This window comes from Solanum lycopersicum, chromosome 9, assembly GCF_036512215.1.
Source record: "Solanum lycopersicum chromosome 9, SLM_r2.1".
Lineage (NCBI taxonomy): Eukaryota > Viridiplantae > Streptophyta > Magnoliopsida > Solanales > Solanaceae > Solanum > Solanum lycopersicum.
In genome coordinates this window covers 66657230-66800450 of record NC_090808.1, presented here as the reverse complement: position 1 = coordinate 66800450, position 143221 = coordinate 66657230, and the positions used below count along the sequence as shown (strand labels likewise).

Genomic DNA, 143221 nt, shown 5'->3' with positions numbered 1-143221 from the left:
CTTTTCCTCTCTTGCTCATTACTTTCTTTTCTTGCTTATCTCTATTCCTATGTATTTTAAAATGTATCTAACATAAAAAGAAAATACATATATCTGACTTGAAATGTGAGGAAGTAATGAATCTGACATGAAAGTATTAATTAGTAAGATCATTACGAATAATATTTATGATAGAAACACTTAGGTAAGTAGATAAGTTTTCCAAAAAAAAAAAAATTAGTATCATTCCATAAGGCTTTAAAATATTCTCTCTTTTAGGTATTTGGTTGCTGATGAAACATCACTCTCTGTTAGGAGGAATGGATTGAATAGAATTTAAGGAAACATTGGAAGACATGGGAACTATCAAAAAGCCCACTCATTCCCTTCATTTTCTCCTTTGTATTTTGTAAGTATTTATTTGTTTGTTTCCTAGTAATGATGACACTTCTGTTTTTAGTACAACTCACCACATGTTTTTTTTTTTAAAAAAAATAAATGTTACGAGCATAATTTTGTTTACGTCGTCGCGGATCCAGGAATTTAAGAATGTGGGTGCTCCAAGAAGACTTAATCAGTAAAAGGGAATCGAACTTAGCCACAACAGATGCAATGTATAACTTTGAGCACCAACAATCGACCACTATACAAAGCAACTGCTTCTTATATAAATATATATACTTAGATGCGAGATTAATGAATACTCAAACAGTCAAAACTTTCAATGTGGATCCGCTCCTGCTTACATAGTTACGAGTAGTATTTTTTTTTAGGATGAGAAAGCTCCTTTATAAACAAATAAAATATTAATAAAAGGGCTTGAACGAAAGATATCTGATTAAAAATGAAACAATATTTACAGTTCCATCTCAATCTTTACTATTATTTGTGTGTAGTTCTGTGGATTGATCCCTTTAGGCAGCTACATATGATTTGATTTGAAATGGGCTTGGTAAATGGAGCCATGAGTTTTGTTTGGGCCAAGTAAGCCCAAACAATATTGTTAATGTTAAAGCCCAGGGGAAATTGGCCTTAAAATAGGAAAAACTACTACTTACACAAATATTTCCATTATATTTATTAGTTCTATCTATAATTTGAATATTTATATTTTATCTAATTATTAATTAATTAATAATTTTATCGTTGGTTTTCAAGTCAGATACACCTAGTAATTTTGCTACTAGATACACTGGAATAGGGAGAAAGGCGAGTAAAAACAGGAGGGAGGCGAGCAAAAACAAGAGGGAGGCGAGCAAGATTTGTCCATAATCTCAGGTGCACGGAAGCACACTAGGTTCACACAATATATTTTTTGTGATTCACATGTATCTGGGATGCCAGATATGCAAGCGAGATATGAGAGTGACAAGTGAGATGATAGGGAGACGAGTGAAATTGTCTATGCATACATGTAAATATACAGTGTAACTAGAACAATTATACCTAACTTTGATTTCTTGTATCTTGTGATACGTGTATCTAGATGTATCTAAACGCACCAAAATCTTATAAGAATTGTAATAATGCAAACTAACATATATCTAAATAATATTCAAAAATTAGTTAGAGTTTTGTAAGTTAATTATTAAAATGTAGGGAATTTTTTTTAATGGAATTCTAATGTCAATATTACAAATATTATATAAACAAATTATAAATGTAGAAAATTCATTGGTGTGTCCACCAACTTATGTTTCTTCAAAGAGGTTAGACATCATGTACCACGTTTTAGAAAATATAATAATAATAAAAATACTATCATCTATAATTTATATAATTTTCATGTACGAGGTTAATTATTCCTAATATAAATTTATCATTTTAAACGCCAAAAGTAAAAGTCATCTCTATTATTGAACCTACTATTTGACTATATGAAAAAGCAATCACTTTTTTTAATATACAGCTAGATACTATATTTAATACTAAGTGACCATAAATATTTTCTCATAACGACAAATCTAAAATTTTTTATGTAGTATGTCTGGTGATAAAATTAAAAATTTCGTTAATAATATTTACGATTTATAAAATATATACGAGAAGTAATTTTAAATTTTATATTTTATATAACTTTTACATATACAATATAAATTTACGAGGAAGATGATTTATCTGACCATTCACAAAATATTGCACTTTTTTTTCTTACTGTAGCTGTTGTGTTTTTAGTCTCTGATTTGCTATCCGATGATGATATCTTCATTTAATTAGTGAAATCACATCGATATAATTAGATTATATTTTTTTGAATATTTATTTCTATAATTGTGCCATGTTTTTAAAATTTTATTTTAGTACACATTAAATCTGTCAAAATCCAAAAGATCCACCATATCTAATAATATTGATTTATTTTGCCTGTTGGTTACCATACATAATTACTTTAATCATTTTTTATTCTACGTTAATTAAACGGAAAAAAGATGCTCTTAGTGAACATTCAAAATTTCCTGTTTTTGTTTTAATTACAACTTTTATTACGCTAACCATATAAAAATATGAAGATGAGTGAAACGATAACTATAGTTTCATTGTAACAAAAATAATATCGATCTATCAACAATAAATATGTACATTATTAAAAAATGTTAAAATTATTACTGACTTTAGTTTAATGCAATTAGATCCGATAATGTTGCTATACACTTCTAGACATTAATAAAAGAGTATCAAAATATAATTATCGTTGATAATTTTGATAATTAAACTATCATAATTAATTAATTATTACTAAAGTATTATAAATAGATAACCGTCCATTAAAAGATGAGATTAATTCGTGTACGTAAATGACAGTCGACTAGTAAAGATCATCAAAAACTAAATGAAAAGTCCATATTGCTAACTTTTTCTATCCTATAAAACTATAATATATACTTTATAAAATTTTGCATAATTATTCCACTCATGGAGAGAATTAAGGAAAATAGTCCTAGTATTCTATTATTTCCATGGTTAGGTTTTGGCCATGTAAATCCTTTTTTGGCACTAGCCAAGAAATTATCAAAAATGAATTTTCACATATATTTTCTCTCAACACCAATTATTCTCAAATCTATCAAGGAAACCCTAGATAAAAACTCAACTAATTATAATCAATCCATACAACTTGTTGAATTTCACTTGCCTTATTTGCATGAGTTACCACCTCATTACCATACAACTAAAGACCTCCCTCCCCATCTCAACTCCACTCTTATTCAAGCCTTTCAAATGGCTTCTTCCAAATTTCCAAGCATAATTGAAACCCTAAAACCTAACTTGATTATATATGATGGGTTCCAACCATGGGTAGCAACTATGGCTTCATCATACAGTATTCATGCTATTATGTTTTATGTTTCTTCAACTTCTGGTCTTGCCTACATTTACCACCAATTTCTTCATGGGAGTTCAAGCCTTACATCTTTTCCATTTTCTTCCATATACCTTCATGACCATGAGATCAAGAAATTAGGCATACAACCAATAAAACCACGCGATGAGAAAGCTTTTGCATACATAATCCTTGAGTCTTTTGAACAATCTCACAACATTGTTTTGTTGAACACTTGTAGGGAGACTGAGGGGAAGTATATAGATTATGTTTCTACAATAGGAAAGAAAGAGTTGATACCAATTGGACCATTAATTCGCGAGGCGATGATAGATGAGGAGGAGGATTGGGGGACAATTCAATCTTGGCTAGACAAGAAGGATCAATTATCATGTGTTTATGTATCATTTGGAAGTGAAAGCTTCTTGTCAAAGCAAGAAATTGAAGAGATAGCAAAAGGGCTTGAGCTAAGCAAAGTTAATTTTATTTGGACAATCAAATTTCCTAAAGGGGTGAACAAAACAATTGAAGAAATGGTTCCACAAGGTTTTCTTGAAAGTACAAAGTCTAATTTTGAACCATTCAAGTATTGGAGGTTTTGTAACTCATTGTGGATGGAATTCGATGTTAGAAAGCATGAGTTTTGGCATACCATTAATAGCCATGCCTATGAATCATGATCAACCATTGAATTCAAGATTAGTGGAGGAACTTGGCATAGGGGTGGAGATTTTGAGAGGTGAAAATGGAGAAATAATGAAAGAAGAGGTGGCAAAAGGAATAAAGAAAGTGGTAGAGGATAACACTAGGAAACAAGTTAATTTGAAGGCAATGGAATTGAGTGAAAAGATAAAATTCAAAGGGGAGAAAGCTATTGATGAAGGAGTTAAAAAAGGGTTGAAGCTTTTGTGTTGATAAGTTGAAGCTTATGTATGGTTTCGTTGTATTGAATTATCTCGTACTGTATTATTTTGATGAATACAATATTTGAATAAATTTACATAATTATCACATCTCCATAATAAACGTGTCACATGATTATTGCAATATGATTTATCTATTATCTCCCAAAGAGAAAGATACTAGTGGGCTAAGACAAGACATATCGATCAATAGATCCCATTAACTTTAACTTACATATATAAGTAGTGTAAAATAAAATAAAATTACACAACCAGATCACCACAGGTAATCTTTTCAATAGTAGATTTTGTAATTTTTAAAAATTAAACCATCCATCCAAGTAGACTATTTTCTCTCTTAATTTTTGGAGATTAAAAAAAAAGAGATATCTTTTTACATAACGAAAGATTGATATCTTTCAAAATTCTTTAAAAAAAAAAAAAAATATGTGCTTTAGTTCCCGTTTTTCTTGATTATGAATCAAGATGAAAGGTGAATTAATAATGCAACAAACTGAAAGCAAAAACATTTATATTGATGTCACAACATTATTTATACATGATATACACAAATTTCAAGAAAACATTTTTTTACTTTTGTTTCTTTGATACTACTAAACCCTCTAATATAGGATAACTAAGAACTAAAACATAAAAAGAAAGGAAACCTTGTCCAAACATCTCCTCAAAGTTCCTCTCTAAGACCAATCTTTTCATTCCAAATATGAAACATATCACATTAAACACCACTAAAAATGTCAAAGGAACCATAAATAACTTAGCACCTTGGAAATCAAATTTACCCTTTTCATGTTTCCTTAATTTCTCTTCATCTATAGCTTTGTTTGTTAACCTGAAATTTGCCTTTGCAACACCTAACCACTTCATTAAAACATCTAAGCATCCAAATAAGCAAGCTGTGACTGTTTTTATTATCCAAATTCTTTGTTCATTCCACCATGTTCTTAAGTTGCCACCACTAGACATGACTTCATATAAATGTTGAGATAGAGATGATAAGAATATGGTTGTGAATAAAGCAAACCATGGGCTTGTCACCTGTAAATAATAAATAAAGACAATTGAATAAGTTATGTACATGAATTTTTCAAAAAAAAAATCATTATTTTGTGTCTCACACACGACTGACACTAACTCTTATTTAATTTACAATTAGTATACCAACAAGGATGTAGTGGTATAGATAAAATTCATTTTAATTAAAGGTCTTGAATTCGAGTCTTAAGAAATTTATAGTAGGGGATGCTTCCTCTTTAGTGGGCCGTATGTAACATAAACTAACTTAAGCCGCACCGTTAAGTTTCGGATACCAGATGGTTAAACAAAAAAATAAACTAGTAATTTCATTAATCACCACTATAGTTTGAGGAAATTCGTCCCATCAAGCCTTTTGAAGATTGACCTTTCTTTCTTTAGTAATCAATCACTCATATGTCCATTTCGACTTGCAAAATCGGAATTTTTAATAATATTATACTTTGAAAGATACTTATGTGTGAGTGATAAAATTAAGTTTTTACCTTGGGAAACAGTGGAGTGCCACTCAAGAAGCACAAAGGTGGAACAATGCCATAGAGGAAGCAAGGAATGGAGAGGAAATGTGAGAACATGAAGTATCCATAACACATGTTTTGGACTAAAGGCATTTTTGACATGAGCCCATAAGTAAATGGGCTGTATTTTGAAAGTCCAACTTGTACTAGCCCAGAAGCCCACTTCATGAGTTGGACCAAAGCATCTTTCATATCAATGGTGCTACAACCAAGAAAACATGGCCTCTTTGGGTAAAGATATACTGATTTCCACCCCTTAGAATGCAAGAGATAGCCTGTGTATGAGCTCTCTAGTAAACTATTGTATGAGTACCCTATCTGAAAACAACAGTTTAAGCTTTTAGACGAAATAATCACATAATTTAACACAAGTGTCAAAATAAGGTCATAAATATATCACACATCTAATTTATCTCTTTTGACCCACTCAATTTAGTCATACCAAAAATTGGGCTAAGCAATTATTATTATTATTTGATACCTGTTATAAACGATCATAAAAAAGGAATTTTGTTAGTTTTATTTGATATAATTAAACATAAAAAGAGTCATCAGGTTCGATTATGATTTATTATGTATTCCATCTTGACTCAGCTCATTTTAATCTTGAATGAGTTAATTCGGCTTATTTTAATCTTGAATGAGTTAATGACTTAACTCATTTTAGCCGTTTTAATTCAGTTCAACCCGCTTATTTAACGTGCCTAAAAATATATATGGACTAGTATAGTAATAGGATGATACTTACTTCTTTACCCCATCTTGTATTTTCTTCAAAAGTGCAAGAAGCAAGAGCTTTAGCTTCATCAATCATCTCATCACATAGAACATTTTCCCTTCCATTTCTTTGATGATTCAAAGAGTTAATGAACTTTCTAGAAGCACCAAACTTTTCTTCTGCCTCTTGAAGTGACTCCTCTATAAACCAAATATACATATTTTTAATTAATAAATATATAAAATGTTCATAGAATTATATGCTTAAACAAAATAAACTACACAATTATGTGTAAATTAATAAGATAAACCTGATTGATACAATTGAGATTCCCACTTGTATTCTAATTGAGCTTTTTGAAAAAGTGTAGTCATATTATCTTGGTTAATTGGAGTACTATATAATGCTTCTTTCTTCAAATAATAGCCTGTGCCTGCACAAACAGTCCCTCCTACTCCATCCATCCCTTGATACTTATTCTATAATTAAAAGAAAAAAAAAAAGAGAGAGAGAAATGAGATTTTAAGGAGTATGTACTGATGATTTCAAAAATATTTATACAATCAGATCATCTATTACACGGATAAGCAAACATATACTACTTAATGAGTTAACATAGCTATAGTTTGACTTAATTACGTCTCACAACTTAAATTTAGTTGTAATTACGTCGCCTCTCTTCTCTCTTCCTCTCTCGTCTCTCTCCTCTTTTATATACATATACATAAACAGTTAGTCTCTCTCGCTCGCCTCTCTCCTCCCTCTTCAATATCACTTGCCAGATTTACAAATACGTATGTATACCATTTACATATATACAATTATATGATAGATATACATATACAATTCAACTCTCTCCACTCTCTCCCTCTCTCCTTCCTCTCCCAATCTCGCTCACCCCCATCTCCAATCTCGCTCTCCAGATATACAAATACATATGTATATCAGGTTTGGCCCGACCCGACCGTGTAGACGCCCGAAAATTGTACATATGTAATGAAGTGGAAAAAATAGAAATATATAGAATACAATTATTGCAACATATATTAAGACACCGCAACAAAAGCAATTTTTAACGGCATTAAATATTGACACTAATAAAGAGTGCTAAAGTCTTTATCGGCATTAGTTAAGTGTCATTAGAACCAATGTTGCTAAAGGCTAGGGACATATACAAAGAATGACAATTGGCGCTAAAAATACATATTAAATGCCGCTAATGATCATTTTTGTTTGTTGTAGTGAGAGGACGTGTAGGTACCTGATATGCTGATCTTGATTGAGCATCATAGATGTCATTTTTACTAACATTATAAAATGTTTGAGGGAATTGTACATAGGAAAGAGTAGTAGAAATATTATGATCAAGATGAAAACACATTGCTTGCTTGGCTGAAGAAGGGTCATTGCAATACATGTCACAATCCAAAACAAGCATATATGGTGCATTGCTCATTACCCCTGAAACCCTAAGCTGCATGTCATGACCACAAAATAATAATAACCATAAGTGATTGTTCAAAAAATTGATCGATTTCTAGTAGTGATTGTTCGTGATTTTTAAATATAGGAAAGTAGCTAGGTTAGTAACTACTTTATGTGTTATCCCGAACGTATATACTGACTAAAATAATTTAAATTCATGTTATGTATGTCTCGTTTTAACAGGAAAGGTGCCCCGACCAAGGCTGATTCAAAATCAAAACCTTTGATTAAAAGATCTCTGTCATTACATTGTTAGTATGTTTTGCAGCTTATCAAACTTTATATATCTGATTGACTTTCTTAGATGATCTGATAATATAAAAAATATATTTCATTTTAATTTCCTAGACTTTTTTTTTTATATAACTATTTGTGATTAATCTTGATACTAGAAAACTAGTGTTAAAGTTGATGAAATGTAAACTCAACCAATTATGCTATTAAAAGTTTTCTTCCAAATTTCAATTTTAATAATCGAATATTATGTGAACGTGAGATACTTCGTGCAGAATAATATTACTTACGAGAGCATTTAAGGCTCCAGCCTTGAAACGATGAGGGCTCGATGGTCTCCTCTCACGTGACATATAAACTAATTGTGGCAATTTGCTTTCCTTATTATCATGTATCACCTGCACCTCATAAATATTTGATTATTATTCTTAATCTCACCTTAATTACATTTTGTAACCCTAAAATTTTCTCATTTGTGCTAACAAATCAAAAAATTTAAATGGAAAAAAAAAATTCTATAAGTTTCAATCTTCGTCTTATTAATATGATGAAAATGAATATCTTAAAATATTGGTTAAAGTCTATACAGTTTGACTCTCGTATTACGTCTAAAAAATTACTCTATGTGTCCACTATTAATTGTCATATTTTTCATTTTTAGAGTCAAATTATACAAACTTTAACTAACATTTAAGATATATTTTTTCATCATATTGATATGTAAAAAAATTGCAACTATAGTACTTTTCGTATAGTTTTTGAATTCTAAATTTTTTGTTTAAAATTGAATAAATATAATCTAATTTAACTTTGAAAATAAGTCAAATTGACCTACGAAAAGCACAACATGACAAATAAAACTGAACAGAGGAAGTACTATTTGTTATTTAAATTTTATACTAAAAATATGTAGTGACTATTTCCGCATATATTTTAATTGAATCAATAAAAAAAAATATTATATCTAGCGGCTATTTATAGTCTTTTAAGAATTTATTTATCCCCATGCATTTTTTTCTAGTGAATTGAGATTTTAAAAAATCGTATTTTTTAAAATTTCTATTTTTAATAGTATCGATAAACGAGATAAATAAAAGTGAACGGAGAAACCTCAATATATGGAGGTCGATCCATTCTGACGGACCCTTCAACGCTACTGGCTTTCTCTATATTTTTCTTGAATACTTCGTATGCCGCCTGCACAATTAAATTAGTAATATTTCACTTTCTTATATATGAATAATAATAATAAAGTCCATATTACCCTTTATAAAATAATAATAATAAAAATGTTCAACCTTGGACAAAGTTATTGTTGAAATCACAATTATAAATATAAATTATTTAACTATATTGATTTTTGGGTCGATAATGTTAAAGAATAATAAAAGTTTTGATGGTTAGTGAGAGCTCGACTTCTTACGAGGCTTGCGTAATTCTTCTCTCTACAACCGATTTTTAAGAGCGTGAGTTAGATTCAAAATATTGATTTAACATGATATTAGATCTTTTTAATGATAGTTTAACTATTTAATAGTATGAAAATAGGGAAAAGGGTTCGAAATATTACCTAACTTTGACCGAAATTGCTGTAACAATCTCAAATTCTGATCATGACTTATTATCCGTCTGCACTATTTAATAGTGTATTTTAAAGGAATATATATGCTCACATGGACACTTTACTATTTATAATGATGTAATATCTATGATGTCCACGTGTTCACATATATACCTTTAAAATACACTATTAAATAATACATGAAGTAACAAATTCTTTCCAAAGTTCAGATTTGTTATAACAATTTCAATTAAATTAAAGTTTTGAATATATTTCAAAAAAAAGTTGCAAAAAATATAATAGGGATCTATGTCAAACCCTATGTCACCACAAGGTGGATCAAAAAAAATAGTAAGAATAAAGTAATTATTGATAATGTCATTAAATTTGAAAGAGAAAGAAAAAGGTTTATAATTTTGGAGGTAGTTGTTAAAGATGGTACCTAAACCTTATTCAAGCCTTTCAAATGGCTTCTTCCAAATTTCCAAGCATAATTGAAACCCTAAAACCTAACTTGATTATATATGATGGGTTCCAACCATGGGTAGCAACTATGGCTTCATCATACAGTATTCATGCTATTATGTTTTATGTTTCTTCAACTTCTGGTCTTGCCTACATTTACCACCAATTTCTTCATGGGAGTTCAAGCCTTACATCTTTTCCATTTTCTTCCATATACCTTCATGACCATGAGATCAAGAAATTAGGCATACAACCAATAAAACCACGCGATGAGAAAGCTTTTGCATACATAATCCTTGAGTCTTTTGAACAATCTCACAACATTGTTTTGTTGAACACTTGTAGGGAGACTGAGGGGAAGTATATAGATTATGTTTCTACAATAGGAAAGAAAGAGTTGATACCAATTGGACCATTAATTCGCGAGGCGATGATAGATGAGGAGGAGGATTGGGGGACAATTCAATCTTGGCTAGACAAGAAGGATCAATTATCATGTGTTTATGTATCATTTGGAAGTGAAAGCTTCTTGTCAAAGCAAGAAATTGAAGAGATAGCAAAAGGGCTTGAGCTAAGCAAAGTTAATTTTATTTGGACAATCAAATTTCCTAAAGGGGTGAACAAAACAATTGAAGAAATGGTTCCACAAGGTTTTCTTGAAAGTACAAAGGGAAAAGGGATGGTTATTGAAGGATGGGCACCACAAAGTCTAATTTTGAACCATTCAAGCATTGGAGGTTTTATAACTCATTGTGGATGGAACTCGATTTTAGAAAGCATGAGTTTTGGCATACCAATAATAGCCATGCCTATGAATCATGATCATCCATTGAATTCAAGATTAGTGGAGGAACTTGGCATAGGGGTGGAGATTTTGAGAGGTGAAAATGGGAAAATAATGAAAGAAGAGGTGGCAAAAGGAATAAGGAAAGTGATAGAGGAGAAGCCTAGGAAACAAATTCATTTGAAGGCAATGCAATTGAGTGAGAAGATAAAATTGAAAGCTATTGATGAAGGGGTTAAAAAGTTGTTGAAGCTATTATATTGATTTATAAGAGAATGATGATGATGAATTGGATTGAATTTGGATACCATAAGTAATTAGATACCAATAAAGATTGAAATAAGAGAATTTAGCATACAAATTGTATTGAATGTTGTAATCTAGAGATAGGTTTCTTAAGATCATATTGTGTTAGGTTTCTTAAGATCATATTGTGTTATTGCATTGTGTAAATGAGAGGATTATACCTCTCAATCGAAATACTGAAAAATATATACATAGCTTAAATTATTTTGGATGTAAACTAGACATTTCAAAGCTAAAATTTACCAACGCATGAGTGTAATGAGATGAATGAAATTATATTCCTCACACCTTTTTCAAAGATCTCGAGTCTGACTCCTGAAAATAGAGAAACATTGACATTTTCCCTTTTACGATCCCTACTTAACACAAATATATATTAGTTGGAATAATGAACATTGGCCACATGATGATTAATTATACATATATATTGTTCGAATTTATGTAATTTTGATAATTAACAAAGAAAAATGAAACATGTCAGTCAAAACGGTCAAAGATACGTTGTCTCAATTAGTAGAAGTAGAATTATAGTCTTTAAGTTGTGGGCAACTCAAAGACTTGGAAACACATACCTCGAAAGGTTTGTGTGCTGCTGAAAAATTAGAATTTATAATTTCTTAAATTATAAAGGTTTATAATCTTTTGTCGCAAAGTTCATTGAATTTAGTAAATTTGAGAATAAATCTTGTAGAGGTACATTTCATGATTTTTATTACATCTTTTTGAGTTGACTATTTTCACATAAAAATAATATGTTCTTAATTAACTGTTTTATTAAAACATGTCAGATAATCCGTTTCATTTATACAAAAAGTTAAATCAAATAACGAAATTATAGATCCCATAAAATATTGTGTATATACTTGCCGCATGATGATTGTGGCATGCTTAATTATTATTAATCCATCGAACCCATTATTTCTTCATTTCGTTACTTGATTTAACTTTTGCGTTATTAGTTCATCGGTTATTCGTTTAAGTTTATTTTACAACTAAGTGAAATGAATTCAACTACAATTTTTACCATTAATATTTATTGGATAAAAAAAATTGCTCTTACTTTTTTAAAAAAAGATTTAGACTTTTAAAATATTACGTTTTCTGACTTTTCTTATCAAAATGGGACTCTCTTACTTCCACAAAGCTTAATTACGTGAACAATATCACCACGAGTCATATTATCACCCTGTGACATTTACTACTTCTATCAAATTATATAGGAATATGTCACATCATCACTTCAATAATTTTCAAGTAATTTGAACTAAAAAAAAAATAAGTGCAATTATGCGGATAAGTAAACTTATGCTATTTAATTGGATAACATGGCTATTGTTTGAATTAATTATCACTATCAACCTCATTTTAACTATAATTACATGGGCATTTCTCCTCTCTTCTTCTCTATCACCTCTCTCCTTTCATATACATATACAAATACAAATTATACATATACAATTATTTGACAAATATAGAAATACAATCCGCCTCTCTCTGAATCTTGCTCGCTTCTCTCCTCCCTCTTCAAATCTAGCTCGCTAGATCAGCAAATGCATATCTATTCCAGTTACATATATACCATTATCTAAAAGATATACATATAGAATTTGACATATATACAAATACAATTCGCCCCTTTCCATTTTATGCCCGCTCTCGCTAGCCTCTCCCCTCCCTCTAACATGTAGCTACGAATCCTAATTAATATACTATAAATATGGAGCCTAATTAAGTTGTTTTTAGTGTATGTTTGGGAAATTTCCCCTTCTAAAGTTTTGTTTCATGAACATAATAATTTCACAATTTATGAAAAACTATTAAAACTTGTTCAATTCTTATACAATCTTATCAAATGAGTAAATTATTATTAAATTTTGAACGATCAAGGTATTAGAATATCCTAAACGTCATATTAATAATCATATATTTTTTAAGTTTATTATGTCGAGGATCTATTAAAAATAATCTTTCTACTTTAAGAAGGTAAGATAAAATTGATACACATCATCTTTTCCAGACTTCACTTATCAATTTTATGAGGTATATATATTATTATACTGTGTGTTCTTTGCATGTTCCTTTTATAAATAAACGACATGTTATGACAAAAGAGTTATAGTAGTTACTAAGACTCTAGTGTATCATCACCTACCCAAAAAATAATGTTTATCTTGAAACTCTGAAAAATGGGCATAACACATAAATATGTCCTTTAACTTAGATTTGATTGACATCGATTAGTGTCCAATATTGAGTGTGAACAAGTAATCACACATATCCTACTTGATTGTCACGCTCCGAGCCTACACCCTGCGCATTGCTGATTCTCGAAGGTCATTGTTGGCCTCGAGCGGACCGTTAGTCTGACTTACTTACACAATGAAAGACATAAACACAAGAGAAGATAATAACTTAGCCAAACAGTAACTCAAGTCTTAAACGTATACAACTGAAATGAATAAGACAAAAGAACTAATGGTATCTGTCTATGAAGCCTCTAAAACAAAGAGAGATGTTGGGACAGGACCCACAATAATCCTAACAACTGAAAACTATAAAATAAGAGATAAAATATGTCCTCCGGAATGTAAGGAGGCTCACCAACTGACTCTGAGTTACTCAATGGATCAACGGTGTGCCGGATGCCGATCCTAGTTACATGCGTCTGGATCATAAGATGAGGTAGACCAACTGGAATTAGCACATTGAATGTACGAGTATGCGAGTTGGATTGTTAAACACAACTTGAGCTTGAAAAGGATATGAAGGAAACACTTACCTCGGCTCTTATCAACTCAGGAATAACTTAACTCAATATGAAGAAATAAGACATATGCAATATACATATAGCTTATAAACAGTTGAATCAACTTAGTTCATTAAAGAAAATGCGATAACAAACTCAACTTTACTTATATAACGAAGTAACATAGTTTCTGTGGGAGATTCTCTAACTGACAACCATCATTATAAGTCTAGTGGTAATACGTCGTCTTGCCCACGCTGCCAGAACTGTCCTATATTTTACTGTTGAGTAGAATTACTTAATTTAGTGGATCCACTAGCTTAACTTAAGTGATAATAAAAAAAGTATGATTCTTTAATATTCATGATGGCTACATGGTTTATGGAGACTTGAGTTATTATGAACTCGCATTCTAATATCGGTGCTCAATACTACTCCAAAAAATATACTTAGCTCATGTATTATTAAAACAACTTCTTTATTAATGTTGAGATAATTACTCAACACTTAGCTTAAAACTCTCTTTGAATCAATGTCCTTTTCTTGCTCAAAAATCTTTTGGAAATAGTTTCCTCTTATTTTAAATGTGAAAACATTAATAAATTCTTTGGGAATACTTAGTTCTCTATAGCTTTTTGAGAATGAACTCAACTTTTTACTTTTTACTTAACTTGAAACTTTAGTCTTAAAAACAAGGTTAAAACATTGCTAAAGACTCTTGAAAACTTTTAAGAACTTTTCTTTGACTTGCTTCTTAACTTTTAGACTTGACTCTTAACTTCTTTGACTTTTATCTTAACTTTTCTTGAATTGGATTATAGATTCAAGGTTCGTGATCTCATGTTTGTGGATAATTTCATGATGTATAGATGTACCTTAGAGTGTTGGAATCAACTAAGAAACATAGGTACATCACTAAGGAACTAGTACGGAAAGAAGGGGAAAAAATCAGGAGAACTGACGTCGTTGGAGCGCTGAGAGGTGTGGAGCACCATCCTGAAACATCATAGAGTTGGGTGGGGAGCTCTAGCTGGCGCCACATCCCAGAGGTCAAACTTCATTGAGCCTCTTTTGGGGCTCTGAGAGGCGCGATGTGCTAGGGCCCTCCCCAGGCGTCTCCGACTTTTGTCCTTTGTTTTTCATCTCCAAACCCTCTAAACTTCTATGGTTCTTTCCCCAAACACTTAGATCATTATTACTATCAATTTACAATATATTCAACCCGAAATTACACCAGAAAACATGATTCAAACCATCAAGAAACTTCAACAACACAACCATCAAGAACTCAATGAAACTTTCAACAATGTTCTTTAAGAACTCAATATCTTAACATTCAAAACTCAAATTCGCCTAATTGAAACATGGTTGGTGCGTGGTTGAACTAACCCAATGCCATGTGATCTCACATACCTTTTTAGGAATCACTCCCGACAAATTTCACAGGAAAAGATTAAATGTTCTCTGAATTTTCTTGATTTCTCCTCTTTTCTTTTCTTTCCTCTCTTCACCAAGCCCTAGCATGAATTCTAAATCTTTCTAAACTGAAAGAAGTCTTCTTTAGCCCCAATTATTCCCTAAATTAGATAAGGAAAAAACAAATTTTCCCTTCCCAAATTTTGATTGGACTTCCTTGATAAAACACCCAAACTTCCAAAAGACATAACTCGTTAATACGAATTCGGAATTATGCAAACTTGACAGTGTTCGAAAGATCATTTCAAGAGATTTTCAATCATATATGGAACTACACCTACTCATCATGAGCTAGGAGTTATGGTCGTTTTAAGTTGACCAAAAACTCACTTTTAACATAAAATTTTCCAAATTTCCTTATACTTCCCAAAAGTAATTATTTTTGGATTTTAAACTTTTTTCTATTTCTTTCTAGTTGCGAGTGTTACAACATAATATGCATCCCGCATAACATAACACAAATCATTTCGAGAATCGAGTTTATTTCACGAGAACTGTAATATAGGACGAGTATGTCTACTCATTCAATTTTATACAATAGTTTAAGCGTCTACTTAAAATAAAAGAAGATAAATATCAGCGGAAATTGAGTTGAAGGCACATTTATGTGACATAGAGAAATACTAATATGACTTATTAATCCTTCATTTTCCCACAATGCTAAACATCCTTATATTATGGTGTTTATATTTATGTAATATTATTTAATGTTTTAAACAACAATATATAGCAAGCACATACTTTATAAATTATATTACATTGCTTAGAAACGTGAAAGTATTTAACTCAAACATTTGCTTCAAATTCAAAGGTACAATCTGCAGAAGTATAAATAGTAATAATAGATAACATTATTATTCTTATTCTTAGATCTTGTAACGGGACAATGCAGAAGTTCCATCTAGGCCTCTGTTATGGAGGTAACTAGTGTGGTCTTTCACTGTGGTTGCGCGATATTTTGGAGGATTATCTTCTGATAACAATTCAGTTATCGGTCCATAAAGCTTGGAAGATTGATATGGACTTTCACCGAAGAAGCACGTGATTGACATTCTTGATCCAACATTGTTTGAGATTGCTCTGTGCTCGACACTTAAGTACTTGTCATTTGACAAGAGCTGCAAAAAATAATTAAAAAAAAGATTTTCTAAATGTGTTGCGCGATAAACTTTGTATATAATATCGACTACTAACCTGCAGAAAATCTCCAATATTCACCACTAGAGAACCGGGTGTAGGAGGAACATCAACCCAATGATTCTGGTGAAGAACTTGGAGCCCTCCCATATCATCTTGTAGAAGGATCGTTACAAAACCAATATCGGTATGTTGAATGGTGCCCATGGTGAGTTCTGGCTGAGGACATGGTGGGTAGTAGTTGCAAGAACAGAAAAGATGAAAACAATCCATATAATCTTTGAGATAACTACGATCGAGACCGAGACCTTCAGACAATAATTCAAGTAAAGTGAATCCCAGTTTCTTCACATCCTTGGAGAAGTCTATTAATGACTCCCTGCATTGAAACATGACATATTTTTATATAAAATCAGACGTCTTTAGATAGTCAATCAACTAAGCAATGGCGGATCTAAGAATTTGCTGTATTTAGATACTCAATCAACTGAGCAGCGACAGATCTAGGAATTTTTGCTGTCTTTAGATAGTCAATCAACTGAGCAGTGGCGGATCTAGAAATTTAAACTGAAAATATAAAAAATATGTGTTAACAGAGTATTCATCCAGGAGCCATTGGGCCAACTAAATCGTTTATTCATTGGGTGCTCTATGTTAATTTTATACAAATACATATTAATTTCTACGTAGATATATATATATTCCGTAACGAAATTAATGGGTGCTCGAGCACCCGGCGGAGGGTCCGCCTCTGCCACTGAGCTACTAAAGAATCTCCAGACTAAGAAATGAAAATACTTACCCGCATGGAGTTGGAAATTCTTGTAGACTGGGAGGATTCGGAGCCATGTAACAGAAAATCGTGTCTCTCCAACTTGCAGCTGGAACAGAAGATTTATACAAATCAAGATTGCTAGTATAAACCACTTTTTTCGCAGTATCTCGAGTGTAATACTGTTTCTTAACCTCGTTATCTTGCTCAAAGAACTGTCGTGTTCCTTGCAACGTTCTGTCCAAGACGGATGTTGGAATCCCATGATTAACCACTTGGAAAAAACCCCATTTCTCCGATGCATCTCGAACTTTGTCCACTATCTCCTTATGCTTAATCGGATCCTCATCGATACCTTGAAGGTCTATCACTGGAAAAACGAAATGTGTTTCACATTTTTTAGCCCTGTCTTTTGGCGGTAGAACGAATATTTGAGGTACTTTAGTAATTCCAGAATCAACAAGTCCTTTAACACCGGCCTTAGTATCATCAAACGCTTTTAATTCACTCATTTTGTCATAACTCTCCTCAACTCTAGGGCTTTCCATCTTCTTTTGCACTGTGAATGATTAGAATAATTTCTAAAAATCTCAATATGAGGATGCCATATTTATAATAGAATAAAATAAAATGTGAACAAAGAAAGAGATAAAGTAGTTCACTTTTTGAAATCTAAGAGAGAAATGGGAACAAGAAAGAGACAAAAGTAGTTTCAAACAAACTTCTCTTCTAAGTTTAGTCCCTTTTTAAAATATGAAACCCAATACGTCTGATTAAGAATAGAAAAATATCAAATTTTCAATATAATTTATACTAATCGTTTTGAATTTTTCATACTGATATAGTGTACGTTTCATCATAACAACCAAAACGTTGTTGTTTCACAACAATAATATAGTAGTAGTTAATTTATTATTTAGTAATAAGTGGTCCTAAAAATTAGATAAATATTACTATGATAATATAAAAATATTTGAGTCAGTCCTAAAAAATTATTTAGTATTCATACATGAATCAAACTAATTAGTTAAGTGTCAACAATTGGACAAGTGGCATGGAGGTTGTAAAAGAATGACATAAGCCAACTGCTATTTTTATCCAAAAAAAAGAAGACAACTTGACAACTACATTTCTTTTATTTTTATAAATTTACTAATATCTTCTATGCAAAATTATTCGGTGCCTTTCTAAACTTTAAGGTTTTTATTTGATGTACACCTAAATTATATTTTATTTTAATCACTTCACTGAACTTGTTTATTCCTTCATCATATACACCTACTCCTATTATGACTACAAGTTGGCAAAAGTAATGATATGAATTTCTACTTAAATAAATAATAGTCACCTAGATAAATTAATTTAACAAAAGATAAATATCAAACCTTCTCACCTAAAATTTTGAGCAAAACTTCTCACTAAAACTTGTGGACTAAACCCGAAAATCTTCAGAAAATTAATATTTAGTACTGGAAAAGTCAGATTAAATGTCTGCACAAGACTTTCTATTGTTGGGAATAAAACAAATTAATATTGGATTAAAATAGTTGAAATATTTAGGTAAAATGCTACATGTCATTTATTCATTGGATATTATTTCTTAAAATTTAAAATTCATTATTTAAAAGTTATTTTTGAATAAGGGCCGATTTCGTGAAATTCCTTCTAGATATGGGTCTTTCTAGACGTAAAGTTGATCTATTAAATTTTAAATTTATCTTAAATTCTTACAAAGTAAGTATTAATCTTTGTTTCCTTTACTATTCATTTACATTTTGTCCTATATTTCGTTTAAAATATGTCATATATTAAAAAAAATTAAAAATTTTACTTTCTTTTTTTACATTATAGCTATATGACGTGACAAAAAATCAACTTTCACATGCGCCTAGTAGACTTCAAGTTAAAAGGGGATAATGGATACTTTGCCTATCTTTTACCATATATTTTAAAATCCTTAATTATTAAGTTTTCCAATATCTCTCACCATTCATTTTCTCCTATCATATATTTTAGGAGTCCTTAATAATTAAGTTTACTAATAAACTTTATTATATATTATAGGACTCCTCAATTATTAGTTCTCTTTATGTCTCTCATCGTACATTTTCCTCTTGTCTTATTTGTTAGGACACTTGAAATTTTCAAAATATATTTTGCTTTTAATATATGAAGTTGTGTTTGATTGTAGTTTTTGTAAATATATTTAATTTTTTGAATTTTTATTTTCTAAAAGAAACATAAAATTTAAAAGATTTAAAAGTATCATTAAACTATTAGAAATAATATATCTATGTTGTTAAAAATGATGGTTCTTAATTAACTGTTTTATTATAAAATATCAGATAATTCGTTTTATTTACGCAAAAGTTAAGTGAAGTAACGAAATTATAAATCCCATAGAATATTGTGTATATACTTGGCACATGATGATTGTAACATCCTTAATTATTATTAATTCATCGAACCTATTATTTCTTCATTGTCTATGTACATTTATCCTTAATAATTCCACTTCAGGATTTATTAGTTCTTTGGTTATTGGTTTAAGTTTATTTTACAACCAAGTGAATTGAATTTGTCCTCCATTAATATTTATTGGATTAAAAAATAAATAAATTTGCTCTTATTTGTAGAAAGATTTAGACTTTTAAAATATTACGTTTTCTGACTCTTTTCTTATCAAAATTGGACTCTCTCACTTCCACAAAACTTAATTACGTGAACAATATCATTAGGGATGTCAAAAATGAATTCAAACAAAGATAACCCGCCTAGAATTTTAAGGGTTTGGGCTCAGAATAATTTGAATTACGTTCAATCTCAACCAATTAAAGCTTAGCCCATTTGAAAAGAATTCTAAATTGAGCCTAATACAATCTCCAATTTCAACCCGTTTTAAAACTTTTTATTAAGATATTTTCTTGTATTGAATGCATGAATTATTATCTATTTAATATCTTTTATGATTTATCTATCCATTTGTTACTTTTTTAACAAAAAAATTTTGAGCGAAAAATTCAAATTGTGATTATAAAAGTTAAATATCAATAGTTAAATTATTGAAATTAATCGGGTCAAATTGGGCGTATCAAGACCCAACCCCTTTTTTTAGCCCATTTGAGCCCAATCCATTTGAGCCCGAAGTAAACTTGGGCGGGTCAAGACCCAACCCGATTTCTATTCAACCCATTTTAATATTTCCAATTTTAAACTCAACCTGCCCATTTGACACCCTTAAATAACAATAGTATAGTGATACATGTTTGACCTGGTGATACACACCTGCTGTCTCTCCGTCCGGGATCCATGGGGGACATATATGTCCATGCATCCATCGTTGTGTTTGATACAATCCTCGATAATAGTAATCATCGTGCATAATACGTCCCTCCATATATAGTATCCATAGCAGCGTGCGATACATTCCTCAAAATATAGTATCCATTGCGGCACTCGATACGTCCCTCGAAATGGTACATCCTCTTTAATTTTTTATTCTTTCTCAATGCACATAACACTTGTCACAGAATAATGCAAATGCCATGTTTATGCAAATAATAAGGAGATGACCATTTTCATAACAAGGCACAATACACAACAATAAAACCATGATACAACATCAACAAATAAGTAATAAACTTTCAAATCATTCTCAAACACCACACACCAACAATTTATCACATTAATTTCTTTGTATTATCCCTTTGTATCATTAGAATTAATCAATATGGACAAATCAATCATTCACCAATTTCCATAACTCTCAAACATATACCACAAGGAAATACACAAATTTCATACACTTAATAAGAATTTAGAAATTCACTTGCCTCAAATTGTCGAACAATCACTCCGGGACATGAATCTTGCCCTTTTGTTGGGCTCCCAGATAAATGCAATCAAAATTGGACTCTCTCACTTCCACAAAACTTAATTACGTGAACAATATCACTAGGGATGTCAAAAATGAATCCAAACAAAGGTAACCCGCCTAGAATTTTAAGGGTTTGGGCTCAAAATAATTTGAATTGGGTTCAATCTCAACCAATTAAAGCTTAGCCCATTTGAAAAGAATTCTAAATTGAGTCTAATACAATCTCCAATTTCAACTCGTTTTAAAACTTTTTATTAAGATATTTTCTTGTATTGAATACATGAATTATTATCTATTTAACATCTTTTATGATTTATCTATCCATTTGTTACTTTTTTAACAAAAAAATTTTGAGCGGAAAATTCAAATTGTGATTATAAAAGTTAAATATCAATAGTTAAATTATTGAAATTAATCGGGTCAAATTGGGCGTGTCAAGACCCAACCCTTTTTTTTAGCCCATTTGAGCCCAATCCATTTGAGCCCGAAGTAAACTTGGGCGGGTCAAGACCCAACCCGATTTCTATTCAACCCATTTTAATATTTCCAATTTTAAATTCAACCCGCCCATTTTGACACCCTTAAATATCACCACGTGACATTTACTACTTCTATTAGACTATAGGAATATGTCATATCATCACTTCACTATTTTTCAAGTAATTTGAACTTAAAATAAATTAGGTCGAAATTATGCGGACAAGTGTTAAATATTATGTTATTTAATTAGCTAACATGGCCATTGTTTGAATTAATTATCACTATCAACCTCTTTTTAGCTATAATTAAATGGCATTACTCTCTCTTTCTTTCTCTCGCTTCTCTCCTTTGTTATACATATACAAATATAAATTTATACATATACAAATATATGACAAATATAGAAATACTATTCCCCTCTCTCCCACACTCTTCGAATCTTGCTCGCTTCTCTCCTCCCTCTTCAAAACTGGCTCTGTCACGACCCAAAAATGGACGTGATGACATTCATCTTATCCCACCTAGACAACTCAACCTAAAACTCAACCATTACAATAAATGAGGAAATTTTATAATAAAATTTAAAAATACCCCCAAAATCTGGTTGTCACATGTAAAATCTAAAGAAAATATAAGTCTCATATGACATTGTTTCTAGAGTAGAACAAGATCATAAACAAGAGTAAGAAGGTCTGCTGAAATGACAAACAACTACCTTACAAATCTCCAAGAAGGCTCGGAAATGAAGAGAATATAAGGTATCACGAAGATTCGGGCTCATTATCAACAAAATATTGTAAAAGCATGGGGTGAGCACCAAGTCACACTATACTCAACAAGCAAACCTCTAAATACAAGTTAAGGGAACAGAATTTGGGTACTCCTACCACTCCAATCAAACCTCCACAACTACAACTTGCATACAACCAACCCAACCTAAGAGTTCACGGTTTACACAACACACAACTCAACAAATACACTCTAAAAATTGTATATCCTCAACAACAAGCTTCTTGTTCATCAATCACAACTTCCATAAAAAGGCACTCACAAAATCAACGACACAAGATCAAGTTCATTAATGATAAAAGTGTGCAATGCGATGAAATACAATGTCAAATATAATGATGCATGTTTGACCTGGGGATACACACCCGTTGTCTCTCCGTCCGGGATCCATGGGGGACATATATGTCCATGCATCCATCGTTGTGTGTGATACTATCCTCGATAATAGTAATCATCGCGCACAATACGTCCCTCCATATATAGTATCCATAGCGTGCGATACATCCCTCAAAATATAGTATCCATTGCAGCACCCGATACGTCCCTCGAAATGGTACATCCTCTTTAATTTTTTATTCTTTCTCAATGCACATAACACTTGTCACAGAATAATGCAAATGTCATGTTTATGCAAATAATAAGGAGATGACCATTTTCATAACAAGGCACAATACACAACAATAAAACCATGATACAACATCAACAAATAAGTAATAAACTTTCAAATCATTCTCAAACACCACACACCAACAAATTATCACATTACTTTCTTTGTATTATCCCTTTGTATCATTAGAATTAATCAATATGGACAAATCAATCATTCACCAATTTCCATAACTCTCAAACATATACCACAAGGAAATACAAGAATTTCATACACTTAATAAGAATTTAGAAATTCACTTGCCTCAAATTGTCGAACAATCACTCCGGGACATGAATCTTGCCCTTTTGTTGGGCTCCCAGATAAATGCAATCTATTCAAGTACATAATCACAATAAGATTTCAGAACTAGTAGCACTCATATGTCTAGCTTAGATACAAAATTCACACATACCTATAATCAAGTTCCTAAATCTTGATATCAATAATACGTCAACTCTTTCAATTTTCTTCAAAATGCAAGTCTAAAATTAAGTTTAAATTTCCCAATATATCATCAATACTTTAATTATTTATCTTAATATTTCTAACATAAATCATAATTATAAGAAGAATAAGCCAACTTACGAACCATTCATATACTACCAAAATTTCATAAATAAATCCCTTCTATCAAATCCTAATTCTGAAACCTCACACACTCATTCATTACCTACTAACTACCTACTAACTGACCATTACAACAATCATATATTACATAATATTATTTTTTTAAAAATTAATCTTAATTCAATCTAAATTTATAATTTTAATACGATAATTTTCATCCTATCAGAACCTTACTTGCTAATACATCTCTGCTAATAATGTACATTACTAATTGGTTGCCATCATTACTAATAGGGGCGGACCCAGTAAGCAAGACGCGGGTGCTTGAGCATCTATTGATTTTTGAAATTTTTTGTATATATATATATATATATATAGAAAATATGATATATATGTTATTATAATTTAAATGAGCACTCATAGAACAAAAGTAGTTTTGGGTGAGCTGGTTTAAACCTTTGCAATAAGAGGCATGTGAAGCCACTGGCAAGGGTTTAAATCCTGCAAGCACCCACAACCGTAACATAAATAAAAAGAAATTCCAATAAAAAAAATTACCTGAACGAATTACGCTGGCCGTCGTAACTCTACCTGTAGGTAAGTTCTTATTTTTCCTTTCCTTTTTTTTCTAAATTAAATTTATGTACTAAAAGTGATAAATCCTCAATTTATTTTAATAAATAATGGGTCACAAGATATGGGGTTTTATGTACTTATTCCATTAGTCACAAACTAAATTAATTATTTAAAATAAATATATCTGTCAATTAAATAATTGAGGCCAACGAATAGCTCTAAACCTCTCGAACCAACTTTACCGACTGGTCAAAATTAATTCAGGTAAGGATAAAAATGGTAATTTAATAAAATTTTCAAAAATGACCTTCCGGGTCATTACAGGCTCGCCAGATCTACAAATGCATTCCAGTTACATATATATAATTATCTAAAAGATATACATATAGAATTCGACATATATACAAATATAATTCGCCCCTCTCCATTTTATGCCCGCTCTCGCTAGCCTCTCTCCTCCCTCTCCCATCTCGTCCACCTCTCTCCTCCCTCTAACATGTGGCTACAAATTGTAATTAACAAACTATAACAATGGAGCCTAATTAAGTCATTTTTCGTGCATGTTTGCAAAAGTTTCCCTTTTAAAATTGTTTTTTTTTTCATGAATATAATAATTTTGTAATTTATGAAAAACTATTTAAACTTGTTCAATTCTTATACAATCTTATCAAATGAGTAAATTATTATTAAATTTTGAACGAGCAAGGTATTAGAATATCCGAAACATCGGATTAATAATTATATATTTTTCAAGTTTATTATGTCGGGGATCTATTAAAAAAATTCTACTTTAAAAAGGTAAGATAAAATTGGTACACATCATGTTTTTCAGACTTCACTTATCAATTTTATGAAGTATGATAATTACTACAATTCAAACAAACCATCTTGCTCATATTTGACTCCATCATTCAAATAGATAGTCATTCAAACAGATATCAACAACAACTCAATGCTCTGATACCATTTGTTGGCAAAGGCAAGCACAAAATAAATATGTGCACGACAAAGGCGACAGCGGAAGAAACGCAAGTCAAAACTTTTCCTTCTATTTGAACCAAGAGAAAATAATGCAAGAATAAAACAGTTTGGGCAGCAAACTAATCAAACAAGCAAGAAAAATAAATCAACACAAGAGACGCCAAATTTAACGTGGAAAACCTCTTCGGTGTGAAGAGTAAAAACCACAAGACCAAAGCTCCACTACAATAAACAAGAGTTACAAAAGTTTCCTCCAAAATGATCACCAACAAAGTGCCAAACAGTGAGCAATACAACTACAAGATAGCACCAAAAAACTAGAGAAATAAGATGAGCTAAAATACCCAAACCGCAAGCTACTGTTCACGAGCTAAAATCTGGATCTACAGGACCCCAAGTCACTCTCTCTTAGTTCCCAATCAAAGATTAAACTAAAAAAAAACACGCTATCCAAAATCAGCTCAATCTGACAAGAAACGAAGCGAGAATCACGATTTAAAAATGATTGATATGACTTGTGCAAAAATCTGCACTTTCTCACTTTTCTCTCTATATGACTTCTCTTAGACTCTTGTGATTCTCTTCAAAATAAGACCTAGGCAAAAATGAACTTGTCAAATTTGGGCTAATTTTATCTACAAAGAAAAGGACGAAAGACCCAAAACTTTGGACATTTATTCATCCACATAGAAAGGGAAAAAGGCCCAAACCCAACACTTTCCTACATTTGAAACAGGACATACTTTTTAAACAACAAAGTAATAACAGAGCAAAATAGAGTAATAACAAGGCATGAATTGTCTGAGCTACTAAGATTCGCCGGATACTCTAAAATTTACATTAAGCGTAAATAAATCATATGTCACTATACGTTTAATTTGATTCGAAAAATTGTTGTATTCATTGCAAAATTTTGTCCAAGACAGATTTAACTTTTCTGTTTTGTGGTTAAAATTACAAGTATCCAAGAGTCTTAAGTTAGTAGCTCCTTGACCTTAATTGGCTCCGTCTTTGTAATACAAGTATAATGATTTGGTTCGAAATAGGCAGGTAAATGTAGCCATAAGTTTAAATGACAGTCGACTAGTAAAGATCATCAAAAACTAAATGAAAAGTCCATATTGCTAACTTTTTCTATCCTATAAAACTATAATATATACTTTATAAAATTTTGCATAATTATTCCACTCATGGAGAGAATTAAGGAAAATAGTCCTAGTATTCTATTATTTCCATGGTTAGGTTTTGGCCATGTAAATCCTTTTTTGGCACTAGCCAAGAAATTATCAAAAATGAATTTTCACATATATTTTCTCTCAACACCAATTATTCTCAAATCTATCAAGGAAACCCTAGATAAAAACTCAACTAATTATAATCAATCCATACAACTTGTTGAATTTCACTTGCCTTATTTGCATGAGTTACCACCTCATTACCATACAACTAAAGACCTCCCTCCCCATCTCAACTCCACTCTTATTCAAGCCTTTCAAATGGCTTCTTCCAAATTTCCAAGCATAATTGAAACCCTAAAACCTAACTTGATTATATATGATGGGTTCCAACCATGGGTAGCAACTATGGCTTCATCATACAGTATTCATGCTATTATGTTTTATGTTTCTTCAACTTCTGGTCTTGCCTACATTTACCACCAATTTCTTCATGGGAGTTCAAGCCTTACATCTTTTCCATTTTCTTCCATATACCTTCATGACCATGAGATCAAGAAATTAGGCATACAACCAATAAAACCACGCGATGAGAAAGCTTTTGCATACATAATCCTTGAGTCTTTTGAACAATCTCACAACATTGTTTTGTTGAACACTTGTAGGGAGACTGAGGGGAAGTATATAGATTATGTTTCTACAATAGGAAAGAAAGAGTTGATACCAATTGGACCATTAATTCGCGAGGCGATGATAGATGAGGAGGAGGATTGGGGGACAATTCAATCTTGGCTAGACAAGAAGGATCAATTATCATGTGTTTATGTATCATTTGGAAGTGAAAGCTTCTTGTCAAAGCAAGAAATTGAAGAGATAGCAAAAGGGCTTGAGCTAAGCAAAGTTAATTTTATTTGGACAATCAAATTTCCTAAAGGGGTGAACAAAACAATTGAAGAAATGGTTCCACAAGGTTTTCTTGAAAGTACAAAGTCTAATTTTGAACCATTCAAGTATTGGAGGTTTTGTAACTCATTGTGGATGGAATTCGATGTTAGAAAGCATGAGTTTTGGCATACCATTAATAGCCATGCCTATGAATCATGATCAACCATTGAATTCAAGATTAGTGGAGGAACTTGGCATAGGGGTGGAGATTTTGAGAGGTGAAAATGGAGAAATAATGAAAGAAGAGGTGGCAAAAGGAATAAAGAAAGTGGTAGAGGATAACACTAGGAAACAAGTTAATTTGAAGGCAATGGAATTGAGTGAAAAGATAAAATTCAAAGGGGAGAAAGCTATTGATGAAGGAGTTAAAAAAGGGTTGAAGCTTTTGTGTTGATAAGTTGAAGCTTATGTATGGTTTCGTTGTATTGAATTATCTCGTACTGTATTATTTTGATGAATACAATATTTGAATAAATTTACATAATTATCACATCTCCATAATAAACGTGTCACATGATTATTGCAATATGATTTATCTATTATCTCCCAAAGAGAAAGATACTAGTGGGCTAAGACAAGACATATCGATCAATAGATCCCATTAACTTTAACTTACATATATAAGTAGTGTAAAATAAAATAAAATTACACAACCAGATCACCACAGGTAATCTTTTCAATAGTAGATTTTGTAATTTTTAAAAATTAAACCATCCATCCAAGTAGACTATTTTCTCTCTTAATTTTTGGAGATTAAAAAAAAAGAGATATCTTTTTACATAACGAAAGATTGATATCTTTCAAAATTCTTTAAAAAAAAAAAAAAATATGTGCTTTAGTTCCCGTTTTTCTTGATTATGAATCAAGATGAAAGGTGAATTAATAATGCAACAAACTGAAAGCAAAAACATTTATATTGATGTCACAACATTATTTATACATGATATACACAAATTTCAAGAAAACATTTTTTTACTTTTGTTTCTTTGATACTACTAAACCCTCTAATATAGGATAACTAAGAACTAAAACATAAAAAGAAAGGAAACCTTGTCCAAACATCTCCTCAAAGTTCCTCTCTAAGACCAATCTTTTCATTCCAAATATGAAACATATCACATTAAACACCACTAAAAATGTCAAAGGAACCATAAATAACTTAGCACCTTGGAAATCAAATTTACCCTTTTCATGTTTCCTTAATTTCTCTTCATCTATAGCTTTGTTTGTTAACCTGAAATTTGCCTTTGCAACACCTAACCACTTCATTAAAACATCTAAGCATCCAAATAAGCAAGCTGTGACTGTTTTTATTATCCAAATTCTTTGTTCATTCCACCATGTTCTTAAGTTGCCACCACTAGACATGACTTCATATAAATGTTGAGATAGAGATGATAAGAATATGGTTGTGAATAAAGCAAACCATGGGCTTGTCACCTGTAAATAATAAATAAAGACAATTGAATAAGTTATGTACATGAATTTTTCAAAAAAAAAATCATTATTTTGTGTCTCACACACGACTGACACTAACTCTTATTTAATTTACAATTAGTATACCAACAAGGATGTAGTGGTATAGATAAAATTCATTTTAATTAAAGGTCTTGAATTCGAGTCTTAAGAAATTTATAGTAGGGGATGCTTCCTCTTTAGTGGGCCGTATGTAACATAAACTAACTTAAGCCGCACCGTTAAGTTTCGGATACCAGATGGTTAAACAAAAAAATAAACTAGTAATTTCATTAATCACCACTATAGTTTGAGGAAATTCGTCCCATCAAGCCTTTTGAAGATTGACCTTTCTTTCTTTAGTAATCAATCACTCATATGTCCATTTCGACTTGCAAAATCGGAATTTTTAATAATATTATACTTTGAAAGATACTTATGTGTGAGTGATAAAATTAAGTTTTTACCTTGGGAAACAGTGGAGTGCCACTCAAGAAGCACAAAGGTGGAACAATGCCATAGAGGAAGCAAGGAATGGAGAGGAAATGTGAGAACATGAAGTATCCATAACACATGTTTTGGACTAAAGGCATTTTTGACATGAGCCCATAAGTAAATGGGCTGTATTTTGAAAGTCCAACTTGTACTAGCCCAGAAGCCCACTTCATGAGTTGGACCAAAGCATCTTTCATATCAATGGTGCTACAACCAAGAAAACATGGCCTCTTTGGGTAAAGATATACTGATTTCCACCCCTTAGAATGCAAGAGATAGCCTGTGTATGAGCTCTCTAGTAAACTATTGTATGAGTACCCTATCTGAAAACAACAGTTTAAGCTTTTAGACGAAATAATCACATAATTTAACACAAGTGTCAAAATAAGGTCATAAATATATCACACATCTAATTTATCTCTTTTGACCCACTCAATTTAGTCATACCAAAAATTGGGCTAAGCAATTATTATTATTATTTGATACCTGTTATAAACGATCATAAAAAAGGAATTTTGTTAGTTTTATTTGATATAATTAAACATAAAAAGAGTCATCAGGTTCGATTATGATTTATTATGTATTCCATCTTGACTCAGCTCATTTTAATCTTGAATGAGTTAATTCGGCTTATTTTAATCTTGAATGAGTTAATGACTTAACTCATTTTAGCCGTTTTAATTCAGTTCAACCCGCTTATTTAACGTGCCTAAAAATATATATGGACTAGTATAGTAATAGGATGATACTTACTTCTTTACCCCATCTTGTATTTTCTTCAAAAGTGCAAGAAGCAAGAGCTTTAGCTTCATCAATCATCTCATCACATAGAACATTTTCCCTTCCATTTCTTTGATGATTCAAAGAGTTAATGAACTTTCTAGAAGCACCAAACTTTTCTTCTGCCTCTTGAAGTGACTCCTCTATAAACCAAATATACATATTTTTAATTAATAAATATATAAAATGTTCATAGAATTATATGCTTAAACAAAATAAACTACACAATTATGTGTAAATTAATAAGATAAACCTGATTGATACAATTGAGATTCCCACTTGTATTCTAATTGAGCTTTTTGAAAAAGTGTAGTCATATTATCTTGGTTAATTGGAGTACTATATAATGCTTCTTTCTTCAAATAATAGCCTGTGCCTGCACAAACAGTCCCTCCTACTCCATCCATCCCTTGATACTTATTCTATAATTAAAAGAAAAAAAAAAAGAGAGAGAGAAATGAGATTTTAAGGAGTATGTACTGATGATTTCAAAAATATTTATACAATCAGATCATCTATTACACGGATAAGCAAACATATACTACTTAATGAGTTAACATAGCTATAGTTTGACTTAATTACGTCTCACAACTTAAATTTAGTTGTAATTACGTCGCCTCTCTTCTCTCTTCCTCTCTCGTCTCTCTCCTCTTTTATATACATATACATAAACAGTTAGTCTCTCTCGCTCGCCTCTCTCCTCCCTCTTCAATATCACTTGCCAGATTTACAAATACGTATGTATACCATTTACATATATACAATTATATGATAGATATACATATACAATTCAACTCTCTCCACTCTCTCCCTCTCTCCTTCCTCTCCCAATCTCGCTCACCCCCATCTCCAATCTCGCTCTCCAGATATACAAATACATATGTATATCAGGTTTGGCCCGACCCGACCGTGTAGACGCCCGAAAATTGTACATATGTAATGAAGTGGAAAAAATAGAAATATATAGAATACAATTATTGCAACATATATTAAGACACCGCAACAAAAGCAATTTTTAACGGCATTAAATATTGACACTAATAAAGAGTGCTAAAGTCTTTATCGGCATTAGTTAAGTGTCATTAGAACCAATGTTGCTAAAGGCTAGGGACATATACAAAGAATGACAATTGGCGCTAAAAATACATATTAAATGCCGCTAATGATCATTTTTGTTTGTTGTAGTGAGAGGACGTGTAGGTACCTGATATGCTGATCTTGATTGAGCATCATAGATGTCATTTTTACTAACATTATAAAATGTTTGAGGGAATTGTACATAGGAAAGAGTAGTAGAAATATTATGATCAAGATGAAAACACATTGCTTGCTTGGCTGAAGAAGGGTCATTGCAATACATGTCACAATCCAAAACAAGCATATATGGTGCATTGCTCATTACCCCTGAAACCCTAAGCTGCATGTCATGACCACAAAATAATAATAACCATAAGTGATTGTTCAAAAAATTGATCGATTTCTAGTAGTGATTGTTCGTGATTTTTAAATATAGGAAAGTAGCTAGGTTAGTAACTACTTTATGTGTTATCCCGAACGTATATACTGACTAAAATAATTTAAATTCATGTTATGTATGTCTCGTTTTAACAGGAAAGGTGCCCCGACCAAGGCTGATTCAAAATCAAAACCTTTGATTAAAAGATCTCTGTCATTACATTGTTAGTATGTTTTGCAGCTTATCAAACTTTATATATCTGATTGACTTTCTTAGATGATCTGATAATATAAAAAATATATTTCATTTTAATTTCCTAGACTTTTTTTTTTATATAACTATTTGTGATTAATCTTGATACTAGAAAACTAGTGTTAAAGTTGATGAAATGTAAACTCAACCAATTATGCTATTAAAAGTTTTCTTCCAAATTTCAATTTTAATAATCGAATATTATGTGAACGTGAGATACTTCGTGCAGAATAATATTACTTACGAGAGCATTTAAGGCTCCAGCCTTGAAACGATGAGGGCTCGATGGTCTCCTCTCACGTGACATATAAACTAATTGTGGCAATTTGCTTTCCTTATTATCATGTATCACCTGCACCTCATAAATATTTGATTATTATTCTTAATCTCACCTTAATTACATTTTGTAACCCTAAAATTTTCTCATTTGTGCTAACAAATCAAAAAATTTAAATGGAAAAAAAAAATTCTATAAGTTTCAATCTTCGTCTTATTAATATGATGAAAATGAATATCTTAAAATATTGGTTAAAGTCTATACAGTTTGACTCTCGTATTACGTCTAAAAAATTACTCTATGTGTCCACTATTAATTGTCATATTTTTCATTTTTAGAGTCAAATTATACAAACTTTAACTAACATTTAAGATATATTTTTTCATCATATTGATATGTAAAAAAATTGCAACTATAGTACTTTTCGTATAGTTTTTGAATTCTAAATTTTTTGTTTAAAATTGAATAAATATAATCTAATTTAACTTTGAAAATAAGTCAAATTGACCTACGAAAAGCACAACATGACAAATAAAACTGAACAGAGGAAGTACTATTTGTTATTTAAATTTTATACTAAAAATATGTAGTGACTATTTCCGCATATATTTTAATTGAATCAATAAAAAAAAATATTATATCTAGCGGCTATTTATAGTCTTTTAAGAATTTATTTATCCCCATGCATTTTTTTCTAGTGAATTGAGATTTTAAAAAATCGTATTTTTTAAAATTTCTATTTTTAATAGTATCGATAAACGAGATAAATAAAAGTGAACGGAGAAACCTCAATATATGGAGGTCGATCCATTCTGACGGACCCTTCAACGCTACTGGCTTTCTCTATATTTTTCTTGAATACTTCGTATGCCGCCTGCACAATTAAATTAGTAATATTTCACTTTCTTATATATGAATAATAATAATAAAGTCCATATTACCCTTTATAAAATAATAATAATAAAAATGTTCAACCTTGGACAAAGTTATTGTTGAAATCACAATTATAAATATAAATTATTTAACTATATTGATTTTTGGGTCGATAATGTTAAAGAATAATAAAAGTTTTGATGGTTAGTGAGAGCTCGACTTCTTACGAGGCTTGCGTAATTCTTCTCTCTACAACCGATTTTTAAGAGCGTGAGTTAGATTCAAAATATTGATTTAACATGATATTAGATCTTTTTAATGATAGTTTAACTATTTAATAGTATGAAAATAGGGAAAAGGGTTCGAAATATTACCTAACTTTGACCGAAATTGCTGTAACAATCTCAAATTCTGATCATGACTTATTATCCGTCTGCACTATTTAATAGTGTATTTTAAAGGAATATATATGCTCACATGGACACTTTACTATTTATAATGATGTAATATCTATGATGTCCACGTGTTCACATATATACCTTTAAAATACACTATTAAATAATACATGAAGTAACAAATTCTTTCCAAAGTTCAGATTTGTTATAACAATTTCAATTAAATTAAAGTTTTGAATATATTTCAAAAAAAAGTTGCAAAAAATATAATAGGGATCTATGTCAAACCCTATGTCACCACAAGGTGGATCAAAAAAAATAGTAAGAATAAAGTAATTATTGATAATGTCATTAAATTTGAAAGAGAAAGAAAAAGGTTTATAATTTTGGAGGTAGTTGTTAAAGATGGTACCTAAACCTTATTCAAGCCTTTCAAATGGCTTCTTCCAAATTTCCAAGCATAATTGAAACCCTAAAACCTAACTTGATTATATATGATGGGTTCCAACCATGGGTAGCAACTATGGCTTCATCATACAGTATTCATGCTATTATGTTTTATGTTTCTTCAACTTCTGGTCTTGCCTACATTTACCACCAATTTCTTCATGGGAGTTCAAGCCTTACATCTTTTCCATTTTCTTCCATATACCTTCATGACCATGAGATCAAGAAATTAGGCATACAACCAATAAAACCACGCGATGAGAAAGCTTTTGCATACATAATCCTTGAGTCTTTTGAACAATCTCACAACATTGTTTTGTTGAACACTTGTAGGGAGACTGAGGGGAAGTATATAGATTATGTTTCTACAATAGGAAAGAAAGAGTTGATACCAATTGGACCATTAATTCGCGAGGCGATGATAGATGAGGAGGAGGATTGGGGGACAATTCAATCTTGGCTAGACAAGAAGGATCAATTATCATGTGTTTATGTATCATTTGGAAGTGAAAGCTTCTTGTCAAAGCAAGAAATTGAAGAGATAGCAAAAGGGCTTGAGCTAAGCAAAGTTAATTTTATTTGGACAATCAAATTTCCTAAAGGGGTGAACAAAACAATTGAAGAAATGGTTCCACAAGGTTTTCTTGAAAGTACAAAGGGAAAAGGGATGGTTATTGAAGGATGGGCACCACAAAGTCTAATTTTGAACCATTCAAGCATTGGAGGTTTTATAACTCATTGTGGATGGAACTCGATTTTAGAAAGCATGAGTTTTGGCATACCAATAATAGCCATGCCTATGAATCATGATCATCCATTGAATTCAAGATTAGTGGAGGAACTTGGCATAGGGGTGGAGATTTTGAGAGGTGAAAATGGGAAAATAATGAAAGAAGAGGTGGCAAAAGGAATAAGGAAAGTGATAGAGGAGAAGCCTAGGAAACAAATTCATTTGAAGGCAATGCAATTGAGTGAGAAGATAAAATTGAAAGCTATTGATGAAGGGGTTAAAAAGTTGTTGAAGCTATTATATTGATTTATAAGAGAATGATGATGATGAATTGGATTGAATTTGGATACCATAAGTAATTAGATACCAATAAAGATTGAAATAAGAGAATTTAGCATACAAATTGTATTGAATGTTGTAATCTAGAGATAGGTTTCTTAAGATCATATTGTGTTAGGTTTCTTAAGATCATATTGTGTTATTGCATTGTGTAAATGAGAGGATTATACCTCTCAATCGAAATACTGAAAAATATATACATAGCTTAAATTATTTTGGATGTAAACTAGACATTTCAAAGCTAAAATTTACCAACGCATGAGTGTAATGAGATGAATGAAATTATATTCCTCACACCTTTTTCAAAGATCTCGAGTCTGACTCCTGAAAATAGAGAAACATTGACATTTTCCCTTTTACGATCCCTACTTAACACAAATATATATTAGTTGGAATAATGAACATTGGCCACATGATGATTAATTATACATATATATTGTTCGAATTTATGTAATTTTGATAATTAACAAAGAAAAATGAAACATGTCAGTCAAAACGGTCAAAGATACGTTGTCTCAATTAGTAGAAGTAGAATTATAGTCTTTAAGTTGTGGGCAACTCAAAGACTTGGAAACACATACCTCGAAAGGTTTGTGTGCTGCTGAAAAATTAGAATTTATAATTTCTTAAATTATAAAGGTTTATAATCTTTTGTCGCAAAGTTCATTGAATTTAGTAAATTTGAGAATAAATCTTGTAGAGGTACATTTCATGATTTTTATTACATCTTTTTGAGTTGACTATTTTCACATAAAAATAATATGTTCTTAATTAACTGTTTTATTAAAACATGTCAGATAATCCGTTTCATTTATACAAAAAGTTAAATCAAATAACGAAATTATAGATCCCATAAAATATTGTGTATATACTTGCCGCATGATGATTGTGGCATGCTTAATTATTATTAATCCATCGAACCCATTATTTCTTCATTTCGTTACTTGATTTAACTTTTGCGTTATTAGTTCATCGGTTATTCGTTTAAGTTTATTTTACAACTAAGTGAAATGAATTCAACTACAATTTTTACCATTAATATTTATTGGATAAAAAAAATTGCTCTTACTTTTTTAAAAAAAGATTTAGACTTTTAAAATATTACGTTTTCTGACTTTTCTTATCAAAATGGGACTCTCTTACTTCCACAAAGCTTAATTACGTGAACAATATCACCACGAGTCATATTATCACCCTGTGACATTTACTACTTCTATCAAATTATATAGGAATATGTCACATCATCACTTCAATAATTTTCAAGTAATTTGAACTAAAAAAAAAATAAGTGCAATTATGCGGATAAGTAAACTTATGCTATTTAATTGGATAACATGGCTATTGTTTGAATTAATTATCACTATCAACCTCATTTTAACTATAATTACATGGGCATTTCTCCTCTCTTCTTCTCTATCACCTCTCTCCTTTCATATACATATACAAATACAAATTATACATATACAATTATTTGACAAATATAGAAATACAATCCGCCTCTCTCTGAATCTTGCTCGCTTCTCTCCTCCCTCTTCAAATCTAGCTCGCTAGATCAGCAAATGCATATCTATTCCAGTTACATATATACCATTATCTAAAAGATATACATATAGAATTTGACATATATACAAATACAATTCGCCCCTTTCCATTTTATGCCCGCTCTCGCTAGCCTCTCCCCTCCCTCTAACATGTAGCTACGAATCCTAATTAATATACTATAAATATGGAGCCTAATTAAGTTGTTTTTAGTGTATGTTTGGGAAATTTCCCCTTCTAAAGTTTTGTTTCATGAACATAATAATTTCACAATTTATGAAAAACTATTAAAACTTGTTCAATTCTTATACAATCTTATCAAATGAGTAAATTATTATTAAATTTTGAACGATCAAGGTATTAGAATATCCTAAACGTCATATTAATAATCATATATTTTTTAAGTTTATTATGTCGAGGATCTATTAAAAATAATCTTTCTACTTTAAGAAGGTAAGATAAAATTGATACACATCATCTTTTCCAGACTTCACTTATCAATTTTATGAGGTATATATATTATTATACTGTGTGTTCTTTGCATGTTCCTTTTATAAATAAACGACATGTTATGACAAAAGAGTTATAGTAGTTACTAAGACTCTAGTGTATCATCACCTACCCAAAAAATAATGTTTATCTTGAAACTCTGAAAAATGGGCATAACACATAAATATGTCCTTTAACTTAGATTTGATTGACATCGATTAGTGTCCAATATTGAGTGTGAACAAGTAATCACACATATCCTACTTGATTGTCACGCTCCGAGCCTACACCCTGCGCATTGCTGATTCTCGAAGGTCATTGTTGGCCTCGAGCGGACCGTTAGTCTGACTTACTTACACAATGAAAGACATAAACACAAGAGAAGATAATAACTTAGCCAAACAGTAACTCAAGTCTTAAACGTATACAACTGAAATGAATAAGACAAAAGAACTAATGGTATCTGTCTATGAAGCCTCTAAAACAAAGAGAGATGTTGGGACAGGACCCACAATAATCCTAACAACTGAAAACTATAAAATAAGAGATAAAATATGTCCTCCGGAATGTAAGGAGGCTCACCAACTGACTCTGAGTTACTCAATGGATCAACGGTGTGCCGGATGCCGATCCTAGTTACATGCGTCTGGATCATAAGATGAGGTAGACCAACTGGAATTAGCACATTGAATGTACGAGTATGCGAGTTGGATTGTTAAACACAACTTGAGCTTGAAAAGGATATGAAGGAAACACTTACCTCGGCTCTTATCAACTCAGGAATAACTTAACTCAATATGAAGAAATAAGACATATGCAATATACATATAGCTTATAAACAGTTGAATCAACTTAGTTCATTAAAGAAAATGCGATAACAAACTCAACTTTACTTATATAACGAAGTAACATAGTTTCTGTGGGAGATTCTCTAACTGACAACCATCATTATAAGTCTAGTGGTAATACGTCGTCTTGCCCACGCTGCCAGAACTGTCCTATATTTTACTGTTGAGTAGAATTACTTAATTTAGTGGATCCACTAGCTTAACTTAAGTGATAATAAAAAAAGTATGATTCTTTAATATTCATGATGGCTACATGGTTTATGGAGACTTGAGTTATTATGAACTCGCATTCTAATATCGGTGCTCAATACTACTCCAAAAAATATACTTAGCTCATGTATTATTAAAACAACTTCTTTATTAATGTTGAGATAATTACTCAACACTTAGCTTAAAACTCTCTTTGAATCAATGTCCTTTTCTTGCTCAAAAATCTTTTGGAAATAGTTTCCTCTTATTTTAAATGTGAAAACATTAATAAATTCTTTGGGAATACTTAGTTCTCTATAGCTTTTTGAGAATGAACTCAACTTTTTACTTTTTACTTAACTTGAAACTTTAGTCTTAAAAACAAGGTTAAAACATTGCTAAAGACTCTTGAAAACTTTTAAGAACTTTTCTTTGACTTGCTTCTTAACTTTTAGACTTGACTCTTAACTTCTTTGACTTTTATCTTAACTTTTCTTGAATTGGATTATAGATTCAAGGTTCGTGATCTCATGTTTGTGGATAATTTCATGATGTATAGATGTACCTTAGAGTGTTGGAATCAACTAAGAAACATAGGTACATCACTAAGGAACTAGTACGGAAAGAAGGGGAAAAAATCAGGAGAACTGACGTCGTTGGAGCGCTGAGAGGTGTGGAGCACCATCCTGAAACATCATAGAGTTGGGTGGGGAGCTCTAGCTGGCGCCACATCCCAGAGGTCAAACTTCATTGAGCCTCTTTTGGGGCTCTGAGAGGCGCGATGTGCTAGGGCCCTCCCCAGGCGTCTCCGACTTTTGTCCTTTGTTTTTCATCTCCAAACCCTCTAAACTTCTATGGTTCTTTCCCCAAACACTTAGATCATTATTACTATCAATTTACAATATATTCAACCCGAAATTACACCAGAAAACATGATTCAAACCATCAAGAAACTTCAACAACACAACCATCAAGAACTCAATGAAACTTTCAACAATGTTCTTTAAGAACTCAATATCTTAACATTCAAAACTCAAATTCGCCTAATTGAAACATGGTTGGTGCGTGGTTGAACTAACCCAATGCCATGTGATCTCACATACCTTTTTAGGAATCACTCCCGACAAATTTCACAGGAAAAGATTAAATGTTCTCTGAATTTTCTTGATTTCTCCTCTTTTCTTTTCTTTCCTCTCTTCACCAAGCCCTAGCATGAATTCTAAATCTTTCTAAACTGAAAGAAGTCTTCTTTAGCCCCAATTATTCCCTAAATTAGATAAGGAAAAAACAAATTTTCCCTTCCCAAATTTTGATTGGACTTCCTTGATAAAACACCCAAACTTCCAAAAGACATAACTCGTTAATACGAATTCGGAATTATGCAAACTTGACAGTGTTCGAAAGATCATTTCAAGAGATTTTCAATCATATATGGAACTACACCTACTCATCATGAGCTAGGAGTTATGGTCGTTTTAAGTTGACCAAAAACTCACTTTTAACATAAAATTTTCCAAATTTCCTTATACTTCCCAAAAGTAATTATTTTTGGATTTTAAACTTTTTTCTATTTCTTTCTAGTTGCGAGTGTTACAACATAATATGCATCCCGCATAACATAACACAAATCATTTCGAGAATCGAGTTTATTTCACGAGAACTGTAATATAGGACGAGTATGTCTACTCATTCAATTTTATACAATAGTTTAAGCGTCTACTTAAAATAAAAGAAGATAAATATCAGCGGAAATTGAGTTGAAGGCACATTTATGTGACATAGAGAAATACTAATATGACTTATTAATCCTTCATTTTCCCACAATGCTAAACATCCTTATATTATGGTGTTTATATTTATGTAATATTATTTAATGTTTTAAACAACAATATATAGCAAGCACATACTTTATAAATTATATTACATTGCTTAGAAACGTGAAAGTATTTAACTCAAACATTTGCTTCAAATTCAAAGGTACAATCTGCAGAAGTATAAATAGTAATAATAGATAACATTATTATTCTTATTCTTAGATCTTGTAACGGGACAATGCAGAAGTTCCATCTAGGCCTCTGTTATGGAGGTAACTAGTGTGGTCTTTCACTGTGGTTGCGCGATATTTTGGAGGATTATCTTCTGATAACAATTCAGTTATCGGTCCATAAAGCTTGGAAGATTGATATGGACTTTCACCGAAGAAGCACGTGATTGACATTCTTGATCCAACATTGTTTGAGATTGCTCTGTGCTCGACACTTAAGTACTTGTCATTTGACAAGAGCTGCAAAAAATAATTAAAAAAAAGATTTTCTAAATGTGTTGCGCGATAAACTTTGTATATAATATCGACTACTAACCTGCAGAAAATCTCCAATATTCACCACTAGAGAACCGGGTGTAGGAGGAACATCAACCCAATGATTCTGGTGAAGAACTTGGAGCCCTCCCATATCATCTTGTAGAAGGATCGTTACAAAACCAATATCGGTATGTTGAATGGTGCCCATGGTGAGTTCTGGCTGAGGACATGGTGGGTAGTAGTTGCAAGAACAGAAAAGATGAAAACAATCCATATAATCTTTGAGATAACTACGATCGAGACCGAGACCTTCAGACAATAATTCAAGTAAAGTGAATCCCAGTTTCTTCACATCCTTGGAGAAGTCTATTAATGACTCCCTGCATTGAAACATGACATATTTTTATATAAAATCAGACGTCTTTAGATAGTCAATCAACTAAGCAATGGCGGATCTAAGAATTTGCTGTATTTAGATACTCAATCAACTGAGCAGCGACAGATCTAGGAATTTTTGCTGTCTTTAGATAGTCAATCAACTGAGCAGTGGCGGATCTAGAAATTTAAACTGAAAATATAAAAAATATGTGTTAACAGAGTATTCATCCAGGAGCCATTGGGCCAACTAAATCGTTTATTCATTGGGTGCTCTATGTTAATTTTATACAAATACATATTAATTTCTACGTAGATATATATATATTCCGTAACGAAATTAATGGGTGCTCGAGCACCCGGCGGAGGGTCCGCCTCTGCCACTGAGCTACTAAAGAATCTCCAGACTAAGAAATGAAAATACTTACCCGCATGGAGTTGGAAATTCTTGTAGACTGGGAGGATTCGGAGCCATGTAACAGAAAATCGTGTCTCTCCAACTTGCAGCTGGAACAGAAGATTTATACAAATCAAGATTGCTAGTATAAACCACTTTTTTCGCAGTATCTCGAGTGTAATACTGTTTCTTAACCTCGTTATCTTGCTCAAAGAACTGTCGTGTTCCTTGCAACGTTCTGTCCAAGACGGATGTTGGAATCCCATGATTAACCACTTGGAAAAAACCCCATTTCTCCGATGCATCTCGAACTTTGTCCACTATCTCCTTATGCTTAATCGGATCCTCATCGATACCTTGAAGGTCTATCACTGGAAAAACGAAATGTGTTTCACATTTTTTAGCCCTGTCTTTTGGCGGTAGAACGAATATTTGAGGTACTTTAGTAATTCCAGAATCAACAAGTCCTTTAACACCGGCCTTAGTATCATCAAACGCTTTTAATTCACTCATTTTGTCATAACTCTCCTCAACTCTAGGGCTTTCCATCTTCTTTTGCACTGTGAATGATTAGAATAATTTCTAAAAATCTCAATATGAGGATGCCATATTTATAATAGAATAAAATAAAATGTGAACAAAGAAAGAGATAAAGTAGTTCACTTTTTGAAATCTAAGAGAGAAATGGGAACAAGAAAGAGACAAAAGTAGTTTCAAACAAACTTCTCTTCTAAGTTTAGTCCCTTTTTAAAATATGAAACCCAATACGTCTGATTAAGAATAGAAAAATATCAAATTTTCAATATAATTTATACTAATCGTTTTGAATTTTTCATACTGATATAGTGTACGTTTCATCATAACAACCAAAACGTTGTTGTTTCACAACAATAATATAGTAGTAGTTAATTTATTATTTAGTAATAAGTGGTCCTAAAAATTAGATAAATATTACTATGATAATATAAAAATATTTGAGTCAGTCCTAAAAAATTATTTAGTATTCATACATGAATCAAACTAATTAGTTAAGTGTCAACAATTGGACAAGTGGCATGGAGGTTGTAAAAGAATGACATAAGCCAACTGCTATTTTTATCCAAAAAAAAGAAGACAACTTGACAACTACATTTCTTTTATTTTTATAAATTTACTAATATCTTCTATGCAAAATTATTCGGTGCCTTTCTAAACTTTAAGGTTTTTATTTGATGTACACCTAAATTATATTTTATTTTAATCACTTCACTGAACTTGTTTATTCCTTCATCATATACACCTACTCCTATTATGACTACAAGTTGGCAAAAGTAATGATATGAATTTCTACTTAAATAAATAATAGTCACCTAGATAAATTAATTTAACAAAAGATAAATATCAAACCTTCTCACCTAAAATTTTGAGCAAAACTTCTCACTAAAACTTGTGGACTAAACCCGAAAATCTTCAGAAAATTAATATTTAGTACTGGAAAAGTCAGATTAAATGTCTGCACAAGACTTTCTATTGTTGGGAATAAAACAAATTAATATTGGATTAAAATAGTTGAAATATTTAGGTAAAATGCTACATGTCATTTATTCATTGGATATTATTTCTTAAAATTTAAAATTCATTATTTAAAAGTTATTTTTGAATAAGGGCCGATTTCGTGAAATTCCTTCTAGATATGGGTCTTTCTAGACGTAAAGTTGATCTATTAAATTTTAAATTTATCTTAAATTCTTACAAAGTAAGTATTAATCTTTGTTTCCTTTACTATTCATTTACATTTTGTCCTATATTTCGTTTAAAATATGTCATATATTAAAAAAAATTAAAAATTTTACTTTCTTTTTTTACATTATAGCTATATGACGTGACAAAAAATCAACTTTCACATGCGCCTAGTAGACTTCAAGTTAAAAGGGGATAATGGATACTTTGCCTATCTTTTACCATATATTTTAAAATCCTTAATTATTAAGTTTTCCAATATCTCTCACCATTCATTTTCTCCTATCATATATTTTAGGAGTCCTTAATAATTAAGTTTACTAATAAACTTTATTATATATTATAGGACTCCTCAATTATTAGTTCTCTTTATGTCTCTCATCGTACATTTTCCTCTTGTCTTATTTGTTAGGACACTTGAAATTTTCAAAATATATTTTGCTTTTAATATATGAAGTTGTGTTTGATTGTAGTTTTTGTAAATATATTTAATTTTTTGAATTTTTATTTTCTAAAAGAAACATAAAATTTAAAAGATTTAAAAGTATCATTAAACTATTAGAAATAATATATCTATGTTGTTAAAAATGATGGTTCTTAATTAACTGTTTTATTATAAAATATCAGATAATTCGTTTTATTTACGCAAAAGTTAAGTGAAGTAACGAAATTATAAATCCCATAGAATATTGTGTATATACTTGGCACATGATGATTGTAACATCCTTAATTATTATTAATTCATCGAACCTATTATTTCTTCATTGTCTATGTACATTTATCCTTAATAATTCCACTTCAGGATTTATTAGTTCTTTGGTTATTGGTTTAAGTTTATTTTACAACCAAGTGAATTGAATTTGTCCTCCATTAATATTTATTGGATTAAAAAATAAATAAATTTGCTCTTATTTGTAGAAAGATTTAGACTTTTAAAATATTACGTTTTCTGACTCTTTTCTTATCAAAATTGGACTCTCTCACTTCCACAAAACTTAATTACGTGAACAATATCATTAGGGATGTCAAAAATGAATTCAAACAAAGATAACCCGCCTAGAATTTTAAGGGTTTGGGCTCAGAATAATTTGAATTACGTTCAATCTCAACCAATTAAAGCTTAGCCCATTTGAAAAGAATTCTAAATTGAGCCTAATACAATCTCCAATTTCAACCCGTTTTAAAACTTTTTATTAAGATATTTTCTTGTATTGAATGCATGAATTATTATCTATTTAATATCTTTTATGATTTATCTATCCATTTGTTACTTTTTTAACAAAAAAATTTTGAGCGAAAAATTCAAATTGTGATTATAAAAGTTAAATATCAATAGTTAAATTATTGAAATTAATCGGGTCAAATTGGGCGTATCAAGACCCAACCCCTTTTTTTAGCCCATTTGAGCCCAATCCATTTGAGCCCGAAGTAAACTTGGGCGGGTCAAGACCCAACCCGATTTCTATTCAACCCATTTTAATATTTCCAATTTTAAACTCAACCTGCCCATTTGACACCCTTAAATAACAATAGTATAGTGATACATGTTTGACCTGGTGATACACACCTGCTGTCTCTCCGTCCGGGATCCATGGGGGACATATATGTCCATGCATCCATCGTTGTGTTTGATACAATCCTCGATAATAGTAATCATCGTGCATAATACGTCCCTCCATATATAGTATCCATAGCAGCGTGCGATACATTCCTCAAAATATAGTATCCATTGCGGCACTCGATACGTCCCTCGAAATGGTACATCCTCTTTAATTTTTTATTCTTTCTCAATGCACATAACACTTGTCACAGAATAATGCAAATGCCATGTTTATGCAAATAATAAGGAGATGACCATTTTCATAACAAGGCACAATACACAACAATAAAACCATGATACAACATCAACAAATAAGTAATAAACTTTCAAATCATTCTCAAACACCACACACCAACAATTTATCACATTAATTTCTTTGTATTATCCCTTTGTATCATTAGAATTAATCAATATGGACAAATCAATCATTCACCAATTTCCATAACTCTCAAACATATACCACAAGGAAATACACAAATTTCATACACTTAATAAGAATTTAGAAATTCACTTGCCTCAAATTGTCGAACAATCACTCCGGGACATGAATCTTGCCCTTTTGTTGGGCTCCCAGATAAATGCAATCAAAATTGGACTCTCTCACTTCCACAAAACTTAATTACGTGAACAATATCACTAGGGATGTCAAAAATGAATCCAAACAAAGGTAACCCGCCTAGAATTTTAAGGGTTTGGGCTCAAAATAATTTGAATTGGGTTCAATCTCAACCAATTAAAGCTTAGCCCATTTGAAAAGAATTCTAAATTGAGTCTAATACAATCTCCAATTTCAACTCGTTTTAAAACTTTTTATTAAGATATTTTCTTGTATTGAATACATGAATTATTATCTATTTAACATCTTTTATGATTTATCTATCCATTTGTTACTTTTTTAACAAAAAAATTTTGAGCGGAAAATTCAAATTGTGATTATAAAAGTTAAATATCAATAGTTAAATTATTGAAATTAATCGGGTCAAATTGGGCGTGTCAAGACCCAACCCTTTTTTTTAGCCCATTTGAGCCCAATCCATTTGAGCCCGAAGTAAACTTGGGCGGGTCAAGACCCAACCCGATTTCTATTCAACCCATTTTAATATTTCCAATTTTAAATTCAACCCGCCCATTTTGACACCCTTAAATATCACCACGTGACATTTACTACTTCTATTAGACTATAGGAATATGTCATATCATCACTTCACTATTTTTCAAGTAATTTGAACTTAAAATAAATTAGGTCGAAATTATGCGGACAAGTGTTAAATATTATGTTATTTAATTAGCTAACATGGCCATTGTTTGAATTAATTATCACTATCAACCTCTTTTTAGCTATAATTAAATGGCATTACTCTCTCTTTCTTTCTCTCGCTTCTCTCCTTTGTTATACATATACAAATATAAATTTATACATATACAAATATATGACAAATATAGAAATACTATTCCCCTCTCTCCCACACTCTTCGAATCTTGCTCGCTTCTCTCCTCCCTCTTCAAAACTGGCTCTGTCACGACCCAAAAATGGACGTGATGACATTCATCTTATCCCACCTAGACAACTCAACCTAAAACTCAACCATTACAATAAATGAGGAAATTTTATAATAAAATTTAAAAATACCCCCAAAATCTGGTTGTCACATGTAAAATCTAAAGAAAATATAAGTCTCATATGACATTGTTTCTAGAGTAGAACAAGATCATAAACAAGAGTAAGAAGGTCTGCTGAAATGACAAACAACTACCTTACAAATCTCCAAGAAGGCTCGGAAATGAAGAGAATATAAGGTATCACGAAGATTCGGGCTCATTATCAACAAAATATTGTAAAAGCATGGGGTGAGCACCAAGTCACACTATACTCAACAAGCAAACCTCTAAATACAAGTTAAGGGAACAGAATTTGGGTACTCCTACCACTCCAATCAAACCTCCACAACTACAACTTGCATACAACCAACCCAACCTAAGAGTTCACGGTTTACACAACACACAACTCAACAAATACACTCTAAAAATTGTATATCCTCAACAACAAGCTTCTTGTTCATCAATCACAACTTCCATAAAAAGGCACTCACAAAATCAACGACACAAGATCAAGTTCATTAATGATAAAAGTGTGCAATGCGATGAAATACAATGTCAAATATAATGATGCATGTTTGACCTGGGGATACACACCCGTTGTCTCTCCGTCCGGGATCCATGGGGGACATATATGTCCATGCATCCATCGTTGTGTGTGATACTATCCTCGATAATAGTAATCATCGCGCACAATACGTCCCTCCATATATAGTATCCATAGCGTGCGATACATCCCTCAAAATATAGTATCCATTGCAGCACCCGATACGTCCCTCGAAATGGTACATCCTCTTTAATTTTTTATTCTTTCTCAATGCACATAACACTTGTCACAGAATAATGCAAATGTCATGTTTATGCAAATAATAAGGAGATGACCATTTTCATAACAAGGCACAATACACAACAATAAAACCATGATACAACATCAACAAATAAGTAATAAACTTTCAAATCATTCTCAAACACCACACACCAACAAATTATCACATTACTTTCTTTGTATTATCCCTTTGTATCATTAGAATTAATCAATATGGACAAATCAATCATTCACCAATTTCCATAACTCTCAAACATATACCACAAGGAAATACAAGAATTTCATACACTTAATAAGAATTTAGAAATTCACTTGCCTCAAATTGTCGAACAATCACTCCGGGACATGAATCTTGCCCTTTTGTTGGGCTCCCAGATAAATGCAATCTATTCAAGTACATAATCACAATAAGATTTCAGAACTAGTAGCACTCATATGTCTAGCTTAGATACAAAATTCACACATACCTATAATCAAGTTCCTAAATCTTGATATCAATAATACGTCAACTCTTTCAATTTTCTTCAAAATGCAAGTCTAAAATTAAGTTTAAATTTCCCAATATATCATCAATACTTTAATTATTTATCTTAATATTTCTAACATAAATCATAATTATAAGAAGAATAAGCCAACTTACGAACCATTCATATACTACCAAAATTTCATAAATAAATCCCTTCTATCAAATCCTAATTCTGAAACCTCACACACTCATTCATTACCTACTAACTACCTACTAACTGACCATTACAACAATCATATATTACATAATATTATTTTTTTAAAAATTAATCTTAATTCAATCTAAATTTATAATTTTAATACGATAATTTTCATCCTATCAGAACCTTACTTGCTAATACATCTCTGCTAATAATGTACATTACTAATTGGTTGCCATCATTACTAATAGGGGCGGACCCAGTAAGCAAGACGCGGGTGCTTGAGCATCTATTGATTTTTGAAATTTTTTGTATATATATATATATATATATAGAAAATATGATATATATGTTATTATAATTTAAATGAGCACTCATAGAACAAAAGTAGTTTTGGGTGAGCTGGTTTAAACCTTTGCAATAAGAGGCATGTGAAGCCACTGGCAAGGGTTTAAATCCTGCAAGCACCCACAACCGTAACATAAATAAAAAGAAATTCCAATAAAAAAAATTACCTGAACGAATTACGCTGGCCGTCGTAACTCTACCTGTAGGTAAGTTCTTATTTTTCCTTTCCTTTTTTTTCTAAATTAAATTTATGTACTAAAAGTGATAAATCCTCAATTTATTTTAATAAATAATGGGTCACAAGATATGGGGTTTTATGTACTTATTCCATTAGTCACAAACTAAATTAATTATTTAAAATAAATATATCTGTCAATTAAATAATTGAGGCCAACGAATAGCTCTAAACCTCTCGAACCAACTTTACCGACTGGTCAAAATTAATTCAGGTAAGGATAAAAATGGTAATTTAATAAAATTTTCAAAAATGACCTTCCGGGTCATTACAGGCTCGCCAGATCTACAAATGCATTCCAGTTACATATATATAATTATCTAAAAGATATACATATAGAATTCGACATATATACAAATATAATTCGCCCCTCTCCATTTTATGCCCGCTCTCGCTAGCCTCTCTCCTCCCTCTCCCATCTCGTCCACCTCTCTCCTCCCTCTAACATGTGGCTACAAATTGTAATTAACAAACTATAACAATGGAGCCTAATTAAGTCATTTTTCGTGCATGTTTGCAAAAGTTTCCCTTTTAAAATTGTTTTTTTTTTCATGAATATAATAATTTTGTAATTTATGAAAAACTATTTAAACTTGTTCAATTCTTATACAATCTTATCAAATGAGTAAATTATTATTAAATTTTGAACGAGCAAGGTATTAGAATATCCGAAACATCGGATTAATAATTATATATTTTTCAAGTTTATTATGTCGGGGATCTATTAAAAAAATTCTACTTTAAAAAGGTAAGATAAAATTGGTACACATCATGTTTTTCAGACTTCACTTATCAATTTTATGAAGTATGATAATTACTACAATTCAAACAAACCATCTTGCTCATATTTGACTCCATCATTCAAATAGATAGTCATTCAAACAGATATCAACAACAACTCAATGCTCTGATACCATTTGTTGGCAAAGGCAAGCACAAAATAAATATGTGCACGACAAAGGCGACAGCGGAAGAAACGCAAGTCAAAACTTTTCCTTCTATTTGAACCAAGAGAAAATAATGCAAGAATAAAACAGTTTGGGCAGCAAACTAATCAAACAAGCAAGAAAAATAAATCAACACAAGAGACGCCAAATTTAACGTGGAAAACCTCTTCGGTGTGAAGAGTAAAAACCACAAGACCAAAGCTCCACTACAATAAACAAGAGTTACAAAAGTTTCCTCCAAAATGATCACCAACAAAGTGCCAAACAGTGAGCAATACAACTACAAGATAGCACCAAAAAACTAGAGAAATAAGATGAGCTAAAATACCCAAACCGCAAGCTACTGTTCACGAGCTAAAATCTGGATCTACAGGACCCCAAGTCACTCTCTCTTAGTTCCCAATCAAAGATTAAACTAAAAAAAAACACGCTATCCAAAATCAGCTCAATCTGACAAGAAACGAAGCGAGAATCACGATTTAAAAATGATTGATATGACTTGTGCAAAAATCTGCACTTTCTCACTTTTCTCTCTATATGACTTCTCTTAGACTCTTGTGATTCTCTTCAAAATAAGACCTAGGCAAAAATGAACTTGTCAAATTTGGGCTAATTTTATCTACAAAGAAAAGGACGAAAGACCCAAAACTTTGGACATTTATTCATCCACATAGAAAGGGAAAAAGGCCCAAACCCAACACTTTCCTACATTTGAAACAGGACATACTTTTTAAACAACAAAGTAATAACAGAGCAAAATAGAGTAATAACAAGGCATGAATTGTCTGAGCTACTAAGATTCGCCGGATACTCTAAAATTTACATTAAGCGTAAATAAATCATATGTCACTATACGTTTAATTTGATTCGAAAAATTGTTGTATTCATTGCAAAATTTTGTCCAAGACAGATTTAACTTTTCTGTTTTGTGGTTAAAATTACAAGTATCCAAGAGTCTTAAGTTAGTAGCTCCTTGACCTTAATTGGCTCCGTCTTTGTAATACAAGTATAATGATTTGGTTCGAAATAGGCAGGTAAATGTAGCCATAAGTTTAAATGACAGTCGACTAGTAAAGATCATCAAAAACTAAATGAAAAGTCCATATTGCTAACTTTTTCTATCCTATAAAACTATAATATATACTTTATAAAATTTTGCATAATTATTCCACTCATGGAGAGAATTAAGGAAAATAGTCCTAGTATTCTATTATTTCCATGGTTAGGTTTTGGCCATGTAAATCCTTTTTTGGCACTAGCCAAGAAATTATCAAAAATGAATTTTCACATATATTTTCTCTCAACACCAATTATTCTCAAATCTATCAAGGAAACCCTAGATAAAAACTCAACTAATTATAATCAATCCATACAACTTGTTGAATTTCACTTGCCTTATTTGCATGAGTTACCACCTCATTACCATACAACTAAAGACCTCCCTCCCCATCTCAACTCCACTCTTATTCAAGCCTTTCAAATGGCTTCTTCCAAATTTCCAAGCATAATTGAAACCCTAAAACCTAACTTGATTATATATGATGGGTTCCAACCATGGGTAGCAACTATGGCTTCATCATACAGTATTCATGCTATTATGTTTTATGTTTCTTCAACTTCTGGTCTTGCCTACATTTACCACCAATTTCTTCATGGGAGTTCAAGCCTTACATCTTTTCCATTTTCTTCCATATACCTTCATGACCATGAGATCAAGAAATTAGGCATACAACCAATAAAACCACGCGATGAGAAAGCTTTTGCATACATAATCCTTGAGTCTTTTGAACAATCTCACAACATTGTTTTGTTGAACACTTGTAGGGAGACTGAGGGGAAGTATATAGATTATGTTTCTACAATAGGAAAGAAAGAGTTGATACCAATTGGACCATTAATTCGCGAGGCGATGATAGATGAGGAGGAGGATTGGGGGACAATTCAATCTTGGCTAGACAAGAAGGATCAATTATCATGTGTTTATGTATCATTTGGAAGTGAAAGCTTCTTGTCAAAGCAAGAAATTGAAGAGATAGCAAAAGGGCTTGAGCTAAGCAAAGTTAATTTTATTTGGACAATCAAATTTCCTAAAGGGGTGAACAAAACAATTGAAGAAATGGTTCCACAAGGTTTTCTTGAAAGTACAAAGTCTAATTTTGAACCATTCAAGTATTGGAGGTTTTGTAACTCATTGTGGATGGAATTCGATGTTAGAAAGCATGAGTTTTGGCATACCATTAATAGCCATGCCTATGAATCATGATCAACCATTGAATTCAAGATTAGTGGAGGAACTTGGCATAGGGGTGGAGATTTTGAGAGGTGAAAATGGAGAAATAATGAAAGAAGAGGTGGCAAAAGGAATAAAGAAAGTGGTAGAGGATAACACTAGGAAACAAGTTAATTTGAAGGCAATGGAATTGAGTGAAAAGATAAAATTCAAAGGGGAGAAAGCTATTGATGAAGGAGTTAAAAAAGGGTTGAAGCTTTTGTGTTGATAAGTTGAAGCTTATGTATGGTTTCGTTGTATTGAATTATCTCGTACTGTATTATTTTGATGAATACAATATTTGAATAAATTTACATAATTATCACATCTCCATAATAAACGTGTCACATGATTATTGCAATATGATTTATCTATTATCTCCCAAAGAGAAAGATACTAGTGGGCTAAGACAAGACATATCGATCAATAGATCCCATTAACTTTAACTTACATATATAAGTAGTGTAAAATAAAATAAAATTACACAACCAGATCACCACAGGTAATCTTTTCAATAGTAGATTTTGTAATTTTTAAAAATTAAACCATCCATCCAAGTAGACTATTTTCTCTCTTAATTTTTGGAGATTAAAAAAAAAGAGATATCTTTTTACATAACGAAAGATTGATATCTTTCAAAATTCTTTAAAAAAAAAAAAAAATATGTGCTTTAGTTCCCGTTTTTCTTGATTATGAATCAAGATGAAAGGTGAATTAATAATGCAACAAACTGAAAGCAAAAACATTTATATTGATGTCACAACATTATTTATACATGATATACACAAATTTCAAGAAAACATTTTTTTACTTTTGTTTCTTTGATACTACTAAACCCTCTAATATAGGATAACTAAGAACTAAAACATAAAAAGAAAGGAAACCTTGTCCAAACATCTCCTCAAAGTTCCTCTCTAAGACCAATCTTTTCATTCCAAATATGAAACATATCACATTAAACACCACTAAAAATGTCAAAGGAACCATAAATAACTTAGCACCTTGGAAATCAAATTTACCCTTTTCATGTTTCCTTAATTTCTCTTCATCTATAGCTTTGTTTGTTAACCTGAAATTTGCCTTTGCAACACCTAACCACTTCATTAAAACATCTAAGCATCCAAATAAGCAAGCTGTGACTGTTTTTATTATCCAAATTCTTTGTTCATTCCACCATGTTCTTAAGTTGCCACCACTAGACATGACTTCATATAAATGTTGAGATAGAGATGATAAGAATATGGTTGTGAATAAAGCAAACCATGGGCTTGTCACCTGTAAATAATAAATAAAGACAATTGAATAAGTTATGTACATGAATTTTTCAAAAAAAAAATCATTATTTTGTGTCTCACACACGACTGACACTAACTCTTATTTAATTTACAATTAGTATACCAACAAGGATGTAGTGGTATAGATAAAATTCATTTTAATTAAAGGTCTTGAATTCGAGTCTTAAGAAATTTATAGTAGGGGATGCTTCCTCTTTAGTGGGCCGTATGTAACATAAACTAACTTAAGCCGCACCGTTAAGTTTCGGATACCAGATGGTTAAACAAAAAAATAAACTAGTAATTTCATTAATCACCACTATAGTTTGAGGAAATTCGTCCCATCAAGCCTTTTGAAGATTGACCTTTCTTTCTTTAGTAATCAATCACTCATATGTCCATTTCGACTTGCAAAATCGGAATTTTTAATAATATTATACTTTGAAAGATACTTATGTGTGAGTGATAAAATTAAGTTTTTACCTTGGGAAACAGTGGAGTGCCACTCAAGAAGCACAAAGGTGGAACAATGCCATAGAGGAAGCAAGGAATGGAGAGGAAATGTGAGAACATGAAGTATCCATAACACATGTTTTGGACTAAAGGCATTTTTGACATGAGCCCATAAGTAAATGGGCTGTATTTTGAAAGTCCAACTTGTACTAGCCCAGAAGCCCACTTCATGAGTTGGACCAAAGCATCTTTCATATCAATGGTGCTACAACCAAGAAAACATGGCCTCTTTGGGTAAAGATATACTGATTTCCACCCCTTAGAATGCAAGAGATAGCCTGTGTATGAGCTCTCTAGTAAACTATTGTATGAGTACCATATCTGAAAACAACAGTTTAAGCTTTTAGACGAAATAATCACATAATTTAACACAAGTGTCAAAATAAGGTCATAAATATATCACACATCTAATTTATCTCTTTTGACCCACTCAATTTAGTCATACCAAAAATTGGGCTAAGCAATTATTATTATTATTTGATACCTGTTATAAACGATCATAAAAAAGGAATTTTGTTAGTTTTATTTGATATAATTAAACATAAAAAGAGTCATCAGGTTCGATTATGATTTATTATGTATTCCATCTTGACTCAGCTCATTTTAATCTTGAATGAGTTAATTCGGCTTATTTTAATCTTGAATGAGTTAATGACTTAACTCATTTTAGCCGTTTTAATTCAGTTCAACCCGCTTATTTAACGTGCCTAAAAATATATATGGACTAGTATAGTAATAGGATGATACTTACTTCTTTACCCCATCTTGTATTTTCTTCAAAAGTGCAAGAAGCAAGAGCTTTAGCTTCATCAATCATCTCATCACATAGAACATTTTCCCTTCCATTTCTTTGATGATTCAAAGAGTTAATGAACTTTCTAGAAGCACCAAACTTTTCTTCTGCCTCTTGAAGTGACTCCTCTATAAACCAAATATACATATTTTTAATTAATAAATATATAAAATGTTCATAGAATTATATGCTTAAACAAAATAAACTACACAATTATGTGTAAATTAATAAGATAAACCTGATTGATACAATTGAGATTCCCACTTGTATTCTAATTGAGCTTTTTGAAAAAGTGTAGTCATATTATCTTGGTTAATTGGAGTACTATATAATGCTTCTTTCTTCAAATAATAGCCTGTGCCTGCACAAACAGTCCCTCCTACTCCATCCATCCCTTGATACTTATTCTATAATTAAAAGAAAAAAAAAAAGAGAGAGAGAAATGAGATTTTAAGGAGTATGTACTGATGATTTCAAAAATATTTATACAATCAGATCATCTATTACACGGATAAGCAAACATATACTACTTAATGAGTTAACATAGCTATAGTTTGACTTAATTACGTCTCACAACTTAAATTTAGTTGTAATTACGTCGCCTCTCTTCTCTCTTCCTCTCTCGTCTCTCTCCTCTTTTATATACATATACATAAACAGTTAGTCTCTCTCGCTCGCCTCTCTCCTCCCTCTTCAATATCACTTGCCAGATTTACAAATACGTATGTATACCATTTACATATATACAATTATATGATAGATATACATATACAATTCAACTCTCTCCACTCTCTCCCTCTCTCCTTCCTCTCCCAATCTCGCTCACCCCCATCTCCAATCTCGCTCTCCAGATATACAAATACATATGTATATCAGGTTTGGCCCGACCCGACCGTGTAGACGCCCGAAAATTGTACATATGTAATGAAGTGGAAAAAATAGAAATATATAGAATACAATTATTGCAACATATATTAAGACACCGCAACAAAAGCAATTTTTAACGGCATTAAATATTGACACTAATAAAGAGTGCTAAAGTCTTTATCGGCATTAGTTAAGTGTCATTAGAACCAATGTTGCTAAAGGCTAGGGACATATACAAAGAATGACAATTGGCGCTAAAAATACATATTAAATGCCGCTAATGATCATTTTTGTTTGTTGTAGTGAGAGGACGTGTAGGTACCTGATATGCTGATCTTGATTGAGCATCATAGATGTCATTTTTACTAACATTATAAAATGTTTGAGGGAATTGTACATAGGAAAGAGTAGTAGAAATATTATGATCAAGATGAAAACACATTGCTTGCTTGGCTGAAGAAGGGTCATTGCAATACATGTCACAATCCAAAACAAGCATATATGGTGCATTGCTCATTACCCCTGAAACCCTAAGCTGCATGTCATGACCACAAAATAATAATAACCATAAGTGATTGTTCAAAAAATTGATCGATTTCTAGTAGTGATTGTTCGTGATTTTTAAATATAGGAAAGTAGCTAGGTTAGTAACTACTTTATGTGTTATCCCGAACGTATATACTGACTAAAATAATTTAAATTCATGTTATGTATGTCTCGTTTTAACAGGAAAGGTGCCCCGACCAAGGCTGATTCAAAATCAAAACCTTTGATTAAAAGATCTCTGTCATTACATTGTTAGTATGTTTTGCAGCTTATCAAACTTTATATATCTGATTGACTTTCTTAGATGATCTGATAATATAAAAAATATATTTCATTTTAATTTCCTAGACTTTTTTTTTTATATAACTATTTGTGATTAATCTTGATACTAGAAAACTAGTGTTAAAGTTGATGAAATGTAAACTCAACCAATTATGCTATTAAAAGTTTTCTTCCAAATTTCAATTTTAATAATCGAATATTATGTGAACGTGAGATACTTCGTGCAGAATAATATTACTTACGAGAGCATTTAAGGCTCCAGCCTTGAAACGATGAGGGCTCGATGGTCTCCTCTCACGTGACATATAAACTAATTGTGGCAATTTGCTTTCCTTATTATCATGTATCACCTGCACCTCATAAATATTTGATTATTATTCTTAATCTCACCTTAATTACATTTTGTAACCCTAAAATTTTCTCATTTGTGCTAACAAATCAAAAAATTTAAATGGAAAAAAAAAATTCTATAAGTTTCAATCTTCGTCTTATTAATATGATGAAAATGAATATCTTAAAATATTGGTTAAAGTCTATACAGTTTGACTCTCGTATTACGTCTAAAAAATTACTCTATGTGTCCACTATTAATTGTCATATTTTTCATTTTTAGAGTCAAATTATACAAACTTTAACTAACATTTAAGATATATTTTTTCATCATATTGATATGTAAAAAAATTGCAACTATAGTACTTTTCGTATAGTTTTTGAATTCTAAATTTTTTGTTTAAAATTGAATAAATATAATCTAATTTAACTTTGAAAATAAGTCAAATTGACCTACGAAAAGCACAACATGACAAATAAAACTGAACAGAGGAAGTACTATTTGTTATTTAAATTTTATACTAAAAATATGTAGTGACTATTTCCGCATATATTTTAATTGAATCAATAAAAAAAAATATTATATCTAGCGGCTATTTATAGTCTTTTAAGAATTTATTTATCCCCATGCATTTTTTTCTAGTGAATTGAGATTTTAAAAAATCGTATTTTTTAAAATTTCTATTTTTAATAGTATCGATAAACGAGATAAATAAAAGTGAACGGAGAAACCTCAATATATGGAGGTCGATCCATTCTGACGGACCCTTCAACGCTACTGGCTTTCTCTATATTTTTCTTGAATACTTCGTATGCCGCCTGCACAATTAAATTAGTAATATTTCACTTTCTTATATATGAATAATAATAATAAAGTCCATATTACCCTTTATAAAATAATAATAATAAAAATGTTCAACCTTGGACAAAGTTATTGTTGAAATCACAATTATAAATATAAATTATTTAACTATATTGATTTTTGGGTCGATAATGTTAAAGAATAATAAAAGTTTTGATGGTTAGTGAGAGCTCGACTTCTTACGAGGCTTGCGTAATTCTTCTCTCTACAACCGATTTTTAAGAGCGTGAGTTAGATTCAAAATATTGATTTAACATGATATTAGATCTTTTTAATGATAGTTTAACTATTTAATAGTATGAAAATAGGGAAAAGGGTTCGAAATATTACCTAACTTTGACCGAAATTGCTGTAACAATCTCAAATTCTGATCATGACTTATTATCCGTCTGCACTATTTAATAGTGTATTTTAAAGGAATATATATGCTCACATGGACACTTTACTATTTATAATGATGTAATATCTATGATGTCCACGTGTTCACATATATACCTTTAAAATACACTATTAAATAATACATGAAGTAACAAATTCTTTCCAAAGTTCAGATTTGTTATAACAATTTCAATTAAATTAAAGTTTTGAATATATTTCAAAAAAAAGTTGCAAAAAATATAATAGGGATCTATGTCAAACCCTATGTCACCACAAGGTGGATCAAAAAAAATAGTAAGAATAAAGTAATTATTGATAATGTCATTAAATTTGAAAGAGAAAGAAAAAGGTTTATAATTTTGGAGGTAGTTGTTAAAGATGGTACCATATTATTGTTCTTAAATTAGTCCGTTAAGATTTTGTAGAACAAGAAGAATTCAAGGTGACTATTGTAAGAATATGTTTATTTTTTATCCTAGTGTGTTAATTAATGTTGCTCAATTTAAATAATTAATTAATATGCTCAAATTAAAATGTGTTTTATGTCTAAATCACTTCAAGAGTAGAGAGAAAGATTGTGATGGAGTGTTAGATATGGATTAGTCGGAAGTTTCATTTTTTTTAATGGTATCAGAGTCAAGTCTATCCTAATTTTTGATTTACTTGATGTTATACTTTCATGTTATGTTATTCACGATCTAGATATTTAGTTCTAAAAACTTAAAGGGTGTTAAAATCCCCCAATCAATTATGGAAATTGGTTTATTTACCGTCATCCTCTATAATAACATATTAATTCACTATAACAACAATATATTTTCTGTGCAATTGAGTTTTCATGTTTTGATAAATATTATATGTTCTCTAGATCAATAACATTCCATCATAGCAACCAAAAGATAATCATGACAAACGATATTATAATAAAGAAGTTTTGACTATATGTGATTTTGATCAATCTTACCTCGTGTGTTAACTTTTCGGATTGATTCAGACTCAGCGTCCATTTCTGTACGGTAATATCGAAACATTTTATCATCCAAATTAAAACGGTTAAAAAAAATTACCTTAATATTTTCCTCTTCACTCTCGAATTCATTTCCTCTGAGGATCAAACGTTCATCATCACCGAAAGAAGAGAAAAATGCATCGGGACAAATAGTCTTCACTCCATACTTTCTACAAAAAGGCACCCAAACCCTAGCAAATCCACATGCCTCCTTCATAGCATACAACGTCACGGTGGCGCCACCGTCATCGGAGAGATAAACGGAGAGTTTTTCCGATGGATAATCGAGTGACATAGCCGATAAAACCGTGTTCATAACCTCAAGAACTGGTTCCTTAGTAGGATCAGCCGTGCATATAAACACGTCGATCCCCGGTAACTCAGTATCAGCCGGAAGATTTCCCGGCATGACGGACCGAGCTACCGGGCGCCAACGGAAGGATTGTGTAACTAACCATATTAGAGTGAAAATAACCTCAGAAATTGTAATAAGACCCCATGAAATAATTGATACATTATTATCTCCTTGGAATAAATTTTTTATTCTATAGTATAGTAACCCTAATATGGCTGAAAAATGTAACAAAATATGGATTCTACTAAAAATTGCACGAGGTTGTTGTAATGTGCATGTATTTAGATAAGGTGCACCCATGACCAATTTTTTTTTTTCACTTTGATTTTGAGTTGGTTTTAATTTATGGTGATGGTATATATTGCTCCTCCTATATATAGGACTTTAAGAAAGAGGGTCTAGGCTAAAAACAAGAACTATATACTATAAAAATATATTTAAAAAATGGGTCAAAATCGACGGATAGAGTTGGTAGTGAAGGAAAATTGATGTTAAATCAACGGATTTATATTGTACTATCATCGATTTTGCCTAAGTATGTTTTGTGAAATCAATAAATAGGATTGATTAAAATTGAGGGACAGTTAATTTCAAAATCGATGGATAAGGTCTATTCTTAAAGAAGATATAAACAAAAAATATAGGTACTTGAAATCAAACCTAGATATTTTTCATGACTTTATTTGAACAATCCTATTATTCGATCACACGTGCTCTTTGATAAAATATTTCCATAATTTTTATTTATACTCTTTAAATTTGCAATTTTTTCACTTCAAAAATTGATCATGTCTATTGATTATTGTAATATTAATAATTAACGAAAAATAATATTGATGGATAGGGTCGATTTTTTTGGCCCGACCCTGTCCGTCAATTTTTTTCATTATTATTAGTATTTATAACTGGATTTGGAATTACAATTTAAGTATAATACATAAATATAATTCTTAACTTGTCGTCAGTTGGTAATTATGACCTTTAACTATAGATGTGCACATGTAGACACTTAAACTTGTTTAAAATTGAACAAATTGACACATTCGTCCTACGTGGCACCCTAATGGAATTTTTGTGTCTTGTGTGGCGTCCTACGTGTATCATGACATATAGAACACATGTATCTACTTATTCAATTTTATACGACTTCAACTGTTTACTTGTGCACATCTAAATTTAAGGATTATAGTTGTCAACTGACACTAAGTTAAGGGTCATATTTTGTATACATCAATTAAATTTCTTAATATATATATATATATATAACATGGATTAAAATTTACTCAAATCTGTCGAATTCATATTTGACCACCTAAAAACAAATGACAAGTATTTTGTTTTATTGGTAGTGATAATAAATAATGTTAAATGTTGGTGAAACGGCATCCTGGTGAAAAATATCAAAGTAAGATTACTCATAAAATGTATAAACGAGTTGTTTTGTGATACTTCTTTTTGTTTTTCATTACACCAATAATATTCAATATTTATTATGATTAGATTTATTGAGCACTCAATTTCATAAAAAAGTAAATGTTTAAAATAGAATATATATTTAATTATATTATGTCGTAATACGCTCCTTATGATACGTAGCTAATATTTTTTTAAAGATGAAATAAGTAATTTTTGGATGACGATAAATTATGTGTTGACGTTGTTAACATGTCATCTTTCTATTTTTAAAAGACAACAACAAAAGAACGGCAAAAAAACATATGAACGTGTCAATTTTCAATTTAATTGGAAGTCTATAAAAAAACATTCTTTATTAAGATTGAATTATTAATTAGTTTACGTACACATCATCATCCTCAGACTTCACTGTAAAATTATATGGGATACATTATTATAATTCTAAAATTGAATTATATATGTAGTAGGGTGTTTTTATTATTATTATTATTATTATTATTATTATATATATATATATATATATATATATATATGAAAATGATATTTTGACCTTGTATTAACGAAAACGACTAAAATATTATTTATTATTTTCCATCCCAAATTGAAAGCCATGTAATCCTAAGATTCTTAATCATGTCGTCTATGAGTATTTAATTATTAATACCATTAAAGATAATGACTACAATGCTAATTAATCCCATTATTTGTCTAAACGTAAGCATAGGATAAGTTTTACTACTATTATTAATTAAAGATCGTTTATTTTTAATTTAAAAGTTAAAAAATCCCAGCTAGTATATTCCATTAGTCCCTTGAACCATCACATTTTAAATAATGAAATGAAATAATAATAATAATAATAATAATAATAATAATAATAATAGATAAAAGTTATCTGTATGTTTACACCAAGTCAATACATGCATGTCACGTGTTTAAATTTATAATTGATCTTACTTCATTAGATTACATAATAATACATTTCGCATCAGCTTGATATAAACATGCACTATATAAACATTCAGTGCAGATAAATTTTTTCCTATATATATATACATTTCTTCCATAAAAATTACAAGTTCAGTTGTGTTGATTGATTAATTCTCCCTTGTATCATCTTACTCAAGTTAGATAGTCTATAGATATATTTTGTTCTACCAAATACAATTAAAATGAGAGGCAAGCAACCATAAAAGGGAGATTTATCCATGTATTTCATATGCATTCAAATCACACTCTTTACACGCTAGAATCTAGATACATGTACTTGTATATATCTAATGTAATTACATATATGAGATATAAGACACATAGGAGAGTAGCAGCTACAGACGCACCAATTACACCTAATTTTGACACATACATCGCAAAAGACGCACTAAAATCTAATAAGATTTATAATATCGCAGAAACTAGGAAATTTTTGAAGTTTCATCTTTACTGGAACAATGCAATTGGGGCAAACATCCAACATAGCAAGTACTAAAAAATACATCTAGTACATAACATCAATTTTATCAGTCAACAACAGACATTAAGTTGGAAATTTCATCCAGAATTAACACAGCTTTGATAATGACCGAAAAGATTCAGGAAAGAAGTCTGCATGAATATCGAACGAGAAGGACAGTATATCACCTCTATGATTCAATGAGTAATCGCAAAAGTTTGATGTAATGGAGATGCAAAAAGTAACGGAGTACAGCAAGTGGCTCCTCAAAAGGCATTCTCCAGCTGAACGTCGAACAAAGAATTGTTGTGCAGAAAAGAAATACGAACTTGTAGTGATGGTTTCACTACAAGCGAGTATTTCTAAGCAAGTTCTTCAGGAAGATCCAGTTCTTGCCGGTCTGCCCCTTTTCCCTTTAACTATAGCTTGCCCTACAATTACAAGCCATTTTGGTTTAGAGACGAGTTGTGCAGAGATGAGTAATGTAGGGATTATTTCTTTTTGGATGTTTAGACTGATTTATAGCAATTAGTGCACAAAATAAAGTTTGTCTACTAATATGAGGCTAAGTTTTGGATTTTAATGTTATTAATCCATGTATTACAAGAGCTACATTCTTTTTACCCCTGTGGGTACAGCAATAAGTTCTTTGACAATCAATTAAGAAGTTTGCATCACATTATTGTTACCATGACTAACAAGTTTAAGTAGATTAGGATACTGACGAGAACTTTCACCAACCTGCAGTGGTAAAAAGACAAGACAAGTATACGAAAGAAAAATAAGCACCAGAGGAAGAAGTATACAGCAGAATATATGTCAAGTAACGGAATGGTATAAAGAGTAAATGGTTAAAATGATTGAATGCTTTTCTTGAAAATATTCCCTGACCAAAAAGAAGCAACCGTGCACAGAAAAACGCCCATTCTTCAATAAACAATCATCACTCAACTATGCCTCAACGTCATATCAATTTGAATAAAAGTTTAAGGACACAGAACCTGTGATGCAGGCATAACCCAACCACGCTCTGGAGACCAATCCAAGGATGGACGCAAATCCTTGACAAAGGCGTCATAAGTTTTACCTTCACCCAATGGAGGTGGCAACAACTCAATCTAAAAAGAAAAAAACATGAAGTATTATCAAACAAATCATTAGCAAAGATACAAAAGCTGTCAGGTATGGTGAGTAGAGGATGGATCCTCAAGGAAAAAAATTTAAGTGCACAACTAAAGTTGCTTTTAATTATCACATCGATTTGAAGAAATAAATCTAAAGTAAAAGGGCATCATGACAGTCCCCAGAAAGTAATTATTTTGCCTGAGGATCTCAAATAATCAATCAATCGACCAACTTTCAAATTTCAATCCCAAATAAAGCTATCCAAGTTCAATTCATTCCAATACAATGTTAACGATACTGTAAATACACCATAACAGTAAATACCTTGTATACCTACAATATCCTTAACAACTTTTTACAGTAATTTATTTCTAAAGGACAACTAGCAGATTCCTAATGCAGATAACTGGATATCAGCAGTAAAAACACAACAAATTAATCAGCATGTATGAAACATAAACAATATTATTACCTTAGCTTTACCATTGTCTAGTAACTTCGTCACTTGACCGGACCAATAACAGTCATCGCACAACCAGTCAACCAAATCGCCCTCCCTCCAAGTACCATCAGAAACAAGAGTTGCATCCGAATTTGAGCTGACATCAGACACTTTGTTTTTCAAGTGGACTGGAGGATACTCAGGCCGCAGCATCAGTTGCCCCATCTGATATAGCTCTGTCCATGCCCATTCTATAATGACAATCACAACGACGAGTAACAATTACTAGGATATAGTCTGAAAGCAACAGTATATCCAAATACACAAGTTTCTCAATTCACAAATCAAGAAAACTCTGAAGAGTAACTTGTCATGACATATGAGGTTAACCCATACTAAATGCTCAGCATTTACCACTGAACTCAATAAAGCAGAAATGACCAGTTACAGCTAACTTTCTCCATTTGTTATATCATGATGGTAGTTATTCAAAACTAGCTGAATTTTCGAGTTGCAAGTTACTGTAACCACAACTAGGGAATAGGTAAATAAAATGCTGGAACTGGAGATAATTATGAGAATATAATATCATATAACAAAATTTGTGAAAGCTTGAAGTAGGAGGCAATGAAGATGAGAATTAGGATTTGTAATTCAGAATTTCCGGGTGAGTGAAACACACCAGTGTACATGCTCATTGACATAAAAATCAGCATCTATTGACCAAGAATGGAAGCATTAAAGAACAAGTTGTAAAGAGCAAAACTCCATTGATCCCAATGACATTAACAGAAAAGAAGGTAACTAGCTGAAGTTGTTCAATGACAGAAGGCAATAGGGCTAGCAGCACAGTGACATTCTCCCTAACAAACACTAAAATGTACATAAAAGATTAGGAGGTACTGTTTCGGCTCACTTACTCTAGATCAATAAACCAGCTCTCAAGAATCAAAAACATGAATAAAAGAACTACTACTACTACATTAAACAATTTCTCTGTGATCACATATTTATTAACTTTTTTTAGCCTTGGTTGGAACGAACATCAAGAGGATCTGTGTCTAGCTCCAACTCCCCAATTCTGCCCAGGGAAAGAGTCGAGACAACTTCGACATATAAAATGTGTTTATGTCTACTTCTGATACTGCCAAATATGTCAGGTTTTCAAATGAGTGATAAGAATTTACAACTGCTACAGCCTTGAGATGTAAGTATCTTAGGTAACTTTTCACAACAATATTTTGTACATGTATTTAGCAACTACAACTGCAGAACCCGCTTGTGGGATTGACTGGGTAGGATATTGTATTTAGTAACTACATTAGATGGTAGTCTCTGCATATAATCTCCATGCATTGTCATATAAAATTCAGATATCAAGAAAGTAAATTATCCTGTGAATTAAATAGAAAAAAATGCACCCATGAATTTAAGCATCGAAATTGCAAGGCACAAGGCATTCTGTTAATTAGCAAGAACAATAAATTAACCAGAATATATCAGAGAACATACTTTCATCTGGATAGTCTAAGTATTGCAATAAGGCGCTCCAATGTCCTCCTCTGAGGCTTATCTCCTGTATCTGATATTATATATATATACAAGAAAAGTGTAACTGCATCAAAAGTCTACTTTAATCAATAAAAAGTCTTTCGTCTAGCAAAAAGCAATTTATTTTTATTGATAACCAGCAAAAAACAATTATTTAAATGCAAAATATGGAAAAGAGTTGAAATCTCTAAAATGAAATGAAAAAAAAACAAACTAAAATCCTATATTATGGTTAACCCCCATCAGCCCAACAAGTAACAGCAGGCTGATGAAACATTGATTACAAATGTTACAAACTGTCTTAGTCCAAAAGGGTAAGTTCTTATACAATGACTTTAATTTGAGGAGAACCACCAAATGGTTCAACATAGTTGTTATGGCAGAAGTTTTACAAACTGAAACTTAAGCAGTTAGGAGTGAAGCAGTCAATGCTCTAAGAACTTGTGAATCTCATACAAATTCAGGATATTACTGAGCAACCATAACCGTACGTTTACAACTTTTTTCTATTCTTACTTACAGAAATCAGTACCCTCAACAAATAGAAGCCAAGCATATGCAGTTCACAGCAAAGCTTTGAAAGAGTGGAGAACACACACAAAGACATAAAAGAGTTCTCCTTTGATTCTTTTTTCTGAAACAGCGAGAGGACATAAAATAAGTAAAGAAAACAATTAAACTAAAACAAATGGATGAATAACTTGAGACAAATGGATCGTGACCAAGCTATCCAGCCAACAACCACCCCACCCCCCTAGAATCCACCAAAATACCCCACTAATTAAAGTTTGTACCTTATATTGTACTCCCCACAACCACCTACTGCCTCCGAACTATTGACTAACACCAAACAAACTAAAGCATTATGCATGATAGAAAGCACAGAGCAAGTCCAGAAGATGAAACCCTTTGGTACCACAACTGTTTCTTTAATGAAGATGTTATATTAGCATGGCATCAAGTAGATGCAGAGTAGTTACAGTTGGTACCAAAAGTGTTTCAGTACAAGTTTAAGAACACTCACTGCACCTCTATTCAAGTCATAAGGATAGCATATTCTGAAACAATTCAAACAGAATATGTCTATCTACTAAAAAAGTAGTTAAGAGCATTGTTAGAGAACCATGTGAGTATTAAGCACAAAGTTGGACAAGAAATAAATATACTCTTCTCTTAGGGCAAATTAATTGGTAAAGAGAGCAAGAAAAGTACATCAAAGTTACCATCAACTTGTTCAAAAGGGACTAGATACAACTAATAAATATTTTTCAACATTTAAAATGAAACTGCTCTATATGCTTACAATCCAAATAATATAATTTGCAAGACAGAAGCTCATGCTATACTCCTCAAGTATTTTTGTACCTTACACCGAAACCACGCTCCACGATATCCCTCCTCCAAACACCTTGCTTCAGCTGTTTGCCCTTCCTTGAAAGGTAATTGATACTTCTGGCCCATGATATCTTTACTAAACAAGCAGCTCTATCAAACACTGATTCTGCAAAATTGTACGTAAATTTAGACAATCATAGTTGTATTATCGATATACAAATATTGATAATAAGAACCAGATAATGTCAATGTTGACTGAGCACGGGATTATAATTCATGAATCAAGATCTCAATCATTAAGGCGTCGTTTGGGAGTGTATAAGAACAATATTGAATAAGGTGTACAAGTAATGTTTTTTTTTAAAACTGAATGTGTATTATAATGTTGAGATTAGTTATACTGGAATAATTTCCTATTCACTGCGTGGTTTTGGTGTATTAAGGAGAGTTTTGCATTTAACCATGCTTATTCATGTATTAATTGCTCTTGTATTGCTAATACCCTGATTTGCTATGTATAAGTTATACAGCCTATAATGTTGAATAGGAGGTACATGAAAATCTTACCAAGTAAAGGACTTAACATACCATGACTAATAGTTTTATTAGATTCTCTAATACATCCTATCAAACAGCCCCCAAGTGTCTTTGATTTTAGGTATGAGTCTAAATCAATCAAATTTTGATCGATAAGTATGCTTTTTATTTCAATCATTTGATAGGTCTAAATAAATTTGAATGATTAATGTAAATAGTGCATTTCACCAATATTCTACTTCCACATCTAACCACCCTCATGGACGCCGTTGCTACCCCATTATTATCAACCACCACCCTCAGTCACTGCCATCAACCACTTCTGTCCATAACCACCATACTGACAATCACCACAATCCATTGTCATCACCATTAGAAACCATTACAATCATCAAAAACAATTGCCTATACCGCAACAACCACCCTTCGCTACCAATAATCACCACCATCAGTCATCATTATATATCGTCAATTATGGTTATCCATTGTCACCAACCATAAGTTATCACTATCATCCATCACAATTATTAATTGTCAGTCATCATCACCATTACATACTACTAGTTCAAATTCTCACCTGTCATCTCATTTTTAACAATTCATTCCTAGTTATATTTGTCAACATAAATGTGCCCTTTAATTTGGCTTCAACTAGCATCTATGCCCTCCAACTATGGGTGTGCATAAGAAGACATGCATCCTACGTGGCAATTTGTGTCCAACGTGTATTATGGCATGTAAAATACGTCAGCCAAGTTTAAGTATCTATTTATGCACACCCAAAGTTGGAGAGAATAGATATCAATTGAGACCAAGTTAAAGGGTACATTTATGGATTATTCCTTTCTAAAATTAACATATTTTGCCCTGGTTTTTGCTTCAAGATCTTGATCTTGGTCATCTGGTTCTAGGTTAACTCAGAGAAATCACTGATGCACCTCGATCCAGTCTTTTGTCAAATAAAATGACAATTTACTTCAATATGCTTCATTAATTCATGAAAAATTAGGTTCAAAGTAATATGTATTGAAGCTTGATTGTCCCATATCAATTTTATGGTGCATCTTTTCCATACCTAATCTTTTGGAGAAGTTGTTTCACATACAAGCTCTATTCTTCCAATTTGTCCAATATATACTTCCTTTGTGAAATGAAAATTTCAATCCTAGATAGTGTCACCTTAATACCTAGAATGTAATCCAACTTACCAAGGTCTTTAGTTTGAAAGTGACGAAGATTCAGCTTAAAATGAATAATGTCTTCGTTCACTTCGAATCAAACCACACCCTTGGTAACCATGCCCTTTGGTGATTACTTGAAAGCATAAGGAGATCAAAAGCCTACATACTTTTCTGAGAAACAAACCTTGACGATTAATCTGTGTCGATCTCTTCAACAAGTTCATTGTTCTAAAACTGTGGCATCCAAGTCAGTTTGCTCACACCTCAACTAATTCTATGGATATCTATTACCTCTCCCATTGACAACATGTACCGAGTAACTTTGTTCACCAAAGCTAGGATAGACATGAAGAAATCACCTAATGTTTTTGTCTCAACTGGTAAATGAACCCGAAACATCATGATTCTCAATCACTTCCTTAATCTCACACACATGGATGCATCCCTATATCAACAAGTTCATTCTAAAGACATTATATATATTTAAGGGATAGAAGTAACTAATGAAACATGGTTGCTATTTAACAAGTACACATGTCTACATTCGCACACATTTAGATTCATTGCAACCCAACAAGGAAAATTACACAGAATATTATATAGGATACCTAAGATATTCTACATTTACAGAAAATTTACTTACCTTGTTAGCTATGGATTGATTATCTACCGTAACATACATAGTCATCAGAATTTATTTCTATTAAACATACCTCCTTGTTTGGACCACTAAATAAAAAAAGAGTTAAATAACATTAAGAAGATTAAAAAGCAAAACTTTGACATCATTACCAAATGGATGCACGATATACTTGGAATGGAATCACCACAACTTTTAGTCTAGTAGTATCAATAAAGTATTCGACAAATAAGTGTAAGTTCGATCTTGAAGAGAAATTTGGTTTTGTAGTTTATTACAAATGTTATTTAGTCATGTGACATTTTTCGTAGTCACCAAAAGTAACCGGGGAGATCCTAACTATAGCATTTTTTTCAAATTATAAGTAGGCATAGAAGATTATTTCATCAATTTTTACTAGCCCTCTATTTCTCTTCCCCACACAAGAATAACAACATACCTAATATAGTCCACATGTGGGATTTGGAGAAGCATGGTGTGGCAAGTCTTACTCCTACCTTGTAGATTGTTTCTAATAGACCATCAGGTTGAGTAAAATATAATAAAATCTTACTATCTAGGGTTATGTCCTTAATAATGGACACCATTATGTTCGATTACCTACCAATTTTCTACCCTAATTCTCAACTTCTATGTCTTACTATCTAGAGCAATGTCCTTAATAAGCTGCAAAATGTGTCATATCCTTACCGAACATAATCAACTCTAGCACTTCCTCATTGAAGCATTTATTTTTCACATGTCTAAACCATTTCAGTCTATATACTCATAGATGTCTACCACAAAAATCACTCTCATCCTAAATATCTTTATTTCTAATTTTATCCGTTCTTGTATGACCCATACATCCATCTCAAAGGTGTATGTTGGTACAAATTTAAAAATTTACACATGTTTAGTTGGTGGAAACATTTTCTCTAAGAATTAAGATACATAAAACGAGGAAAATTATTTTCTTAATAGAAATAAAAGAAGCAAAAACAAAATCCATAAGTAAGCATTTCAAGTTCAATATCCCTACTTCAGCTAACCAACGCCTCCAACCCCCACACCCCAACAAACAATCTTGACCAATCCAAAATGGTCTTAACCAAAATCAAAGAGATAACAAAAAGATAAGGGGATGAAAATACATGAACAAATTAAATTACATACCTTAGAATATGCAATCAATTTAAGGATCCCAAATAACTTTAACTAATATATATTCGGCGCAGATATATATACTAGTTGAATCTAATATAAGTAACTAAAAGGTTAACCATTTAGATGAAACCCTAAAATAGAAGTTCTAATTACCATATTGTCTGTTTTATACATAGAGGCCCAAGCCCAATATATTTATTTGAGAAGTTGAGCATAATCACTCATGACCCAACAAACTGAGGTTGTCACGTGTTATTAAATGTCTAATATGTAGGCTTATCTATTTGGTAAAGCACCAATCTATAGTATTTCAACATCAACCTTCAAGGGTCGTTTGATTGGAAAAACTTATTGTCGGATTAAATAAAACTACATATCTTAGGAGATGTAACCAATTTAGGGATCCCAATAAAGTTTCATTTGTATATACTCGCTGCAAGTACATATATTAGTTGAATCTAATATAAGTTGTCAAAAGGTTAACCATTGACAAAAAAAACCTAAAATAAAAGTTATAATTATCATATTATCTTTTTAATACATAGAGGCTCAAGTCCAATAAATCTATTGGGGAATTTGAGAATAATCGCTCATGACCCAATAAATTGAGATTGTCCCGTGTTATTAAACGCTTAATAAATATGCATACATATTAGGCACTTAATGACATGTGACAACCTCAATTTATTGGGTCAGGAATGATTATTCTCAATTTTTTTAATAGATACATTGGGCTTTGGCCAATACGTATAAAAAGGAAAATATAAAAATTACAACTTTTGTTTTAGGGTTTCTTCTTAATGGTTAACCTTTTGGCTATTTATATTAGATTCCACTAGTATATTTAACCGCATCGAACATATATGAATGAAACTTTATTGCGATCCCTAAATTGATGCATATTCCAAGGTATGTAGTTTAATTTAATCATGAGATAAATTGTTCCTGACCAAATAACTCCATAAAGTTAAAGTCAAAATATTATACATTAGTGGTTTACCTAATACATAAGTATATTATACCTTTAATAACACGTGACAACCTCAATTCATCAGGTCATTAGTGATTATCATCAATTTTTCTAATAAATATATGGAAGCCTCTATATATAAAAGGACAATATGAGAATTATAACTTTTGTTTTAGGATTTTTTCTCAATGACTAACCTTTTGACTACTTATATTAGATTTAATTAGTATATGTACCCGCATTGAATATATATAAGTGAAGTTTTATTTGGATTCCTAAATTGATTGCATATTCCAATGTATATGGTTTAATTTGTTCATGTTTTTTCATCCTCCACCTTGTTGTACTTTTTAATTCTCTTTGATTTTGGTTATAAACATTTTGAATTGATCAAAATTGTTTGTTGGATGAGATTATCGAGGGTTGGTTGGTTGAGTAGAAGATACCGAACTTGAAATGTTTACTTATGAAACTTGTTTTTGTTATATTTCTATTAACAAAATAATTTTTCTCATTTAAAGAAAATTGTTTCTTAGAAAAATATTTACACCAACTAATATATGTAACAGCATCAAATATAAATGAAATGAAAGTGTATTGCTGCATATTCCAAACTATATACGTAATACCTCCGATCAAACATAGAATAAAATAATATAACATTTTATACTGAAAATCATGTCTTATACCTCACAATAAACGAATCCTCTATGCTTTGCATCATTCCACCTCGAATGCAAATTGCAGCCATAACTTTCCATTTGCCGGCGAGTTGTTCCGGCGAGAGAAACACGAATCTGAACCTTCTCTTCTTAGAATGAAGTAACATTTTTGCAGAGAATTGCGTGAAAGAGTCGAAATTTTCATCATAAAATTGTTTGACAGTATGCTCAATAGTACCGTCGATTTGCCGCCGCCGCCGCCACCCAATTAAGAATCGTCTGAAGGTATATTAGGGCTAAATAAAAATTCGGTTTAATGTTTAAGAGGGTAATTTTTGGATTTTCTCAAAATATTATGGATCAAGTACACTTTTTATTTCTGATATATAAAAATGACAAAAGATTTTCTTTTTCCAATTAAATGGTATTTTTCATTAAAGATGTCAATTTTAGAGAAGTAATTGTTACTATTCTATAAATATAAACATTCCTTTAAGATTAATTAAGAGTTTGTGATTTTTGCTTTAGGTAGAAATTAACTTAAATTTCACGTAAATAAGGTGTTATAACTTGTAAATTATTTTCTTGATGTTTTAAATGAATATATTTAGAAGATTGTTATGTTTTTTTTATTATATTACTTTTTCATTATTAAGAGAAAATATATCATTATTCCATTAAAGTTAGACCCGTTTTGTAAAAAGATACTTGAATTTTATGAAGTTTCTAACTTTCTATTGCCTCATTAAACTACTTTCAAATTTGATATTTGATACGTAATTTCACTTATTTTTGCACCTGTTGTGTTCTCACATAGCAAGAGAGCGTGAGTAGTTTAAAAAACAATCTCTAACCAATATAAAAAAGTCGTGTGGCATTTCAAATTGAATTTTTTTTTAAAATAAAGATTTATCTTCCACGAATCAATTTAAACACCATTAACAGCTTTTGAAACTTGTTGGAGTGTCTATGGCCGAGCACTGTAGTATTTCTCGAAGTTCGATTTACTGTGAAGTGGTGAGTACTCATTTAGTCATCCTTTTGGACCTGTCATTTGCTTCACATATCTTCTTCGTCATTGCGATGGTACAATTTATCATAGTCGACATTTGATATTTTCTGACGGATATGATGAAAAGATAACAAAAGTCATGAAAAGAAAAAATGAAGAGAAAGAAGGTCATTGTTAGTCACCATATTATCTGACGAATAAGCATTTTCTGGCAAAAATGACAGACATTAATGGTGGTTAGTCATGGTTGCTTCAACAATCTTGGTGTTAAACTGCTAATAGAAGGTATTTGTATAGTCAAAGAATAGAATAAAATGATAATTGTTTTTCTAAAATTACAATGATAATAACATAAAAATAAGAGATTGATTTTTGTTTACCGTTTCTTATTGGAGTTAATTGTCATTTCTTATTTGTTGAAGAAGGTCAGAGAAAGGGAAGAAGTAAAAAAATTCTTTTTTCATATTTACTTTTATAATTTATGACATTTAACACATGGCGATTTGAGATTGGGGCGTAAAAATCAAATATTTTCTCACAACTGATTTTAACGAAATATGAGGCAATGTTATTACTTCTAAATTGTTCAGGGTGTTAGGACCCCGCAAAATTTAAGTGTCTCTTTACAAATGAAATATTAATTCAGGGTGGACTTTATATATTTTCTCGGGAAAATGCACAAGCACCCCCTCAACCTATGCTCGAAATTCCAGAGACACACTTATACTATACTAAGGTCCTATTACCCCCTGAACTTATTTTATAAGTAATTTTCTACCCCTTTTTAGCCTACGTGGCACTAGTTTGAAAAAAAAAAGTCAATCATCGTTGGGCCCACAAGATAGTGCCACGTAGGCTAAAAAGGGGTAAAAAATTATTAATAAAATAAGTTTAGGGGGTAATAGGACCTTAGTATAGTATAGGTGTGTCTCTGAGATTTCGGGCAAAATTTTGTAAAGAGACACAAAATTTTGCCTAGAACAAATCCCATGCGTAACACTTTCTTGCACATTGCAGGAAAAGTTAATGCAGTTCCAATTGACAACAGTTCCTCCATTAACCATTTTCTTGTTCATCATGTTCCATTGGCCAACTTGTGGCAGACAATTTTTTTCTCAGCCATTATGGCCAGTTGTGATGCTTAGACAGGAGCATCCATAGCTTGGAAGTGTTTACTTTGAATTTATTGAACAAGAAAATCACATTCTTCATTGATCCAGAAGTTCCTCGCCAATAGTGATGTCTTATTTTCTTAGAGAAGATGATGAAGTGGTCAAACAAAGAGTATCAACGTTGATTTTGCTATGGAAAAAGCTATGAAATTGAAAAATTAGGGCTAACAATGATTATTTTGAGTTTAAAAAATAATTAATAATAAAGAAAAATAATGACACATGACACCTTTAAACTGGTCCATGACAGTAAAAATAAGGCATGACGCGCCTCATGTGCGTGGTAACAACTCAGACTAGGAAATGGGTCAAAATGGTCCATTTACAGAAAAAATTAAATAATACTGTGGGGTGATAGGACACTTTAAAAGTTAAAGTATTTTAATGCAAATACAGGACAACTTTGATGGTGTCTTTATATCTTTTCTCAATATAAAAAATAAAATATATGAGTCATGAAATAGATCTTGAAGGATTAATAATGATTGTGATGGAATTGAATCATTCATAATATATCTTACACCCTTAGATTCAAAGCTTTGAATATAAAACACCTTATGATATATTAGAAAAATACTATATTTTGATATGATTATTTATCATTATATTTAATAAAATTCAAAGACACATGTTAATTCACTTCACACTGGCTTCTCACTTTATTCTTTGTTGAGTTTGATTTTTAAAAAAGAACAAAACATTCCAAATGCATCAAAGAGAAATAGCAAATATATGATAATAGTCGATTGAGAGATAATTTTAAATCAAAAGAACTTATAAATGCAATTTTTCTTGTCTCCGACGATTGTAATATCTTGTGATGTATATTAATTACGTAATCAAACATCTAGTGTATCGGGAATAATATATTATTGCATATTGATTTGCACATTTTTGTAAGATCCTATATAAAACAATATCATTATGTTATATCCTTATTTTCCGTTATCAATCTACCACAAGTGGTTCAAAGAGGTACCATAACTCTAAGAAGAATCTTCAAGGCTTCAACGCATAGCCACAATGACGCTCAGTCTTTTTATGACAACATATAGTGATATCACATATTCATCTCCTTTTTAATGTCTAACAATACAATAAAAATATGTATTTTAATAGAGTCGCTCATCATTCCTTTATACGCAAAATTTAATTAATATAATTATTTTTTCTCAAAAAATAAAAATAAAAATATATACTAACAATAAATAGAATGCATTATGGTAAAGAAAACCACTAAAAATTGTCATGGACAAAAAAGAGAAAAAAAATGAAATTGTTATAAAAGGAAAATTCTTGAAAATAACCAAAAAAGAAAAAGGGAAGAAAAAGGAAATGAAAACCTAAATATGTTGAGAATGAGCTGAAAAACGAAAGAATATTTATTTATTCATTTATTTTTATTTTATATATATGTAAGAATAGATGGCACTAAATCTATGAATTATAAAAGAATTAAATATATATATATATATATATATATATATTTATTTATTTATATAAAATCTTTTTTCTGCATTTGTTCAGCTGGTTTCTTCCACCTCTCAACTCTCTCTCTACACAGCTTCCATTTTTCACCATTGACAAAAGCTTTGTTCTTTGCTACAGGTTTGCTTCTGCTCTTCGATCTACTCTTGTTGTTTTCATTTTATTAATCTAGTTATTATGCTTAACCAATTCTTTTTCTTAATTCTAGCTCCCCTTTACTTTTTCTTGTGTTGTAGGGTCTATTTTGTGCAATTCGTGTTTTTTGATCCTTCTTGATATCTGGGTTGTTGATTTTTCTACTTGCTTTGATGGGTTTTGGTCCAATTGGGTTTTGGTAAATTAGTAAAAAATGTATCTTTTTTGTGTTTTGATGAATTTGCTGATTGGGTTTGGAGTATAATTCTATTTTTGTTTTTGGGGTTCTTTTTGATTTAGTGGAAGTTGGTTTGAATTAGGGTTATTGGGAGTTATCCTAATGTGTTTTTTCAGTAATTGCAATAATTGTGAATTGGAATTGTCATTTCATTTGGAATATGTACCGATTTGTGTTTTTGCATTGTTTTTTAATGAAAGAAATCCTTGTTTCTTTGAATTATTAATTTATTATATATGCATATGGATAAACTGGAGTATACAATCCAAGGATATTGGTTCATGTTTTTGTGTTGGGTTTACCTCTTGTGTTTAAGTCTGTAAAAGTGGGAAAGTGAAGATGTTTGTGTTTATATTAAATGTGGTTTAATCTTTTTTGGATGGAAAAGGCGAAGCTTTTAGAAGTTTGGTGGGAGTTGTGGGGTGAGAATGGCTTCAAGTGCATCTGAGGAAGCAGGTAGTGCAAGGTCTTTGGAGGGACTCTCAAATGGGCAGCGGAGATGCCAATCTAGTGAAGCGTTGGCTGAATGGAGGTCTTTGGAGCAGGTGGAAAATGGGATTCCATCAACTTCGCCTCCTTACTGGGATAGTGATGACGATGGAGATGCGGGTATGCTGCTTGCCATTTTCTATGCTTTATTTTTTTATTTCTTTTGAAGTCTTCTTTTGATTCTTGAAAGACGCTGCTTGCCAGTTTTGATGTTTGCTCCATACTTTTTATTCTTTTAAGATCTTTTGAAGTTCTGGTGGTTTCTTGAAGTTGCATATTTGAGGAATGAGTTTCAGGATACTAGTACTTAGTTGAGGGAAGTTGCATCATTCATTAGATAGATTGGCAGTTGCCTGCAATTCTTTAATTATGGACTTACCTGCATCCACTGTTTTTCTTTTCGACAAAGATTGAGTGGAATCATTGTATACTTATTTTGGATTAATATCTCCTTTCTTTTTTGGTGTAAGAGCTCTGAATATGAACACTTAAGAGTTTGAGTCTTGTTAATAGTGGTTTAATTATTTTATTTTTTTCTTCAGATTTACTATACTGCTCATTTGAAGATGAACTCTTTAGAATATCAATTAAATTGATTGCTTATGAACTATACCTGTCATTGGTGGGTGGCCTTTCACTTGGTTTGCATGCTAGACTATATCAGCTTTCTAAAGGAATAGGATTTTACATAGGGGATCCTCTCTTTTTGTTTTTGTATCGAGGGATCCCAGATAATGTAATCGACGACACTATCTCAGTGCTTGCTCTGTTTCAAAGCTATACTTATCATTTGTGGCCCTTATGGGAATTTCCCGGTGATGTGAATTAACTATCTGGTTCTAAGTTTGACAGGGTGTTCGGTAATCTGTTGTTTGATGGAAAACTTGATTGATTTTTGGTTGTAAAAATCCTTTATATATGTGAGATTTTAAATCTTATTACAGGATTGAGGTGGTGGTTGTTTTGTTTTTAAATCAATGTAGAAATTTTCTTCTTGAAGAAACTAGAAAGTAGCTTGTTGATGGATGTCTATAGCTCTATATTGTTTTGAAATATGCTACTGGCAGGCTTTTGCTATTTATAATGAGTCCTCATCTCAAATTGTGTTCTTCGGATTCATGTTGTATCAACAAGAATAGTTTTTGGGACAGATTTCACCATCTCATTTCAAAACTTGTCTAGAACTGCCAGCTATTTGATAGTAGACCAAACCCACGTACCTCCATAATTCTCTGTCAACCCTAGTTTACATCTATACACTTTCATATTGTCACCAACTCTGCTGACAATGCATTCCAACCTCTTTTTGATGTCCTCTTTCAAGTTTGTAAATGTAAAGTGAACAAGACTAGTGTCTCAATGTATAAGTTGTAGGAGGTTTCATGACCATTGGTACCGCTACTGCTGTCTCAGAAGTCAGACCTAAGCAATAATGTGAAGCAGATACTACCTGAAGTAACTTCTTCTTCATGGTGGAATATGTTGTTTCACAATTGTGATCTCATGAGATCAATAACACTATTGTTGAAGAGTAGTTTCCTAGTACAGCTCCTTTATTCCGTTGTATATTTGATTTCTTCATTTTGGGGTGGGGGCTGATGCTGTAGTGTTGATAAAAAGAAGAAGTAACTATCCGTAACTGTTTATCAACCTGATTTCGGTTATGCATGTGTTTCTTAATTGGCATAACTGAGATTGTGAGTTGCGTGTGCTTCTAGGCTGTGAGACTACTACTGATATTTCTTCAGAAGTTTCTTCCTTACACTTCACCATCTCTGTCCTTCTGTATGCGTTTATGTGCTTATTGTGGAAGCCCCTTTGTATTATTTATTCAGTTATCCTCGTTTGTTGTTCTTAGGATCTAAACCTTCCGAGCTTTATGGGAAATATACCTGGAAGATTGATAAGTTTTCACAAATAAACAAGAGAGAACTTCGGAGTAATGCATTTGAGGTTGGAGGCTACAAATGGTATGATATCCTTGGGAAGAATTATTTTGACACATACTTGTTTGGTGGCCCTTGCATGTGTTCTCATCCTTCCTTTTGAATGGAAAGGATTTTATGCATTCTCATCTTCTTGTAGAACGAGATATGTATTGTGACTATTGTCCAATGAGGAAAATTCTGCATGCCCAGTGTCTATCAATTTCAAAAACTATCTGCTGATGCTTTAGATATGTCTATGGTTTCCTGCCTGGATAAAGTTAATTATAGTGGGAGGAATTGGACTCTACCGATTGAGTTAGGAAATAAGAAGTTTGTGGGTAGTTATGTATGTGCGTACTTTTAAGTAGTTTGGATCATGTTACGTTGGCTTAGAAGAAAAGCCAGGACACAAGAAAGAAGAGAAAAGGGTTATTCCCAGTGCTCTCTTTCGAAAATAAAATCAGATGAGCACATAACTCATCTATGTAATAAAAAAATTGCGGAGCATGTTGTTTCTATGTGCATATTTTGTTTTTGGTTTGGACCATGTTAGGTTTGGCTAGATAAGGAACCAGGAGTAGGATGTAATAAAAGAGAAGAGGAAAGGGTTTTGCGGTGCTCTTGTTTGGAAGTAAAAGCAGAGGAACGCGCACCTTGTGCAGTCATCTTTACAATCCTATTTGAAATGGGATGAACATAAGGAATTAAATCTAGTTTTACTTCCTGGTGCATACTTAGTAGGTGACATGAGAAAAGTTAGGAGCCTTGTCCCTGCATCCCTGCACTACCTGTATTTAGAGAGAGATTGCATGACTCCTAACACTGTTAGTTTACTCTTAGAAAATAGGCCGACTACTCCTGGAGTTTGATCATTATGTTATCCATTTCATTGATGTCGAGGTATCGTGGACACTGTTTTTATGAAGTTTGTAGTTTGGGTTGTACCAAATTTGATATTTTTACACCCTTAATGCACGCTTACTATAATCTTGTATGCTTGTTTATTCCTCTATTTATTGAATGATAATCACCATTTCAGGAATTGTAAAATTACTGACAAATGTTTGATGTGATTAAACTGATTGTGGCAGGTATATATTAATTTACCCTCAAGGATGTGATGTCTGCAATCATCTCTCTTTGTTTCTGTGTGTGGCTAATCATGACAAGCTCCTTCCAGGTGTGATAATGTTGGTAATTCACTCCAAACTGTCTTCAAAGTGTTATTGTAAAGGTGATGTTGATATTTTCTTGTCTTTTGATAAGAGCAGGTTGGAGTCATTTTGCCCAATTCACTATTGCTGTGGTGAACAAAGATCCTAAGAAGTCCAAGTATTCGGGTGGGTAAACTACATTTGGTCTTTTGCAATGGATCTTGAAAAATCTTTGCATGTTCTTGTTAACACAATTGCAGATTTCTGCAGATACACTACATCGATTCTGGAAGAACGAGCATGATTGGGGTTGGAAAAAGTTTATGGAGCTTTCAAAAGTTTTAGAAGGGTTTATTGATGCTGATACCCTCATAATTAAAGCTCAAGTTCAAGTTATTAGGTATTTTATCATTTTAATTTGTCTATATTTCATTTTTACATCAGTTTATGCATCTTACATTACCTATGGCATGGTTAGCTATAGCCTATTAGCATGAATTTCCACCACCATTTGCTGGTCTATTTGTGAACACCAAAGTCCAAAAGTGCTCATATGCCCAAATTAGTCAAAAGCCATAAGTTGGTCAACCCCAACTTGACTTTTCAACTTATAGGCACTTTTAGTTTGCCTAAGCTTTTAATTATTTTCTCTCTACTTTTTTTCTTCCATTCATCCTATTCCAAATAAATTCATTGGAAATCACTTTTATGACATTTTAATAACTTTTAATAGAGAAGTGTGTATCAACACTTGTTTCACCAAATACATTAATGATTTATTATCAGTTTCAACACTTCTATCCAAATATGTAAGTATTTGTTTATATAATTGATTTCACAACTTTAAAGTGTTTTTCAGCACTTGATATTTATTTTTAATCCGCTAACCTACATGGAATCTTAAGTTAATGTGATTCCTCTCCGTGCTTGGAAGCTCTAAAAGGACTAGTTGGTTCAACTTTTCATTCACATAGGTTTTCACATATAAAAATTGTATCAGACGGAAAGAGGTCAACATGGATCTTAACATGCCAAAGATGTTTGACATGGACACACTGGCATAGATTTTCTATCAGGTGTTTGACACAACACAATGGATTTTTTGTTTTCAATATCTTCCTCTTATAGCATGTATGGTTCAAATGGAACTGAAACACATTCTTGTATCAAAATTTATGATTATAGCCCATTAACTTTACAACTCATTATCTTTTCCTCACATAGATAGTTTCATTGGTATTACTAGGATTTGTATATGTCGGGAAGAATGAGACGCAGAATAGGAGTTTCAAACATGCTGATTTCATAGCTATTTGTTGGTCAACCATGAAATGAAAAGAAAAGTTGGGAGATCAATGATTTTTGGAACCTGTTTGTTCTATGTCTGGATGGGTCATGTTAAACATTGTTCTTGTTTCTTAATATGGACATGATGATGTGTAGAAATGTCGCTACTTTGTATATTATGAGTTTGAACCCCGTAGCCACTTGCACCTAGGTAGATCTAGTAGACATGTTGGTCTTTTTATACGAAGAGTCAAAGACAACATTATTTTGTAAGGTTTTGTCTATCTTTTAAGTTTTCAGATTAACTTTTTATTCAGTTTATCCATCATTCCCCCATTATTCTTGAGCATACAGTACTCCTTTCTTTAGAATAATCTGTCTTCTATAGTATTGACTATTGAGTATACTTCGCTATTCCATGGATGTCGTGATGGATTTTTCAAATGATGATCCTGACCCCATTCTGACTATGCTCTTTGTTTGTAGGGAGAGAGCTGATCGGCCCTTCCGTTGTCTTGACTGTCAATATAGGAGGGAGCTTGTTAGAGTATATTTAACCAATGTTGAACAGATCTGCCGCCGTTTCATGGAAGTGCGTCGAGGAAAACTTGGAAAGTTGACAGAGGATAAAGCTAGATGGTCGAGGTAAGGTGTAAAAAAGTTTCTCAATTGTTTATCTGGTTCTTGATGTGATTCTAGATGCAAGAACAATAAGTTGAGCTACAATCAAACAAGCAATACACGTTTACAAGTATACGCATAAGAAATAGGAAGAGAGGGGGGAGAGATTTAGAATAAAGAAAGGATATTTAGCAAATAAAACACGTTAATTACTAGAACAAATCCTCCTATAAATTCACACAAAGATTATTTCTCTATCTTCAAACTTAGCTCACCCTAATATGAGGAGTTAAAGACTATTTATACCAGTCTTGTAAAAAGAGGTAAATTACAAGAATGATCCAACATCCTTGATGACCTATGTACTTGTCATCACTTCCTCAATTTGAATCTTGTTTTAGAGACTGTTAGTGTAGATAGTTATCTAGCTTCTAATATCTATGTTTTGTCGTGTCTTATTTAGATACTTCAGTTGTGGTTATGAATATGGGTAATATTTTATATTGAATGACATATTCGTTCCCCTTAATCCTCATATAGGTAATGCAATATGTGTTTGCATTGGATTTGTGATTTTTTAGCATTTTGACATAGCATTCTGACTTCTCACTTGACATGGAAATTCAGTTTCTGTGCTTTTTGGCTGGGAATGGACCAAAATTCTAGGCATCGAATGACCCAGGAGAAATCACATCCGATTTTGAAAGTGGTGGTCAAACACTTCTTCATTGAAAAAGAGGTTACATCTACTATAGTGATGGACTCTTTGTACAGTGGGCTTAAGGCAATTGAAGGCCAGACTAAAGGAAAGAAAGGGAAGGGGAAATATTTGGATGCAGAAGAACAACTGGTTCCTATTGTTCGTTTGGACAATGACATGTTTGTCTTGGTGGATGACGTCTTGCTATTGCTTGAGAGGGCTGCCTTGGAACCGCTGCCTCCAAAGGACGAGAAAGGTATCCATAACCGTACAAAGGTAACTCACAGAATTCCATGGTTGAAGCCATATTAAGAAATGCTACAAAATTATGGCTTCAATTGCACCACCTGCTGCAGTTGTGTTTTCGTTCATTGCTGAAACTATGGGGCTCACGATTGATACTGTTGCTAGCGAGCTTCTATTTGTCTTCTCTATATTTGACTAGGGTGTCTTGTTATTGCCACCCACAGATTTGTTTCCTTGTTTTAGCAAAATCTAGATTAGTCCTTCTCTCAAGGTTTTATTATAGACAAATATGCTTCAGTAATATTCCCTATATGTGGACAAACATATCTTATGATTCATTGGCATGTTCCGTTACATCTGAAGCTGCTTTTGTGGATAAGTTACTGAATGTGAGTAAGAATGAGATTGAGCTTTTGGCTAGTGGTAGAAGGAATTATGAAGTGATCATGAACCAAGGCTAATGATTGTGAGTATACTTCGGTTGTTATGGATGATATTTGAACTATTTCAATGCCTATGATAACTCAAAGAATCATGTATATGACTAAGAATTAGTCTAGTCAGATCACTTGTCTTGCTGCCATTTCTTTTTCGTATCACGTACTCCTCGTTCCCTCTCTCTTGAGGAAAATAAGGGAAAGAAAGACGAGCACTTGTTCTTTTCTTCGTAGTGTATATCTATCCATTCCTTTTTACTTATTATACTGTTCTTAATTTTAGGATGGTGCTTCTGGAGAGGACTTTAACAAATATTCCATTGAGCGTGATGAGAGGCGCCTAACTGAACTAGGTCGTCGAACCATTGAAATATTTGTCCTTACACATATTTTCAGGTAACCATCATCACTGTTGCTATTGAAATGTCTATCCTCGGCTTATCTAGTTAATCTATTCTCGTCATTTAATGTTAGAAAGTCTAAATAGATTCTCTAACCTCAAATTCGGAAGCAGTTGCTGCATTTATGTGGAATGATGTTGTACCTTATCTCAAGATTTTTGATGGTTAACAATGACCAGATTATACTGATAAAACACAATTACCTTCTGTAGTAAAATAGAGGTTTCGTATCAGGAAGCTGTTGCTTTAAAGAGGCAAGAGGAGCTCATCCTTGAAGAGGAGGCTGCTTGGCTTGCTGAAACTGAGCAGAAAGCTAAAAAAGCATCTGACAAGGAAAAGAAGTCGAAGAGAAAGCAGGTACATGTCCTTTTGCATATGTTTATAGTATTTGATTACACAGGTAAGATATCGGAACTATATTTTATTTTTAATATGCCGGACATCTGTTTAAGTGAGGCTACCAGATCAGTGTTAAAAAGACTCCTATATCTTTTACATTGTCTTTGTTACCTGGTACACATTGCTGAGTCCTTGCATGGTATGGAAAATTAAAAATTACTTGCCAGCTAAGACACGCTGGGCTTTGGGTATTAAAGTTTGAGTTTCTGTTATCAGCTATTTAACTTTAGGGGACGAGAAGCAAAGTTATCCTTTGTTTGGAGTTCTTTTTATGCACCAATTGTGGTTATAGGTAATGCTGAAAAGGACCTCTTTTGTGTTAGCTCAAGTATTTATCTTTAGTTTGAAAGGGAAGTCTTTTCTTTCAATTATTGACATCATTAATGTAGTTGTATATTCTTCCCTTGCACCACCTAAATTTTGTTTTCTTTAGAGATATCATCATCGAGCTTGTCTGATTAAAGCTGCTTATGAAGAAAGACTATGTTCTCCATGAAAGTGAGAAGAATACATGTGTATAAATTATAATAGCAGGAAAAAGAAATGAAAGGAATAACAGAAAGTAAACAAAATGAAAAAGGACTAAGGAGAAACTAACAAGAATGTGCTGAGACGGATTAAAAGTTGTAGATTTTGCCAACTAGTTTGTGCGCAACTCTTAACTGTCCATTGAGGTTTAGTGAACATATTTATCCTTTTCACTACTTGAAGAAAGTGCTTTGCGTAGAATATTGTAGATACACTTTATCATTCTTACCTTGTATTTCAGGGTAAACAAAAAAAGAATAATCGCAAAAAGAAGGATAAGGGAAGGGATGGAAAAACTTGTATAATTGAGCAAGAGAAGGCTGAACGAGATGGGTGTATTCTAGATGGAAATGATTACGAGACTGAGGAGCCAGAGGCAGCGCTGGAGAAACCAGATATGCTGGAAAATGGTTCGTATGTTTCTGATTCAGTTGATTGTGTCCCAGAAGTAAACCACCCTGATTTTGAAGACAGAGGTGCATGTCCTGTCAACTGGGATACTGATACCTTTGAAATGCATCCTTCTACAGAAATTAGCTTCTGTGGGTTAAGTGGCCTTTCCGCTGCACAGAATGGTATTTCAGGGAGAAGTCCTCCTGTTATCGATGATAGTTCGTCAACGTGTTCTACAGATTCAGTTCCTTCAGTCGCTATGAATGCGCCTTACAGAGGGACTTCTTTGAACCATAAAAATCAGAAATCACCTAGCAGGTAACCTTCTTAAAAATTTTGGGCATCAATAAATATCTTTTATGATGTCTCTGGTTTTCAATTGTTGGTGCCTCAACTCTTTAGATTGGTTAACCACAGAAGCAAGTCAACCAGTAGTACGACCGACTGGGCTAGTGAAATACATAAGCAGCCATTAGATGCTCTTCCAGATACAAGGAAGCTATCTAATACAACTGTAAGTCATAGGGCAACTAGATCCGAGTCCCAGGCTATAGCGCATTCACACGATCGGGAAGTGCTGAAGAAGGTTTGTCCTTTTCTCCCCTTATGCATTCATCTCTTACTCCACGGAATTGACTGGATTTCATCCTAGTAAAAAAGCTTTACTAAGGAATGCAAGTTGTAACACTTGAAAGCATATTCATGGATCTTTTTCTTCTTTGTTTTTTTGGATGGGTGGGGTGGGGATGGGGTGGTCTGTCCCTCTCTTTTCAGCGTTCCTTCATGTTTGTTTATATAGTTAACAGAAAGAGGATGAAAGATACTGAAATATTGATGAACTGACTAGTTCTTTTGCTCTAAGCTGTTTACCTTGTAAACAAAGGAGATATAGTAAGTGTGCCATGCTTGATTTTATTAGATTCTATAATCCATATGCTCAATTATACTCTGTTAATTGTCATTTTGGATTTTAGAGGCAACTTCTTTGCAGTGAATGCCATAATTCTGCTTATGTTGTTTTTAAGTGAATTCTAACTTTCATGCCACGCTTCCTTGTATGCAGGAAGTAATAGTTTCACAGCAGAGAAAACTGAGTGAGCCTGATTCAGAGAGACCTCCCTTGGAGAAGCCACATGTCATATCTCATCCTAGAAGCCCTTCAAAAGGTGCAGCATCTGCCATTCAGTCAAAATCAGAGTTGAAGGACTTGGCCACAAGTGATTCAAACTCTGTTAAAAGATCGTCTTTGGACAGTTCTAAGTTGACTTATAAACCAACTACTTTGGCTAATTTAGCCGAAACTGCTGTGTTGTTGAAGGCTGATCCTGGTAAAGGTATAGAACGACAAGTGGCGGAGAAGCCCTCAGTGCATTCAGTATCCATTACACCTCAGAACTTCCAATCTCATCAAGTGACTGCCTCTGCGACTACGGAGAAGTCCAAATCACAAGTTCCTGCCCTGTCCAGATCCTTGAATGGTCCTGTAGTACATGGGCCTAGGCCTGCTGCCTCTGTTGTTCCCATGGTTCCAACATCACCATTATTGGCCTGTTCAGTGAGTGCAGCAGGTCAATTGGGCTCTGACCCTTCACCAGCAACCCACAGTTATGTTCCTCAGTCCTATCGAAATGCAATTGTGGGTAATCCTGTTTCTGGAAATGCAACTGGTTTTAGTCAACCCTATTCTCCAAGTTCAATGGTTAACTGTTCGCAGCCATACCCTCAATCACCTTCGCGGATTTCTGGGCCGTTATTCTTACCACAGGGATCAGAAAGAACAGAACCTAGTCGTATCAGACCAAGTTATTCATATGGACTAAGTCACGATACCGTGCAAAATGGAGTTCAATGGCAGAGTTCCCAGAGGAATAGCAGGAGTATATCTCGGGATCATCCTTCTATACTAAACGAGTTTCAAAACTTTGATGTCTTCCAGCCTGTAAGTAGAACCCATGATCGCATCCCATCTGAGCTTCCAGCCTGCACGTCTGGACGCCAGTCCCAGAGTTCACTGGCTGATGAATTTCCACATCTTGATATCATTAACGACTTGCTGGATGATGAGCAAGGAATTGGAAGGATGACTTCGATGCCCACCACAGGTTTTCAAAGTTATAGCAATGGGTCACATCATCTGAATCGGCGTTCCTCTTTTCCCGGTGATATTGGAATGCCCACTGACTCAGGTCCTTCAACAAGTTCCAATAGGTTTGAGCAAACACGGAGTTATCATGATGACATCCAGCATAAGTTTTATGAAGGCCCTTTAGACAGTGCAAGCGATATGATTCGTCAGCCTAATCCACGATTTATAAGTGGGCAGATTGATAGCTCAGCACCAAACCAGTGGCAAATGATGAGTTCTGATTCATCTTTTCGTGGAATAAGGACTGCAGAAAACGATCCCAGTAACTGGTATAACGCCCCTGACTACTCAAACATGTCTTCTGGTAGTGTAAATGGCTATAGAGTATATAGGCCTCCAAATGGTCTTTGACAACAAGCCATAGTTGGCTGTTATACTAATGTTTTTACTAGAGGAAATCACTTGGTATTGGGGGATAGTGGAGTGTGAGGTTGTAAGTTGTAACCCTCTGGCAAGTTAAATATTTTGTATAGAGTGATTCTGCCCTTGTTGTTTTTTTCTATATTGATTAGCTTTCAAAATGTGGCTTTTCCTGTCACTCTGGGGATATGATGTTTTAAAAGTTTTGCCTCTCTCTTTCTTTTTAGTTTCCCTTATTTTAAATTCGCTCAGCGTAGGCTCATTCGGGGGAAGTGTTCTTTACTAAAGATTTTTTCATATACCAGGGCTCGAATCTGAGATTTTTGGTTATGTGATAGCACAGTTTAATGACTAGGCCTATCAGATGTTTCTGAACATACCTAGGTGAAATCTCACTAAATATATAACAATAATAATATATTTAAAACTTGTTGTCTTAAACATTTCGTAATGATGATATGTTAAAAGTACTAAGCATGAGGTTTATTAAGAACTTTCTTCTAAAAGTTTAAGCTATTAAAAGCGTTATATAATTTTTACTTAATTATACCGTATAGGTGTCTCCTTAATTACATTATATCTAAGCTTAATTCTTTTTTATGAGCCATACACGTACACGCGTAGATATCCTCATTAACAAAAAACTTTAAACTCTATTTTAACTATTACAAATATCTTATTATTATTATTACTATTTGCAGAAGGTGAATCACCTAATTTGGATATGGCTGAATTTATAGACAAAGAAGCTATTCTAATAACTAATGTTATAATATTATTATATTACCCTGAGAATATATTAAATTTAATATTTTGAGAAATATATTAGATATTAAATTATATTAAAAAAAGAGGATATTAGTGTCTTTGTCGTCTAAAAAACTAAAACATATTTACTCTTATACTAACAGACATACATATGTCATAATCTTATACAGAGAGTCGATATTTATTAAATATTGAATCAATGGATAAGATTGTGTCACGTCCTCCTATTTAGTCTTCTATTAGAGTGAAAAGTATAACTCTAGTTTTTGGACGGTAGAAAGCATTAATATCCCAAATATATAACAAATGATATTTGCATAACATTTATGATAGTTCAAAAATATATTTATCATTTTATCAATAGTATTTAATATAAAGAATAACATTAGTATAAAAATAAACAATATTTTACTATAATGGATAAGTAAAGAAATAACAAAACGTAATATTGACTTGTACATATATATATAGAGCTGTACGTTTTGTCTTCCCTGCAAACTCAATTCTGCACAGTAGAGTTTCAAATGGCGGCACCCCAGAGAGATTTCAACATTGAAAATCAAGAAGAACCAAAATCAAAGATTGTGTATTTAAACTACAGGCGAGTGCCAGCAGTAATCTTTCGAAAGAAGTATTGGGATTGGAATAGCATGGTGGCGGTATGTAAACTTACAATGGTTGGAAAATTCTTTATACCTAAACCAAAGATGACTAAAATTCGTGCTAGTTTCCATGCGAAACTCTCTCTTAAAGGGGTAGTGAAAATTAGGTCTTATGATTCTTACCATGTGTTTATTGATTTCACTGCTGAAGAGGATTATCAATCTGTTTTGTTGAAAGAGAGGGTTGTTGTTGCTGGTGCAATCATGGAGGTTTTTCAGTGGACTCCGGAGTTTCATGATCAATTTGTGAGTTTTGTTGCGCTTGCTGCTTTAATTTTATTGGTAGTGTTTGTTTGATTACTCAATTGTGATATTAAAAACAGGTGGTATTTGATGATTCGACGGGTATAAATTGAAAATATTTATATGTAATCTGGAAAAACACTATAAAGTAGGTGGCGTCGTGGGAGAAAGGGCGATGAAGTGGGGCATGGGAAGGGCGAGTAGGGGATGGGGTGAGTGGACAAGGTGGAGGCACTATGGCCTGGGGGAGTGAGAGTTTGTGTTAGGGGTAGGGGTAGGGATAGGGAATGAGTGCCATGTCGTAGTCAGAATTTCCACCAAGGGGTTCAAAATATGAGCTGGTAAACACACGAAGAAGTTGAATGCAGTTCAACATCTACTCTGTATCTATAAAAATGATTTAGTTATGTATAAGCAATATAATTTTCGAGGGTTTAGATGAATCCCTCAACCTTACTTGGCTCTGCCCCAGAATGGGTGGGAGGTGGTGTGTGTGTGGGATGGGGGTGGTGAGAGGTTGGGTTTGGACAAGAGGTAGAGATAAGAACCTATGACCTAAAGTAATTTTTGAACCCTCTTTGCCGCTTTTTCCTTATTTGAAGACCAATTAAACCTTCGCATGGAAGTGTTATATTGTAATTATAAGAGATGATGGACCAAAAAAACTTTTTATGTGTGAGCTTTAGTATTTACAATTGTTCCACTATCTTTGGAGTGAAAATTGAAGTTTTGGTTTTAGTTATTGGCACCATTTTTGTGTAGTTTCTATTATGTATTAGATAAAGCATATATTGCTATTGTACTGCCTAGCTTTTACTTTCTTTGGAGGTTTCATCGTTGAGCTTGACTGTAAAAGGTTTGTTTATGCAGAACTGTGCTGATCATTGGGAAAATATGTAGTAGTAATGCAATATAGAAATCTATCTACAGAATAAGTTAATGCAATATAAAAGCAGTAAATGTTGTTTAATTATCTGTCATTCTTGGGTACCTGCCTATAAACAAAGATATAAAAATTGAAGAATCAAAATGAAAGAGTGGTAAAGAGAAAAATGGCTGTTCTGGGATAAATTTTAACGTTGTAGCCTTTTGTCAGCTAGTTTGTGCTGAAGCTCTCAGTTGACAGTTTCTGTTTGAGTTCCAAGAAGGTTAGTGAAAATTCTTGATTCTTTTTGCCTCCTGAAGAAAGTAAATAGTGTAGTGATGTAATTTTTCATGGTTACCTCGCAATGCAGAGAGAAGCATTTGGTGTTGTAGAGCTAGAGAATACCAAAAAAGATGAACATATTGGTGGTGGAAATGAGTACGGGACAGAGGAGTCTGATTCAGTAGCTTGTGTCCCAGAAGTAACTCATTCCGATTCCGAGGACAGAGTTGCAAGTCCTATCAAGTGTGAAACCTCTAAACTACCTTCTTCCGTAGGAATTAGTTGCAGTGAATTTAGTGGCCTTTCATCTGCTCCATACAGAATTACTGGACGAATTCCTTCTGTTACATATGAAAGTTCATCGATGTGTTCCACAGAGTTAGTTCCTTTCAGGGGGACTTATTTAAACCACAATAATTTAAAGTCATATAGCAGGTAACCTTTTCGGCCATTCATTTTGGCATCCGGATTTGCATATTTGTTGTGTTTATGAGGGTTCTAATTCCTGGTGCTTTGCTTTTCAGAGAGTGGAATTATGGAAGTAAGCCAACTAGTGAAGCAGCTGATTTGGCTTGTGAAACACTTAGTCAGCCATTATATGCTCTTTCAATTGTCGAGCGCCATGAGAATCAGAAATCAAGACCTCCAATCGAAGTGCAACACTCGACCTATATGGGATACCCAACATTAACCTTTCCAAGACGCTATGGTGAAAGCTTAGTATCCGATTATAAGCTCACTTTGCTAGGGAATTTCTCCTATAAGAGGCCAAAAATGAAAGAAATTCGGGCTGATTTCAAAGCACAGAACCCTCTGAGTGGCCAAGTAAAGATTAGGAATTGTTCTTCTCGGCAAGTATTGATTTTATTCTCCAATGAAGAGGATTACTACACTGTTTTGTACAAGAAAGCGATCATTGTTGCTGGTGCCCTCATGCAGATTTCCTGGTCGTCTCCAGATTTCCACCATGAAGTAGTGAGTACTTTAAATCCCTGTTTGAGTACATCTATCGTTTTTAGCATGGCACCTCTTCTAATGGGAAGCTCTTTCATAACCGGTGGCTCCCATCGGAAAAGCTTTAGCCATAGAGCCCGTTTGTATTGTCTTGAAAAAATAGTTTTAAGTCAAAAATAAAGAGTCAAATTGAAATGACTTTTAAGTCAAAATAAAAAGCAGGGAAGACCTACTTTTGGTTTTTGACTTATTTTCGTTGTTGGCATCATAGTGTAATTTCTGTGAGGTTTTCGACAATGGTTGCTGCTTTCCTAGCTATTGCTTTTTTATGATTCTTTTTTATCATTGAGCTTGACTGATAAAAAGATCTGCTTATGCAGAAACAGAATATTCATCCTGATTTCAGATTAAGTGATGCAAAATCTGTTAATTGGAATACAGACACCTCTAAGCTGCATCCTTCTATAAATGGCCTTTTAGCCCCTGCTACAGATGAAAAGTCCATGTCACTACAAGTGCCTGCCGTGTCCCAATGCTTGAGTGTTCCTTCAATATGTCCACCATTACCATTATTGGCTCATTCAGTAAGTGTAGCTGGTCGATTGTGTGCTGATCGTTTAACAACTTCAGGTATTTATGTTCCTCAGTCTTATCCGAAAGGAATTGTGGGAATTCCTATTTTTGGAAGTAACGAACAAGCTGGCAGTGGAAACACCTTTCCTAGGCCTAGCCAAGCCCTGAATCAGCAGAGTCTTGCTCAGCAGCATAACCAACTGAATTCATATAAACCAAATATGACTGTCAGGATAGCACAATTACAACCACCATCAACAACCTCAGTAAGTGACATTACCAGCTCAATCCGATACCGAGAATGTCTCAAGAATCATGCTGCAAGCATGGGAGGACATGCTCTTGATGGATGTGGAGAATTCATGCCTAGTGGAGAAGAAGGGACCCCAGGAGCCCTGAAATGTGCAGCTTGTAATTGCCACCAAAATTTTCACAGGAAAGAGATTGACGATTACCAACCGATGGATGATGTTGGGTCACATTCTAGGTTCAGTCAACCGAGAAATAATAGCAGTAGTGGCAGTATACAAAACCAAGTCTTGATTTCTCTTCCTACACAACAGTATCATCATGATTACAGTGATAGCTGTTCACCTAGATCATTGGTTGACTCTTTGCAGCCTTATACTCAACCACCCTCGCCTACATCTGGTTCCGTATATTCACAACAGGCCTTGGAAAGAATACAACCTAGTTCTATTCGATCAAGCTATTCATATGAAATGGTGAATCACAATACCATGCAGAATGGAAAGCAACGGGAATATTTCTGGAGTGACAGCAGTAGGAATACATCACGAGATCATCCTTCCGTACGAAATGAAAATTGGAATTTTGACATGGACAAGCCTTTAAACAACAGAACCCCTGATCATATTCCATTGGAGTTTCCAACCTACCCGTCTAGGTGCCAGCCCCAGACTGTATTCACTGATGAATTTCCACATCTTGACATAATTAACAACTTGCTACACGAAGAGCATGAAACTGGACGGACTTTGATGTCCAACTCAGGCTCTCAGAGGTTGAACAAGGGATCATAACACTATCAGAATGTGCATTCCACTTATCCGAGTGATATTGGTATGTTTACTGGTCTAGGTCCCTCATTAAGTTCTTGTAGGTGTCACTCTGGTCTTTAGATTTGCAGTGATTTTGCACTTCGTTAGCTTTGCCATCATCCCTGATATGAGTTGGTATTTCATTAGAGCTGAAGTATGTTAACTCCTTTTTGTGCAAATGTTATTAAATGACAACACTATTGTCATTTTGATGGTAATACTAGTTTTTATGGATTTTTTTAGAGTTATTATTTGCATACAGCTTAATATGGTAAAACAATCTGTGAAATTAATAATCTGGGCAAAATATATATACACGAGCATTGGTGGAGTCAGTAGTTTCACTAAAAGGGTTCAAAATCTGAAGAAGTAAACAAATGAGCTAGTCGAAGGGGTTTTTAAAATTACCATACAACAACATACATGTGATAAGATCTTTCCATTCGTAACTAAAGTCTTGAATTCCCCTTGCAGTGGTGACCCTTTCATTCTTCCACGGACTGATACATGTATCGAATGCTCATATAGGAAATTTGACTCTTGGGTTTGGAACTTGGGGGGTTGCTTCGAGAAATCCTTTCTTTCTCGTCCACTCTGGGGGGTGCGGACACACCTGCACGGGTTACAGGTGACAGTTACAAGAATGACTGGGAAGTTAATAGTATCCGACGACATTCAGGGATGGATGTAGACCCATTGGGTAGGGATAATCATTCCGATCCTGCCGGTTAAAATAAGCTTTACTAATTAGTATAAGTTTGAATTAGTTGGATCAAAAGAGAATTAAGGGGCTAATTACATACGTGGGGGACACTCATTAATACCAAGGCTCGCTATACATAATTCAATTTTATAGCAAGGCTAGCTAGATTTTGTGTTCTTCTCAATTGTGTATCGTTATTTTTGTTTACTTTTTTCATTCGGTATTTGATATCTATTTTGGAGTTTAATTAATAGAAATTTATACTGAGAAGTTTTTTTAAAAAAAAATTTATATTAAATGCTCAAATTTGAAAATATTTATCTTTCTACATATATAATGATATTTTTTATTTACTACGATCCCTCAACCTTCTTATTTGTTCCAAAAAAAAAAGTACTAACGTAATGTCACGTTTTATTTTTGTTGGGGTGTTAATGGAGGGACTAATTTGAAAATCGCAATTCGAACCCTACCTACCACACATTCATTAAATCTATGGTCCCATCGATTTTAAATTGTTTTCTGAATTCAAGTGAATCTAATATTTTAAGGACATACCTTATTCAAACAATATACGCTTCAACAAAAAAAGAAGAAGAAAAATAAGGGATATTAAAAATAAAAACTATGGTCCCCTATAAAAATGTTTTTATTCCTGAGTTATCTTTCAACCATCCATGTTCTTTATGTTATGATTCACAATCATATTATCTTCACTCCAAAATAGACATTATTTAAGTAAATATCACGTTGTGTAGTTTGGCCTTTTTTCAATGTTTAAAAAATATTACGTATATAATACAATTATTCTCATGTCAATATGATGATTTTTTTTTTAAATGTATACATCAGTCAAAATATCAATTAATTTAATTAATTTTCGTTTTCTTTAACTTTTTTTTAAAAATATACTACTACTATTAATTCAGTAACTTTTGCTCAAATTTTAAATTTACACTGTGAAACCCGTTGGTATTGGTTCCAATATCAAAGAAATTATTTATTTGGTAAATTAAAACTTGTTCAAATCAAATACGTAAATGTGAATGTAATTGAAGTATGGTTTTTCTACCATTGCAGTAATTAAAGCAATATATAATATTATTATCAGTCACTAAATTATGTTTAATTATGTGCTCATTTTATAGAATAACTTAAGTGATTATAATGTACACTTTTTATTTAGTTAATTATAATGAAAATATATATCTTTGTGCCACACTGGAATTGGATTTGTTAAATTGTGCCTATTGATATTTAAAAAAAAATGGATTTTCACATGGTGTTTGGTATTCACATTAGAGCTTGATTAATTCGGATTTATATTTGAATAGGCCACATTCGTGGGTTAAAGCTTCCTATAAATAATTTTTCCATACCCAAGTTTCATTTCAATATTAAAGATGAGACTGATATGATTATTTACTTAATAATTATATGGGAAAAGGATAAATATACCCCAAACTGACATAAATGATATGCATATATCCTTCATATTTTTGGGACATTAATGCTCCTATCGTCCAAAAACTATACCATATATACCCTTCACTCTAACGGAAGATGAAATATGGACATGTAACGCAATCTTATCCATCGATCCGATATTTAATAAATATAGGGTCGGTGGATAAGGTTATGACACATGTATGCCCGTTAGTATAAAGGATATATGTGCTCTATTGTTTAGACGGCAGGGACATCAATGTCACAAAGATATGACTGAGGGTATTTGCATACCATTTACGATAATTCAAAAGTATATTTATTCTCATAATTATATTTTCAACACGCTTCATCATACTTTTTTTTAGTATTTCGCAAATGAGTAATGTGACATCTACCCACTATAACATATGACGTTTAACTATACGTAATTATCTCATTTATAAACTTTAACGATTCATTAGTTCACAATAAGAAAATCAAAATTGGAAAAGACTATAACATAAAAGGAAATAAGGGTAAATATATATATATATATATATATATATATATATATATATATATAATATATATATATATATATATATAGCATTACAAATAAAAATAAGGAACATTAGTTTTATTTGTGTTGAAATAATAGAGTACATGAAGAGTCTATACTTAATATCTCCACTTTATTTATTTTTCATAACATAATAATGTTCTTAACCCATAGAATAATTAATTAACCCATTCTAGGAGTAATTTTAACAATGGCCTTCTGTCACGATCCAAATCGAGCCGCGAGTGGCACCCACACTTATCCCACTGTGTGAGCGAACCAACCAATCTAAACCCCAACATTTCAAATATAATAAATAGAAAACAATGCGGAAGACTTAAACTCATTAATGAAATCAATTAACAACTTCTAAAATTTATCAATTAATATCCCCAAAATCTGGAAGTCATCATCACAAGAACATCTATCTTCTAATTACTAAGACTAAGAGTATCTAAGCAGCTAAAATACATAAAAAGCTAGTCCATGCCGGAACTTCAAGGCATCAAGACATGAAGGGGAAGATCTAGTCCAAGCTAGAAGCATTAGCTCACCCTGAAATCCGGAGTAATGAAGACTGGCTAGAGTTGCGGTTGAGTTGAAGACGACGGTATGTTTGCTGCACTCCACATACAAAGAAAGAAACATACAAGTAGGGGTCAGTACAAAACACAAGTACTGAGTAGGTATCATCGGCCAACTCAAAATAGAAAACAATATATATCAAGTAATAATATAAACCAACTACATTACTCAACATGTATCAACAACAAGTACTATAATCGTTAATAGGTACCGCCAAGTTCACACATGTGGACTCAAGCCTCAATACCATACTCATTTGGGAAATAGGTTCTTTTCATTCGAATTTATTAACTTAATTCCAAGATTCATTATCTTTATTCTTCTTGTGTCGGCACGTGACACTCCGCTCCCCTACTATGTGTCGGAATGTGACACTCCGATCCCCTAATTCTACGTGTCGGTTCGTGACACCCGATCCCCTAATTCTACGTGTCGGTTCGTGACACCCGATCCCCTAATTCTCATTCTATTAATTCATCAAGCCTTCTTTTATACCAAGGCATCATCAATCTCATCACTTTTGTTCATCAAGCCTTCTTTTATACCAAGGCATCATCAATCTCATTACTTTAGTTTCATCAAACCTTCTTTTATACCAAGACATCATCATTAACAAGGGGTTTTCAAGATTTGAAATTCAATAGTTTTATCATGCTTATTTCATCACAATTATATAATCATATTCATGCAAGCATACAATTAAGCATGTAGAAGACTTTACAATGCAACCCAACACATATCATTCGCTATTAAGAGTTAACTACGAATAGTATAAAAACCATAACCTACCTCCACCGAAGAATTTTGATCAAGCAAGCAATTTCCCAAAACTTTGTTCTTATTCTCGTTTCTCCTCTTTCTCGTTCGATCCTCTCTCCCTCTTTGTTCTTTCTATTTTCTTATTCAAACCCTCTTTCTTTTACCCTAATTAGCATATAATTAAGTATAATAGATGGCAATAGTAACCCACTAATTAACTCAAGGTTATCTCTTTTAACCCCCAAGTAATTGAGTTATTAATATTAAACCACTAACTTTATAATTAAAGCAGGAATAGTCCAAAACGTCCCTTAAAACATTTAAAGAAATCCGACTCAGCCTGGAATTACGCAACCTGCGACGGGCCGTCGTGACTGCGACGGTCCGTCCGGCTACTTCCGTCACAAAGTTCAGAGACTGAAATTTACTGAAGAGTCTGTGACGACTCGTCATGCCTGTGACGGTCCGTCCTGCCACTTCGTCACGAAGTTCAGAGAGTCGATTTCAGTACCCAAATTTCAGAATTCTAAGTGTTTTGGAACGAGACCCCCTCGACGGTCCTTCGTGCCCATGAAGGTCCGTCGTGGGATCTGTCATCTCAGTCAGTTTTTCCAGAAATAAAATCTGCTGCTCAAAACGACTAAACAGGTCGTTACACCTTCCAGTCAACAACCAGAAAAACTCTACCACAAACATAATTACCTAGCCCAAACATACCAGGATATAAAACCCTAATATCTTGAACTATGGAATTTTCCTTCTGAATTATTTTCTTAGCATATTCTGCTGACTTCCCAACAAGTTCAGGCCATGATTGCTTACCTAAAATAATTATATAAAAAAAAAAGCTTACCTAAAATAATTACAAATATAAATAAATATAATGACATCATGATAAAATTCTCATATCAGTTATTATTTCTTAAGAATCGTGCAAGGTCCACAGAAGAGAAATACAAGTGAATAGAGGGAGTAGAGTCGTCAATATGGGCTAGGCCCGTTGAGCTGGTCTGGCCTAACCCGGGATTTAGTAGGGTTGGGCTAAGATTTTTGGAGCCCATTTAAGAAAAGAGTTTTTTAGCTCGGCCTGAATAATCCTGTTGATTTGAGGGGCTTGAGAAATATCGATAGGACCGGCCCGTAGGCCAATAAAATTTAATTAAAAATATAATATAATATTAACATTTAAAATTAAAGAGGGTCCAAACTCAAAACAATTAGGTTATTATTTCTATTTAGATATTTATACTTAAAAAAATTTAATGTATTTTTTTAAAAAAATGATAACTTAACTTAATAAATATTTTATAAAGACAACTTTATTTGTGAATTTGATTAACAAGTAGTAACATTAACATAATGTAATATAGTTTTGTCGATATTTATGATAATTATTTTAAATTATAATTTATAATTTAAAAAAAAGTCGAGACATTCAGAAAGAGAGTTATGGCATTTCGAGGATTATAATATGGTCCGTAATGCCTTTTTACACACGGAACTCTTGAGGAGTAAATTAATAATTTAAAAAAAATATATAATTTTTAAAAAAGTGAACTGGTCCGACAAGCATGTAGCCCACATACTTATGGGTTGTGTCCACTATTTTCTGACCCAAACAAAAAATGGGCTAGTCCGGCCTGCCCCGTAAAATGTCAAAGCATGTATGGATTAACCCGGATAGTGTAGGCTAGCCCATATTAACAGCGTAATATAATATAACTCGAATCGCCATGCTCTTTAGTCTTTAAAGTACTTATCAATTTAGCAAAATGTAAATTTCATTCTAAGAAATTTTAATTTTTAGGAATAAAGTAATTTTTTTACTTTGTTAGTAAGGTGAAAAATATTATATATATTTTTTGAGAGAAATTATAATTATGTTACATTTAGTGAAAGAAAATCATAATTATGTGTCCATTTGTGAAATTTACCCGTCTTCGAAACTATAAGAAGAAGAAATTTAAAAAATATAAGAGGAATTTTATTACCTGGGCAAATTACATTTTGGATTTCATTTTCCAGAATTTCCAGTACTTCTATGCCATCACTCAAATCTCTTGCCATCAGTGATTGAAAAACTGTAATTAAAATAAATAATTTACCAAATTAATTACTTAATTATTCATTTGAGAGATAACATATACTAGTGGAATATATATGCATGCAAGAGGATTGACGGAGTCCGTAGTTTCACTAAAAGTGTTTAAAATTGAAGAAGTAAACACATGAACTAGTCGAAGGGGGTTCGTCATATTATGCAACAATAATATACCTAGTAAGATCTCACTAAGTGAAATCTAGGGAGGGTAGAATGTGCGCAAACCTTATCACTACGTCGTGAAGGTAGAGAAACTGTTTATAAAAGACTCTCGGCTAGCTCAAGTGCATCAAACACAAGTTAAAAAAACAACAACGAAGAAAACATTGTAGAAATTGAAATTTTGTGGGACTCTACAAGACGTGTTCAATTTGAAGTGGGACTCCGGAAGGTGTATTCAGTTGCAATTAGAATTCTCGGAGGTTACTCAACCCTAAACCCTACCCTAGTTCATAGGTACTAAATTCCCTTAAAAAGGCACCTCGAATATTCCGTAAGTTCATGGAGTATTCGTATAGAGGTCAAATTTAAATCATTCTAGTTTGAGAAATACACCACTAACGGCCATCGAATCATGGATAAATCTTAGGAGAGTAGAATTAAGGGAAGAATAAAATTGTACCTGCACTATTTATCAATAAAGTTATGTTTCTTTATATTTTATTTGTGATTGCAATTTCTTTTCTTTTACTTTAAAACTAATTGCAATCAAATTAACCATTAATAAGTAAAACAGTGTAAAATTTAACAAATATTATATATACATGAAAAATAATTTTAACTATGTATAAGTAATAGTATAATTTTCCGTCAAAGTCCCGAACTGATTCCGCCCCTGTACACCAAAACTAATAAAATTGTGATAAGATGGTTAAGATCTCTCTCAATCTTAACTAGAAATTTTAAATTCGATCCTTCAAAATAAAAAAGAATCATGTTAAGGAGGCTTGCCGGTTAAATAAGTCTTGCTAATCAGTATAAATTTAAATTAATCGGACCACAAAAGAGAATTAAGGGCTAATTACATACATGATGCAAGAAGCAAGAAAGCAAGCACATGAGATAACTTGAGCATATTCTTTCCCTCCATTGCTTTTAATTATTTATCTTTCAAATAATTGTGTGATGTGTAAGACTCATTGGTTACACATGGATATTTATAGGGAGTTAGTAAGGGGTAAGGCCAATTTTACAATAAACTTTATGGTAGGTATCGAGTAATTCAGTTATCAATAATTAATGATATATTCTCAAAATATTTGATAAATTTTTTGAAAAGTATCTTTTATCTTATAGAATAAAATAATGTGAAATATTATAGAAATTATGACAAGGAAAAAAACAATATAAAATGAAATTTAAAAATATTTACTAGCAAAACTAGAGGTGTTATGGTCTCTATAAAGGGAGACGATGAAATTTACACACGGGATATGAAGTGACACAGTAAAAATTGAATTCACGGATAATAAAATATACAAGGCTAGCTAGGTTTTGTATTCTTCTCAATTGTGTATCATTATTTTTGTTTATCTTTTTTAGTTTTTCATTTGATATTTGATATTTGAGTTTAATTGATAAAAAGTTTATATTGAAAAGTTTTTTTTAATTTTTTAGTTTTTATTTCATATTCAATAATCAAATCTGACATTTTTAATTAAAGATATAAATACATATTTATCTTTTCACACCTATAATGATATTTTTGTTTATTATGGCCCCTCAACCTTCTTATTTGTATAATATAATGCATTCTCACTTTTTATTTTTATTTTTTGGGGTGTAATGGGGGGGGGGGGGGACTAATTTGACTATTGCGATTCAAATCCTACCTATCACACATTCATTAAATCGATGGTTTCAAGGATTTTAAATTGTTTTCTAAATTTACGCGAATTTAATATTTTAATGATATATGTTATTCACACTTAACCAATAAAAAAGGACAAATAAAAGGAAAAAAAGAAGAAGAAAAACAGAAAAAGAAAGGGATATTAGAAAAGAAAAAACTATGGTCCCCTATAAAATGTTTTTATTCGTGAGTCATCCTGTTAAGCATATAGAACACACAAAAAATGTGATTTATAATTATAAATACTTGATATTAATATATTAATCCTTAATTATTTTTTTTTTCAACCATCCATGCATTTACGTACTCTTTATGTTATGATTTTCACTTATTGAGATTCAAATTACATTATTTTTTTCACTCCAAAGTAAATGCTATTTAAGTAAAAATCACGTTGTTAGTTCTTCACTCCAAAATAAACGCTATTTAAGTAAATCTTCACTCCAAAATAAATGCTATTTAAGTAAAAAATCATGTTATTTAATTTACTAATCTTGGCCTGTTGCCTTTTTTTTCAATGTTCAAAAAATATTATTATATAATACAATTTTTCTCATTTCAATATAACAAAAAACATATTCTTTAAACTGTTTGCATCTTGAATAGCTAAAATATCATCTAAAACAGAGAGTGTATTGATGTCTTACACGACTACATTCGTATATATATTTGTATATGAAAGTGGTAATGGCTCGGCTTGCTAGTGATGTTATTCGCTTTAGGTTTATGCCCACACGATTTTAAAACACGTTAAAAATTGGTATGAATTGCTTATTTATAAGTTATATAATTTATATATATATACACTATGAATTATTTCATGAAAAATTAATAATAATTTCATGGGTGAATTTTTGAATTTTTATAGTGATGGATGGAAGGAAATATAAGAAAACAAAAAAAAAATGATACCAAAAGTAAAAAAGCTATGGTCCCTGAATGTAATGTCCTTGTATTTATGATCATTTTGTCATATATAGAACACATAAAAAATGTGTTATAATTTAAAGAATTTTGATATTTTTGATATATTGTTCCTACATATTATGCTTTTCAATTTATAAAGTTGCGTGAGAATCCAATATTTCTATCAACCGTGTATTTACTCTTTAGATATCTCTATATTTTTATAAGTCATTGACAAAATTATTTCTTTATTTTTTGTATTCTTATAAGAAATTAATAAGAGGAATTTGGGTAAAAAAAACATTTTTATAAATAGAAGGATTAAAATAGAGCAAACGTCAAACTTAATGGTCATCATTGGGTGAAAAAACATATACTCTCTCTGTTTTTATATAGAATGATCTAGTTTGACTTGACACGAAGTTTAAGAAAATAAAGAAGACTTTTGCTTATGTGGTTTTAAATTAAAATTATGTCAAATGGATAAAATTGTCCTTTAATCTTTTGCTCTTAAACATACCACGTGAAAAGTTGTTACCAAAAAAAGAAAGTGATCATTCTTTTTTAAACAAACTAACAAGAAAAGAAAATCATTCTTTTTTAAAATGGACGGAATAATATAATGTAATTATGAATTATATTTTGGGAGTTTTTGGTATTGATGGAAAGTGAATTGTAAATTGTGTTAGATAACGAAAAAGGATAAAACATATCTCTATTTTATATAGAATAATTTATCCTTCATTTGAGAAGTTTTCGACTCATAACTCAATCGTTAGTCAAATGATCCAAATATGCAATTATTGGTTAACGACCACCAATTTCCTTTTGGAATTTTTATTAAACTTTTCTAAAAATCACAACCTAATCAACTACTAATTTAATTCTTCTTTTTATTTTTATTTCTCCATTTGTTTATTTTTATTTGTCCATCCATGTTTGTCATACATCTACAAATTAGAAGTGTTTGTTGAATTTTATTTTCGGCTGTTTAAAATACTAATCTCGCAAATTGTACACATTTTTGTATTTGTTGATACATGTTGTATTTTAAATATAAATACGACCAGTGACAAATGTAACATTTCAAAAAATTTTAAGCAAAGGCCTAAATCATTCTTTATTTACATGTAAGATCGTGTCGGGTGATTCTTTAGGTCAATTCTTTTGTGTCAGATATTGAATTTGGATATGAATTAAGGTGACAAGAACTCCCTAGCACAAAATTGAGTGTCAAGCTTCCTTACTGATTAAGTTTCGACACAAGATTCTACTTAGGTCAACTTCAAATGATCATATCTCTCGGGATAAAATGAATTAGGTGACCAATGACCAATAAAATTGAAGGCTTATGAGTCAATATCACCAAATTTGCCTCATTTCAAGTTCAGAGTAAAAAATTATGGTCATTTTACGAGAGACTATTACATCAAAGTTTCCTGAAGTCAATTTATTCGAGTTACTTCTATGGGTCATAGAAATTTTGACGATCCGTATTGTCAACTCGTTAAAACTTTCAGATAAGTCAGATTTTGGAGTCCAATTCTTATGGATTCATTCTACGAGCCGTAAAAACTTCTACGAATCACAGATTGAACTCGTAAAATGAAATTTTGAGCCATAAAAATTCAATATAGATTCCACATTGATATCTATGGTTCGTAGAATAAAGCACGAACCATACATGAACCCGTAGAAGGTTTTCACCAACTTTCAAGAGGGATATATTCGTCTTTTCTCATCCCCTTCCAAGTCTAAATTACGATGTTTTTACACCTAATAAAGAGTTTAAACAATGTTAAGTTAATTCTTTACGTCCATAAACACTTCCAAGTCTTAGAGCAAGGATCTAAGAGGAGAAGGCTAGAGTTTTGAAGCGTTATTTCAGTTGTTTTGCCAAAAACCTTGTTCTTCCAGGTATGTAAGGCTACCATAGTGATAGATTGAGTTCATCTTCATGGCCTACATCTATCTATAAAATGTTTTTATTCCCGAGTCATATTGTCAGTACATAAAGCACACAAAAAATGTGGCTTATAATTATAGGTACTTGATATATTGTTCCTAATTATTATGTCTTTCAACCATGCATGCATTTCCGTACTGTACTTTTTTCTTCTTCAATAAATTGGGGTTAGGGGGAGGGGATTACAATGTGGGGAATCGAACCCTCATTTTAGATTTTACGTTCCTTAAAAAACTAGTTAAACTTACTATTGTACCCTTATTTAGTATGCTCTTAAAGTCTAATTTTCAATAAATGAACATAACTTAACTTATTTTATATAATAATTGACCAATAACATGAATTAGTCATTAATTAATTTTCCTATGTTGATCAAATACATACTTTCAAGACTAATAACTCAAGGGTATACAAAAATAATGTTATTTAGGTATCACTTTCGTAGGATGACAAGTATTCAAGAACATATATTTTAAGTAAGTACGATAAATAAATAGAAACAAGGGAATATAATTTTCACTCACGGAGAATCAATTGTATTATATTCTTCATTCGAAAATGAGTTTTATTTAAGTTAAAATCACATTTATTAACTAATTAATAAGTATAATATGCAGTTTACTACTCCTGGCCTCTAGCCTGTTTTCAATGTTCAAAAAGTATTATATAATGCGATTCTTTTCTTGTCAATATAATGAAAAAATATTCTTTAAAATGTAAATTAATTAAAGTTTTATAAAAAAACTATAATAAGAGGAATTTGAGTAATTTGTTTTTTTATATATCTACAAAGACTAAGATAAAGCAGCTCTCAAACTTAATGACTAATTTGGTAAAAGAATCATAATAGTATTTAGATTTTATGAATTATATTTGGGATTATTCGGTACCTATGAAAAGTTTACCTATTTTATAAGGAAATGAAAAAATAATCAAATATATCTCTATTTTATGTGAGTAACTTTATGCTTTAATTTGAAATTTTATTCTCCTCCCTGAGAAAAACACAGCAACTCAACTACTATTTAATTTCTTTATTTAGTTTTATTTCTCTATCTATATTCGTTGATAAATCTATAAATTAGAATATTTTATAATATATAACAAAAATTAGATTTTTTAAATTCATTCCAATCAGATCGATGTCTCTTGATATCGGTATGATTTGGTAAATATTTTGGTCTATTTTACTTTTAAAATATCACCTCAAAATATACTACTATTAATATACTTCTTTCACAAATATGTTCTTAAAGAAGCATTCTAATACTTCACAAAAAACAAGAATGTAAAACCTTATTGTTTGATCTTAAATATTTAATAGGAGTGTTTGGATAGGTTTAGTTGTATTGTTTAATAGAGTATCCATTATAATATCTTTTAATTTTCAACCTAATTAAATAAGAGCAAAGATTCAAAGTCTTTTAGTTATCACAGTCCGAGGACCTAAATTACATATAAGATTATTCAGTTTAGTTCGGAATCCCAATTGTTCGGGACAATTATATGCTTGAATAAAAGTATACAATTTATTGAAAAATAGGATAAATCGAATTGATTCGATTCGATCGATATTTCATATTCTTTTGATATCCCTAATTAGAACAAAACTATTTATTTTTAAGTTACACACGATAAAATAATATCCAAATTTATGAAATTTGCCGCTATAAGCTTTACTTACCATCTATATATAGCCCTACTTAAACAAATTTAAAAAGATAACTATTCAAATATATTCTTTATAAAAAAATAGCCAAAAGGCAACCTATCTCTTTTCATCTTTCTTAGTCCCCCCTCCTATGGTTGAATTATATATTAAAAAACTCGAAAGAATTTCATATTTAAAATTTGAGGTTATTTATAATTAATACGTGCATACAATTTAATATAGTAAAATAAGAGTAGAGACGAATTCAAAATATCAAATGAGTCCTCATCAATTTAGTAACTGTTGCCCAAATCTTGAATTTAGACTGTGAAATTCGTTGATGTCATTTTTTTTTGAATCCTTCACTTGGTGTTTGATATTTGCATTGGAGTTTAATTAATTCAAATTTGTGTTGAATAAGGCCATATTCGAGGGTTAACACTTCCTACAAAAGTTTTTATCATGTACCCAAGACTCATTTAAATATTAAAGATGAGATTGATACGATTATTTACTTAATAATTATACTATTTCAACACACTTCGTCATATTATTTTTTTAGTATTTCGCGGATGGGTGATATGACATCTACCCACTATAATATATCATGTTTAATCATATATGATCATTTCATTTATAAACTTTAACAATTCGTACAATTCGTCAATCCATAAGAAAAGAAAATCAAAATTGGAAAAAAACTACAATTACATATACCATTACATTACAATAATAAAAATAAGGAACATTAGTTTTATTTATGTTTGAAATAATAGAGTACATGAAGAGTCTATACTTAATATCTCCACTTTGTTTATTTTTCATAACATAATAATGTTCTTAACCCATAGAATAATTAATTAACCCATTCTGGGAGTAATTTTAACAATGGCCTCCCAATCAACAACCAGAAAAACTCTACCACAAACATAATTACCTGGCCTAGGCATACCAGGAAATAAAACACTAACATGAGCTATGGGATTTTCCTTCTCAATTATTTTCTTAGCATATTCTGCTGGCTTCCCAACAAGTTCAGGCCATGATTGCTTACCTAAAATAATTACAAATATAATGACATAGTTAAAAAAAAAAGAAAGGATAATGCATAAGTATTCCTTAACATATATCCGAAATCTCAGAGACACACTTACACTATACTAAGATCTTATTATCCGCTGAACTTATTTTATTAATAATTTTCTACCTTTTTTCGGCCTACGTAGCACTATTTTGTGGGCCCAACGCTGGTTGACTTTTTTTTCAAGCTAGTGTCACGTAGATCGAAAAGGGGAGGAAAATTACTTATAAAATAAGTTCAGAGGTAATAAGACCTTTAAATAGTATAAGTGTGTTGCTGAGATTACGGACATAGATTGAAGGTTACTTGTAAAAAATGAAAACTATTATAATGGACATCATGATAAAATTTTTTATATCAGTGATTAATTCTTAAGGAGCGTGTAGAGTCCAAAGAAGAGAAGTAGAGGGAGTATAATATAACTCCAATCGCCATGCTCTTCAGTACTTATCAAATATGATTTTAAGAAATCTTAATTTTTAGGAATAAGTAATTTTTTTTTACTATGTTAGTAAGGTGAAAATATTACTATATATTTTTTTTGTTAGAAATTATAATTATGTGACCATATGTGAAATTTACCTGTCTTCAATACTATAGGAAGAAGAAATTAAAAAGTATAAGAGGAAATTACCTGAGCAAAATGCATCTTGTATTTCATTTTCTAGAATTTCCAGCACTTCTATTCCATCACTCAAATCTCTTGCCATCAGTGATTGAAAAACTGTAATTAAAATAAATAATTTACTAAATTAATTACTTAATTATTTATTTATTTGAGAGATATACTTGTGAAATATATATGCATGCAAGAGTATTGGTGGAGTCAGTAGTTTCACCAAGAAGTAAACACATGAACTAGTCGAAGGGGGTTCTTCATATACTATGCAACAATAATATATCCAGTGAGATCCCGCTAAGTAGGATAACCTTATCACTACCTCGTGGAAATAGAGAAACGATTTTGAAAGCTCGGCTAGCTCAAGTGTATCAAACGCAAGTTAAAAAAAAAAGAAAACACCAAAGAATGCATAATCATTAATAAGTAAAACAATGTAACATTTAATAGTAAAGATACTATGTATATATAAAAAATAATTTTAATCATATATAAATAATAGTATAATATTCCGCCGAAGCCCCAAACTAGTTCCGCCCATGTACTTGAGAACTAATAAAGATTGTGGTGAAATGATTAAGATCTCTCACTCTTAGCTAAAAGTTTTAAATACGAATCTTTGGAATAGAAAAAAAAATTATGTTAAGGAGGCTTGCCCGTTAAATAAGCCTTATTAATCAGTATAAATTTAAATTAATCAGACTAAAAAAGAGAATTACATACGTGATGCAAGAAGCAAGAAAGCAAGAACATGAGATAACTTGAGCATACTCTTTCCCTCCATTTTGCTTTTATTTAATTTAATTGTGTGATGTGTAACACTCATTTGTTACGCATCGATATTTATAGGGAGTTAGTAAGGGGTAGGGTCAATTTTATAATAAATTTTATGATAGGTATCGAGTAATTCAGTCATCAATAATTAATGATACATTCTCAAAATATTTGATTAAAAATATTGAAAAGTATTTTTTTATCTTAAAGTAAAAAGTGGAGAAATTTCAGAAAATGACATGACACGTTTTTAAAAATAGATTTACAAGCAAAAATAGAGATGTTATGGTCCCTAGCTACGAAATGTTTTTATTGAGTGAAATATTTTGTCTAATGAATTCAAGTAATAATACATGAGTTCCAAATTCAAATTTAAACACATATATATTTAATGAATTTCAGAACAAAATAAAATTTATGATAAATTTATTAAAATTAAATTTTGGGTAAAAAAATTAAAAAAATCGATAAATTATTTAGATGAAGCTATATGTACATTTGTTAGTTTTAAGAGTATATACTATACACAATTCAAAAAATTAATGATTAGAGTATATATAATTTTAAAGTATAACAAAAGGATTAAATATATTTATATTTTATAGTTATATGATTTTCTTTAATGGGAGATTATTATAGAAGATCTGAATTATGTTTGATGAATAAATAGAACCGTAAAGGTTGGAGCATCACGCCGAGTTTTTATTATTTTCTTTTAAATGGGAAATAATTTTATTTCAATAAATTTTTAGATTTAAAAAAAAATTAATGTTGTTCAAAATTCTAAAAGAGAAACTTCTTTCAATTTTTTTTTTTTAAAAATCAATAAAATTGCCCTTGGTGAAACAAAAGAAAATTAATTTATCGGTAATTTGACTTCTTTATTTTAAAATAAGGCTAGCTAGATCTCGTATTCTTCTAAATTGTATATCATTATTATTGTTCATCTTTTTTTTTTTAGTTTGGTATTTTATATTTGTTTTGAAGTTTAATTAATATAAATTTATATTGAAAATTCTTTTATATTCAGTACTTAAATTCAAAATCTCTAATTCAAGAAAGAATACATATTTATCTTTTCATGTACCTATAATGATATTTTTAAAAGGTTTTTAATAGATATACAAAAGTGATTAGATTTTGAATTCGCGTGAATTTAATCTTTTTAAATAAATCTTATCTGAATAATATACACTTCACCAATAGAAAAACACAAATAAAAAGCAGAAAAAAAGAAAGAGATATTAAAAAATTAAGGTCCCTATAAAATGATTTTATTAATGAGTCATTTTGTCTGTATATACTATATACACAAAGATGTGATTTATAATTATAGGTAAGTTTGCTATTGATATAACCATGCATGCATTTATAAATATTATTTAAGTAAAAGTTACGTTGCGTAATTTATTACTCTCGACCTCAAGCCTTTTTTCAATGTTTAAAAAGTATTATATAATGCAATTCTTTCTCCTGTCAATATAAAGAAAAAATATTCTTTAAAACATAAAATATCACCTGAGAAGGAGAACATATTTGATGCCTTACATGACTAAAATTATAATTTGTCGCTACAATTTTTCTAATTCTTTTTATTCGGTTGATTTGTATAATTTGTCTGATTTATATAATTTAGAATGTGTATAATTCGGTTTCTGATGGTGTAGATATAGAATTTTGTATATGCTTACTTTAACTATTTGTATATGATTTATGAAAATTTTATAGTAAATTATCATGTTTGTATATTGGCAAGTGAAATAGACAAACAGAGTTATGAAAAATTTCGAAATGTATTATACAAAATTTGTATATAATTTTCTTATTTGTTTATTCTCAAGTGAAATATACAAACTGACAGAAATATACAAATAACAATCTCCATAGCAAACAAACTATAGCTATATATGGAGTGTAATTATTGAAATTATAGCTACAAATCCTTATTATGTCTATTATTTTTGCTATTTTTAAAACTCTACTTATAAACTCAATATCTCTCTTATGTTTTTATCGATGTAGAATTTCTTGTCTTAAAATGAGAGCGTCACAAAAGTGGTATAGATATTATTTTATTATCTAATGATGAATTATCATAAGAAATATTTACCATGAACTATTTTGATGAAAATTTAATAATAATTTCATTAGGTGAATGTTTGAATTTTTTTGATGATGGATGGAAGGAAACATAAAGAAAAACAAAAAATAAATGATATCAAAAGTAAAAAAGCTATGGTCCCCTAATGTCATGTTCTTATATTTATGAGTCATTTTGTCCATATATAGAACACATAAAAAATGTGTTACAATTGTAAGTACTTGTAATATTGATATTTGCTCCTTAGTTATTATGCATTTCAATTTATTAAGTTGCGTGTGAATACAATATTTGCTACCAACCATGCATTTACTCTTTAGATATCTCTGACATTTTATTAAGAAATTGACAAAATCATTTCCTTATTTTTTGTATTCTTATAAGAAATTAATAAGAAGAATTTAGGTAACAAAAACATTTTTATATATATACCAGGACTAAAATAGAGCAACCATCAAACTTAATGGTCACCAATTGGATAAAAAAAACATATAGTATTTAGATTTTATGAATTATATTTGAGAGTCTTTGGTACTGATCGAGAGTGAACCTATTTTATAAACATTGTAAGATAATGAAACAGGATAAAAAATATCTCTATTTTATATAGAGTATTTTTGTCCTTCATTTGAAAAGTATTTGACTCATCACTCTATCGTTAGTATTACGATTTAAACCATTGTGATTGGCATCCACTTTACAATTCGGTGGAGAACCACTACTAGCAACCAACTACAACAAGAAATCTAAAAACTAAGGCATTTAAGTTACAGAAGTAAGTTAAATAACTAAAGACAAGGTTCCATTACTAAATAAAGGTCTAATAACTAACTAACAATGCGGAAGATAAACCTACAATCTGAAAGTCAATGTAATAAAACTAGAAACGAGAACTAAATCTAACAAGAATTTCTAGTGATTATCTATCTAACTAAAACAAGTTCTAGGTCTGAAAATGGTGGACATATACTAAAGAGAATTCCATGGCAGCCCGAACGATGTGGCTCACCCTTGAATTCGAAGCGATCACCGATCTCCTAAGCGAGGTCTGTCAACAGTCGCGTGAAGATGCCCCGTACTCAATAAAAATAAAAGCAAGTGCAGAATCAGTACACAACTATCGTGTAATGATAGGATCACGCGCTATCCCACTAGTGTAACATAAACAAGCAGTTATAACATTATAATACATGCAAAAGTATCAACATATTCAATATTATCATAAGAATCAACATCATAATTCATATGCTTCAACACATAGTTGGTCCTCTCTGGAACCGAAAGTCAAATCGTCAGTATGCCGAAACGTGGTAATCTGATTCAATTTTTATGCCGAAACGTGGAAATTGATCCCAGTTAGCATGCCGGAATGTGGCAATCAGATCCAAGTTAGAATGCCGAAACGTGACAGCCGATCGCAATCCAAGTCATGATTTCATGATATCGATATTCATATGTCTCATGACATGCATACATATACAAGTATCACAACAAAACAAAACAAGTATATATCACAAAATCATAGAATCATAACCATCACCTACCTTGAAACAAGCTTGAAACCCTAGACAACTTGGTCATTCCCTTTCCAAATTTGTTCCGCTTGTTTGTGGTCTACAAGCAACAATTTATATACGGGAATCAATAAAGAAACACTAAAGTCCCGGAATACTAACAAACTATGAACCCTTGTTCCAAACTCATGACCCCTACTAGTCAATTTAGGGTTAATTCCATCAAATGATTCATCAAGAAATCCTTCCCCATCAATATTGACTCATTCTAAAATGTTCTAGTGATCGAAAACAAATTCGGGGGTGAAAAACTTATCTCTAGCTTCAACAATTAATGGTGGAAAACGAGTTGGAATAGACTAGGGGTCATCTCTTATCTCAAAAAGTTGAAAAGTATAAAATAAGGCCGTTTAACAGTTTTATTTATGATTTTATAACCTGCCTTCCCGTTGTAGCATCGCTGCAGCGGCACAGAGTGAACCATTGAGCTCCATCTTGAAAAATCTTTAAAATCCTATAATTTTCTCTTCGCCTCATCCGCTACACCATCCAGCTAGCTGTAGAGGCGTTGCTGCAGTGGCACTAGGCGAGGCAGTGAGCTCTTTAAAGGAATTTCTCTCCTCTCTTTTTACAACACCCTCTTAATTCACTATGCTCAGAAAATGCTGTTAACGCCAAAATCAATTTCCGATGATCTACTTATCCAAATTCGATTCCATAAAGTCGTATGAATTCCTTAACGAGTCATCTATCCATTTATGTAATCAAATTCACATTTACAACACCCGATTGCTACCAGATTTTCCTACACCTTGATAACTCTAAATTTTACCAAATCTGGACAAGGTTGAGAAAATCCTAGTATTACAAAAAAGTTTTTTCGGCCTCGATTTTTTCCAAATGGCATAAAGGTTCTTCTACTTAGGTGTAAGAGTGAGTGCCTGCACAATCCGGTGAACCCAATCGTGACAAAATAAAACAAACAAATTAAAATAAACGAGTTAAAGCACAATATGTAAACGGAATTATATTAGGAGACTACGTTTAATTAAGCCACACTTATTTATTCCATTATATATAGTAGGAGTACATGGATACATTATGATTAACATACATGAACCCTAATTATATTTTTACATGTGGCTTCTTACTTCAATAATCCATTAATTAACCAACCACAGGCATTGATACAGCATAATCCAAGATGTTTACAGCAATTCGAACTCGATTACAACTTAAATCAGTTGTGATTGGAGAACCATTCAATACTATTTGAACATGAGTAAGTGGATTTTCCTTCTCAATTATTCCCTTAGCATATTGTGCTGGTACACCAATAAGTTCTGGCCACATTAGTTTTCCTGCATATACAGATAATTAATTAATTATAACGAGAGAAAGAAATTAAGAACAAGAATAATGTACTCTAATATGTGTTATAATAATAGCAAACGGAGTTGATATTGAAGTGTGTAATGAAGATGTCGATCTACTTTGATAACATATTGATGTGTGTAATCAAGACGTCGATTTGCTTTGATAACATATTGAAGTGCGTAACCATTTTATCTACCTTCGCGACTTAGTGAGACTTCACTGGGTATGTTATTGGGGGAAGGGGGTGGGGGGCAGGGAAGGAAAAACGTGAGAAGAGATTACAAGGTGGGAAGTCGAATCATCACCAATAATGTGAAAGTTTATGTAATCAACCAATTGAACTATCAAGATAATTTCCTAGGAGTTGAATGAGTTTAAAAATGTTTTTAGCTATTAGAGAAAACACATAATCTCCCTCTCCTGAACTTGATCGGATAACTTACTTTAACACTTAAATTACACGAGCGTTTGAATACCCCCTTAACATAAAAATCACCCTGAGATTATTATACCACTCTTACTTTCCACATCATAGTCATGTAAGTGTCACAACATAGCCATGTCAACACTACGGCATTAATTAATTTTGTAATAAATTTTTCTTTAACACTTCTTAAAATTAATTTACACTAAGTAAATAATTACAAATGCATTTTCTAAAATCAAATTTAAAATGTGGATCTATTTTTTTGCCCCCTATGCCCATCCCCGACCCACCCCTTTTACTTCTTTCTTATTCCTTCTTCACCATTTCTAGCTTTTAATTGTTTATTTTTTACTCTTAGTGTTTTCCAACGAGCTCTACCACACTCCTATTTCTCTTTTTTTCTTCGTCTTATTCGGTGAACCAACATTTTTTTTAGCTCCAATGAAAATCGATAAAAATTTACATGTGTGATTTTGACGTTTATAATAAGATGTTGATTTTGGATTTTGTGGATTACTAATGAGATGGTGAAATTGAAGTAGTTGATAGAGTTGAAGGAAAAAAGGATGCTTCAATGGAGAAAAAGCTTATTGGGGAAGACAAAAAATTAAAAGTTTTTTGGGCCGATAAAAAAATTCATATAGTTTAGTAAAAGTTAATATATTAAGAAAATAATATTTAAAATATTAATTATATATTAAACTATAAAAAAATAAAATGTATATGATTTTATAATATTTTTTTAATTCCTTCACACGCTATTAGGTGAGTAAACTCACTCTCTTTGCCACATTATCCCTTAGGGTTGCATTTAATTCACTTCAAAGATATTAAGGAGAGTATTTAAGCGCTTATGTTATTTAAATATTAAATTAAATTATCCGATCAAATTTAGAAAATTTTTATGTATTTTCTCTAGTTATTATTACAAAGTCACATGTTTTAGAGAATTAAGGTGGTTGGCCAAGCGTTTAAGAAAAAGAAAATAAGAGTTTTTTTGTAGTGACAAAAATTGCTTTTCAGAAACTAAACATTTTTCCCTTAAAAGAATTTTAATACATTGGCCAAAGCACAAGCTTTATTCTAATATTAGAATATACTTTTTTTTAACATTAATTGTCCAAACAAAAACTTATATGATTTTTTGTATAGATATAATCAATGGCTTGATTTGATTTTTTTAATGTAAGAATCAAGCTAACTCAACCTATGTGTACACTTACTCATATATAATTATGACAATTATTGAATTAACCATGAAAATTATGTAATTTAAGGAATTTGACTCATCTCCATTACATCTTCTCTCCATTTTCTTAAGTGCATAATTAGATAAGTGATAATTGTCATATTCAAAATTTAATTTAATTTTACAAGTCTCTTAATAATTATAGCTAAGAGGTTTACTAAATTAAAGTCAAATCTATATTTTTGAATTTTAAATATAACAAGTGTTAGCTCATTTTAATATGCATTTGGTATAATAAAGAGAAGGTAGGGAGAAATGACTAAGGAACCTTGACATTCCAAGTTGGGCTTGGGCTCATGAACCGATTTCAATTCCTTTACAAGTTTTATGAATTCTAGTCCATTTCTTTGCGCATTGAGAGTTTCAAAAGCTGTAAAAAAAAACAAAACAAAAATTTAAATAGCAATTAGTGAAAAAGGTATTTTTATACATTTAATATATTTTAACATGTTATAATAGTTAATCCCTTATTATATATATATATATATATATATATATATATATATATATATATATATATATATATATAGAGAGAGAGAGAGAGAGAGAGAGAGAGAGAGAGAGAGAGAGAGGAACTAACAAGTTGCAAGAAGAAAGAAAACAATAATGTGAGCAAACTTTGACTCCATTTTGGTTTTAGTTGTAATGTAAAGAGTAGAAGGAATTGAGTGAATTTGTATAACTTGTATCACATTAATTTATAGGCACAGTTTGCCTTCATTGTAGTGAGGTACTACATACTAGTGGTGTCTAACAACCACATGTTGTATAAGGGGCAAAATGGTCTTTTCCTTTAAATCTACTAATTAGGATAAACTTATTTTTTTTTAAATTTACGCATGAAATGTTATGGGACAGTGAAAATTGAATTTTACGCGTAGTAGGTGAGGGACATTAAACTTATACTACCATTATTTATGAATTTGACAAAAATGAAACAGAAAATTTGATTTTATAGTCTGTTATAAATATTTTTTAGTTATACAATTTTTTTGGATTTTTTAAAAAAAGAAAATATAGAAGATCAATAAATTCATAAAATACATGTTGGAGATCTTTGATTTTGTGTGTGGTACCTATCATTTAAATCACATTGACAAAGTAGTCCCCCCCCCCCCCCCCCCTAAAAAAAAAGATTAAAACGTGTATTTTTTAAAAAAAAATAAAAATATCATAAAAAATTAAGATAGAAATATAAGTTTCTATCAAAGAGATTATTGGTGTTTTTGAATCAAAGATTTGAGAGTAAATTCGTTAAATAGTAAATTATAATAATATTTTTATTTCTTTAGGAACACAATATTACTCGACTAGTGCTAGTTTCTTTATAATATACCTCTTCTAATGGGATGACATTTTACATTTTTTATTTTATTTAACAAAAAGTTTTTAACAATACAATAAAAACTTGTTTAGCGTCTGTCTTTATAAGTAACTTCTTTTAGATATTAATTTAAAAATTTACCCATTCTTTAATTTTATAAAAGTTAATAACGTTTTAAAAATATATAGAAAAATAAATAATAAATATTAATTAATTTATTTCAAAGTTTGATTACCATTGTATTTTAAATATAATATTTTTTTTAAAAAAAATAGAATATATTACATGACATATCACTAGGAGAGATGAATATATTTTGAGAAAAATAAAATCTGGTGATATTGTGATCTTTAAGAAATAAAAGTAATATTATAGTGAAAATTTCCAAACTTAAGTGATTATCTAAGAAATTTACTTTGAGGGTTTGAGTTTAAACCCTGATTATGAAAAACTTCTAATTATATTTTCTTTTAGAATTTCAAACTACTTTTTTAGATGGCTTTTCTTTTGTTTTATTGAAAATAATAATAATAACTCGAATGAAAATATTGTGCTTAGAAAAAGGATAAATATATCCCTAATAAATACATGACTTCGTTTCAATATCTTTATTTATTTTTTACCCAATTTTTTTCAAATAAATATTTTTTATTTCAAACCCACCTACCAAAATGAAATAACTCTTCATCTTCATTTTTTTTTTCAAATAACTCTTCATCTGCATTTTTTTTTCTTTTTTTTTTCTTACTGTAGTGCATCCTCCCAAAAGTACCCTCTCAACAACTAGAAGTCGATGGTATACTGAGTTATGGTTTAAAATCAGTCTCAATTCATCAAAATGAACTTTAAAATTATTTTCAATGCCTTTCAATTAGGGGTGTACAAAATTGAAAATAAAATCGAATTAAATCGTAAATCGAGTTAAATAGAAAAAAATTTGACTAGTGATTTGGTTTAACTTAATTTGGTATTGGAAAAAAAAATCGATATTTGGATTGGGTTGATTTCAACTAAAAAAACAATCTGAGATCAAATTAAACCTGACATTATATATATAATTTTAAAATTTTGTTTCATACGTAAAAATACTTATTTTGATATAATTTTTAAATAACTCTTATACTTTTTCATAGTTTTTATCTTTTAATATATTTATTTCATGTTTGGAAGTTAGAGTTCTTAATGATCTGATAAAGATTATAATTCATACGTGTTAGCAATTATAATAAAGTTTAAATAAAAATCAAATTAATACTAATGCAAAAAGAAAATCAATTCAACACTAAGAATGACAATAATATTAAATATTTGTTTTTTAGTTTTACATAGACAATTAAAATACATGATTTAATTTTACTTTCTTTTAATATTTAGTCATGTAACTAATACTTAATAAACTTATTTTAGTATGATTTCGTACTTTAAATTATGATCAATTTCATTATGACTTATTAATTTGCAATATTTTTTTACGCGGTTTTTTTTGTTGTTGGATATTTTAGTGTCATTAATGATATCATATTTTTTGTTATTTTCTTGAAAAATAACTTAGATAGTTGCATTTTGGTAGGACTAAGAAATATTTAAATTACAAGTAAATTATACGTTTATATGAAAACTTATCGAAAAACCCGAAATTCAAAATAACACAAAAATTTTAAAGAAATCCAAAAAAATCCAAAGTTAAAAAACTCGAGTTTTATTGATTTAATTTGGTTTATAAATTCAAAAATCTGATACTAATAATTTGATTTGATATTTGAAAAATCCAAACCTACCGATCATGTACACCACATATTACATTCAGATTGCATTTATGTATACATCATCTATGTGTGAATGCATCCCGGTGATACAATGTGTATAATTTACTATGTGTGTCCATTGAAATTGAACTTAGGGCATTTGCCTATTGATATCCATGTTGTTGGGGCCATTAGAGGTAGGGTTGCATAGCGATCGGTTCGTTTCAATTTTGAATTTTATCAGTTTAGCTTATTGATTATCAGTTTGTAGAGATGTTGAGCAGTTATAGAACCGTTAAGATATTGACTTATCGATTATTGGTTTATCGGTTTTTGATTGTCATCAGTTCGGTTATTGGTTTGACTATTAAGATTTGACGCAAAAAATAAAAACATTGAAAACCACTTAGAAATAAGATGACAAACCAAATGAATCATACACGTGAGTTCACTAGTTACATCTTCCTCAAAAGCAAACACTTTTACTTTATAGAACAACCAAGTATTTGAGACAACCAAAAATAAAAATAGGAAACCAAACTCTACGTCAAGAACTTTATATATAAACTGGTATAAATATAATTATTTAATTTACTATCGGGCTACCGGTTAACCCGTTAAGTAAAACTTCAAAATACTAAGAACCGACAAGCCAAAAAAAAAAAACCGCTAAGTCAATAACTTTTTTTCAGTTCAAATTACTGATTTCAGTTTGATTTTGAACAACCCTAATTCGAAGGGTAGCGTTCTCTATAATAATAATAAAAAAGGGCAAATGACAGAAATCACATATTTTAAAGGAAAAATAACCATTTGTCCCTTATAAGTTTATAATTACAGAAATCTCTCAAACTGATAAAAAAAATATAAGCGCTGATACATTAATCTGATGAAGATACATTAATTGTTAAGTAAGATACATTACATTTTATACATGATACACTAATTTGATGTACATTTTATACATGATACACTAATCTGATGCGCGAGATGCATTAATCTGATGCACGAGATACATTAATTAGATGTGCGAGATACATTAATTTAATGCGCTGATACATTAATCCGATGCGTGAAAATGAAAAATTTTGAAGATTTGTAAAACTAATAGGGAATTATGGTAATAAGAGAACTTAAAGATGAGATTTTTGTCATTTTTCCAAAAAAAATTCATATCATAGACTCATTAATGATTAGTCAATCCATAAGAAAAGAAAATCAAAAATTGGAAAATACTACAACATAAAAGAAAATAAGGGTAGATACATATATATAGCATTACAATAAAAATAAGGAACATTAGTTTTATTTATGTTGAAATAGTAGAGTAAATGAAGAGACTTCATTTAATTTTTTGATAACATAATGTTACTAACCCATAGAGGGAGTAACTTGAACAATGAGTTTCCAGTTAACAACCAAATAAACTCTACCACAAATATATGCTGCTGGCTTAGGCATACCAGGAAATAAAAGTGTAAATTGAGTTACTATTGGATTTTCCTTCTGAATTACTTGTTTTGCATATCTTGCTGATTTTCCAACAAGTTCAGGCCATGATTGCTTACCTAAAAACATATAATAATTATGTGATTTCTGTTTTGGTAAGATTAAAATATTATATACAATTATTTGATAATAGTGAGAAAAAAAATCATAATTATGTAACCATATGTGAAATTAATTAATTACCTGGGCAAAATACAAATTCACCATCATTTTCCACTGGAAGTTGTAGCACTTCTATGCCATCACTGATCAAATCTCTTGCCATCAGTGTTTGAAAAACTGTAATTAAAATAAATTAATTACAATATATACATATGCACGATTATTTGACAGAGTTAATAGTTTCACTAAGAGAATTCAAAATACTATTAGGGCGGCTTGCCGGTTAAATAAGCTTTACTAATGAGTATAAATTTGAATTAGTCGGACTAAAAAGAGAATTACGAACGTGATGCAAGAAGCAGGAAAGCAAGAACATGAGATAACTTGATTCTCTTTCCCTCCATTTTGCTTTTATTTAATTTAATTGTGTGATGTGTAACACTCATTAGTTACACATCAATATTTATAGGGACTTCGGATCGGGTCGGGTCGGATCGATTAGTTATAAATGTTATGGCTGGTATCGAGTAATTCAGTCATTAGTAAGTGATAGTATATTCATTGACGTGTGTTTGACAATTTGAAGATAAGGGACAATATGGTCTTTTCATCTAAAGCCATAATAATTAGAAATTTCGGATAAAACTATTTGTTTTTCTAAAAGAAATTTACACACAAAATAAGAAGGGAGACTGTGAAAATTGAATTCACATGTAACATGTGGGAAACACTCACTAGTACGACTATTTTGTAAATTATGAAATTTAAAAGAATAAAACAGAAGATTTTATGGTATAGTCGTTAACAAATATTTTCTAGTTATATGATTATTTTTTTTAATAGGAGACCTGAATTATGCTTAATGAATAAGTACTTAACTATAAAGGTTGGAGCATCATGCCGAATTTTTATTATTTTCTTTTAAATGGGGAATAATTTATTTCAATAAATTTTTGGTTTTGAATTAACATAAATTAAAATTCATTTAAAGTAATCCAAAATTCTAAAAGAGAAAATTTAAAGTAATCCGAAATTCTAAAAGAGAAACTTCTTTCCTTTTTAAAAAATCAATAAAATTGCCTCAAAATAGGGGAAACAAAAGAAACTTAATTAATTTATTGGTAATTTGACTTCTTTATTTTATAATAACAAGGCTAGCTAGATTTTGTATTCTTCTTAATTGTGTATTATTATTATTATTATTATTATTATTATTATTATTTAGTTTTTCATTTGGCATTTGATATACAAAAGTATAACACATTATCATTTTTTTTTATTTGGGGGGGGGGGGGTTTAAATGGGGGGACTAATTTGACAATTTGCAATTCAAACCCTACCTACCACACATAAATTAAATCTATGGTCCCAAAGATTTTAAAGTCTTAAATAAATATAAAATGTGATTCTTTTCTGAATTCACGTGATTTCTATATTTTAAGGATAAATCTTATTCAAATAATATACGTTTCACCAATAAGAAAGCAAAAAAAAAAGAAGAAAAAAAAAGAAAGGGATATTTGAGTCATTTTGTCCTATATAGAACACACAAAAAACGTGATTTATACTTGATATTGATATATTGTTCCTAGTTATTACGTCTTTCAACCATCCATGCATTTCCTTACTCTTTATGTTATGATTTTTGTTCGTTGAGATTTCTTCACTCTAAAATAAACGCCTTTAGCGTAGAAATCATGTTTTATAGTTTACTACTCTTGGCATGTGGCCTCTTTTTAATGCTAAAATATTATTACATAATGCAATTCTTCTCGTGTCATTACAATGAAAAAATATTATGTAAATTGATGTTTGTATAATTTGTATATTGAATAGCTAAATATCATGACAAAGAGCGTATTTGAAGTCTTACATGATTACATGAGTATACATATTTATATATGAAAGTCGTTATGGTCCAGCTCGCTAGTGATATTATTCGTTTTGGCTTATGCCCGCACGACTTTAAAACACATCTTTAATTGATAAGAACGATTTACTTAGAAGTTATATGCCCAACATATTTTCTATGTTTATCGATGTGAAACTTTTTAATTTAAGAGCTTTATATATATATATACACACACATTATTTTCTCTAATGACGGATTATCATAAGAAATAGTTACTATGAACTATTTGATGAAAAACTAATAATAATTTCATAGCTGAATTTTTGTAGTGATGGACTGAAGGAAACATAAAAAACAAAAATTACATGATACCAAAGGTAGAAAAAGCTATGGTCCCCTAATGTAATGTTCTTATATTTATGAGTCATTTTGACATATATAGAACACAAAAAAGATGTGTTATAATTTTAAGTATTTTGGTATTGATATATTGCTCTTAGTTATTGTGCCTTTTAATTTAGTTATTAAGTTGCGTGTGAATTAAATATTCCTATCAACCATGTATCTCTGATATTCTTTTAAGTAATTGACAAAATTATTTCTTTATTTTTAGTATTCTTATTAGAAATTAATAAGAGGGATTTGGTAAAAGAAATATTTTTATATATACAAGAACTAAAAAGAGCAACCCTCGAACTTAATGGTCGTCAATTGATTTTATGAATTATATTTTGGAGTTTTTGGTACCGATTGAAAGTGAACCTATATATGTTGTAAACTTTGTAAGATAATGAAAAAAGATCAAATATATCTCTATTTTATATAGAGTAATTTAAAAATGTTTTCAACTCATAACTCTATAGTTAATCAAATGGTTCAGACATGCAATAATTGGCTAACGACCCCCAATTCCCTTTAGGAAATTTTATCCTCCTTTGTGAAAAAACACAATCTTGTAACACCTTGCTAAGCGAAAGAGCTAAAAATTTGAAAGAGCCAATTTTGGAGAGAAAAATTTCCGGAAATTTGTTTGAGTTAGGTTAAGGATGAGTTTTGAATCAACTTTAAACGATCACAACTTCTAGATCAAAATAATTTAGGTGTGCTACAAGATATCGTAGGAAAGATCTAATGCCGCCGAGTTTGCACAATTTTGAGTTCGTATGAGAAAGATATGCCCATTGAAAGTCGGGATGTCTAGATAAGGAAAGTCAAAATCAAATTTTTAAGGAGTAATTTGGTCTTTTCTACACCTAGTTAATTTAATTCACTCTTAGTGAATTTACAGGGTCAAAAATGAATTGGTACAATTTGCACAATTGAAAATTCACGCTAGGGTTTTAGAGAGAAGAAAAAAAAAATCAAGATTCATGTCAACTCTACTCAACTCGACTAAAAAAAACAGGGTTCAACTCAATGATAAGATATTCAACACAGTGAAATAAATCTCAACTCAACAATAAGATATTCAACTCAATGAAATAAGGCTAAACTCAATCATAAGATACTCGACTCTAAGTACTCAACTTTGGATACTCAACTCTAGATACTCATCTCTGGATACTCAACTCAATGTAAAGCAACAATACAGATGCAATACATGGAAAACTTTTAAAACAGTAGCAAGCGACTCAATGTATTGAAAAATTCGATAGTAACTCAATTTGTAAGCAAGGATACAATGTAAACTCTATTTATATGAAAATACAAAATAAACTCTGTGTAGATAAAATACAAAATATCTCTATGGGAGTTTCTCTTACCGACAACCATTACTATGTGTCACGACCTAAATTCACAAGTTGTGATGGCACCTATGTTCCCAACCAATAGGTAAGCCAATCAACGTATTTTACAAAAGTTAACTAACTAATGAATAAAAAGGTAAAAACACTTAGCAAAATCTTTAACACTGATTTCCTTATAAGTACGAAATGTTGAAAACTTAAAAAAGAACTATCCAAGAATCGGTGTCATCAGTACAAGATATTCTAAAATACGATGGAAGTCTGAAACTAAAATGACAAATCTAACATAAGGGATATTCTGTTTGAATACTAAAGTAACAAAATAAGTAAAAGATAGAGGGAGGTGTGGGCCACAAAACAACCAAGCAACTTACCACAACTCCAAGACACTCCAACCTCGGACTCAAAATGCTACACGAGATGTGCTCGTACTCGAAATTTAATCTGCACTACAAAGAGTGCAACAAGTGTAGTATGAGTACGAAACCACGTGTACCCAGTATATTTCATTGAACGACAATGAAGAAGTAGTGACAGGAGTTTATATAAGAAAAATCGATTCTTAAGTGATGGTTGTCGGTTAGAGAAACTCCCACAAAAGCTATAGTATTTTTATATACATCAGTTAATTGTACTTTCATATACATTTCAGAGTTATGTTGTATCCTTGTTATGCACACAGAGTTGACATCATGTTTTTAAACAACTTTTCTTTATATTGCACTTGTATTTAACTGTTTTATATTGAAATGAGTTCAATTAACTATCATGAGTTAAGTATTTTGAGTTTAGTATCCTTAGTTGAGTATCATATCTTTGAGTTCAATATTTAATCTCTGAGTTTAGTATCTTATTCTTGATTATTCATTGGGTTTCAAGTTTTAGAAGAGGTAAGTATGTTTCCATCTTTTTATCCAAGTATCAAGCTTATGTTATGCTTTAGAATTTCCCTTATATGCTCTTACATTCCACGTACTGAGCCAATTGGCCTGCATCTTTTCATGATGCAGACACAGATATTTAGGGTCTGCAACAAGATCTTCATTGATACATCCGAGATTCGAGATAGTGGTGGTGAGTCTCCTTACTTTCGGAGGATTTCATTTACTTTTCAGTTTAATTAGGAGGCGTGGGTCTTGTCCCGACTTCCATCTTTATCAGTTAGAGGCTTCATAGATAGTCAGTTTAGTTAAAGAGTCTGTATTTTGCATTTATTTTATTAAATGTTTTAAAGACTAAAGTTGTCTTTTTTATGGCGAGTTGAATATATTTATTTGACTATTCAAAGTTTTCAATTGAGTTAAAGCATTGTAATTGAGTTTCATAATTTTTATTTTGTTTCAAGCTTTGTATGCTTAAGTGAGTCGTCAACTTATAGTCATTCAGGATGAGGGTTCGCTTGGGGACCAACAATGGTCTTTTAGTACCGGCCACGTCTAGAGTGTAGGCTCGAATTGTGACATTTCCAGTCAAGATTGTCGTCACGAATCCTGGAATCAAGAATCAAACACCAAAACTTCGTACATTTGCTTGGCACCCAGATAGGTTAGGTTTTACGAATTGAATAGTTATAAATCTATGTTTACCGCGTGATATATGTAAGTAAACGGTAAAAATATGCGTAGGTCCTCGTGCACCGAATATAATATGATTGAATCCTAGGAAGAAGCCTTAGATGATGATCTAGGATTAGGTGATGGTCGTGATTCTGTGACTATTTGCTTCTTTACGATCCATGTACATATGTGAATGTCACATTATTAATCACGTTTGTGCAAAGGAAATAGAGGGATGATGAATGCCATGAATCATGACTAAATTGTATGAACTTGAGAATAACTTATGTTTGTGATTGTGGTGTGTTGAATGGATCGGTTGCCACATTTCGGCATAAGTAACTTGGATAGGTTGCCACGTTCCAACATAAACTTGGATCGGTTGTCACGTTCTGGTGTAACTAATTTGGATCGGTTGTCACGTTTTGGCATAACTAACTTGGATTGGTTGCCATGTTCCGACATAATTATGGGATCAGTTATCGCATTCCGGCATAATTAACTAGTATTGAGTACCACGTTCCGATATGCTAACAGTTAGCGTTTGGGTCCCATGAGAAGATCAACGATTGATATAATTGTGATGACTAAGAATTGTGAAATTGAACCTTGGTCGTAATAATATTTGTTTAAAGAGGACTTATATTTGGCTATTCTTTGGTGTCGAGTGAACTTGTTGTGTATGGTGTCAAATGAATTGAAATGTCCACGAGGGTTAGCGTTTTCTATCAAGGATTTTTTCATGTCCAAGATTCATTTAAATATCAAAAACAAGATCGATATAATTATTTACATAATTATATTTTCAAACACACCTCGTCATAATTTTTTAATTTTAATCAAAACACATTATCCTATATTTAGTGGATGGGTGATATGATATTATATAAGCTTTAACCATTCATCAATCCATAACAAATGAAAATCAAAATTGGAAAAGACTATAACATAAAAGAAAATAACACATTAGTTTTATTTATGCTGAAATAGTAGAGTACATGAAGACATTATATTTAATATCTCCACTTTATTTAATTTTCATAATAACATAATAATGAGAATAATGTTACTAACCCATAGAGGGAGTAACTCGAACAATGCGTTTAAAGTTAACAACCAGAAAAACTCTGCCACAAACATAATTAAGTGGCCTAATCATACCAGGAAATAGAAGCCTAACATCATGAACTATGGGATTTTCCTTTTGAATTACTTCTTTTGCATATCCTGCTGATTTCCCAACAAGTTCAGGCCATGATAGCTTACCTAAAATAATTATAAATTTGTGATAATACTGAAAATAATAATAAAAAAAAATCATATAATTATGTAACCATATGTGAAATTAAATAAATCACCTGGGCAAAATACAAATTCTCCATCATCTTCCACTGGAAATTTCACTACTTCTATGCCATCACTGATCAAATCTCTTGCCATCAGTGATTGAAAAACTGTAATTATAATTAATTAATTACATATTTCAAAGATAATACAATATATATGCATGAGCATCGGCGGAATCAGTAGTTTTACTGAGAGGGTTCAAAATATGAAAGAAGTAAACAAATGAACTAGCTAGTCGAAGGGGGTTCAAAATCTGCTATACAACCTGGGGGAGACAACCCCCCTCTACAAAAAATTATGTTGTATATTTAAGGTAATTTTAAGAATTTTTATGTTTATATATAAATTTTGTACCTCTTGAATATAAGATTAGAGGTTGACTTAGTAATTGAAGGGTTCAAACCTCAAATTTTAATTTTCCGAACCCCCTTAACGGAAATTCTGAATCCGCCACTACTAATACAAAAATATACTAGCAGTCTTGAATTCAAGCTCTAGAAATAAAAAAAAAATCCTCTTATCAATTAAATAAGTATAAATTTAAATTAATCAGACTATAAAAAATTTTGGGACTAATTAATTACATACGTGATGCAAGAAGCAAGAAAGCAAGCACATGAGATAACTTGAGCATATTCTTTCCCTCCATTTTGCTTTTATTTAATTTAATTGTGTGATGTGCAACACTCATTGGTTACACATCCAAATTTATAGGGACTTTGTAACGGGTCGGGTCGATTTAGTTATAAACATTATGGGTTGGTATCGAACAACTTGGTCATCAATAATTGATTGGATATTCTCAAAAGATTTTAAAAAAAAATTCAAACCCTACCTACCACACATAAATTAAATCTATGGTCCCAAAGATTTTAAATTATAAAATAAATATAAAATGTGATTGTTTTTAGAATTCACGTAAATTTAATTTTTTGAGAATAGATCTTATCCAAATTATATATCGTTCACCAATAAGAAATCACAAATAAATAAAAAAAAAGGGATATTAAGAAAAAAAATCTATGGTCCCTTATAAAATGTCTTAATTCATAAGTTATTTTGTGAGTATATAGAACATATGAAAATTGTGATTTATAATTATAGATACTTGATATTGATATATTGTTTGCATTTATGTACTCTTTACCAGGGGCGGAACTACATGGTGTCCGTCGGGTGCTCGAGCACCCATTAACTTCGTTACGAAATATATATATATCTATGTAGAAATCGATAGGTATTTGTATAAAATTAACATAGAGCACCCAATGAATAAATTATATAGTTGGCCCAATGATTCTAGAATGGGTACTTAAGACTCTTTTAATGTTATTGTACCAATGTTCGAATCTCATTGTTAACAACTATATTTTATAATTTCAATTCAAAGCACCCACGACCTTAAAATCTTAGATCCGCCACTGCTCTTTACGTTATGATTTTCGCTCATTGAGATTCAATTGTATTATTTTCTCCGCTTCAAAATAAATGGTATTTAAGTTAAATATCACATTGTGTAGTTTACTACTCTGGCCTCTAGCCTTTTTTTCAATGTTCAAAAAGTATTATGTAATCGTCAAAATATACTCCTCTTTCCAAGTGATATGTCATATCACATTATTTTTCTTTTAAATATAAGTTTCTAACAATACAATAAAAAGTTGTTTAATGTTTTTATATGGAAAAATGAATAAGTATCCCCTCAATCTATGCCTAAAATTTCAGAGACACTCTTATATTATACTAAGATCCTATTATTTCTCTGATCTTATTTTATAAGTAATTTTCTACTCTTTTTCGGCTTACGTGGCATTAGCTTGACCACAAGATAGTGCCACATAGGCCGAAAAGGGGTGGAAAATTATTAACAAAATAAGTTCAGGGGTAATAGGACCTTAGTATAGTATAAGTGCGTTTCTGAAATTTCGAGCATAGGTTGAGGGGGTACTTGTGCATTATCTCTTTTTATAAACAACTTTTTTATTCAATTGAAGTATTTACATATTCTTGAATTTTATAAAAATTAATTGAATTTTAGATTAAAATTCACTAATATTTATTATTTATTTTTTTAAATATATTTTTAAATTTGATAACCTTTTATAAAATTCAAGAATGGGTATTAATGTTAAAGTTAATATCTAAAAGAAGTTGTTTGGAAAGACATGTTAAACAATTGAACTTTTTTTTAAATAAAATAAAATAATGTGAAATGTCATCTCGAAGAGAAGAGTATATTCCGAAGAAAATAGGACTAGTTAAGTAATATTGTGTTACTAAAGAAATAAAAATGATATTATATATAACTACCTAAAAAATTTACTCTCAAACCTTTAATTAAAGACGAAAAAATATTAGTGGTTCCTTTAATAGAAACTTATATTTTTACCTTAACTTTTTACGATCTTTTTGTTTAGTACTGGTCCTTCAATCATCTTAATTTGCTCCAAAGAAAGTACAACATACTATTCACGTTTTTATCTATTGACAAATATAATTTAAATGATAACTACGATATTTAGAGGAAAAGAATAAATATATCTCTAAGGGATGAACATGTGGCTTCATTTCAACACCTTATTCAATTTTTATTTATATTTATCCTATTTTTTTTATTCTAAAAAAATATCTTTTATTTCAAACGCACCTATCAATCACCAAAATGAAATAACTCTTTCATTTTATTTTTGTTTTTTTTTTACTATAGTGCATCCTCCCAAAAGTTTCAAACAACATACACCAACCCTATCAACAATAACAAAAGGATGGTGTAATGAGTTATGTTTCAAAATCAATTTCAATTAATCTATATCTTCTTCGAAATTATTTTCAATCCCATTCACTAACAGCAAGTCGATTTGGCCTCGATTTAATTATCAAATTTACTTTAAAATCTGAATCTTTATTTCTTAATAGATAGCATTTTCAACCTCTTTTAACAAAAGAAATTAATTTATGTTCAAATTTTTTGATTCAATTACGGATCCACTTTTAAGATTGAAGTTTTATCTGTTGGTGATAGTATTTTCAATCCTTGTCAACAACAACTAACTGAACATAAAAGTTTTAAATATTTTGAAATAAGACTTACATATTTTTTTAAAAATTACTTAAGTATTATAAATCATAATAGCCTTGAAAGATTTATACTACTAATATCAATAATTAATCATATATTCTCAAAAGATTTAATTAAAAAAAGGTAATTTTTATCTAGTAAAAAGTGGAAAAATTTCAGAAAATGACATGACACGTTTTATTTATGTTTCAAATGTCTTTATCAACGCACTAGATAATCACTGCGTGAGCTATAATGACAAGGAACAAATAATATAAAATGAAATCCAAAAAGACTTACTAGCAAAAGTAGAGATGCTTTGGTCCCTAGTTTTGAAATATTTTTATTGATGAGTCATTTGGTAAGTAAAATTTTAAATTTTAAATTTCACGATAACGAATTCAAGTAATAATACATGAGTTTCAAATTCAAATATATATTTAATGAATTTCAAATCAAATATAAAAATTTATGATTAATTTATTGAATTTGATTGTGGGTAAAAATATTAAAAATTGGGTATATTATTGAGATAAAATAACATGTATATTCATTAATTCATACATAATCCAAAAATAACGATAAGAGTATATACAACCTTAAAATATAACAGATGATATTCATATATCATTTAAAATAGTTCGAAGATATATTTATTATTTCTCTATGAAAATATAATAAGCAAAATGATTCTAATTCTCTTTATATACATCACTAATAATCCTTATTATTTATAGGCACTTTTTATTTTTCAAGTTGTTGTTATTTTACTCAGAGAAAAATTAATAGAGAGCAGCTTCCAAAAAATAAAAGAAGAACAAAACGAAAGGGATAATAAAATTGAAAAATGATCTAAAATACTCTTTAAATATTAATAAAATTGAAAAATGATCTAAAATACTCTTTAAATATTGAAATTGGTATAAAAAGATTTTCTGTTAACCTATTGATTTCATAGTGTCATTGACGTTACCTTTATGATTTTATAATGCCTTTTTTACAAACGATCCCATTAGCAATGTAATACATAAAATTCTATGATTCATTGAAAATCTAATCAACTTATACAAATTAAATCTCAATCCAAACCCGAATTAACGTATTTAAACCTGCCCCTACTAAATCTAAATGAAAAAATCAATAAATCATATTTACTCGTTTACCTTTTAAAAAATATTATATTTACTCTTCGTCATACTTTTTTATTTTATTTAACTAACATTCTTTTTATTTATGAGAAAAAGTATAACTATCTTATTTTTTTTTTCAATTTTATCTTTCTATATATTTTTTTAAAGCTCGGCCTATTATTTCAGTAGTTGCTTTTCAAAAATTAAATTATAGACCTAATTTTAAGCTTAAAACTTTGTCAATCAATCGTGATAGTATTTCCAATCCTATTCAACAATAATAAATCGAATATAAAAGTTTTAAGTTTTCAGAAATAAAATTTAAATATTTTTAAAATTATGTAATCATAATAATTAACATAAATTTGTAAAAAGATTGTCCTTTCTTAATTTAACAAAATAAATAAGTAATTAGAGACAGTTAAAAAGAAAACCGACAAATAATTAGAGACAGAAAGTGTGATATAAACCTCGGTACTCATTTTCTTTGCCAACCAAAGATTCATTTACTCTCTGGTTTCATCTTAATTTATGTGATAATCTCTTTGATATGTTCGTATCCATAAAAAATCACAATCAAATTGTATTTATGTATATAACATCTATGCATGAGTGCATCCGGGTGAGATACGATATATACAATGAAATATATCTTTATGTGTGCCACTGAGATTGAACTTGAAATTTTCCTATTGATACTAAATTCTTTTTATTTCTGCTATTTCTCATTGTGGTTTAATTAATTCGTTTACTGCTTTCTATTAGAGATTTTTTTTTTCATCTTCACGATTCATTTAAATATTAAAGACAAAATTGATATAGTTAATTACTTGATTATATTTTCAAACACGCTTCTGTAACGACCTGTTTAGTCGTTTTGAGCAGCAGACTTTGATTCTGGAAAAACTGACGGAAACAACGGACCCCACGACGGACCGTCGAGGGGGTCTCGTTTCAAAACACTTAGAAATTTTGATAATTGGGTACTGAAATCGACTCTCTGAACTTCGTAACGGAATGGCAGGACGGACCGTCACAGACTCTTCAGAGAATTGAGTCTCTGAACTCTGTGACGGAGCAGCAGGACGGACCGTCGCAGGCATGATGGCCCGTCACAGGCTGCATAATCCCAGGCGGAGTCGGATTTCTTTAATGTTTTAAGGGACGTTTTTGACTATTCCGCTTATAATTATAAAGTTAGTGCTTTAATATTAATAACTCAATTATTTGGGGGCTAAAAGAGGTAACCTTGAGTAAACTAGTGGTTATTGTTGTCATCTTTTATTCTTAATTATATGCTAATTAGGGTAAAAGAAAGAGGGTTTGAATAAAGAAAATAGAAAGAACACGAAGAGAGAGAGGGGATCGACGACAAAGAGGAGAAACGAGAAAACGAAAAAGGCTTGGGAAATTGCTTGCTTGATCGAAATTCTTCGGTGGAGGTAGGTTATGGTTTTTATACACTATTCGTAGTAAACTCTTAATAGCGAATGATATGTATTGGGTAGTGTTGTAAACCCTTCTATATACTTAATTGTGTGTTTGCATGTTGTGGTTATATAATTGTGATGAAATAAGCATGATGAAGCTATTGAATCTTAAATCTTGAAAAAGAAACCCTAATCTACTTTGTTAATGATGATGCCTTAGTGTAAAAGAAGGCTTGATGAACGAAAGTAGTGAGATTAGGGGATCGGGTGCCACATTCCGGTACCAGGATAGTATATGAGGATAAGAGTGTCACGTTCCGACACCAGGATAGTATATGGATCGGGTGCCACGTTCCGGTACCAGGATAGAATATGGATCGGGTGCCACGTTCCGGTACCAGGATAGTATATGAGAATCGGAGTGTCACGTTCCGACACCAGGATAGTATATGGATCGGGTGCCACGTTCCGACACCAGGATAGTATATGGATCGGGTGCCACGTTCCGGTACCAGGATAGAATATGGATCGGGTGCCACGTTTCGGTACCAGGATAGTATATGAGGATCAGAGTGTCACGTTCCGACACCAGGATAGTATATGGATCGGGTGCCACGTTCCGGTACCAGGATAGAATATGGATCGGGTGTCACGTTCCGACACTAGGATAGAATGAGGATCGGAGTGTCACGTTCCGACACCAGGATAGTATATGAGGAGCGGAGTGTCACGTACCGACACGAGAGGAATAAAGATAATGAATCTTGAAAGATGATAATATATTCAATCTAATGAACCTAATTTCCAAATGAGTATGATGAGGAGGCGTGAGTCCTCATTGATGTGCTTGGTGTTGTAACCAAGGGTTATGGTAACTGTAAATGCTGCATGCTAAGGATATTAGTTGATTTTATGATGTTATCTGATATATACTGTTTTCTATTTTGAGTTGGCCGATGATACCTACTCAGTACTTGTGTTTGTACTGACCCCCTACTTTTATGTTTTCTTCTTTGTTATTTGTGGAGTGCAGCAAACGTGCCATCGTCTTCAACTCAACCGCAACTCTAGCCAGTCTTCATTACTCCGGATTTCAGGGTGAGCTAAAGTTTCTAGCTTGGACTGGATCTTCTTCTTCATGTCTTGATGCCTTGAAGTTCCGGCATGGACTAGCTGTTTATGTATTTTAGCTTCTTAGATACTCTTAGATTTAGTAATTCGAAGTAGATGTTCTTGTGATGATGACTTCCAGATTTTGGGGATAATAATAATAGTTGTTGAGTTTTTAGAAGTTAATGAATTGGTTTTTACTAATGAGTTTAAGTCTTCCGCATTATTTTCTGTTGATATTATATTGAAATGTTAAGGTTTAGATTGGTTGATTCGCTCACATAGGAGGGTAAGTGTGGGTGCCAGTCGCGGCCCGATTTGAATCGTGACAGCTTCGTCATAACTTTTTTTTTAAATACTCAAACACATTACTCTAAATTTCGTAAATGGATGGTATGAATATCTACCCACTATAATATACCGCATTCATCTCATTTATAAGCTTTAACGATTCGTCAATCCATATAAAAAAAAAAAGAAAATCAAAATTAGAAAAGACTACAACATAAAAGAAAATAATTACTAGTACTTTTATTTATGTTGAAATAGTTAGAGTACATGAAAGACATTATATTTAATGTCTCCACTTTATTTAATTTTCATAACATAATGTTCCCACCCCATAGAATAATTAATTAACCCATTCTAGGAGTAATTTTAACAATGGCCTTCCAGTCAACATACAGCAAAACTCTGCCACAAACATAATTAAATGGCCCCATCATACCAGGATATAAAACCCTAATATCACTAACATTGGGATTTTCCTTCTGAATTACTTCTTTTGCATATGTTGCTGACTTTCCAACAAGTTCAGGCCATGATAGCTTACCTAAAATAATTACAAATATATATATATAAAAAATTTAGAAATTATAATTATGTAATATTAGTGGAAAAAATAATAATCATAATTATGTATCCATTTGTGAAATTAAATTAATAATTAACCTGGGCATACAAATTCACCATCATTTTCCACTGGAAGTTGTAGTACTTCTATGCCATCACTGATCAAATCTCTTGCCATCAGTGATTGAAAAACTGTAATCATAATTAATTATTTACTTATTTCAGAGATAATATATACTAGTAAAATATACATGCACGAGCAATGTCAGAGTCACTAATTCCACTAAGAAAATTTAAAATCTGAAGAAGTAATAAACAAATAAACTAGTCAAAGGATTCAAAATTTAATATACAACGTACATACATATGATATAATTTCTCTATTCTCCTTTCCCGCCCAACCACACCGCAAATGAAATATAAATCATTTACAACTCTAATCATAATCATGCATATATGTATATATATATATATGGAAAATGTTAAATGGCCAGAAAATTTAGCAAGAATTTGGTCAAAAAATTTTAAAAAAAAACTATAACATTTTTAATTAATATGTATTAAAGTTAAAAAAGTAATGTTTAAAAAGGTAAATATAACATAAAAATTTCTTATTCTGGCCAATTTTTTTTTTTGTATATATATATAAAGAGAGAGAAAGAGAGGTACTAACACAATGCAAGAAGAAAGAAAAGAATGATGTGAGCAAACTTTGACTCCATTTTCTTTTAGTTGTAATGTAAAGAGTAGAAGGAATTGAGTGAATTTGTATAACTTGTATCACATTAATTTATAGGCACAGTTTGCCTTCATGTATTGAGGTACTACATATTAGTGGTGTCTAACAACCACATGTTACAATTTATAATAAGGGACAAAATGGTCTTTTCCTTTAAAGCCACTAATTAGGATAAAATTATTATTTTTAATTTACACAAGCATGTAATGGAACAGTGAAAATTGAATTTACATATAGTAGGCGAGGGAAATCCATTGATACCACTATTTGTAATTTATGAATTCGAAAAGAATAAAATAGGAAATTTAATTTATAGTCAGTTATAAATATTTTCTAACTATATGATTCTTTTTAGGAGAATATTTTTTATGAGTCAAATACTTAATGAAATGTCATAGTGAGTAGCAAATTATAATCAAAAATTTTCCGAAGCTAAAACATAAACATGGAGTGCTGAAAAATTATTAAGTAAAATAATGGTGCACTTAAACTGTTTGGTATATTCATTTCTTTTCCCAACAAAAGATTCTTTTATTCTCTCATCTCATTTCATCTCAATTTATGTGATGATTATAGTGCTTAATGAAAAATGTTATTATGTCTTTCAACCATACATGCATTTATGTACTCTTTATGTTATGATTTTCGCTGGTTGAGATTCAATTGTATTATATATTTTCTTCGCTCCAAAATAAATATATTTAAGTAAAAATCACGTTCTCTAGTTTACTACTCTTGGCCTCTAGCCTTTTTCAATGTACAATAAGGATTATATGATGCTCATGTCAATATAATGAAAATTAATATATAATTGAAGTTTATATAATTTGAATCTCGAATAGCTAAAATATCATCTGAGACAGAGAGCGTGTTTGATGTCTTACATGAGTATATATATTTATATACGAAAGTCTTAACAACTCAACTCGCTGCTGATGTTATTCGTTTTTGGCTTATACTCCGCGACTTTAAAACACGTTTTAATTGATAAGGACTATTCACTTATAAGCTATATATCCAACATCTTTCTCGTGTTTTTGCTGATGTGAGACTTTTTGTCTTAAGCTGAATCTCATACGAAATTTTGTGTGTATATAAAAATATATATATATAAAAGAAATATTTACTATGAACTATTTAATGAACAATTAATAACAATTTCATAGCTGAATTTTTGAATTTTTATAGTTTTTTTTTATTTCTCATTCGGTATCTGGTATCCATATTGAAGTTAGATTAAATATGAATTTACGTCGAAAAATTCCATATTAAAGAGTAAATTGCTCCCTAACAAAAGCGACTTGAAACTTGGAACGAAACATAAAGGGAAAAAAAAAAGAAACCAAAAGTTAAAAAGCTCTGGTCCCCTAATGACAAGTTCTTATTTATGAGTCATTTCGTCAATATATAAAACACATAAAAAATGTGTTACATTTGTAAGTATTTTTGATATTCATATATTGCTCCAAATTATTATGCCAATATTTTCTACTAACCATGCATTTACTCTTTAAATAACTCTGATATTTTATTAATTAAGAATTAATTATTATTATTTTTGTATTCTTATAAGATATTAATAAGAGAAATTTGGGTTAAAAAATATTTTTAATGGTCATATTCATCTATGTAATCTTAGAAAAATGCAATATTTATCCTTCGTCATAAATTTATGATATAATTGTCTTTGACATTCAATTTTTAATACATATTTATTCTTGAATTGTCAAATCTCATGACCTCAAATTTTTGACTCATAACTCTATCATTGGCAAACAATCCTCAATTCTCTTTTGGAAATTTTATTTACTTTTCGAAAAAATACAAATAAATCAACTACTATTTAATTCTCGCTTTATTTTTATTTGTCCATAAATATTCGTTGACACATCTACCAATTAGAAGGGTTTTTTGAATTGTATTCTCAACTCTTTTAATAATGAATACATTTAGAAGAATTTTTGATTCAAATTACATCGATGACATTATATTATTCAAAATTCGGCAAATTTATTATTATAAAAATTCGCCAAATTTTCCCACTCTTGTATCCGTTGGTACATCTACAAATTTGTACTTACAAAATATTGATTTTTTTTTTTTACTTTCTTAAATTTTATATCAAATTAAAATTAATACAAACAAATTAAAACATAAAAGAAGTAATACACAATAAGTAAAAAAGGAATTAATTAAGATGAGGGGTACATTTAATTAAGCCACACCTATTTATTCCATTATATATATACTGAGAATACATGGATACATCATAATGAACATACATGAAAATCATAATTATTTTTTCACATGTGGCTGGTTAATTACTTCAATAATCCATGAACTAACTAACCACAGGTATTGCTTTTCAGTACCAAAAAAATTTAATTGAAGTATGGTTTTATTTATCTAAAATATATTGCAGTAATTGAAGCAATTTCTATAATTATTGTCAGTAACTAAATTATGTTTAATTTGTGCTCAATTTATACGAGGACTTAAGTGATTATGATGTGACACTGAGATTCATTTTTTTTAAAAAAAATAATTTCACTCGATGCTTGATATTTGTATTGAAGTTCGATTAATTCAGATTTGTATTAGATAAGGCCTCATTCAATCGCGCAAGCGAAGCCGGGAAACGGACCGCAGCGCAACGACTAGGACTCGTGTCGGAGGAGTTTTGAGCGTGAGCTAACTTCAAGGGTTAGCTTTTCATATCCAAGTTTTATTTAAATATGAAACATGAGATTGATATTACCATTTACTTAAATATTATATTTTCAAACACGCTTCGTCACAATAATATTTTGCCGGATGGGTGATATGACAACTACCCACTATAATATATCACGTTTAATTATATGATCATCTTATTTATATAAGCTTTAACGATTCGTCAATTCATAAAAAAAGAAAATCAAAATTGAAAAAAGACTACAACATGAAAGAAAATAATACATTAGTTTTATTTATGCTGAAATAGTAGAGTACATGAAGACATTATATTTAATATCTCCACTTTATTTAATTTTTTATAATAACATAATAATAATAATAATGTTACTAACCCATAGAGGGAGTAACTTGAACAACGCGTTGAAAGTTAACAACCAGAAAAACTCTGCCACAAACATAATTATGTGGCATAGGCATACCAGGAAATAGAAGCCTAACATCATGAACTATGGGATTTTCCTTTTGAATTACTACTTTTGCATATCCTGCTGATTTTCCAACAAGTTCAGGCCATGATAGCTTACCTAAAATAATTATAAATTTGTGATAATACTAAAAATAAAAAAAAAATCATATAATTATGTAACCATATGTGAAATTAAATTAATTACCTGGGCAAAATACAAATTCACCATCATTTTCCACTGGAAATTGTAGTACTTCTATGCCATCACTAATCAAATCTCTTGCCATCAGTGATTGAAAAACTGTAATTATATATAATTAATTAATTTACATATTTCAGAGATAATAAAATATATATATGCATGAGCATTGGCGGAATCAGTAATTTTACTAAGAGGGTTCGATATATGAAAGAAGTAAACAAATGAACTAGCTAATCGAAGGGGATTCAAAATCTGCTATACAACCAGGGGCAGACAATCCCCCTCGACAAAAAATTATGTTGTATATTTAAGGTACTGTTAAGAATTTTTTATGTTTATTTATAAATTTTGAATTAATCGGACTATAAAAAAAATTTTGGGGCTAATTAATTACATACGTGATGCAAGAAGCAAGAAAGCAAGCACATGAGATAACTTGAGCATATTCTTTCCCTCCATTTTGCTTTTATTTAATTTAATTGTGTGATGCGTAAAACTCATTAATTACACATCCATATTTATAGGGACTTAATAAGGGGTCGGGTCGATTTAATTATAAAGATTATGGTTGGTATCGATTAACTTAGTCATCAATAATTGATTAAAAAAAAAATTCAAACCCTACCTACCCCACATAAACTAAATCTATGGTCCCAAAGATTTTAAAGTATAAAATAAATATAAAATGTGATTGTTTTCTAAATTCACGTGAATTCAATTTTTTGAGAATAGATCTTATGCAAATTATATATCGTTCTCCAATAAAAAAGCACAGATAAAAAAATAAAAAGAACAAGAAAAAGAAAGTAATATTGTAAAAAAACTACGGTCCCATATAAAATGTTTTTATTCATGGGTCACGTTGTCAGTATGTAGAACATAAAAAAAATGTGATTTGTAATTATAGGTTTTTAATATTGATGATATATTGTTCCTAAATGTGATTTGTAATTATAGGTTTTTAATATTGATGATATATTGTTCCTAGTTATTATTTCTTTCAACCATCGATGCATTTACGTACTTCTTTATGTTATGATTTTCATTGTGATTTAATTGTATTATTTTTTTCGCTTCAAAATAAATGCTATTTAAATAAAATCGTGTTGTGTAGTTTTTCACTGCAAAATAAATATCATTTAAGTAAAAATCACGTCGTGTAGTAAAATATACATGCATGAGCATTGGAGGAGTCGCTAATTTCAAAATCTAAATAAGTAAACGCATGAACTAGTCGAAGACATTTGAAGTGATCTTTTCTTTTTGAAACCACTAATTAGGATAAAATTATTATTTTTAATTTACGTACGAAATGTAATAAATAGTGAAAATTAAATTTACACGTAGTAGGTGAGGGTCATCCTCTTATACCACTATTTTATTATTTATGAATTTGACAAGAACGAAACAGAAAATTTGATTTGATTTTATAGTCGATAATAAATATTTTCTAGTTATATAATTTGTTTTTACTAGAGAACTTTTTTATTAAAAAAAAAATACACAGAAGATCAATTTATTCTTAAAATACATGTTGGAGATCTTTGTATGAGTTTTTTTTTTAATGATGAAAATCCATTGAAGTAGTTTGAAATTCTAAGAGAAAATATGTTCGAAAAGTTTTTTATATTTAAGACTCAAATTCAAAAGTTGGAGTAAATTTCTTAGATTATCATTTGTGTTTGGAAATTTGCCCTATAACATCACTTTTATTTCTTTAAGACTAGAGGTTTACATTCGATTTTTCAGTTCGATTTTATATTATTCAGTTTGATTTTGATTTTTGGTTGTAACTCAACCCGAACCAAAACAAAATTGATTTAATTTGTTTTTTTCTCATTTTGATTGGAGTTTTTTCAATTTAATTAATCGGTTGTATCAATAGTTAAAACCATACCAAAGTAATATGGGATAATTATCAGTCCATAAACCTTACTTATCATCTATATTCAGCCAAACTCATACAAATTAGAGAAAATTAACTTTTTTAATGTATCCCCCCCTCCTCCTTATCAAGAATGATCTCGAGAATCCGATAACTTTTGTTTAGACCTTGAATTTACACTATGAAATCCATCAAAATCTGAAGAAATAAATAAATGAACTGTCACGACCCAAAATCACGAGTCGTGATGGCACCTATATTCCCAACCAATAGGTAAGCCAACCAACATATTTTAACAACTTAACTAACAAAGAAGTGAAAAGACAACAATTTCCAAATCTCCAACACTGAGTTCTTATAAGTACGAATGCGGAAAACTGAAAAAAAGTACTACCCAAGAAATGGTGTCATGAGTACAAGAGCTTCTAAAATACGATGCAAGTCTGAAACTAAAAGGCAAATCTAACATAAGGGATATCCTGTCTGAATACTGAATAACAGAATAAGTAAAAGATAGAGGGAGGTGTGGGCCACGGAACAGCCAAGCAGCTCACCACAACTCCAAGAAACTTCAAGCCGGACTCAATTTGCTCCACGAGATGTGCTCCTACTCGGAATCGAATCTGCACCACAAAGAGTGCAACAAGCGTAGTATGAGTACGAAACCACGTGTACCCAGTATGTCTCATTGACCGACAACGAAGAAGTAGTGACGGGAATTATATAGAAAATAAATTCTTAGATTGTACAAGTATATATATATCTATATATTACACTTACTATTTAAGTTTCATCAATAAAGAAATCAACGTTTTATATTTTCCAAACACCAAACGAAACATATAGTCATCAAGAATGAATGATGGGATGAAATGCAATGCAATATGATGCCATGTAATGATATGTCTCAGAATACCCAGTACTCACTCAACCGTATATACATGATACTCCTCGGAAATACATCGAGAGTTCATGACCCATGGGGGACTCGCGAGGTCCATATACCGACACGGACGATCTCCACGTGTCTGTGCGGACGATCTCAACGCACTATCATAATATCAAACAATTTTTCGCACGGACGGTCTCCACGTGCCCAAATTACAATCTTAACATCTCACCATCCCCAGCACGGACGATCTCCACGTGCCCAACTTATACTCAGTCTCATGTCTATGCATGTGCACAATATTATTTCAATAGAGGGGGATGATGATGCATCTCAATCAATCAATATGAACATAATACATAACCACCTCAATTATCACAACTATACGGGTGAAATAAATAAAACACAATCACACAAGGAATTTAAGTCAATAATATATCAGCTAATGCTCATATGCTTTGGCATTCTCAAATTTCAATCCACATTCTATAATAGAAATTTTTCCTTTTTATAACACCGGTACTCGTACCAATGCCCGTCACCCCATTGATACGAGACCACCATCTTTCCCCTTACCCCTTTGTCTATTTTCATTTTTTTTAATCTTTAATTAGGAAAAAGTCCTTCAACAAGTCTAAAAGTCTTAACATACCTTAGATGCCGAGCTTGTACCACGAATCTTTTAAGATTTTTCCTTTCCTTTTCGCAAGGTTTCGGAACGTTCCCAATCTACCAATTATGCAATATTCGTAAGTAAGAAATTTTTGTAGACATTCAAATTATTATATGTCTATCATAGACGCTAAAACTCACTCATATTTCCAACCAAACTCCAAGTCTTGATATATATTGGTATGCCAAATTTTTCATACTTGCTAAATTTCAAGCCAAGAACTTAACTCTAAACTCTTCAAATAGACTAAAATTCAATGTTAGATCATATAAAATAACACCTAATAATTAATTACCAATCCCAATATGTCAAAACTAGTACCTTGATTTGATAATTAAATAAACTAAGAATCAACTCCACCAATTAACAATACCACGCAAGACCAATCGGTCTACAATGGTCACGATTTTCCCAAAAAAATCTAAACTGTAACCAAATGTCATATTAAAAAAAAGAATTATTTTACCTTTTTACTAAATGCCAATCATTGGCATATGATTGCCCAATGATTGGCAGATCCACTACCAATATGACAATCCTAAGATGACCAATTTCCATGCTTGCAATGGAAAGAACGATGCCACTGCCTTTGCCCTTTTTTTTCCAATTTTTTTTTCCACCAATTAAAATAATAATAACAAGAATAAAATAATAAAATAACATGCAAATCAATACTTAAATCAAGGTACACCATCAGGATGATGGTCATTAATGGAATTTGAATACGTCCTGGGTGCCGTTTTTTTTTTAAATTATGCTATATACCAATCGTAATAATATAATAATAACAACAAACCAAAATTACTTTGACAACATACCTATGGTAGAATTGAAAAGGGATGAGAAGTTCCTTGTTTTCGTTAGCAGTGGTTATTGCTTCTCCTCTAGTTCATCGCTTAAGGTAAGTTTCTGCCTCCACTCCTTTTATTTTCTAAACAAGAGTTTATTAACCGTGAAACCCCACTAATCTGTTATCTATATTACTTATTTAGTAAAAGTTTCGTCAACTAGGTACTTGTAGTTATCAATAGTTAAAATACCCCCTTTAAATTTTTCAGAAAGAGTCGAAATAGTCCTAATTCTCAAAACGACCTAGCGGGTCGTTACATCACCTACCACTTAAACAAACGTTCGTCCTCGAACGGAAAAAGAAAAGAGCTAACCTGAATGCTCAAAAAGATGAGGATATTTACTCCTCATGTCTGACTCTGTCTCCCATGTAGCCTCCTCCACTGGACGATGCTTCCACTGAACCTTTACTGAAGCAATCTCCTTGGACCTTAGCTTCCGAATTTGCCTATCCAAAATGGAGATCGGCTCTTCCTCAAAAGTCAAATTCTGATCAAGTAACACCGAATCCCATTGAATCACGTGATCGCCACCCTGATGATACTTCTTAAGCATTGAAATATGAAATACAGGATGGACACTTGACAACCCAGGTGGCAAAGCCAACTGATATGCCACCTCACCAATACGCTCCACAACCTCGAAAGGACCAATGTACCTTGGACTCAACTTGCCCTTCTTTCCAAATCTCATCACACCCTTCATGGGTGAAACCTTAAGTAAAACCCTCTCTCCAACCATAAACTCCAAATCACGAACCTTCCTATCTGCGTAACTCTTTTGCCTACTCTGAGCCATGAGAAGTCTATCTTGGATCAACTTGACCTTGTCCAAGGACTCCCTCAACAAATCTGTACCCCAAGGTCTAACCTCAAATGCGTCAAACCAACCAATTGGAGATCGACATCTTCTACCATACAAAGCCTCAAATGGTGCCATCTCAATGCTCGAATGATAACTATTATTGTAAGAAAACTCCGTTAATGGCAAGAATTGATCCCACTGACCACCAAAGTCAATCACACACGCCCGCAACATGTCCTCAAGAACCTGAATAGTCCGCTCAGACTGACCATCAGTCTGAGGGTGAAAGGCTGTACTAAGATCCACCCGAGTGCCCAACTCCTTCTGCATAGACCGCCAAAAATGAGATGTAAATTGGGTGCCACGATCTGAAATAATAGATATAGGAACCCCATGCAACCGAACTATCTCCCGAATATAAATCTTGGCTAACCTTTCTGAGTTATAGGTAGTCTGAACTGGTACAAAGTGTGCAGACTTAGTCAGTCGATCCACGATGACCCATATAGCATCAAACTTACCCAAGGTACGTGGCAATCCTACCACAAAGTCCATAGCAATACGCTCCCACTTCCACTCAGGTATAGGCATCCTCTGTGTCACACCTCCAGGCTTTTGATGTTCATACTTCACCTGCTGACAATTCAGACACTGGGATACATAATCTACTATGTCCCTCTTCATACGACACCACCAATAATGTTGCTTCAAGTCACGATACATCTTAGTAGCCCCCGGATGAATAGAGTATCTCGAACTATGAGCCTCGTCCATGATCAATCTAGTCAAATCACCTGTACGAGGAACACATATACGACCCTTAATCCTCAAAACTCCCTCACCATCAAGAATTGCAGCCTTGGCTTCTCCTTTTAACACCTTGTCCTTAATCTTACATAAATCACCATCATCAAACTGTTGAGCCCGAATCTGCTCCAACAAGGACGACCTAGCCTCCATATAAGCCAACACCTTACCAGATTCTGAAATATCAAGTCTCACAAAGCTATTGGCCAGGGATTGGACATCCCTAGCTAAGGGACGCTCACCAACCTATAACATGGCTAGGCTACCCATACTTACCGCCTTCCGAATCAAGGCATCTGCTACAACATTTGCTTTGCCTGGGTGATAAAGAATAGTCATATCGTAGTCTTTGAGCAGCTCCAACCATCTCCTCTGCCTCAAATTTAGATCCCTCTGATTGAATATATACTGGAGACTACGATGATCCGTGAACACCTCACAATGCACTCCATAAAGATAATGCCTCCAAATCTTTAATGCAAACACCACAGCCGCCAATTCTAAATCATGAATAGGGTAGTTCTTCTCATGAACCTTTAACTGTCTCGAAGCATAAGCTATCACTTTTCCCTTCTGCATTAATACACAACCAAGACCAATCCGAGAAGCATCACAATATACGACAAAACCCTCTCCCTCCACGGGTAGGGTTAAAATCGGAGCAGTAGTCAATAAAGTCTTGAGCTTTTGGAAACTAACCTCACATTCGTCAGACCACTGAAAAGTCACCTCCTTCTGTGTCAGTCTAGTTAATGGAGATGCAATGGATGAAAAACCCTCAACAAACCGTCGATAATAACCTGCAAGTCCCAAGAAACTCCGAATCTCAGTAACTGAAGTAGGTCTGACCCAATCTCTAACCGCCTCAATCTTCTTAGGATCCACCATGATACCCTCCTTGGACACTACATGTCCCAAGAATGCCACCGAACTAAGCCAAAACTCACACTTTGAAAACTTTGCATAAAGCTTCTTCTCCTTTAGAATCCCAAGAACAATCCTCAAATGATGCTCGTGTTCCTCCTTACTGCGTGAGTATATCAATATATCATCTATGAAGACAATAACAAAGGAATCTAAATATGGTCTGAACACTCCATTCATCAAGTCCATAAAAGCTGCTGGGGCATTAGTCAATCCGAAAGACATCACCAAAAACTCGTAATGACCATAACGTGTTCGAAAAGCCGTCTTAGGGATATCCTCCGCCCTAACCTTTAGCTGATGATAGCCCGATCTCAAGTCAATTTTGGAGAAAACTGAAGCA

General features: G+C 31.4%; 16 protein-coding genes, 1 long non-coding RNA gene and 3 pseudogenes across 32 annotated transcripts; 7 read left to right on the top strand and 13 right to left on the bottom strand.

Moving 5' to 3' along the window:
• The first annotated feature begins 2874 nt into the window (after positions 1 to 2874).
• LOC138338125 (beta-D-glucosyl crocetin beta-1,6-glucosyltransferase-like) lies at positions 2875 to 4314 on the top strand (annotated as a pseudogene).
• A 335-nt stretch (positions 4315 to 4649) lies between these two features.
• LOC101248661 (cellulose synthase-like protein G1) lies at positions 4650 to 9407 on the bottom strand. The gene is made up of 6 exons (XM_069288786.1): positions 9325 to 9407; positions 8505 to 8612; positions 6806 to 7969; positions 6526 to 6695; positions 5745 to 6095; positions 4650 to 5262 (listed from the first exon to the last, which is right to left on the bottom strand). Exons 3-6 carry the CDS (start codon positions 6957 to 6959, stop codon positions 4795 to 4797), a joined length of 1143 nt encoding a protein of 380 aa, XP_069144887.1. The 5' UTR covers positions 6960 to 7969; positions 8505 to 8612; positions 9325 to 9407; the 3' UTR covers positions 4650 to 4794.
• Positions 9408 to 10213: 806 nt separating this feature from the next.
• Positions 10214 to 11547, top strand: LOC138338124 (UDP-glucosyltransferase 29-like). The gene has a single exon (XM_069288785.1). The coding sequence runs from the start codon at positions 10242 to 10244 to the stop codon at positions 11286 to 11288; it is 1047 nt and encodes a 348-aa protein (XP_069144886.1). The 5' UTR covers positions 10214 to 10241; the 3' UTR covers positions 11289 to 11547.
• A 4730-nt stretch (positions 11548 to 16277) lies between these two features.
• LOC138338123 (1-aminocyclopropane-1-carboxylate oxidase homolog) lies at positions 16278 to 18421 on the bottom strand. 2 transcript variants are annotated; one of them, XM_069288783.1, is made up of 3 exons: positions 17492 to 18421; positions 16747 to 17068; positions 16278 to 16670 (listed from the first exon to the last, which is right to left on the bottom strand). In XM_069288783.1, the coding sequence occupies exons 1-3, from the start codon at positions 18007 to 18009 to the stop codon at positions 16419 to 16421; spliced, it is 1092 nt and encodes a 363-aa protein (XP_069144884.1). In that variant the 5' UTR covers positions 18010 to 18421; the 3' UTR covers positions 16278 to 16418. The 2 variants fall into 2 exon arrangements, with proteins under 2 accessions (XP_069144884.1, XP_069144885.1); XM_069288784.1 differs by having other exon boundaries at positions 16278 to 16699; positions 17492 to 18410.
• An 8130-nt stretch (positions 18422 to 26551) lies between these two features.
• On the top strand, positions 26552 to 27992 carry LOC138338121 (beta-D-glucosyl crocetin beta-1,6-glucosyltransferase-like; annotated as a pseudogene).
• Positions 27993 to 28327: 335 nt separating this feature from the next.
• On the bottom strand, positions 28328 to 33085 carry LOC138338122 (cellulose synthase-like protein G1). Its single transcript, XM_069288782.1, has 6 exons — positions 33003 to 33085; positions 32183 to 32290; positions 30484 to 31647; positions 30204 to 30373; positions 29423 to 29773; positions 28328 to 28940 (listed from the first exon to the last, which is right to left on the bottom strand). Exons 3-6 carry the CDS (start codon positions 30635 to 30637, stop codon positions 28473 to 28475), a joined length of 1143 nt encoding a protein of 380 aa, XP_069144883.1. The 5' UTR covers positions 30638 to 31647; positions 32183 to 32290; positions 33003 to 33085; the 3' UTR covers positions 28328 to 28472.
• An 834-nt stretch (positions 33086 to 33919) lies between these two features.
• On the top strand, positions 33920 to 34966 carry NSGT1 (glycosyltransferase). Its single transcript, NM_001329460.1, is given in 1 exon segment — positions 33920 to 34966. A coding segment is annotated over 1 exon segment (1047 nt).
• A 4911-nt stretch (positions 34967 to 39877) lies between these two features.
• On the bottom strand, positions 39878 to 42113 carry ACO3 (1-aminocyclopropane-1-carboxylate oxidase homolog). Of its 2 annotated transcripts, none has more exons than NM_001309213.1 (3): positions 41170 to 42113; positions 40425 to 40746; positions 39878 to 40348 (listed from the first exon to the last, which is right to left on the bottom strand). In NM_001309213.1, the coding sequence occupies exons 1-3, from the start codon at positions 41685 to 41687 to the stop codon at positions 40097 to 40099; spliced, it is 1092 nt and encodes a 363-aa protein (NP_001296142.1). In that variant the 5' UTR covers positions 41688 to 42113; the 3' UTR covers positions 39878 to 40096. The 2 variants fall into 2 exon arrangements, with proteins under 2 accessions (NP_001296142.1, NP_001296151.1); NM_001309222.1 differs by having other exon boundaries at positions 39882 to 40377; positions 41170 to 41882.
• Positions 42114 to 50229: 8116 nt separating this feature from the next.
• On the top strand, positions 50230 to 51670 carry LOC138338218 (beta-D-glucosyl crocetin beta-1,6-glucosyltransferase-like; annotated as a pseudogene).
• Positions 51671 to 52005: 335 nt separating this feature from the next.
• Positions 52006 to 56763, bottom strand: LOC138338219 (uncharacterized). Its single transcript, XR_011211646.1, has 5 exons — positions 56681 to 56763; positions 55861 to 55968; positions 54162 to 55325; positions 53101 to 54051; positions 52006 to 52618 (listed from the first exon to the last, which is right to left on the bottom strand). It is a non-coding gene; the product is annotated as an uncharacterized lncRNA (long non-coding RNA).
• Positions 56764 to 58126: 1363 nt separating this feature from the next.
• LOC138338654 (cellulose synthase-like protein G3) lies at positions 58127 to 58852 on the bottom strand. Its single transcript, XM_069289632.1, has one exon. The coding sequence runs from the start codon at positions 58850 to 58852 to the stop codon at positions 58127 to 58129; it is 726 nt and encodes a 241-aa protein (XP_069145733.1).
• A 2536-nt stretch (positions 58853 to 61388) lies between these two features.
• On the bottom strand, positions 61389 to 71369 carry LOC101267741 (DUF724 domain-containing protein 6-like). 4 transcript variants are annotated; one of them, XM_019215461.3, is made up of 7 exons: positions 71035 to 71365; positions 65902 to 66037; positions 64498 to 64567; positions 63016 to 63236; positions 62420 to 62536; positions 62108 to 62159; positions 61389 to 61849 (listed from the first exon to the last, which is right to left on the bottom strand). In XM_019215461.3, exons 2-7 carry the CDS (start codon positions 65995 to 65997, stop codon positions 61794 to 61796), a joined length of 612 nt encoding a protein of 203 aa, XP_019071006.1. In that variant the 5' UTR covers positions 65998 to 66037; positions 71035 to 71365; the 3' UTR covers positions 61389 to 61793. The 4 variants fall into 4 exon arrangements, with proteins under 4 accessions (XP_019071006.1, XP_010326750.1, XP_019071007.1 ...); XM_019215462.3 differs by lacking the exon at positions 71035 to 71365 and adding an exon at positions 69385 to 69522 and having other exon boundaries at positions 61580 to 61849; XM_010328448.4 differs by lacking the exon at positions 62108 to 62159 and having other exon boundaries at positions 71035 to 71369.
• A 3261-nt stretch (positions 71370 to 74630) lies between these two features.
• LOC101267449 (TNF receptor-associated factor homolog 1b-like) lies at positions 74631 to 86343 on the top strand. Of its 8 annotated transcripts, none has more exons than XM_026033047.2 (14): positions 74631 to 74799; positions 75441 to 75661; positions 77400 to 77511; positions 78561 to 78649; positions 78741 to 78809; positions 78894 to 79023; positions 80397 to 80555; positions 81159 to 81507; positions 82198 to 82310; positions 82528 to 82672; positions 83484 to 83652; positions 83773 to 83953; positions 84053 to 84221; positions 84699 to 86343. In XM_026033047.2, the coding sequence occupies exons 2-14, from the start codon at positions 75481 to 75483 to the stop codon at positions 86130 to 86132; spliced, it is 3300 nt and encodes a 1099-aa protein (XP_025888832.1). In that variant the 5' UTR covers positions 74631 to 74799; positions 75441 to 75480; the 3' UTR covers positions 86133 to 86343. The 8 variants fall into 8 exon arrangements, with proteins under 8 accessions (XP_025888832.1, XP_010326745.1, XP_010326744.1 ...); XM_010328443.4 differs by having other exon boundaries at positions 84038 to 84221; XM_010328442.4 differs by having other exon boundaries at positions 74685 to 74799; positions 83484 to 83953.
• Positions 86344 to 87364: 1021 nt separating this feature from the next.
• Positions 87365 to 91767, top strand: LOC101258410 (uncharacterized). 2 transcript variants are annotated; one of them, XM_010328440.4, is made up of 5 exons: positions 87389 to 87817; positions 88915 to 88962; positions 89050 to 89396; positions 89486 to 89936; positions 90296 to 91767. In XM_010328440.4, exons 1-5 carry the CDS (start codon positions 87434 to 87436, stop codon positions 91529 to 91531), a joined length of 2466 nt encoding a protein of 821 aa, XP_010326742.1. In that variant the 5' UTR covers positions 87389 to 87433; the 3' UTR covers positions 91532 to 91767. The 2 variants fall into 2 exon arrangements, with proteins under 2 accessions (XP_004247917.1, XP_010326742.1); XM_004247869.5 differs by lacking the exon at positions 88915 to 88962 and having other exon boundaries at positions 87365 to 87817.
• A 2809-nt stretch (positions 91768 to 94576) lies between these two features.
• Positions 94577 to 98863, bottom strand: LOC101267162 (wound-induced proteinase inhibitor 1-like). 3 transcript variants are annotated; one of them, XM_069289037.1, is made up of 4 exons: positions 98714 to 98863; positions 97575 to 97664; positions 96286 to 96405; positions 94577 to 94858 (listed from the first exon to the last, which is right to left on the bottom strand). In XM_069289037.1, the coding sequence occupies exons 1-4, from the start codon at positions 98772 to 98774 to the stop codon at positions 94821 to 94823; spliced, it is 309 nt and encodes a 102-aa protein (XP_069145138.1). In that variant the 5' UTR covers positions 98775 to 98863; the 3' UTR covers positions 94577 to 94820. The 3 variants fall into 3 exon arrangements, 2 of the variants coding, with proteins under 2 accessions (XP_069145138.1, XP_025888812.1); XM_026033027.2 differs by having other exon boundaries at positions 96301 to 96405; XR_743332.4 differs by lacking the exon at positions 96286 to 96405 and having other exon boundaries at positions 98714 to 98862.
• Positions 98864 to 104798: 5935 nt separating this feature from the next.
• On the bottom strand, positions 104799 to 106635 carry LOC101266868 (wound-induced proteinase inhibitor 1-like). The gene is made up of 3 exons (XM_004247648.4): positions 106483 to 106635; positions 105775 to 105864; positions 104799 to 105113 (listed from the first exon to the last, which is right to left on the bottom strand). Exons 1-3 carry the CDS (start codon positions 106583 to 106585, stop codon positions 104920 to 104922), a joined length of 387 nt encoding a protein of 128 aa, XP_004247696.2. The 5' UTR covers positions 106586 to 106635; the 3' UTR covers positions 104799 to 104919.
• Positions 106636 to 111191: 4556 nt separating this feature from the next.
• Positions 111192 to 113909, bottom strand: LOC101266562 (proteinase inhibitor 1-like). Its single transcript, XM_004247647.5, has 3 exons — positions 113782 to 113909; positions 113470 to 113571; positions 111192 to 111509 (listed from the first exon to the last, which is right to left on the bottom strand). Exons 1-3 carry the CDS (start codon positions 113828 to 113830, stop codon positions 111316 to 111318), a joined length of 345 nt encoding a protein of 114 aa, XP_004247695.1. The 5' UTR covers positions 113831 to 113909; the 3' UTR covers positions 111192 to 111315.
• Positions 113910 to 117560: 3651 nt separating this feature from the next.
• On the bottom strand, positions 117561 to 118383 carry LOC101266266 (proteinase inhibitor I-B-like). The gene is made up of 3 exons (XM_004247646.5): positions 118228 to 118383; positions 117963 to 118058; positions 117561 to 117838 (listed from the first exon to the last, which is right to left on the bottom strand). The coding sequence occupies exons 1-3, from the start codon at positions 118325 to 118327 to the stop codon at positions 117642 to 117644; spliced, it is 393 nt and encodes a 130-aa protein (XP_004247694.2). The 5' UTR covers positions 118328 to 118383; the 3' UTR covers positions 117561 to 117641.
• Positions 118384 to 123986: 5603 nt separating this feature from the next.
• LOC101265368 (proteinase inhibitor I-B) lies at positions 123987 to 125170 on the bottom strand. Its single transcript, XM_004247643.5, has 3 exons — positions 124973 to 125170; positions 124396 to 124491; positions 123987 to 124303 (listed from the first exon to the last, which is right to left on the bottom strand). The coding sequence occupies exons 1-3, from the start codon at positions 125073 to 125075 to the stop codon at positions 124107 to 124109; spliced, it is 396 nt and encodes a 131-aa protein (XP_004247691.2). The 5' UTR covers positions 125076 to 125170; the 3' UTR covers positions 123987 to 124106.
• Positions 125171 to 135645: 10475 nt separating this feature from the next.
• LOC101265677 (proteinase inhibitor I-B-like) lies at positions 135646 to 136581 on the bottom strand. Its single transcript, XM_004247644.5, has 3 exons — positions 136446 to 136581; positions 136051 to 136146; positions 135646 to 135963 (listed from the first exon to the last, which is right to left on the bottom strand). The coding sequence occupies exons 1-3, from the start codon at positions 136546 to 136548 to the stop codon at positions 135767 to 135769; spliced, it is 396 nt and encodes a 131-aa protein (XP_004247692.2). The 5' UTR covers positions 136549 to 136581; the 3' UTR covers positions 135646 to 135766.
• Between the last annotated feature and the right edge of the window lie 6640 nt (positions 136582 to 143221).

What these genes read in the sequence shown, in the direction of transcription:
- LOC101267162 (XM_069289037.1), bottom strand. Translation starts at nt 98,774, where the DNA reads ATGGAGGGAAAGAATATGCTCAAGTTATCTCATGTGCTTGCTTTCTTG. An exon ending in TTTCTTGCTTCTTGCATCAT is followed by an intron (nt 97,665 to 98,713) that starts GTATGTAATTAG and finishes TTTTAATTACAG; the next exon opens with TTTTTCAATCACTGATGGCA. An exon ending in TCCTGGTATGTTTGGGCTAG is followed by an intron (nt 94,859 to 96,285) that starts GTAATTATGTTT and finishes TGTGGAGTGCAG; the next exon opens with CAAACATACCGTCGTCTTCA.
- LOC101266868 (XM_004247648.4), bottom strand. Translation starts at nt 106,585, where the DNA reads ATGAGTGTTACACATCACACAATTAAATTAAATAAAAGCAAAATGGAG. An exon ending in TTTCTTGCTTCTTGCATCAC is followed by an intron (nt 105,865 to 106,482) that starts GTATGTAATTCT and finishes TTTTAATTACAG; the next exon opens with TTTTTCAATCACTGATGGCA. An exon ending in ACAAGATGCATTTTGCTCAG is followed by an intron (nt 105,114 to 105,774) that starts GTAATTTCCTCT and finishes TAATTATTTTAG; the next exon opens with GTAAGCAATCATGGCCTGAA.
- LOC101265677 (XM_004247644.5), bottom strand. Translation starts at nt 136,548, where the DNA reads ATGAGTTTTACGCATCACACAATTAAATTAAATAAAAGCAAAATGGAG. An exon ending in TTTCTTGCTTCTTGCATCAC is followed by an intron (nt 136,147 to 136,445) that starts GTATGTAATTAA and finishes ATATAATTACAG; the next exon opens with TTTTTCAATCACTGATGGCA. An exon ending in TGAATTTGTATTTTGCCCAG is followed by an intron (nt 135,964 to 136,050) that starts GTAATTAATTTA and finishes TAATTATTTTAG; the next exon opens with GTAAGCTATCATGGCCTGAA.
- LOC138338654 (XM_069289632.1), bottom strand. Translation starts at nt 58,852, where the DNA reads ATGGGTGCACCTTATCTAAATACATGCACATTACAACAACCTCGTGCA.
- LOC101265368 (XM_004247643.5), bottom strand. Translation starts at nt 125,075, where the DNA reads ATGAGTGTTGCACATCACACAATTAAATTAAATAAAAGCAAAATGGAG. An exon ending in TTTCTTGCTTCTTGCATCAC is followed by an intron (nt 124,492 to 124,972) that starts GTATGTAATTAA and finishes TTATAATTACAG; the next exon opens with TTTTTCAATCACTGATGGCA. An exon ending in AGAATTTGTATTTTGCCCAG is followed by an intron (nt 124,304 to 124,395) that starts GTGATTTATTTA and finishes TAATTATTTTAG; the next exon opens with GTAAGCTATCATGGCCTGAA.
- ACO3 (NM_001309213.1), bottom strand. Translation starts at nt 41,687, where the DNA reads ATGGAAAGCCCTAGAGTTGAGGAGAGTTATGACAAAATGAGTGAATTA. An exon ending in GAATTTCCAACTCCATGCGG is followed by an intron (nt 40,747 to 41,169) that starts GTAAGTATTTTC and finishes GTTTCAATGCAG; the next exon opens with GGAGTCATTAATAGACTTCT. An exon ending in ATATTGGAGATTTTCTGCAG is followed by an intron (nt 40,349 to 40,424) that starts GTTAGTAGTCGA and finishes TATTTTTTGCAG; the next exon opens with CTCTTGTCAAATGACAAGTA.
- LOC101266562 (XM_004247647.5), bottom strand. Translation starts at nt 113,830, where the DNA reads ATGGAGTCAAAGTTTGCTCACATTATTGTTTTCTTTCTTCTTGCAACT. An exon ending in TTTCTTTCTTCTTGCAACTT is followed by an intron (nt 113,572 to 113,781) that starts GTTAGTTCCTCT and finishes TTTTTTTTACAG; the next exon opens with CTTTTGAAACTCTCAATGCG. An exon ending in GCCCAACTTGGAATGTCAAG is followed by an intron (nt 111,510 to 113,469) that starts GTTCCTTAGTCA and finishes CTGTATATGCAG; the next exon opens with GAAAACTAATGTGGCCAGAA.
- LOC138338122 (XM_069288782.1), bottom strand. Translation starts at nt 30,637, where the DNA reads ATGGATGGAGTAGGAGGGACTGTTTGTGCAGGCACAGGCTATTATTTG. An exon ending in ATCTCAATTGTATCAATCAG is followed by an intron (nt 30,374 to 30,483) that starts GTTTATCTTATT and finishes TTTGGTTTATAG; the next exon opens with AGGAGTCACTTCAAGAGGCA. An exon ending in ATACAAGATGGGGTAAAGAA is followed by an intron (nt 29,774 to 30,203) that starts GTAAGTATCATC and finishes TGTTGTTTTCAG; the next exon opens with ATAGGGTACTCATACAATAG.
- LOC101248661 (XM_069288786.1), bottom strand. Translation starts at nt 6,959, where the DNA reads ATGGATGGAGTAGGAGGGACTGTTTGTGCAGGCACAGGCTATTATTTG. An exon ending in ATCTCAATTGTATCAATCAG is followed by an intron (nt 6,696 to 6,805) that starts GTTTATCTTATT and finishes TTTGGTTTATAG; the next exon opens with AGGAGTCACTTCAAGAGGCA. An exon ending in GCACTCCACTGTTTCCCAAG is followed by an intron (nt 5,263 to 5,744) that starts GTAAAAACTTAA and finishes TATTATTTACAG; the next exon opens with GTGACAAGCCCATGGTTTGC.
- LOC138338124 (XM_069288785.1), top strand. Translation starts at nt 10,242, where the DNA reads ATGGCTTCTTCCAAATTTCCAAGCATAATTGAAACCCTAAAACCTAAC.
- LOC101267741 (XM_019215461.3), bottom strand. Translation starts at nt 65,997, where the DNA reads ATGGGCCAGAAGTATCAATTACCTTTCAAGGAAGGGCAAACAGCTGAA. An exon ending in CTTAGACTATCCAGATGAAA is followed by an intron (nt 63,237 to 64,497) that starts GTATGTTCTCTG and finishes TTGTCATTATAG; the next exon opens with AATGGGCATGGACAGAGCTA. An exon ending in TAGACAATGGTAAAGCTAAG is followed by an intron (nt 62,537 to 63,015) that starts GTAATAATATTG and finishes TTTTCTTTTTAG; the next exon opens with ATTGAGTTGTTGCCACCTCC.
- LOC101267449 (XM_004247650.5), top strand. Translation starts at nt 75,481, where the DNA reads ATGGCTTCAAGTGCATCTGAGGAAGCAGGTAGTGCAAGGTCTTTGGAG. An exon ending in GATAAAGCTAGATGGTCGAG is followed by an intron (nt 80,556 to 81,158) that starts GTAAGGTGTAAA and finishes ATGGAAATTCAG; the next exon opens with TTTCTGTGCTTTTTGGCTGG. An exon ending in AGAAGTCGAAGAGAAAGCAG is followed by an intron (nt 82,673 to 83,483) that starts GTACATGTCCTT and finishes CTTGTATTTCAG; the next exon opens with GGTAAACAAAAAAAGAATAA.
- LOC101258410 (XM_010328440.4), top strand. Translation starts at nt 87,434, where the DNA reads ATGGCGGCACCCCAGAGAGATTTCAACATTGAAAATCAAGAAGAACCA. An exon ending in CGGAGTTTCATGATCAATTT is followed by an intron (nt 87,818 to 88,914) that starts GTGAGTTTTGTT and finishes TTTGTCAGCTAG; the next exon opens with TTTGTGCTGAAGCTCTCAGT. An exon ending in CAGATTTCCACCATGAAGTA is followed by an intron (nt 89,937 to 90,295) that starts GTGAGTACTTTA and finishes CTGCTTATGCAG; the next exon opens with AAACAGAATATTCATCCTGA.
- LOC101266266 (XM_004247646.5), bottom strand. Translation starts at nt 118,327, where the DNA reads ATGAGTGTTACACATCACACAATTAAATTAAATAAAAGCAAAATGGAG. An exon ending in TTTCCTGCTTCTTGCATCAC is followed by an intron (nt 118,059 to 118,227) that starts GTTCGTAATTCT and finishes TTTTAATTACAG; the next exon opens with TTTTTCAAACACTGATGGCA. An exon ending in TGAATTTGTATTTTGCCCAG is followed by an intron (nt 117,839 to 117,962) that starts GTAATTAATTAA and finishes ATATGTTTTTAG; the next exon opens with GTAAGCAATCATGGCCTGAA.
- LOC138338123 (XM_069288783.1), bottom strand. Translation starts at nt 18,009, where the DNA reads ATGGAAAGCCCTAGAGTTGAGGAGAGTTATGACAAAATGAGTGAATTA. An exon ending in GAATTTCCAACTCCATGCGG is followed by an intron (nt 17,069 to 17,491) that starts GTAAGTATTTTC and finishes GTTTCAATGCAG; the next exon opens with GGAGTCATTAATAGACTTCT. An exon ending in ATATTGGAGATTTTCTGCAG is followed by an intron (nt 16,671 to 16,746) that starts GTTAGTAGTCGA and finishes TATTTTTTGCAG; the next exon opens with CTCTTGTCAAATGACAAGTA.